The sequence below is a fragment of the Sus scrofa genome, chromosome 1 (assembly GCF_000003025.6).
Source record: "Sus scrofa isolate TJ Tabasco breed Duroc chromosome 1, Sscrofa11.1, whole genome shotgun sequence".
NCBI classification, from domain to species: domain Eukaryota; kingdom Metazoa; phylum Chordata; class Mammalia; order Artiodactyla; family Suidae; genus Sus; species Sus scrofa.
Genome location: NC_010443.5, coordinates 14,903,555 through 15,047,733, shown reverse-complemented (window position 1 = coordinate 15,047,733; position 144,179 = coordinate 14,903,555). Strand labels below are relative to the sequence as shown.

The following is a 144,179-nucleotide window of genomic DNA, read 5'->3' as shown; positions in this document are numbered from 1 at the left end:
ACAGCCTGTGTTAAAGCCCCTCCTGGCCGTGTTGTCATTCATCCAGACTTCTTTGGTCAGCTTGCTCGCCTCCCAGTCCCTTTTTTCCTCTTTTGAGCTCCTTCATCCTCTTTTGTGCTTCTCTTTCTTCCCTCTCTTCCTGTGTGTATTAGTTGATGTATCTGTAGGTCAATGTGTTATTAAGGTCAAGGTCTGTGTCTCTGGGACTTGGATTCAGCTGTCAGCCCTCAGCCTCTAAGACAATTCGAGAGCGAGCTGAAGCTGCACTCAGAGGCTGAGAGACTGCCAGAGAAACAAAGGCTGGCACTGATAGACAATTGAGACAGCTGGAGAACAGAAACACTTTCTGTAGAGCTATTTTCCTGAGGTCAAAAAACCTGGGACGCAGGATAGGGTGAGGAGTGTTCAGGAATAACTATAAACACCAGCCTTGCCCACACATCAAACACGGGTCAGGAAAGTCTGGGCCTGTTGCATTATTTTTCACAAAAGACTCCCTGAGCCTTAGCAGTCTCTTTGCTAACAGATGCTTGTCCTAAATTCTATTCATTCCCTCTTCCTTCATTTGTTTTGTCTTCTACCCGATTGATTACACACTTAATTGCCATCTTCCTTTTTCTTATTGGTTCCCTTGGCATTTTTCTGACTGGTTACTCTTGTCCTCATTACAGATCCTACAAGGTCATTTATTTGATATAATGGAAAGAATGAGACTTGGACTCTGAAGGCTCAGCCACCGGGAGATGCACAACCCTGAAAGCGTCACAAGGGGCCTGTTTCACAATTCCCTCCCCAAGTTATCAGAAAGCTGAGAAACTTTTATGTGTATGCAAAATTGGAGCATAGAACTCAAAAAAAGTAGAGCTATTATTGTTTTATTGTTTTATAAAACTCGTGCATTTCACGTGTCTATGTTTTTGTATTGGGCGCAGTGGGGTTATTTGGCTGTAAATAAGGACCACGAACCCCGAGTCAGTGAAGCCTGTTCTTGGCGTTGTTTTTTTCAAGAGTAAGAATGGGCTGAATGGCATCATTCACTCACTGCATTTCCTCACGACCAATGGCCAGCGTTTGTAAGCATGGAGATTTAGACCATGTGTGTGGCAAAAATCAGGGAAGGTAACTTCCGCTGTCCCCGGGATCCGCGGTCAAACTATCCAGATACTCTAGGGTCTTACCCAGCGTAACACAAACATCATCTGCGGTGTCATTTCCTGATTTGTTTGTTTAGTGCCTCATGCCCAGAGAGTAGGATTTTAGTCTGTGGCAAAGCCGTTACCTAAATTTTTGTTTTATTTATTTACTTTAAACTTTTGTATTTTTTTTTCAGGGCCACACCTATGGCATATAGAAGTTCCCAGGCTAGGGGTCAAATCGGAGCTGGAGCTTCTGGCCCACACCTCAGCCACAGCAACCCAGGATCCAAGATGCATCTAGAATCCACACCGCAGCTTGCAATAACGCTGGATTCTTAACCCACTGAGCAAGGCCAGGGATGGAACTCGCACCCACATGGATCTTTGTCAGGTTCTCAATCCACTGAGCCACAATGGAAACTCCAGTTCCCTGAATTTTTTAAGGATCCTGAGTGATTCTAGTTGCTTAGTCGGCTTTCCCAAATTAGATAACTCGGCCGCCCCTACTCCCAGATGGATTTTTTTTTTTTTGGTCTTTTTTGTCTTTTTGCCTTTCCTAGGGCTGCTCCCGCGGCATATGGAGGTTCCCAGGCTACGGGTCGAATCGGAGCTGTAACCACCGTCCTATGCCAGAGATACAGCAACTTGGGATCCAAGCCTCGTCTGTAACCTACACCACAGCTCATGGCAATGCCGGATCCTTAACCCACTGAGCAAGGGCAGGGATCGAACCCGCAACCTCATGGTTCCTAGTCGGATTCGTTAACCACTGAGCCACGACGGGAACGCCTGGGTTCTCCAATTTGTAAGCCTGGTTATCTTCCAAACCAGAAACCTGAGCTCCATCCGAGACTTTTCTTTCTCCCTCCAGCTTGTATCCAATTAGTCATTCCTGCTCTGTCCATTCTCCCTCCTGGAAATCTCTCTACCTGTGCCCCTTTTCTTCTGGCCTCATGGCCACTGTCTCAGTTTCCTGAAATAGTTCCCCCTCCTCGCTCACGCCCTCTTCCCACCTTGTCTTCTGAGAGCTAAAAAGCCCTTCATTGAAATTTTCTTCTATGAGGGACAGATAAACAGTTCGTTCCATGTGCACACAATGGAACGCTACCCAGCGATAAACAGGAAAAGTACCCATACATACGACAACTTGGAGGAATCTCAAAGGCTTTGGGCTGAGTAAAAGAAGCCAGTCTCAAAAGTTTATATACTGTATGATTCCACCTATATGATTCTCAACAAGACAAAAGTTTGGTGATGGAGAACTGACCAGTAGTTGCCAGTGACAGAGTGTGACGGCAAAAGCATAACAAGAGGGATTTGGGCCATGTGTAATCGGGCCATTCTGTATCTTAACTGTGGTGATGGTTACATGACACCCCACATGGACTGAAATTGACAACACTGTACACCCTACTAAGGTCAGTTTTGGATATGATAATTTTTAAAAATAAATTAAACAATTTTGAAGATCCTCTTGGGTTTCTACATTTATGAGTGGAATATATGCATGAATATTTTTTTTTTTCTTTTTAGGACCAAACCTGTGATATATGGAAGTGCCCAGGCCAGGGATCAAATCGGAGCTGTAGCTGCCGGCCTACACCACAGCCACAGCAGTGTGGGATATACGCCACCTCTGCGACCTACTCTGTGGCTTTCGAAAAGGCTGGATCCTTAACCCACTGAGCAAGGCCAGGATTGAACCTGCAGCCTCATGGTACTAATGGGGTTCTTAACCCACTGAGCCACAATGGGAACTCCAAAAATTCTTATGAATGCAAAAAAAAAAAAAAATGACAAACAGAAACTCTTCAATGACTCCCTTAAGGATATGATAATTTCCTGCATCAGAAAATGCCATGGGCGGGGGGAATGTGCTTGGGTTGTGGGATGGAAATCCTGTGAAAGTGGATTGTTGTGATCATTATACTACTACAGATGTGATAAATTCATTTGAGTAATTTTTAAAAAATACAAAAAAATACATTAAAAAAAAAAACACACACAGAACAAAAGAAAAAAAAAAGAAAATGTCCTGACCCTTATAAGATCTGTCATGATCTGAATGCTGGCCGGCCTCTGGGGCCACCCCTCTACCACCATATGCAGCCCTCACCCCAAGCACCCCCGGAACACAGACCGTGTGCTCCAGTCCTGCCAATCTGCCCTGAGTTCCTAGATGCACCAAGCTCCCTCTCATTCTCTCATCCCATCCCTCTGTGGACGCTTTTCATACTCTGCTCCCCCTCAAGTCCAGGTAGACTGTGGATGACTTAGCCTTCGCCCCATCGCCAGTCCGGATTCAGCTGGGAACCTGCTCAGGTCCCCCTGCCCTGACCCGCCCTCCCAGCCCCTCCTCGGAAACCAAATGGATCTCAGCCCTGTCTCCACCTATTCGCACTGTAATCCTCTGCCCCTACTGCAGCCTCCCCACAGACCCTAAACTCCCAGAGCTCAGAAGCTCTCACTTACCACGTTATTTCATGTTTAACCCAAGGACTGCAAGCAGACTGTTACAGTCTGAGGAATGAATGAATGAATAAATGTTGCTCTAACCTCAGAGATATGACCAAAACACATTACAAAAGAATTAGAAAATGATCTTTTCTTTTGCTTTTTTTTTAGGGCCTTACCCTCTGCATATGGAGGTTCCCAGGTTAGGGGGTCAAATCCAAGCTACAGCTGCCAGACTACACCACAGCCAGCAACTCAGGATCTGAGACTTTTCTGTGACCTACACCACAGCACATGGCAACACCAGACCCCTGACCCATCAAGTGAGGCCAGGGATTGAACCCTCATCTTCATGGATACTAGTCGGATTCATTTCCACTGAGCCACAATGGGAACTCCTCTTTTCTTTTTTGGGTCGCACCAAGGCATGGGAAAGTTCCCGGCCAGGACTGAACCCAGTCCACCGCAGTAACCTATGCCACAGCAGTGACAACGCCAGATCCTTAATCCACTGAGTCATCAGAGAACACACAAAAAAATGAATGTTTTATATTATTCCGTGGGCCAGTCCTTCTGTAGGGGTCCAAATACAATGGCTACCTGTTTGAGATAAATCTAAACAATTAATGGGCAGATTTCCATCTAATTCTGAGTCGATGAAGGGGTCAGAGGTGGGAAGGAGGCACCAAGACTGACTGACCACATGCTATACACTGGACACGGGGCACGAACCCTACCCTGTCCCTAGAGTGGGGACATTCTCACAGTCACTCGGGAAGTGGGTACTAACAGCCCCATTTTATAAATGAGGAAACAGGTCTCTGCCACCTTGCGCAAACTTCCAGAGCCAGTAAGTGCTGGAGCTGATACTGGGACAGTAACAGTAGCTAATGTTTATGTCTTGGGCTTAAAGCCTTGCATCATTTATTTCATGGAATCCTTTTCACAGTCTTGGGTGAACTGGGTTTTATATCCCCACGTCACACATGAGGAGAGAGAGCATGCAGATTTAGACACAAAGCAGCTCCTCCGAGGTCCCACAGCGGCAGAGCTGGGTCTGTCGACATCTGAGGTTGTGTCTGGGACCCAGAGCGACACTTCGTTCTCCCTTCCCAGTGTCTCCCCTCGATGTGCGTACCTGCCAACGCCCCTCCCACGGCGACTCCTCTCTCTGGCCTCCCACTGACCAGGGAGACAGCCCTACCTGACAAGGAGGATCCTGGAAAATGTCACAAAGACGCGTCATCGCTGCTTTAGTAACAACACAACCCAGCACGTGTCACTGAGGAAGAAAGAGTCCCTTCCACAAATGAAACCACCCACAAAGTTGCTGGAGCCAGAGTTCCTTTACCTAAGGGTAAACACTCCTCTTGGTTTCCAGACATTTTTGTGGGGTTTTTTTTGGGTTTTGGTGTGTGTTTGTTTGGTTTTTTTTTCTTATTTTGGCTGCACCAGCAGCATATGCAAGTTCCGAGTCTAGGGATTGAATCCTAACTGCAGCTGTGAACTTTGCCAATACCAGATCCTTAACCCCTTGCACCACAGGGGAAACTCTGGTTTCTTTTCCTTTTTTTTTTTTTTTTTAGACTGGTAACATTTTTTTCTTTATTTTCTAGTGTTATTGTGGTATAGTTGACAAAAAGTGAACTACACAATATGAAATGTGTATTTTTTTTTTTTTTGTCTTTTCTAAGGCCACACCCATGGCACATGGAGGTTCCCAGGCGAGGGGTCGAATCAGAGCTGTGGCCACCGGCCTACACCACAGCCACAGCCACACCAGATCCCAGCCACGTCTGTAACCTACACCACAGCTCAAGGCAACGCCACATCCTTAACCCACTGAGCGAGGCCAGGGATCGAATCTGCAACCTCATGGTTCCTAACTGGATTCGTTAACCACTGAACCACAACGGGAACTCCTGAAATGTGTACATTTTGATGAGCTTTAACATAAGTATGTAGGAGTTCCTGTCGTGGCTCAGCAGTTAACAAATCTGACTAGCATCCATGAGGACGCAGGTTCGATCCCTGGCCTTGCTCAGTGGGTTAAGGATCCAGAGTTGCCATGAGCTGTGGTGTAGGTTACAGATGCAGCTCTGATTCAACCCCTAGCCTGGGAACCTCCAAATGCCATGGGTGCGGCCCTAAAAACCAAAAGCATAAATAACTAAGACGTAGGTATGTGACCGTAGTACTATCACCACAATTAAGAAAACGAAAATATTCTTCACTCGAAGTTCCTCACGCTTCTCCGTGACCCTCCCTCCCTCTCCTCCCTGCCTTCCCATCCCCAAGCAGCCACTATGGATGTTCATATTTCTCCAAAATTTTATATAAATGGAATGACATATTATGTGCTCCCTTTTGGGGGGGGGGTCTATCACTCAGCCTAATTATTTGATTTTAAATTTTTAATGGTTTAAATGCGGTAGAAGTTTATTTCTTATTAATAGAGTGAATAAGAATTCTTAACCCACTGCACCACAGAGGGAACTCTGGTTTCTGAACATTTTGATTTAGAAATTACACTAATTGAAAGAGCACATTTTTGTCACTGAAACCACACAGTGAGGTCTTGTGCATGTGAGTAAAGCTGACTCCCAGTTACGCTGCACATTTGAAAAAACATCAAGCTTTACCCAGTTTGAATTCAAGAGGCTGACAAAACAAAACACAACACAACCTCGCAGCTACCCAGGATAATCGGTGAGAAAAAGAGTTCAGACTTTCTCAGACAAAGACAGCCAGTCTTGAGCTCCATTCACCCTCATCTTGCTTTACCAGCTGCCCTGCGCTTTGCTTACGTGAATTAGCCATATTTTATCCTGTCCAGACTCCTCACTAATCAAGTCTGCAGAGCACAAGGTAAAACTCGAGACATGAAAAGGGAGGAGAACAGCCGTTTATTCCAGGTAGAGGAGTCTTTTAACTCCTCCTACTGCAGATGGGGTTGGGAAACACGGTGACTAAGAATAGCAGCCCAGCGGGGCTTGGCCAGGAGACCCCGCGGGCGTTGGCAGATGAGGTGGCTGCCTTCTGTTTTAAGTTGCTTTCCGGTGGCCGACACTTAACTGTAATTGAGACGGAGTTCAGGTTTATTTTTTGCTCATTCCCTGCATCCTGTCCTTGTTCTCAATGAGCTTTTCCCCTGCCTGGTGCCCACTCCGCCCTCTTTTCCCAGGGAGCCCAGCTTGCCCTACAGTCAGATAACACTCCATCCGGGCATCTGCTGGGCCTCTCTCTGTGTTGTTGGCAAATCAGCTTGCAGGACACAGGGAGTGTTTCTGGAAGATCAGGTGGGGATACCTGGACTGGCAGACTCGGGGGAGGTTCATCATATAAGGCACCTCTTGTTCTCAACGTGCAGCTTTACAGCAAAAAGGCCCTCGGTTTCTTGTTTTGTTTTGTTTTGTCTTTTTAGGGCCGCACCTGCAGCATATAGAGATTAGATTCGATATAGATTAGACCCCAGGCTAGGGGTTTAATCGGAGCTGTAGACACCGGCCTACGCCAGAGCCACAGCAACTTGGGATCTGAGCCGCGTCTGCAACCTACACCACCGCTCACGGCAACGCTGGATCCCCAACCCACTGAGTGAGAACGGGGATCAAACCCTTGTACTCGTGGAGGCTAGTCAGATTTGTTTCCGCTGCGCCATGACGGGAACGCCCCCCAGTTTCTCATCGGAAATCAGCTACCAACACAAGTCCTGCAAGAATATTAGTATAGACCTCAAGATTCTATTCTGGATCTTTCTGTTATTAAATTAACCCCCCAATGTGTTGCTTACTCCAGTTTTATCTAAGCTCCTAAGAAGAGTCTCCTGTTGGAGCATAAGTGAATGGAGACTCTAGAATGAAATTGCTTGTCCAAAACCTACCGAGAGAGATGGCGTGTGCACATTAGCTTCTGTGTGTTGTTCCAGTTTCGTGTGTCCTGGGGGAACAATCCTTGCAGTGTCTGCTATTGTCTTAAGTGTCCTTCCTTCTTTTCTTTCCTTTTGAGGTTACATATGCTCCTCTGAAAGAAATCATTAACAATTTATTCCTGCTTGTAAGATCTTTTCGCCCAGCCCTAGAAGGGCACAGAGCACTCCACACTCCCTCTCCACCCCCAACCTGGGGGGCCGGCCTCACCCCAGGAAAGGGAGTTTTGCAGACCTGGTCACCTGGTCAAACTCAGTTGGCTACTAAAGATTTTCAGATTTGCTCCCAGGACCTGAGGACAGGCTGCTCGGATAAGCTGGGCTCAAGCTGTCCCTGTTTCTCTCTGTTGTGTCTACTTCATCCTTTTCTTCATGCAAAGTGGGTGGTTTCGTGGCTCCTGAAATTCTGGGCGCAGATGCTATCCTCCTCGGCCAGGACTTGGTGTCCCCTGAATCTGGCTGTGTTCGGCAGGAAGAGCCTTTAGGCAGAATAAATGCACCTGCAGAAGTATGAAGGGAGGAAAAACAAGAGCACGTCCCAGGGTTGGTACATTAAGGTTAGAGTTTGGCACGATGGAGTCCAGTGAGAGGGGGAGAAGAGAAGGAAAAAAATCAGGGGAGACCCGGCTTGGAGTTGGCTGGGTGGGAGTCAGGGAAGGGAAGGAAAGGGGGTCCATGGCAGTCCATGGAAGAATTTTGAGGGAGAAAGGACAAGACTTGCTTTGCATCTTAGGAAGATTACTGAAGAAATTCAGCGCCTCCAGGGATTAGAGGTAGCCAAGAACTATAGATCTTGGAGTTCCCCTAGTGGCTTAGTGGTAGTAAGCCCGACGTACAGAGCTTAACTGCTACTAAACTCTTATTTGGCCCCTAGCCTGGGAACTTCCTCATGCCACAGCTGTGGCTCAAAAAACAAACAAACAAACAAAAAAACTATAGCTGTCCTCCCTCAAGCTCAGCTCAGGTTGTACTTGGCAATGAAAGCAGCCTCCCCAGAGTTCTGAAATAGGCACAAGCATTTGAAAGCCAACAGGCAGGAAAATGACACATCTGAGCGCCAATCCTTCACTTTGGGGGTAAAGACACGTCACAGGAAATAGTGGATCCGTGGCACATAGGAGCTGGTTCTGAGGGCAGGATGGGAGCAGGTCTCCCTCACAGAACCCCCGAAATGTGAGTGGAGAGTGTGCATTTCTAGGATTTCTAGACTTACGAAGCCATTTGAAGGTGTGAGCTAAAGAGGGTGGGGCCCGTGTAATTTTTTTTTCTTAATCTTCTTTCTAGGGCCACGCCTGAGCATATGGAAGTTCCTGGGCTAGGGTTGATTCAGAGATGCAACTGCTGGCCTATACCACAGCCACAGCAACACCGGATCCGAGGTGCATCTGCAGCCTACGCAGAAGCTTCGGCAACAGTGGATCCTTAACCCACTGAGCAAGGCCAGGGATCAAACCTTCATCTTCACGTACCCTATGTCAGGTTCTCAACCTGCTGAGCTACAATCTTTGAGGAGCACAGGACCGATCACCCACTGACAAATCAGAAATGACTTGTTTTGTTTTTTTTGCTATTTCTTGGGCCGCTCCCGCGGCATATGGAGGTTCCAGGCTAGGGGTGAATCGGAGCTGTAGCCACTGGCCTACGCCAGAGCCACAGCAACGCGGATCCGAGCCGTGTCTGCAACCTACACCACAGCTCACCGCAATGCCAGATTGGTAACCCACTGAGCAAGGGCAGGGACCGAACCCGAAACCTCATGGTTCCTAGTTGGATTCGTTAACCACTGCGCCACGACAGGAACTCCAGAAATGACTTTTAATATCTCTTATTGAATCAGTAAGTCTTCTAGAGCAGATTGAGATAGTTGAAATAACTTCAGGAGGTGGACTTTTGATTAGGGTCTTTTTTTTTCACTTTTAAAACTAGTAAAATGCACACATACAATTGATATTTTAACCATTTTTAAACCATCTGTAACCATTCAGTGGCAGTAAATACTTCACAGTGTGGAACAATCATCAGCACTATCCATTTTCAGATTTTTTTCATCATCTCAAACCCTGTGCCCCCTAAACAAAACTCCCCATTCTCCCCACCCCTGAGCCAATGATAACCACCATTCTTTCTATTTTTACTTTTTTTTTCTTTTTTCTTTTCTTTTTACAGCCTCACCCATGGTGTATAAAAGTTCCCAAGCTAGGGGTCGAATCAGAGATGCAGCTGCAAGCCTAAGCCACAGCCACAGCCACATGGGATCCAAGACCTATACCCAAGCTTGCGGCAAAGCTGGATCCTTAACCCATGGACAGAGGCCAGGGATCAAACCTGCATCCTCACAGAGACAATGTTAGGTCCTTAACCTGCTGGGCCACAATGGGAACTCCTTTTTTTTCTGCCTTTTTCATTTCTTCCATTCTAATTTTAAACACTAGATAACCATTTCAAGAACATAGATTAAAGTTAACTTGGGGAATTCTCCTGTGGCATAGCAGGTTAAGGATTCGGCATTGTCACTGCAGCTACTCAGGTTGCTGCTGTGGCACAAGTTTGATCCCTGGCCTGGGAACTTCTGCATGCTGTGGGCACAGCCCCCAAAAATAAAAATAAAGTTAACTTACACAAACATACACATGTCCAACTGTGCATGGTTGTGCTGACGATGTTCTGTTAGGACAGGAGAAGAGTATAGAATCGTGAGAGCCTAAATGATGAGGGTCTGCAGCACTGATATGGATGAAGGGAAAGAAGAACCAAAACCTTAAAAATAGAATCACCATCTAATCCAGCAGTCCCCCTCCTGGGCATCTATCCAGAGAAAACCACGGCTTGAAAATACACATGTACACCATGTTCATTGCAGCACTATTTGCAATAGCCAAGACATGGAAACAACCTAAATGTCCATCGATAGAGGAGTGGATCAAGAAGATGTGGTACAGGAGTTCCCATCGTGGCGCAGTGGTTAACGAATCCGACTAGGAACCATGAGGTTCGGGTTCGGTCCCTGCCCTTGCTCAGTGGGTTAACGATCCGGCGTTGCTGTGAGCTGTGGTGTAGGTTGCAGACACGGCTCGGATCCCGCGTTGCTGTGGCTCTGGCGTAGGCCAGTGGCTACAGCTCCGATTCGACCCCTAGCCTGGGAACCTCCATATGCCGCGGGAGTGGCCCAAAAAAATAGCAAAAAGACAAAAAAAAAAAAAAAAAAAGATGTGGTACATATACACCATGGAATATGACTCAGCCATTAAAAGGAATGAAGTAACGGCATTTTTAGCAACGTGGATGGACCTAGAAATTATCATGCTAAGTGAAGTCAGCCATAAATGAGACACCAACATCAATGCTTCCACTGACATGTGGAATCTGAAAAAAGGACACAATGAACTTCTTTGCAGAACAGATGCTGACTCATGGACTTTGAAAAACTTACGGTTTCCAAAGAAGACAGTTTGGGGGTGGGGGGATGCACTGGGGGTGTGGGATGGAAATGCTTTAAAATTGGATTGTGATGGTCATTGTACAACTATAAATGTAATAAAATTCATTGAGTTTTATATATATATATATAATCCCCCCAAAAAAGAACTAAAATCTTCCAGGAGATGGAAGTCAAATTTGGTTACTGGATGAAGGGATGGGGAGATGGTGGAATTTTCCATTTCTTGCCAATTTCTGGCTTGAGGAACTAGCAAGACCTGAAATACAAGAGAAGAGGTAAATTTTTAGGAAAGAGAAGTGAGATTGTTTTGAAGTCCAGACATACGTTGTTTCAAGGCACTTTGCAGAGATTTCGTTTTGTACAAAAGGAAGGTTTGTGGCAACCCTGTGTAGAGCAAGTCTATCAGCACCGTTTTTCCAACAGCATTTGTTTACTCTGTGTCTCTGTTCCATTTGGTAATTCTCACAGTGTTTCAGATTTTTCATTATTATTATATTTGTCACAGTGATCGGTGAACAGTGATCTTAGATGTTATTGTGAAAAGATGATGACTCACCGAAGGCTCAGGTGATGGTTAATATTTGCAGCAATAGATTTTGGGCGGTGATGGCAGGGAGCATGCCCACGACACGCAGAAATTCCCAGATCAGGGATAGAACTTGTGCCACAGCAGTAACCCAAGCCACAGGAGTGACAATGTCAGATCCTTAACCACTAGGCCACCAGCTTCACAATAAGGTATTTTTAATTCAAGCGTGTACATTGCGGTTTTTTTTTTTTTAAACATAATGCTATTGCACACTTAATAGACAGTACAGCATAAACATAAGTTTTATAGGCACTGGGGAGCCAAAGAATTCACATGACTTGCTTTATTGCTGTGATCTGGAACCGACCGCAATATCTGGGAGGTCCGCCTGCAGTTGCTGACCTACGAAGGGCAGCTGGAATATCTGTCCTGGATCACAGCTAGAGCCCGGCTCAGGGACACATTCGGACTGGATGTGGCTACAAAAGCTATGGATGGACACGCCGTTCAGAACAGAGATGGAGCGTGAGATGAAGCGAGAAAAGACCAGCAGAGGGCCTGGGGCGGGCCTGGAGGAGCAGCCACAGAGAAGGACGTTCCACAGCATCTCTGGGGAGACCAGAACGCAGAGTCTGGGAAGAGTTAGCACCGTGGAGCCGCGGAAGAGACTCCCCAAGGGGAGTGGTCCAAGTGTCAAATGGCAGGATGGGGACAACGATCGATCGGGGCTGAGGGCTGGTCTCGGCTGCTGACAACCAGGACACGCAGAGAGCAGCCCACTGCCCTGGTGGGGCCAAGTGCCACATGGCCGAGCGCTGAGGAGTGGGGGAGGGTAAGGTGACGCTCCATGTGCGCTAAGAACTGTGCTTCCAAGAAACTGGATTGTGAAAGAAAGGCAGTCTCGGAGGGCATTGAGCAAAGCTCCGTGGTTGTTTATTTTTAAATCGCAAATCAATTGAAGCATTCGCATAAAAGAAAAAGTCAACAGAGGAAGAGAATGCGGATCTGCCGGGTGGGGGAGGGGCGCTCTCCGTGGAGCGCGTGGAGCGCGTGGAGCGCGTGGAGCGGCGCAAACCCAGGGTTCCAGTGGCGCCTCTGCCATCTCCATCGTCTGGGGCACTGGAAGGAGTTGCCTGAATGGCTAAGGTGGAGAATTCATGGGAGCTTGGTGACAGAGAAGGACGAGAAATGAGATTTTAGGGGGGTGGAAATTAGAAACCCTTGATTCTTTCGCAATATGTTAACAGTCTCCACCTGGAGAAATGCAGCCTGGACACACACATAGGCACACGCCTCGTTTGGTGGATGGGTGACCAGGGCAGACCACAGGCCGCGCACAGAGGGGGCAGGAACAGTGGCCTCCTCCTCACTGTTATCTACCCTGGGGGGAGAAATGATGCAACATGACCCAATGTTTATAAATTAAAATAACAGAGTCACATAAGAGATCTACTGTTTAATTTTGCTAAAAGAATAAAGACATGGGCCACCTATTATCAAAGATCACAGTGCCTAAAAAAAGTCATATCCTAGAATCATTGTCTTGGTTAAATTCAAACTGAATATGATTGAAATTTCACATTTTTTTTTCTTTTTATAACCACATCCTACATATGAAAGTTCCTGGGCCAGGGATCGAACCTGAGCTTCAGCAGTGATCCAAGCTGCTGCAGTGAGACTCTTAACCCACTGCATCACAGCGGAAACTCCAAATCTCACATTTAAAAGCCAGTGATATCTGGAGTTCCCACTGTGGTGCAGGTTGAGGACACTCGGGTCACTGCTGAGGCATCGTTTGATCCCCAGCCTGATGAAGTGGGTTAAGGATCCAGCATATGCCACGGGTGCAGTCAAAAACACACACACAAAAAAAACAAAAAAGCCAGAGATGTTTAAAATCATTCCTTTCAATGGAAAGATGGGACCCTATAAATTTCCACATGGATCTGAGACCTAGTTTAATCATCTTCAAGCCAACCTATTGTGTCCTTTACAAATATTGATTTTAGCTTCTGCATTGATCGTGCTTTGCAGTTCCATCTGTATGGAATAAACCTGGCCTCCTTTGCAAGGTCACCCCTTCCACATGGGCTCTTTATCTTTCCTGGTCCCTGGCACCTGCTGTTCCAGACGCCTCCTGGACCTCCAGGGAACCTCTTCCGGATCCTAAGACGACTCCACTTGAAAATGCAGTAGTTGTTGATTCATTTTGATACATTTAATGCATTTTAAAATTGTTATCATTGCTTTACAGCATTATATCTTCAGATGTACAACATCGTAATTCTGTAATTTTTATAGATTATACTCCATTTAAAGTTATTATAGAATATTGGCTCTGTTCTCTGTGTTGTACGCTATAATTTTGTGGATTATCTATTTTATACATAGTAGTTTGTACCTCTTTTTTTTTTTTTTTTTTTTTTTTTTTTTTTTTTTTTTGCTTTTTAGGGCTGTACCTGCAGCATATGGAAGTTCCCAGCTAAGGGTTGAATCAGAGCTACAGCTGCTGGCCTACACCACAGACAGAGCAATATGGGATCCAAGCCACATTTGCAACCTACACACCACAGTTCACCACCCAGATCCTTAACCCAACTGAGCGAGGCCAGGGATCATTCCCATAACCTCATGGATCCTAGTCGGGCTCGTTAGCTGCTGAGCCATGACGGGAACTCCTAGAGTTTGTACCCCTTAATCCTCTACCCCTGTCTTACCTCTTTGGTATTTAAATGTACACATATTTGCCTCTCCATTATGAGGTCTGATTAGGTTTGCGTTAGTGTCGTCTTATATAAAATTCTGCAGCCTCTCAAACATCCCCTGGGTGTAGGGAAAAGGCCATTATATCTACAGTCCTTTTTTTTTTTTCCTTGTCTTCTTAGAGCCACACATGTGGCATATGGAAGTTTCCAGGCTAGAAGCTACAGCTGCCCACCTATGCCACAGCCACAGTAATGCCAGACCCGGCCGCATCTGCAACCTCCACCACAGCCCACGGCAATGCCAGATCCTTAACCCACTGAGCATAGCCAGGGATCGAACCTACATCCTCATGGATGCTAGTCAGATTTCGTTTCCATGAACCACGACGGGAACTCCATCACAGCCAATCTTGCTTCTGTGGTCCCTGCACAGGTCCGCTCTGAGCCATGTCTTTATTGTAGAATTATTCTGTGGCTCTGCCTGCCATTTCATGAGCTCATTTCCTGGTCATACACCCACCTCTGGGAGCTCGATCTAGGTCTTGTTTAGAACCTAGCTGATGCTGCAGCCTTGCAGAGTATGGCTGTCATCAAACTGTGACAGGAGAAACACCAAGGCCTCAACTCAGGTTGGTCCAGAGACCATGAGGAATATGCATTTGCTAAAAATCATAAGGATCTTCTTTTATAAGCATCTAAACACTCTTGGGCTTGCCAATCCCAATGTGGTTTATTTGTCCTTTAAGCGCCATCATGGCATTTTTTAACCCCTTAAAGCAATAGACATTAATTATTTCACACAGTTTCTGAGGATCAGGAACCTAGAAATGGCTTAGTTGTGTGGTTCTAGCTCAGGGTCGCTGATGAGGTTGCATCTGGGCCGTTGGTCAGGGTTGTCAACTCCAAGCTCACTGAGAGCTAAAGAATCCACTTCCAGCTCCCTCTCTTGGTTGTGTGTAAACACCATCGCTTCTTAGCTGGCTACTGGCACATGGCCTCAGTCCCTCAGGACGTGGGCCTCTCCACTGGGCTGCTCACAAGATGACAGCCTGCTTTCCTCAGACTGAGCATGAGAGGAGAGAGGTGGGTGCCAGTGGGCATCCAGGATGGAAGCTCGGGTCTTCAGTATGCTAATCTCAGAAGTAATGCCATCACTTCGCATGTTCCCCAGACATGCTGTCCAATCTTGATCAAATAGCACATAGCACTTTGCCTTGTCCTGATGCTCCAAGGTGTTTGTTAATAGAAAGAATATGCATAAGAATATTCAAATAAATAGTGTATACATATATTGAAGCCAAATGCTTTTTTTTTTTTTCTTTTTTTTTTTTTTTCCTATCTTTTCCAGGGCCACACCCACGGCATATCAAGTTTCCCAGGTTAGGGGTCAAATCGGAGATGTAGCCGCCGGCCTATGCCAGAGACACAGCAACGCCGGATCCTTAACCCACTGAGCGAGGCCAGGGATCAAACCCGCAACCTCATGGTTCCTAATCAGTTTCACTGAGCCACTACAGGAACTCCCCCCCCCTTTTTTAATAGATGAGTATATTGTTCAAAAAGACTGGAGACCACTGCCTCAGAAAAGAAGAAATCCTGCTTTGGAAATATTTTCCAGGTGTCAGGCATTGTTCTCAGCCCTTTATACATATTCTCACAAATATTCTTCATGACTTTATAAGGCAGGCGTTGTATTATTCTCACTGTGGAGCTGAGCAAACCAAAGCACAGAGAGGTTAAATAGCTTGCCTGAAGTCACACAGTTACCAAGTGGCTGACCATGACTCAAATCCAAGTAAACTCGTTTAAGAACAGCTCCTCCGCTCTTTGCAACCTCCTTTCACAATCCAGTCGACCCTCCACCAACAATTCTCTTACGCCTTCAAGAACGATGCTACCTGGCGAGGAAGCAAGAAGGTAGAGAAGCTGTGGCTCAGCGGGTTAGGCCCGATATAGTCTCCATGAGGATTCGGGTTCCATTCTGGGTCAGTGAGCTAAGGATCTGGCGTTGTCACAAGCTGCTGCATAGCAACGCCTAGTTCACAAACGTCCATGTGCTGCAGGTGCAGCTATAAAAAGAAAAAAAAAGGTATAAAATGGTCTCATCCTTGGAGAGCTGTGTGATGTGTGAAAGAATCTATAGTCAGCCATGAAGGCCAGTTATGAATTTCTGGTCATAAAGCACAAGTCACTTTCTTTGACTTGTTTGAAGAAAACTGATTTTCTTTGCTTTTAGCAAGGTGGCTTCCAGTCTTTTTGATTGTATATGCCATGGATTTTTTTTTTTTTGGGCCCACAGCATGCAGAAGTCCCCAGGCCAGGGATCAAAACCTATGCCTCCAAGGTGACAATGCTGAATCTTAACCCCTCGGCCACCAGGGACCTCCATCCATCATTTTTCTTTTAACTTGAACATTCAGATCCAATATACATATTTATATGTTTATAAATATCATATTGTTATAGCACTAATATGTTAGGTATATCATATCATGTACTCAAATTAGTAATCTAGGTAAGATGAGGTTAAATATATACAAATAAAACCAGTCCTCTGAGATGCATCTTATTGCCACTCAGAATAGTTGCTCATGGAAAATTCCTGGAGAATCTCAGTCTCAGTAATCTTGGCTAGTGGGAAATTATGACCAGCCTAGAGTGCGCCTGGAAGAGAGAATCTGAAATGAACGTGCTTTAATGATCATATCCAAATGATTATTTTCCAAATAAGTACTTCTCATTTTCTTGGTCTTAAGAACAGCTTAAGTCTGTTTAATACCTATTGTTTCCACCAACTCTTCCTCTAGAAAAACAGTCCTCCAAGTAACCAAGCCTGTAATACCATCGATCGCACCTCTTGCTCATGTGCTATTGCTCCATAAACAAAATCCGCACCTACGACTGGTCAACACAGCAGTTTTTGACCCACAGTGGTTGGTGAAATAAATCACGTTTCGAGTTTTCCTATTCACAGTCAAAAAGAAAAAAACAAAAAACAGGAAGAAAACCCAAATGTGACAATTTACAACATGTCAAGCTTATCAAGAGCATAATTTCATTGTCTTTGGACTCTGCCCCAGATTGGCCCTTCCTCCTCGCTGAGTCCCCCACCCCCTCCAAAGAGATCCATAGATCCTAACTGTACTGGCTTCCCCGACTCTAGGGGTTCCGAGTTCTCTCGGCTCAGGCTGCTAGAAGTACCAGGAAGAGCCAGGAAGCCCTGGATGAGTTTCCCCCCTACATCAAACCCTCTCTCATCCCTGGATTCCCAGGCCCGGCAGAGGCCAACAAGAGACGGGGAACTGGGAGAGGTGGGGTCGGGTGGGGCTGATAAGGGACCTCACATCAGAACGGCAGTTTCCACAATGAATTATGAACCAGAACAAAATCAACTCATAAAGGGGCAGTGACAGGACGTAAACTGGAACTCTGCAGTTCTAGAGAAGAAGAACTCCAGCGAGGGCCAAGACCAGACCTTTGATCAGCTCCACACTACCGATTCCCGGCTCCAGCCTGGGTAGGAGGGAAGACTCCCATTTAGTTATCCACTTGGCTTTGAATTTTGGACGCTAATGCATTTAAAAGGACTTGCTTTTGCCACTTGTGCTGAGTAAAATCGGTAACAGAAAGATTATCTAATGAGAAAAGCCAACATTCTTCAACCCAATTGTTCATTGGTTCAGACCAAACCCATATCCCAGATATCGGATATTGAAGAAACCTGGGAGCCAGGGACAAACAGGAAATTGTGCCTGGAGCCGTTTCATTTCAGGAATGGAGAAAGTACAGGGTCTTCCTCCCCAGACTGGCAAAGGAGCTATTTAAACCGTTCAGATCTTTAAAAATCCTCTTACCTCTTCTTTCAGGCACCAAAGTTAGGCATGTCATTATTTTGAAAAGAGGCTAAGATGGGATTTTTCTCTGCCTATCTCCAAAATGTCCAGAAACCCTTTTACTTGAATACAATGAAATGCGGGAAGTAAAAACTCTCCTGTGGACATTTTTGGGGTAAATCTATATCCACCACCAGGGTCTGAGTTTTACTCTGCTGAAAAATCAGCCTCTGCTATTGGGGGCTGCTATGTGCTGACTAAGAGCTTTGCCATCATTGGAACTTTAAAAAAATGTGATTATAAAGGCTTCTTATTTTTTCAATCTTGGGGAATGCTTTGCTGCATTGCTTTGCGTGTTGCAAATGTTTATAGAAAAGCAAATATGTAACATTGTTATTAAATACAGGCAGAAAAAGGATGTGGATTTTTTTTTAAATCCAGAAAATCTAAACCATATAAAATCTAATTTTGTTCAAGTTAAATTTACCCTAGGAAATTAGCATTTAAAAACCCTAAGCACCCTTATTTTTTCTTTATCTGATTTTTTATCTTCCTTTATCTGATACCTGGTATGACACTACTGGATTCCTATAGGTACTTTGCTAACTGAAGCCAGCTAAACGCTGGTGATGAGAGAAGCGGAAAGGGGAAGGATGTTTGCAGAAACTGTTCCTCTGAGCTCACCTCACTGGCTTCCATTTCTTGTTTGATCTAGTTCCTTGAGGTCCTTGACAGGCAGGAGAATTTGGAAATGATATTGGCCAGGATAATTACAGGCGGGTCCATGACTTCATTGGCAGATGAACCTAAGGAGTTAAAAGAATGTATTTACACAGCAGGGCAGAGTCAGGAAATCCATTGTTTCTGTATTTTATCAAGTCTGATTGTTTCAGAGTTAACAAGCTTAGAAGCAAAACAAAATCCCAACCGATTAACACTGTGTTGACATCTAATTTGGCTTCATTTTCTTTTCAAAGATGCTAGAGAGTTGAGGAGACAGTAAATGGAATAAAAACAGGTATCTTGGGGTCTTTATTTTGACCCATCTAAGAATATATATTCTATTGTTCTATTTTTTAAAAAATGAAACCTTTAAAAAAAAAAGTTAATTTAGACACACAGCAGTTGTGAAAAATAATACAGAGAGATCCATTATACCTTTCACCCAGTTGCCCTCATGGTAACATCTTGCAAAACTGTAGTACATATCACTCTGGATACTGACAAAGATACAGTCAAGGTACAGGACATTCCCAACCCACGAGCATTCCTCTTGTTGCCCTTTTATAGCCATACCCACCTTCTCCTCCCCGACCCTTCTCTAACCCTTGGCTACCCCTATCTCTCCTCTATTTCTACAATTTTGTCATTTTAAGACTGTTATATAGGGAGTTCCCGTTGCCACTCAGCACGTTAAAAATCCGACTAGTATTCATGAGGTTGCGGGTTCGATACGGCATTGCCATGAGCTGCGGTGTTGCTATGAGCTTTGGCGTAGGTCACAGATGCAACTCAGATCCAGAGTGGGCTGTGGCTGTGGGTGTAGACCAGCAGCTACTGCTCTGATTCGACCCCCTACTAGCCTGGGAACTTCCATATGCCTTGGGTGTGGCCCTAAAAAGACAAAAGACAAAAAAAACAAAACAACAAAAGAAAAGCCATATAAATGGTGTTGTACAGTAACATAACTTTTGGGATTGGTGGTTTTCTTTCATCATAATGCTCTGGAGATTTGTTCAGGTTGTTGTAGACATGGGGAGTTTGTTTCTTTTTACTGTTGGACAGTAGTTCACGGTATAGACAGACCACAGTTTATTTAACCACTGAATGTGTTAAAAGGACATCTGGGTTGTTTTTCCTTTGGGGCTGTTACGAATAAGGCGACTATAAACACGCACATAGAGGTTTTGGTGTTAACATAAGCCTGTAAAGGCCCAAGGTGCCGTTGTTGGGTTATGTGGTAGTAACTGGTCCCATTTTTTGAGAAGCTGCCAGGGTGTTTTCCAGAGAGGCTGTATCGTTTCACATTCTTACCAGCCATATGTGAGTGTTCCAGCTTTTCTGCATCCTCTCCAGCATTTGGTATTGTCACTATTTTTTACTGTAGTTATCTTAGTGTCCTGATGTCTCATTGTGGGTTGTTTTTTGTTTGTTTGTTTGTTTGTTTGTTTTTTGTCTCATTGTAGCTTTAATCTGCTTTTCCCAAGTTGTCTTTTCAAGTCTCTGGCCCATTTTCTAATTGGATTGTTTGTTTTTTAGTGTTGAGTTTTGAGAATTCTGTATACAAATCTTCCTCAACTTACATTGTGGTTACATTCCTATAAACCTATGGTAAGCTGAAAGTATTGTAAGTCAAAAGTGCATTTACTGTACAGCAGAAATTGGCGATATTATAATCAACTATACTCTAATTTAAAAATTTTTTTTTATTTGCTGCTTTCTAGGGCCACACTCGTGGCAACATATGGAAGTTCCCAGGTCAGGGGTCTAATCAGAGCTACAGTTGCCAGCCTACACCACAGCCACAGCAACATGGGATCCGAGCCGCATCTTCAACCTACACCACAACTCATGGCAACGCCAGATCCTTAACCCACTGAGTGAGACCAGGAATCAAACCCTGAATACTAGTCGAATCCATTTCTCCTGCGCCACAATGGGAACTGCAAAAAAAAACCATTTTTTTTTAAGTGCATTTAATACACTTAAGCGTCAGAACATCGTAGTTTAGCCTGGCCTTATCTTAAAGTACTCAGAACACTCACATTAGCTACAGTTGAACAAAAATCATCTGCTACAAAGCCCATTTTATAATAAAGTGTTGACTCTCTCATGGAATTTACTGAACACTACTGAAAGTAAAAAAACAAAACCTTTGTGTGGGTGCAGAGTGGCTGTGATGATATCAGTTGTTTACCCTCTTGATGGCCTGGCTCACTGGGAGCTGCAGCTTCCAGCCACTGTCCAACATCACAAGAGAGGTGTGTGCTATGTGTTGCTAGCCTGGGACAAATAATCAAAATTCAAAATGCAAAGTACAGTTTCTATTGAATGTGTATCACTTTTGCACCATCACAAAATCCAAAACGGTAAGTCCAACCATCATAAGTCGGTGATCTTCTGTACATTGGGATGCTAGTCCTTTATAGGATAGGTGGTTGGCAAATATTTTCTCCCCACCTGCAGCTTATCTTTCTCTTAACTGGGTTTTATGCAGAGCAAGTTTTTAATTTTTTTTTTTTTTTTTTTTTTTTTGGCTTTTTAGGGCCACACATGAGGCATACAGAGGTTTCCAGGCTAGGGGTGAAATCAGAGCTGTATCCGCAGGCCTACGCCACAGCTACAGCAACATCAGATCAGAGCCGAGTCGACGACCTACCCCACAGCTCATGGCAACGCTGGATCCTTAACCCACTGAGCGAAGCCACTGATCGAACCTGCAACCTCACAGTTACTAGTCGGATTTGCTTCCGCTGAGCCACAACAGGAACTCCCCAAGTTTTTAATTTTGAAGAAGCACAATTATCAGTTTTTCCTCTTATGGATCACACTTTTTGTGTCAAGTTGATAACCCTTTGCCTAGGCCTAGATCCCTAAGATTTTCTCCTATATACTTTTTTTTCTAAAAGCATTATAAAAAAAAAAGCATTACAGTTTTACATTTAAGTCCCTGATCCGTTTTGAGTTAATTTTTTTATAAGGTATGAAATTTAGGTCAAGGTTAGTTTTTTTGCCCATGGAATCCAATTATTCCAGCACCATTTGTTGAAAAGGCTATTTTCCCTCCTTGAATGGCTTTTGCGCCTTTGTAAAAAAATCAGTTGTTCATGTGTGTTTATGTAAATCATTATCAAATTATTTTACATTTATTTTAAAAGTGTTTATCAAGGCAATTTAAAAGAATGCAAAAGAATGTTAGATGAACTTATCTGCTTTTCTTTGATTTATTCCTAGTTAAGATGTTTATCAGTTCACACTCTGATTAGTTCCATGACGGAAGGTATGTGGGTTTTGGCTGACCAAATATTTTTCTACAGTGATTAAATTCTAAACTTAGGAGCTAATATTCAACATTTCATAACCTAATGGTTTTCTGCCTAGGAATATGATAAGTAGTATATAATTGAATATAGGTAATTTTATATTTGTCTGTAACTATATACTGGAATAACTGTCTTCTTTGGCATGGTTTGAAAAAATACAGTCTCAATATAAGATATTCCCAGTGTAAAACAAAATTCATTATGCTACGAAACCCTATGTTGGACTCCTTCCAAGGAGATTGATTTTCTTGGAAGGATTAGATTGAATATATGTAATTATGATGATTCCAGAGCTGAGACGTTCCCCTCCAGTAATATCATTAAAAAACTGTGCTAAAAGGAAATTACTTTTCTCTCATATCCTTGGTTCTTCTAGTTAACTCTTAAGTCCCATCAGGAAGCATCAAGAATGTCTGTTCAGGAGTTCGAGATGTGGCCCAGTGGGTTAAGGGCCCAATGTTGTCTCTGTGAGGATTCAGATTTGATCCCTGGCCTCTCCCAGTGGGTTAAGGATCCAACATTGCCACAAGCTGCATAGGCCGCAGATGCGGCTCGGATCCCTTGTTGCTGTGGCTGTGGTATAGGCCCCAGCGGCAGCTTTGATTCCACCCCTGGCCTGGGAACTTCCATATGTGGCAGGTGAAGCCCTAAAAACAAAAACAAAAAAACACATACACCTGGCTACATGTTAGCATCACCTATGGAACTTTTTACAACCCACGCTGCACCCTGGACCAATTAAATCAGAATCTCTGCGGTTGAGACACAGGGATTAGTATTTGCTAAAACTCCCAGGTTGGAGTCCCTGGTGCCTCAGCAGGTTAAAGATCTGGCAGTTTTTGCTGCTATGGCATGGGTTCAATCCTTGGCTGGGAACTTCTGCATGCTGTAGGCACTGCCAAAACAAACACACAAACAAACAACACGGAAAACCTCCCAGGTTATTTCAGCATGCAGCCAAGTTTGAGAACTGCTGCTCAATAGTTAGACTCTTGCTAATTTCTTTATGAAACTTTCTATTATTGTAAGTTATCACTCAGTACTGTGAATACAGTGTACTGATTGTCATAATATACTACATGAACGTATATCTTTCAGGATTTACTCTTCCTCGAATAGTTTAACAATTTCTAATATTCTTTGTATCCAATGTAGAAAATTTGGGAAAAAATAGGCAAGAAGAATGAAGGGAAAAATCATTTAAAATTCTATCATCTGGAAAGAATTATTGTAATATCTAGTCTTTTATTAGGATATATGCACACATTAACATATGATATATATATATATGTATATATATTCGGTTTTTATCCTTTCAAAGTTGAAATGATATTATAAATATAGTTTTATAAGTTAGATATCTGATAAATAAACACAAAAATTGGTATCAATAGCAGAAAGTGTGAACTCAATGTTGGTTTGCAATTGTCATAATTTTTACAATGTTTCACTCCTTAATCTGGGTCATAGATACAAGCAGGTAAAATATACTCGTCAATGAGTCATTTTTACATTGCTGCCAAACAACGTTTAAGAAATATGACTCTACTTTCCATAATATTTTCCCCCTAAGTTGACAAATTACTACCATCATATGTAGATTTGGAATCATGGCCAAAAATGCATCATTCCCAGCCAAACTAGCAACTATTATATAAAGATAATAAAATTAATTTTTTCTCAATCCTTCAACTAGTCAGATTAGAATTAGGATATGAACCAGAGAAAACACATAAAATGAATACAGTCTTATTAGATACTGAATGGAACTGCTTTTTTCTCTAATTCAGACTCAAATGCCAGTTGAATTTTTATTCTCCAGATATCAACAGGAGGAGATATATATGCATATATCATGAACATATGCCTAAATCTTTGCCTTATAAAGAAAAAAACTGATACATATTCACTATTAAATATTTAAGAAAGTCATAAGAAAAAAATTTTTTAAATAAAAATCACCAGTTACAGGAGTTCCCATTGTGGCTCAGCAGGTTACAAACCCGGCTAGTATCCATGAGGATGTGGGTTCGATCCCTGGCCTCCCTCAGTAGGTTAAGGATCTGGTGTTGCCCAGAGCTGTGGTGTAGGCCAGCAGCTGCAGCTCTGATTTGACCCCTAGTCTGGGAACTTCCATATGCCTCATGTGCAGCCCTAAAAAGCAAAAAAAAAAAAAAAAGAAATCTGTTACTATTGTTAAATGCAACAGCTCACACAATTATAGATGCATCTCCATATAATTACACTTACAGAAGCAAGACAAAGAAAAGTATATGGAAGATGATTCCACTTCTATGGATGTCTATAAAAATGTAGAAAATGCAAATTATTCTATAGTGACAGAAAGCAAATCAGAGGCTGTCTGGAAAGGCAAGGTGGGGACCAAGAGGGGATGAATAGAGGGATTACAAGGACACATGGAGAGATTTGGGGGTAGATAGTTATGCTCACTAACTCTTTTTCAGCTCTGCCTGTGGCATGCAGCAATACCTAGGCAAGGGATTGAAACCACCACAGCAGTGACATGTCAGATTCTTAACCCACTGAGCCACCAGGGAACTCCTGTGCTCATTAACTTGATTACCCTTCAAACTGTGCACTTTCTTTTTTTTTTTTTTTTTTGGTCTTTCTGTCTTTTTTTTTTTTTTAGGGCCGCACCCGCAGCATATGGAGGTTCCCAGGCTAGGGGTGGAATCGGAGCTGTAGCCGCCTGCCTACACCACAGCCACAACAACACAGGATCCAAGCCGTGTCTGTGACCTACACCACAGCTCATGGCAGTGCTGGATCCTTAACCCACTGAGCAAGGCCAGGAATCGAACCTGTGTCCTCATGGATGCTAGTCAGGTTCGCTAACCTCTGAGCCAGGACAGGAACTCCAAAACTGTGTACTTTAAATGAGTGCAGTTCCTTCTATGGCAATTACATTTCCATAAAGATGTCAAAACTTGAAGGGTTGTGGGCAACTTGATGGAATTTGTTCTATAAAGTTTTGCTGAGATACAAGATATTGCCATGGCTTACTGGATATTACTTTCACTAACCCATTGTTTTCACTCCATAATTTCACAGTCTGAAGTAAATCAGTGTTTCAAATTCTCCAACAGAAAGAAAATTCAAATATTTGACTCATAATTTCTTCCATAGAATTCTCAAGAGAATAATAACATTCCAAAACAACATACTCAAATGATTGTTTTACTTTTCAAAGTTTCCATTGATTTGGTAACATAAGAAGATTCAGATTTTTAGATCTATTTTCTGCCCACTACCGTGTCCTCACCGTGCAGAAGTTCCCAGGCCAGGAATTGAACCTGCACTATATCAGTGACACTGCTGAGCCACCAGGGAACTCTCTGGACACTTTTTTTATGTAATTAATTATGCTCCCAGTGAACTTGTAATGAATTAATATGGGAGGAGAGAAGGAAGAAGTGTATCTAGTCTCACTATTGATTTTCTTTCACTCTGATTTATCATAGCTACCCCTCCGATAGATACCACATTTGTAGGTGTGAAGAGAAACCATTAAAAAAAAAAAAAAGCAACCGATAAGAGTTGAGATTAGTTTCCAGGAATATAGAATCTCAGAATATCAACTGAGATTTGGATGAGTGCTTTACAAAGTGGGATATAATAGTCAACCTCTCTTCTATATAATTTCAGTATTTCTTTAGATTAAGCATTGGTCTTTTCATTGGGTTCTCAATCACATGCAAAAAATCAGTGAAGCATTTTTTAATGTCAGAGACAACATATTACAGATCTAAGACATAAAAAATTCACAAGGAGACTGAAGCTAATAGAGGAACTTAAAAATCTCAATAACCTGCAATGTATGTCTCTCTAATGTCTTTTGCTGAGCAAGCAATGTTGACTTATTAAACCAATTTCCAGCTTTGAAAAGTCCCAAGCATTTTGCCTGCCTCTTAACTCAATAAAAGCTTGTTGAATTAATAGGTCAAAAATATTTTTTTAATGTCAGATATTTAGGTGTTCCAGTTGTGGTGCAGTGGGTTAAGAACCCAACTAGTATCCATGAGGATGTAGGTTTGATCCCTGTTTTCGCTCAGTGGGTTAAGGATCAGGCATTGCTGTGAGCTGTGGCACAGGTGGCAGGTGTGGCTTGGATCCCCCATTGCTGTGGTGTGTGTAGGCTGGCAGCCCAGCAGCTCCTTTTCGATGCCTAGACTGGGAACGGCCCTGGAAAAAAAAAAAAGTCAGGTAGTCAGTTCTCTACCGTAGTATGTCGGGTTTTTAACCTGCTCAGCTACAGTGGGAATGCCCAGGAGCCAATTTTGAATCTTGGTAAATGAAAGCGAAACATGAATAACTGGCTTTATGCTTACATTCCCTAAATGTTAGAAGGATAGCATTTGCCTATATACCTGATGTGTGTGTCTATAGGAGGTTGACCTTTGAACTTAACCTGTCTGTTGACCTTTATTTATTTTATTTTATTTTTTGGCTGTGCTCAAGGCATGCAGAAGTTCCCGGGATTGAACTTGCACCACAGCAGTGACAATGCCACATCCCTTAATCCGCTACACTACCAAGGAACTCCCCATATGTTGAAATTTTTCTGTAGTTTCTGTACAAATGTTGGATTAGTTACTCATGAATTGAATAAAATGATTAATTCTAGCTTTCCAGTTAATGATCAGCAAATTCAGGACAGGAGAGTAGGAGCTGGGTTCTTAGATGACTTAGATGTCTTGATATAAGTAGCTGCTTCAGGAAAAAAAGGAGTTGTTTTGGTTTTTTTTTTTACTCATTTAGGGAAAACAACCAGTAAGTGGTAGTTTTAAGGGTGAAGAGTTGCCAGTTCTAAGTGAATTCGTCTGAACGCTTTGTACTGAGAAGAATGGATCTGTGGGGTAGAGTTGTGTTGGCTTTAAGTTCTGTTTTAATCATTGTAGTTATTTTTGTGCTTTCAAGGGGTAGTATTAACATTTGCGAATGCATTTAAAACATGTTTGAGAATGTTTTGATATATGCACAAGTTGGCCTGCTATGACTCTAAATTTTACCGGCAAATCTTGTATGACCCATCGTTCTGGAAAACTAAGCATAAGACATACACGTTCATCCTGCTATATGGGCACCATGTATTTGTTTTTCAGAAATCTCAAGCTGTTTTGACGACAGCACTAACTCTCTCAGGGAAACGACTCTACCACCAACTGTCCCATGGGAGAAGATGTGTTGGGACACCTGCGTCCTGCTGTTTGGAGGAGAAAGGGTTGCTGGTGAGAAATCGGGGTAACTGACAGCTCAGGCTGAGAAGCGGAAAATAGAGAACAGCTGCCTTCCTCTCCATCACTGACACTAACACAAACAATTCTGAAGTTATCTACAAAACTCTAGAAAGGAAAACCTTGGTGACTTGATTTAGAGCCTTGGGTGAGAAATACATAACTCTGTGCTAGGCATGGAATGGGTACTTGGTAAATATGTGCTGGAAGAGGAGTCCCCATTCTGGCTCAGCGGGTTAAGATCTTGTCATGGTACCCATGAGGATGTGAGTTTGATCCCCGGCCTCAATCGGTGGGTTAAGGATCTGGCGTTGCCACGAGCTGTGGCAGAGACAGTGCCAGATCCTTAACCTGCTACACCACAGCAGGAACTCCTATAACCACTTTTCTTTACAAAAAAAACAAAGAGTAAACACATACTACTATATATAAAATAGATAACTAACAAGGACCTGCTACATAGCACTGAGTGACACTCAATATCTTGTAATAACCTATAATGGAAAAGAATCTAAAAAATATATACACATATATACGTGTGTGTATAACTGAATTGCTTTGCTGTGTACCTGAAACTAACACAACATTATAAATCAACTCTACTTGAACAAAAGTTTTTAAAAAGCTGATTCATGAGCTGATGAAAAAATAATGAAGCATCTCCAAAAAAAAAAAAGAGTAACTCCCCACTCTACAAGTGAAATAGAAAGGATTCTTTGGTTAATCTAAAAACCAAGTTAATGCATGTACAAAGGAGTCCATTTTCTTAATAGCTCCTTATCATGGCATCGTTTCAGGCACAGTAAGGAGTCCTAGAATGTGCCCATTTCTTAAAGTAAGATCTTGCAATTAAAAAATAAGAACATGGAGCTGTTGTGGCTCAGTTGTTAACGAATCCAACTAGAACCATGCGGTCGAGGGTTCGATCCCTGGCCTTGCTCAGTGGGTTAAGGATCCAGCGTTGCCATGAACTGTGGTGTAGGTGCAGACACAGCTCAGATCCCACCTTGCTGTGGCTATGGCTCCAATTAGACCCCTGGCCTGGAACCTCCATATGCTGTGGGTACAGCCCTAGAAAAAAGGCAAACAAACAAAAAAAAGAATACGAGCATTTTCACAACCTGAAAAATAAACACAAGGTGTAAGCAGTTGCTACTCTAATCAGACATTCTCACTGTCTTCCTCAGCGTGTGGGTCGTACACCACTGGCTTGAAATCTTTAAACTTGCCGTCTCCTCTGAAAATTCAAAGGCTAGTGAGATGCGAGAAGCTTTAAGAGTTTCCCAAGAACTGAATAAATATGATCTCACAGAATGGGAAATTTTGGTAGTATTTGTACAACTGAATGATACATTTTCATATGTGCTAATGTTAATCCTTTCAAATAGGTTTTTTTTTTTTTTTTTTTCACTTTTTTTTTTTTTTTTTTTCACTTTTTTTCACTATAGGCTGCACCTGTGGCATATGGAAGTTCCCAGGCTACGAGTTGAATTGGAGCTGCAGCTGCCGACCTACACCACAGCCACAGAACTCGGGATCCAAGCCTCATCTGCAACCTACACCACAGCTCATGGCAACACCAGATCCCTGACCCCACTGAGTGAGGCCAGGGATCAAACCCGCATCCTCATGGATACTAGTCTGATTCGTTTCTGCTGCACCATGATGGGAACTCCAAAGGCTAGTGAGATGCACATAGGTTTTAATAGTGTTTTTAGCTCTAAGATCCTAGATGAGGTCCAAATGCCTCTTTTCATTAACATCCTAAGAAGAAGAGAGGAAGCATCCTACAGAAGGGAAGTGAATTGTTGGGCAGTGGTTCATAGGGAGGATTCTGCTCTTCCAGCTACCAGATGTGAAACCTAGATTACCAGACTCAACCCCTCGGAGGCCTACCTTCCCCAACTCCATTGGTAAAATGAGGACAATAAGATAAATCTACATTATTGTGTTGTTTTAAGGATGAAATGTGGCTATCATACACACACAGAGCATTCATGTACCTAGTATAGAGTGAGCACTCAGTGTTTCCTAAATAGTCAACATGGAAGCTGAAATGGCTGAAATGCTTACAAATTCTGAAAACCAACCATTTGGCAAATATACTGCTTCTTAAGGGATAGATGCCAGAGAACGTGGCCTTTATGTACCCCTTTCACATAAAAATAACACATTCCAAAAAAATGTTATGCTGGATAACTAACCTCTGGATCCCAAGGAGCCTTTTTACAACCTGTAATTAATTAGGCACAAAATATCCTAGTGTTGAACCACTGTTGACATCAATTCACAAGATTGTTCTAGATCTGGGTCTGGGATATTTATCTGATGTCTGGGATATTTATCTGATGTCTAGAGGCAATATTGCAAACCATTCTTCAGATTTCATGAGAGCCTAACTATTTGTGAGAACTGGGATAATTTTCCTTTCAGCCCCATCACCTTCTTGCCTATGTCGCAGAGAATCCAGCTAAAATTGTAATTTGGTTCAAATATGTATTGAGAACTTGCTATTTTCATATAGCAGGTATTATATTCAAGCTTAGGAAGGGACAGAAGGCAAACCACTTAGGCCGATGTTATTGAAAGCCTTTATCTATGGAGAAATACTCTCTATGTCATCCTGTTTCTGCGTGGCTCCGGGAAGAAGTGGCCTGGGCCTCCGGCATCAGGCCCTTAAGGACCAGCACTTTTCCAGTAACAGCCTCACTTCCCCAAATTCCCCGGGGAAGGAGGGAGCCGGTGTTGCCGATGGCATCACCTGATAGCGCTTTTCCGGGTGATAGGAGAGCGTGGGGCCGCCTGGCCCACCTCATCCGTGGTCTGACTGCATTAACCTCTCGGTTCCCAGCTCCTGCCACGTGAGGTGCCCTAATATGGTCAGACTCCGGAGGAGCCCAGGAGCGCTTGCCTTTCTCCTGCTACTGGGGAGGAGGCAGGAACAATCGTTTAGAGGCAAACAATGTGAAGGAAAGCAAACGGGGATCCGGGTTGGCTTCTGGGCGAGTTGAAAGTCGGCTGCAGCAGAAGCCCTGTCTGGAGTCATCAATCATTTAATAACCCCCTGGCGAATCCGATCTCCCCGGGGGGTTTTCTGCCCTCCCTTCTTTCTCGCTCTCCCCTCACCTTCGGGGAGGCGGTCCTGGGTGGTCCCCCAGCTCGCATCCCCACTTAGGAACAGGAGGTGCCCTGGGGGTCGGGGTGGGCTGCTCGCCTGGCCCTTGGCTCAAGGCTCTGGCTGCTCCTTGAGTCCTAGCAGCCTGGGGGGAGATGCTGCTGCAAGGCGTGTCTGGGGCTGTGCTCATGTGATGAAGCGAGGGAAAAACAAGGGGGAGGAGGAGGCGGCAAAGAGGTGGCTTTTTTTTTTTTTTTTTTTTTTTTTTCTTTTAAGGAGTTTGCCGCGAGCGCGTCTCCTTCATTCGCAGTCTGGGCGGGTTCGGAGGAGGACGGCGGGAGAGGAAAGCGCTCTCGGGACCTCGCGGGGGCACGGCTTCTGGCTCTTCTCCGCGTCCCTGCGATTTGGGGAAGGCGTAACCGAGCAGCCAGGCGCGGGAGGACCGCAGACCAGCCATGGGCGCCGGCAGCTCCACCGAGCAGCGGAGCCCCGAGCAGCCGGAGGCGGGGAGCGCGACGCCGGCCGAGCCCGAGCCCAGCGGTAGCGGCTCTGCGGCGGAGGCGGCGCCCGGCACCCCGGGGGATCCAGGCATCGCCGCTGCGGACCCCGCCACCAAGGTAGGGCGCGCCGGGCCACCTGCCCCGGGGGAGGCGGGGGCGAGGGGCGTCTCTAGATCTCCGCCTGTGAGAACTTCCTCGCCGATGCAGCCCATCTGCAAACTCGGGAGCAGGAATGCTTCTTTCTAAGCTTTTCAGGGTCTTTAGCGCCGGGGCGGGACCAGAGCAGCGGCGAGCGCGGCGGGGGGCTTGCATCTTTGTCGTGGGTCTTCCTGGGGAGGCGACTGCGCCATCCGCAGTAATAAAATCCCCCCCTACCCGGGGCTAACTGAGCCTTTCTCCACGCTCTTCCGGTGGGAGCGACCCAGCCCTACCCCGGCGAGCTGCGTGCGGGAGCCCGCGGAGAACTGACCTCCCCCCCTGCCGAGCGTCTGGAGCCCCCTGCCCCCGCCCCGTCTCCCGGATGCAGAAAGTCAGCCGTTGGGCCTTGACGGGTGTTGCAGCCCGGCGAACCCGACACCCGTGGGTTCCCCGCTGCGTACGGTCCTTGATACCAGCTCTGTCTGGAGCGACCCGGCTTTGGTACCCAGCCCTCCTGCGGCAGCGGCTCGGGCAGACACCGCCTTTCTGATGCGGAGAAAGCCTGGGGTGTAGCTAGCTCGCGGCCAACGAAAACCTGAGCCGAGCCGACGCTGCGTTTGCAAAAGGAATGACAGGTTTCGCAAACCCGGCAGCGTCCTCCTTTGCGCTCAATTCATTGCCTGTGGACTCAGTTGGATAAACAAATACTGGAGGAGTAGTTAGAAGTTCTCAAAGGATGCGGTCAGAGGCGTAAGCAAGCATTCCCTGTACTCTGGTCTATGGAGGCAGTGCTGAACCTCCTAGGCATTTTGCGTTCTATAGCCGTGAGTCTTCAAGGCTTAAATATTTATCCTTGGCAATGACAGAGGCCAAGATTGTGATTTGTTCAGATCGTTGCATTTTAAATTTTTTTTCCAGTATGTGTGTTCATTAGCAAGACTTCGCCCAACCCATTTTGTGATGTTTTTATAGGAAGATGTAGATAATCATACTTGATACTTAGAAAGGAAAAAAAACCCTAAAAACTCCAGGGTCAAATTTGAGGAGATACAGAGTTTATGAGGACCCTTAGAAGTTATCTCAGGAAAAAGAAAAAAAAAAAAAAAGAATTATGTCAGGAAGACTAGATGTTTACAATGGTGGGGGCAGCCCTGAAATCTAGGTAAATTTTACAGAATTATGACCTCATTGCCTTGACCTTTTAGCTGTCCTGGTCTTAACTAGATTACCTCTAGTTGTTAACATAACTGCTTCTAAAACTCATAGTCACCAGAGCTGTAGATGCTCCCAAGTACTAACTGTGCCTGGAACATGGAGATTTTCTAAGAGTTGCTTAAGGAATGTCCTATCCTTTTTAAGGTCAGAGTTACATTTTAATATTTACTGTACATCACTTTTGATGCCAACTACTGTCAAAATAACTGCATAACTAGCATTTAGAGTCCAGTAATGAAAGTAATTTTAAGGTGTAATTGCTAAAAGCTTGCAATCAGAGAACTTTTTTCCCTTGGCTTTTGCACAGTGTGGCTTTTATCACACTGAGGTTTGGTCCTTATTCCCTTCCCTGAAAACAGCAATGTGTTTGTTATTTAAAATATTCCTTCCATTCTGTTCTCCGTATTTTTCTTCCATAACCTTATCCTGCTCCCTTTTTCCTAGTCACCACCATCTTGAAAACAGCCAAAAGACCTCCTTTTAAAAAATTACTTAAAAAAAATAAAAAATTACTTAAATGACATCCAGAAAATCATTGGACTTTTTGGCATACTGCCCAGTTATCAATTTGGAGACAAATCGATACACTACATGTATCTTGGGAAATGTGTAGTTTTTTCATTTCAACTAGCAAAATTTATGACTCAGGTTTTGAAGACCTAAGTCTTTGCAAAAGGACTCTCTAATTAAGAATGATTCAGCACATGGCTCTAGCCTCTTCTCTTCGCCCTGCTCAGCTCCAACACCTGACCTCTGAGTAATCCCATCTGCCAGCCTACGTTTCCTCAGCACCGTGGACCCTTCTTTCCAGCAGTTTCCACCTTTGTGGGTTTAGTGACTTGATTAATAAGTGTTTTTCTGGCTGTTCTGAATGCTTCACAAGGGCAGGGACCATATCCGGTGTTGCTTATAACAGGTGTCGCCCCATGTGTGGCATATGTGGCTTCATTCAGGATGATGCTGGCTCCCTGTCAAGTTTTCAGTGTCAAGTTGGGGGAATACCTTGGCCCATCTACTTTTCTGTGACCTCATAATCATGATCTGTCCCACTTTGCAGATAGTGACTAAGTCAAAGTCAGTCTGGTTATTCACAGACCAAGTGACTAGTTAGTGGAAAACTATGATTTGGGGACTTTGGCTTCTGTTATCCTAGAATGGCTTGTTACCACTGCAGTTTCAAATTGCCTTTAAGAGTTCCTATTGTGGCTCAGAGGTAGCCCACCGTACTTGTACCCGTAAGGACTCGATTCAATCCCTGGCCTCCCTCAGTGGGTTAAGGATCCGGTGTTGCTGTGAGCTGTGGTGTAGGTCAAAGACACGGCTTGGATCTGGCATTGCTGTGGCTGTGGCACAGGCCGACAGTGGTAGCTCCAATTTAACCCCTAGCCTAGGAACTTCCATATGCTGTGGGTGTGGCCCTAAAACAAAAAAACAAAACAAAACAAAAGACACAAAGCCCCAACAAATTGCCTTTAATCTCAAATAGACAAATATAAATGCAAGTGGCTCAAATGAGACCGCTTCCTACATTGGATTAGTTATGAGTTACATCTCGAGCTTCTTGCATTTTTTTTTTTTTTTTTTTTTTTTTTTTTTGGCTGAGCTCATGCATGCAGAAGTTCTTGGACCAGGGATTGAACCCGTGCCATAGCATTGATCTGAGCTAGAGCAGTGACTGCATCATATCCTTAACTACTAGGCTACCAGGGAACTTCGTCTTGAACTTTCTCAGTTGGGTCTGTGGAATGCTGATCACTCATGAAAGGCTGTTAGCAGATTTTTTTTCCCATCCAAATGATATTTGTATCATGCATGCTGCCTATTTAGCTATACATTTTACTTTTTTTTTTCCTGCTAATTTTAGTTATTAGTTACCAAGGGCTCACACCTCACTAATGGAATTGGAGGTCATAGGGGAGGTAACTTGATGCCTCAAGCGTAACCTTTAGATGCGCTGAGACAGAACTCTGGGTTTATCTGTGATGTATGTGAATGAAAGGGGAGGGAGTCCTGTCTTCCCATCAATCTTTTACAATCTTTGTATGTTCATCATGAGTGGAAATGCCTTGATCATTACTCTCCAGGCTGAATTGTGAGCCTTGGCTATTTTGGCTGTTTTGGGGTGCCAGAAGTTTAGACTCTCTGAACATAGGTGGTAAACAAAGCCTCTTGTTATTCCTCAATCGTCTGTTTTTTAAAAATTTGAAGTCATCTGCTTTAAAAAAAAAAAAAAAACAGTGTTTTCATTTGGGTGACAGGATAGGGTGGGGCAGCCAATGACAAACTTCTGGATCTCTGGCAGATCTTTATTTCTGGGGGGTTTTTGTTTGTTCGTTTTTGACTTTTTGTGTTTTTAGGGCTGCAACCTGGACAAATGGAGGTTCTCAGGCTAAGGGTCCAATCGGGAGCTCTATCTGCCGGCCTACACCACAGCCACAGCAATGCAGGCTCCGAGCCACATGTGCAGCCTACACCACAGTTCACGGCAACACCAGATCCTCAACCCAGCGAACAAGGCCAGGGATGGAACCCCACCTCATGGTTCCTAGTCTGATTCGTTAACCACTGAGCCACGAGGGAACTCTAAATCTTGACTTCTGGAGCCAAGCTCAGGCTAAATCTAGACAATCAAAATCTCTCAGTAAGCTTTGCTGTCTCTTCTGCTCAGTGACCCAGAGCTGGAAAGGAGCCGTCCTCAGTTGCAGCAGTGTGGGGCCCGGCGGGTGGGGAGATGAGACACTTTGCAGTCCTTTAGGCTGTGGTTCCATTTGGTTACAAGAGCTGTGACTCAAATAATTGTGACCCATTGTCCCAATGAGTAGATTTAAGGATGTTCTTGTCTTTTGTGTATTAAAACAGGCAGTTGAGTTCATCAGAGGCATTTCACCATAACTCTCCCAGCCTGAGCTAGTGTTCCTTTCCCACCTGCCCTGTGTTTGCAGAATGGGAGTGGAGAGTGAAATGGCAGTAATGTGTGATCGTGTCACCGCCTTACATTATAAGGTTAGACTTTTAGATGATTTTAAGAGAATGACACATTAACAGAATGTTTCTTATGGGTGCCTACCTGTATTCCCATGGATTTACCTCCAATTACAAAGGTGCTACTCGGAGTTCCCATCGTGGCACAGCAGAAACGACTAGGAACCACGACGTTTCGGGTTTGATCCCTGGCCTCGCTCAGTGGGTTAAGGATCCAGCGTTGCCATGTGCTGTGGTGTAGGTCACAGACACATCTCAGATCCTGAGTTGCTGTCGCTGTGGTGTAGACTGGTGGCTACAGCTCCGAATAGACCCCTAGCCTGGGAACCTCATATGCCACAGGTGCAGCCTTAAAAAAAGACAAAAGACAAAATAAAAATAAAAATAATAAAAAGCAATACAAAGGTGCTACTCTCCGACTAGAGCACAATCCAGAAATTGGAGGGGCGGGCGCGGATGGTCACTGGACTAGTGGTGGGGATTGCAGTGCTTTCCTTTTCATCCATTAGAGCCTTTAGGCTCTTAGATGTGTGAGATCAGTGGAGATTTCCACTGAAATACTTCCCTCAATGAGGAACAGGCCCCAGATGTGCATCCTCTTTGAATCTTCGAGTCAACTAATCTCTGTGCCTTGATAGCTTTAAACTACATTGTAAGGATGATTCTAGTTTGGTATCTTGTAGGATAATTAATAAAGTGGAAATAAAGTGTTTGGCTTTAAAAGGTACCAAGAATGGCGTTCCCATTGTGGCTCAGCGATAACAAACCCGACTAGTATCCATGAGGACACAGGTTCAATCCCCGCCTCGCTCAGTGAGTTAATGATCTGGTGTTGCTGTGAACTGTGGTGTAGGTCACAGATGCAGCTTGGATCCTGCGTTGCTGTGGCTGTGGTGTAGGCCAGTAGCTATAGCTCCATTTCACCCCTAGCCTGGGAACTTCCATATGCTGCAGGTGCAGCCCTAAAAAGATGAGAGAGAGAGAGAGAGAAAGGAAGGAAGGAAGGAAGGAAGGAAGGAAGGACAGACAGACAAAAACAAAGGTACTAAGAAGGAGTTCCTGCAGTGGCGCAGTGGGTTAAGGATCCTGTGCTGCCGCAGCTGTGGCATAGGTTGCAGCTCTGGCTAGGATTTGATCCTAGGCTGGAAAACTTCCATATGTTGCAGGTGCAGCCGGAAAAAAATAAAAGATTCTAAGAAGTTGTTTCTTTTTCTTTACCAATTTTAACACCTGTTCAGTGTTACAAAATACTGATGAAAGGAAAATCCAGCCAGGCGGTGCCAGTCGTGGTGCATTCTTTATGCTGCGGTCATTTGTGAAGTGAGAAATTAGAATTTACAGTCCTTGGCGTTGTGAGAAATATATCAGTACTTTTATCTCATGAAAAAAAATGAAACTAAGTATTCTGAAAGCTAATCCTTCTTTTATAAACTAAAAAAACCCTTATAATTTAGAAGTTTCATTTTGAAATAATGCAATAGAAAAATATGAAAAAAGCTGGGTTTGGAAAGGAGGTGCTCTATAGCTTATAAATATGTAAGCTTCTTTTCAATAAATTCTTTAAAAATCTATAATTATAATAATTTGTCTTGTCTGTTTAGATTTGGGGCCATTTTCCAACAAATTAGCAGCTTACTAGAGAATGTAAGCATGAGGTTATACCTATGATCCTTTGTATCCTTTCATTAATACATCTAATTACAAGGTTAAGATATTAATCTGTAATAATTTATTATACATACTTTTGTATTTATTATCATGAATAATTGAGTTGACTTATTTAAAACTGTTGCCTTGGTCAAAATTACACTGTAAAAAATTGATCATTTCATAAACAATGAGATTCTACTGTATAGCACAAGGAATTATATCCAATCTTTTGGGATAGAATATGCTGGAAGACAATATAAGAAAAAGAATATATAGATGTATGACTGTGTCACTTTGCTGTACAGCAGAAATTGGCATAAAATCGTAAAGCAACTATACTTTTTTTTTTTTTTTTTTGGTCTTTTTTGGGCTGCACCTGAAGCATATGGAGATTCCCAGGCTAGGGGTCTAATCAGAGATATAGCTGCCGGCCTACACCACAGCAAGGCCAGATCCAAGCCTACACCACCGCTCATAGCAACACCGGATCCTTAACCCACTGATCAAGGCCAGGGATCAAACCTGAAACTTCATGATTCCTAATCAGATACATTTCCACTGTGCCACAATGGGAACTCCTCAATGATTCTTTAATTGAAAAAAAAACTCAAAAAAAAAATAAAACAACAACCAAAAAACCTGTTGCCCTGACATCATCATTCTTGAATCATCAAGGCTTTATAAAAAGGTAATCAAAACACTTGCTTACTCCTATTAAAATTTTTATTTAAAGTCATTGCAAAGAGGAGTCGTTTAATATTTTTCTAAAAATGTTAATGGTTGAGGACTGTAATTTGTAGAGCACGGTAGAAAGGAAAAGTCTCCTGTGCTTCCCCACCTGTCAAGTACTCACTGTTGACAGTAGTTTGAAATCTATGTTGGTCTTTTCTTGCATATTCTTTTGAAATTTATATATTCGAATTTGCAAGTATATAAATAAGAACAATAGCCCCATCTTTTCCATTTAACAAGGAAGGTCTTATCACATGTATTCTGCAACTTTTTAGGGTTTGGTTATCTTCCAATATCAGAACATAAAGATTGACCCTCATTCTTATGATGGGCTGCATAAGTCTCTCATTTATGTGTTTGTTCTCATTTATAATGATAGAACAAATCTCTTGTATTTATATTTAAAATTCGCTAGTTTCTTTTTTCCTTTTGGCTGTGCCTATGGTATATGGAAGTTCTTGGGCCAGAGACTGAACCTGAGCCCCAACAGGGACAGCATGGAACCCTTAACCCCTAGGCCACCAGGGAACTCCTAAAATTTCCAAGTCTTCTGTTATATTACATTGACACAGGGAATATCCTAGTTCAGACACCTTTGTATGTGTGCAAATGTATCTCAATAGATTTCTGGAAGTGGAATTGCTGGATCAAAAGGTTTATCTATGAAAAAAGAAAAGATACATGCACCGCAGTGTTAAAAGAGAAAGATGTATATGCATTTAGAATTTTGCTAGTCCTTGAGAAATTGACTTTCCCAAAAAGATCCAACCACTTTGTATCTGTACTGTATAGAGATCAGAACTCACCTTCCAATGCCTTTGCCTCAGTGGATGGCAGGTTTTCTGATATTTGCCAGACTGCACCTCAGTGGGCACCTCAATTCCCTCAATTTCATTTTTAATTATGAAGTTGGGGGCCTGGTCGTGAATATGAGCCTTGTGCTCTTATTCTGAACACCGCTCCATCAGGAACTGGACTGGCTTTCAGAGCATTCAAAGCCACAGTTTTGTTTTTTTACCATTAGTTAATTTTAAAAGACTTGTTTTCCTCTGAAATTAATCAAAACTGGGAAAAAGCAAGTCAGAGTTAAAAGGGGGCTGAGGTACCACTCCTATTTATTCCTTTTCCTTCCCAGAGTAGTAAACTGTCTCTCATTTTATTGGCTTGGATCAGCTTTGCAATGACCTACTTCTTTAGCTATCAATTGGAAACTTTCTCCTCTGGGAACAATCTAAAATCATCTAGTTGCCAGAAATTTCTTCATACTTGTGATCCATGAAATGCTGGAATCGGGGATTGGGGGCAGCAGAAATCCACTTCCCGGGAAAACAGTGGGCCACAGACCCCGCCCTGGGCGCTGTTCTTCTCATAACAAATGACAGTCTGGCCCTGTTAATTGGAATAAATGTGTTTTCCCAGAAAAACGTAGGTGTTCAAAGCGCTGCAAACTACAGGGTCTTTCCCGAACACCGTCAGCCTTAATACAAGTATTCATTCAAGTTCAAAGGCTTTTGTCTTCCCTACAGTTTCTTCTTAATGTTAAACAAACCACCAGACAAAAAAAGGGGGGGTGGAGAACCCCGGTAGTTTCATTCTGTCTAACTTTAACCTGCTTTAGTAAAAATATCAGTTTTATGTTTGTAAATGCCATAAGCCTTCGTAACTAGGAAGGAGCAAGCGCTATAAATCATCAGTGCAGAGGGGTTAAATTGTCTGTGGTTCCAAAACCTGGTTGAGCAATTGAATCACCTGGGAGACCTGGGGAGCTTTTTTTTTTTTTACCTGAAATATAGTTAATTTATGATATTGTGTTAGTTCCAGATGTATAGCACAGTGCTTTAGTTACACATATATATATGTATTCTTTTTCAGATTCTTTTCCCTTACAGGTTATTACAAAAATATTGAGTATCGTTCCCTGTGCTACACAGTAGATCCTAGTTGGTTATCTATTTGATATATAATAGTGTATATGTGTTAATCCCAAACTCCTAATTTGTCCCTACCCCCTCCCCACCCCACCCCCAAATGGGGTTCTTAAAGACACCACCGGGCCTCGTTCTAGATGTATTCAGTTGGAATCCCAGGCCATCCCAGGTTAGCCTTACTGCTCAGCAGGGATTCTGATTGGCCTAGTGTGACCATCACTGCCTGGAGGAGGAAGTGTGGGGTGTAGACTAAGGGAGGACTGGGAGAGGCTGGTCCAAAGTTAAGAGCAGCACAGGAGTTCCCGTGGTGGCACAATACCCTTGAGGACTCAGGTTTGATCCCTGGCCTCGTTCAGTGGGTTCAGGATCCGGTGTTGCCGTGAGCTGTGGTGTAGGTCACAGATGCGGCTCGGATCCTGTGTTGCTGTGGATGTGGTGTAGGCCGGCAGCTGTAGCTCCAGTTGGGCCCCTAGCCTGGGAACTTCCCTATGCTGAGGGCAGCCCTGAAAAAAAAGACAGAGTTAAGGAGTTCCCGTCGTGGCACAGTGGTTAACGAATCCGACTAGGAACCATGAGGTTGAGGGTTCGATCCCTGGCCTTGCTCAGTGGGTTAACGATCCGGCGTTGCCGTGAGCTGTGGTGTAGGTTGCAGACATGGCTCGGATCCCGCGTTGCTGTGGCTCTGGCGTAGGCCAGTGGCCACAGCTCCGATTGGACCCCTAGCCTGGGAACCTCCATATGCCGCAGGAGCGGCCCAAGAAATGGCAAAAAAACAAAAAACAAAAAAAAAGACAGTTAAGAGCATCACAGACTTGATTGAGGCTGGCGCTTGTGTGTGGGGAGGGAGGGTTTCGGGTGATGGCAGGAGAGGTGAGTATTTCCCTTCCACACAAAGAGGAGAAAATAAAGGGAAATATTTCTCCTACATAAGTTCATCCCTTTCTTCTACTCTCTGGAAGCCAAGGATGCTGCCGGTAGAGGCTTTTCTAAATGGAACGTGCTAGTCAGGGTAAATAGGTGTGGAATCAAATGCTCTTATCCTTTCTGAGTCAAGAGCTACTTGTCAGGGTTCTTCACTTTTTGTGACCACCTGATTTGCCTCTTAAACCTCTAACCTCATTTATCATAAAACGTCCCTCCTGTTGGGTAAGTAGACAGTAGCTGATGGCTTCGTTTATGGCATTTGGCTGGTCCAAAATTCTGTGAAGAAATCCTAAAACTCTGGAGTTCTCTGGTGGCCTCGTGGTTCAAGATCTGGGGTTGTCACTTCTGTGGTTTGGGTCACTGCTGTGGTGTGTTCAGTCCCCAGCTTTGGAACTTTTGCCTGCCATGGGCACAGCCGAAAAACAAAACAAATCCAAAAAACCCAACCAAGTTGTTGAAGACCAGAATAGGGTTCTGGCTTTCCCTGCCATTTACTGTTCAGTCTTGATTTCATGAACATTTTTTTTTACTGGCTCCTGGACTCCAGGAACTGGAGGTACCGAGAAGAGGGAAATTCAAGAGACTGGTGCTAAGAACAGTTTCAAGGGCTCCCTGTTCATCTCTTCGGTCCTCTAAAATGGATTGTTTTCTGGGGGTGGGGGGATCTAAATTCATTTGCCATACCAGTTACCTGTTATTCCACTGCCACTGAATAAATAGTCCCTCCTGCTAAAACTCGTTTCCATATGCCTATATATGTTCATTGATTTCTTTTTATTTTTAAGAATTTCCTGCTGTTTGTTTGTACCTGTAGTTAAAAGCATTAAGAGAGGGGCTAAAAATCTAGCAGACCCATGATTCAAAATACTTTTATATTCTACATCTACCCATCTCATGGCTGTGGTTAAGTTTATATACATAAGTATTAAAAAGTGGGCAGCCTGTGTTGTCTTCTGAAGTGAATAGGCTTTCTTGGGGTGTAACAACATTATGTATTAAAAATAGCCAACCAGGGAGTCCCCATTCTCAGTGGTAACAAACCCAGCTAGGATCCGTGAGGACGCGGGTTTGATCCCTGGCCTTGCTCAGTGGGTTAAGGATCCGTTGTTGCCATGAGCTGTGGTGTAGGTCACAGACGCGGCTCGGATCCTTCACTTCTGTGGCTGTGGTGTAGGTCTGCAGCTGTAGCTCCCATTCAACCACTAGCCTGGGAACTTCCATATGCACACTTTTTAGGTGCGGCCCTAAACAGACAAAAAAAGAAGGAAAAAATAAAGAAAATTGAATAAATAAAAGAGCCAATAGGAGGGGTTTCTTGGGGCTACCCTGAGATGCTATCTCCCAGGCTTAAGTGCTAATTTCACCCCAAGATAAAACTGAACTCTCAAAAAAAAAAAAATAGCTAATAAATAGAAAATAAAAATAGCTCAGTATCATCCTTCAGTACCTCATGGTCCATGTGAGCTATAGGGTGCCTCTGGGGGAAGTAGAAACAAAGACTCTAAGTTGATAGACAGCAGAAGAATTGCCATTAGTTGGTAGATGTCCATTCAGCGAATTGTCCAGATAACTGACGTGCAGAGAAAAGAAGATTTTGGCAAGTGTTGGAGGCAGATAAAAGGCCATTAGTCGGGAGGCCGGAAGGTTCGCTGCCTGTGAGGGAGCTGAATGCTTGTAAGAGGAAAATGGAAAGGAGATGATAGCATTGGAGCTGATAACATGAGAGCTTCACAGGCGGCGGAGAGCCAGTGAAGGCTTCTGACAAAGAACAAAGCAAAGAGGCAGACCCTCGCAGAGGACATTTATAAGAACGTGGGGGTGGGAGTGAGACCAGAAGGGGAGATAGTGCCTGGACGTGGTGAGCGGGGCACCCACTGGGATGGGTGCAGGGTGTAGGCTCCGCATGGGCCAGTCAAACACAACTGAGATTTCAGGACTTGGATACGGAGCGCCTCAGTTTCTCCGATAGACAAGGATGTCCCCCTCATCATGTGAGTTGCCCTTGTCTGTTGCTGAGTAACCAACGGTGCCAAACAGTGATCTACACCGAGAGCATCTTAGAATGGGAGACCATCACTTGATAGGAACAGCTTGGCACTTTTTAACATAAAGAAGTTGGCTGCAGACTCTGGGTAGCAGCAGAGGGCATCCGTGAGATCGATAGTGTTTCTCGGAGTTCCCATCATGGCGCAGTGGTTAACGAATTCGACTAGGAATCATGAGGTTGCGTGTTCGGTCCCTGCCCTTGCTCGGTGGGTTAATGATCCGGCGTTGCTGTGAGCTGTGGTGTAGGTTGCAGACGCGGCTCAGATCCTGCGTTGCTGTGGCTCTGGCGTAGGCCAGTGGCTGCAGCTCCGATTCGACCCCTAGCCTGGGAACCTCCATATGCCTCGGGAGCGGCCCAAGAAATAGCAAAAGAAAAAAAAAAAAAAAAGATAGTGTTTCTCTAAATAGTTGTCTGCTACTACTTAGCCCAGACCACCAACACTGGAGGCAGGGCAGGCTCGTGGAGTGGGGGCACAGGGGAAGGTCAGATATCACAAGAGAAGAGATGATGGAACCAAAGGAGCTGATGGTAGCTGCTGGGGAGAAGGCGGAACCATCAGCAACTTCATAGAGAAGACTAAATAAAATAGATGGTGTGGGTTGAACAGCCACTGGGTCACTGCTTCCTCATGCATCAGTGACTTTTTTACCCCAGCTCATCTGGGCCCACCTAAAAATGAAAGCAGCTGATGGTTGACGAGCACTTCTTCCATTTGTAGGCAAAAAATCCAGGTGGCTCGGGGAATGTTTATCTTCACGTTCAAAGAAGACATTTCTTCGTTGCAATTTTTCCTGTCTCCAGCGATGCCCTTTGGTTTGCCATTCAGAAGACAATTTATGGTTTGCTATTTTCCTTCGTGTCAGAGCATATGATTTCTTATTGAATTGAGCCATTGCAGCCTCTGGGTTTTGTCTGCTTCGTGATCAGTTTTCTGCCTTCACTCCTGAGGTTGACTATCCTTATTCAAGACATGCCTCCTCGTGTACTTGATTATTTTCCTTACTCTTTGAAATGCATATTTTTGCGATGCACAAAACAGGATTGTTGATGTATGTTATGAGTCTTAGCTTTGTTTCACATTTTTAGTTCTGGAGAGTTTTTCACTAAAGTAACGAAGTGCTTGTGTAATGCTTCTTAAGAAACTTCTGTTTGAAATTATCCTTCACTTGGGAAGGTATGTAAAACAGTCTTCCTCCACCCCAGTAACACTGAATGCTCTGCAAAGTTCAGCCTTAGATACGGTTGAGTTTACACTGTGGTACCAACAGGGATTGAGATGGGATGGGGATGGGAAAAGGTTTGTGATCTTACAGGAAATTACCAAGAAATAGGCAGTCCCGATGATGGATTTTTCTTAATTATTTCAGAAGTGACACCTTCAACCAATATTTAGACGCGGGTTCCTGACTCCTATAGTGTTAATCTAAATATTTGAATGGAAATTTTTGTTCTTGTTCTACCCTGTTTTATATGAAGTAAGTTACTGAAAAGCAGTGGAAAATATCACCCCTAAAGTTTATGAAATCAGTCCTGATTCTTCAATCCTGACACAAGTTAGTGGTATAAAATTTAAACAAAAACATAGTTGACAGTCATGGGAGCAGAACTCAAATGGATGGGGTTTTCTGTCTCTTTTTTTTTTTTTTTTTTTTTTTTTAAGTAAGACCTTCAGGAGTTTGTTTCCTTTAAATTCAGTTTGATGGCCATGTTAGAGCTGCCTCTTATTTGCAATATAGAAAATTTATTTTGCTTTTATTAAAATGAAGATTGGTTGTTCTTTTGCTAGTAATTGAAGACACGCTAAGGTCTTTGGACGGCTCAGAAGGCTTTGTCCTCAATGGAGAGTCTTTGGGGAGCTGAGTGGACCTACAGCGTTATCTAGACTTGCAGCGGTGACAGAGATTTCAAGTCCCTTCTGGAACAGTGCCCCATAAACAGTCCTCCACGACAGGGAGGAATGCGAAGAATGCTGGAGTATTCAGGGAAGTAGGTCACGGTTTAAAGCATTACAGTTGTCAGAGAAAGTTTCTCAAGCAGTCCCTACCGATCCTTGCTCAGTCCTTACCCGGGGTTTTTTAGTCTTTGTGGCTAAATTAATTGCTTAGTCCAGGAGGGGGGTACTCCTTGCCCTCTTGATATCAAAAATAGTTAGGGGCTATAGATGAGTGACTTGAAAATCACAGATGTGGTAAGTGTTTTTTTCAATTGCACAGTCTTGGAAGAAAAATTGTTTAAAGTGTAAACAGGCAGATGATGTGTACGTGTATTTAGGAAAATCAGAGAATACCTTCTAAGTGAACTGGGGAGCTTTCTTTGCTGCCAGGACGAAGGGCTGCGGGGACCAGCTGAGTCCCCTGTGACTACGTGTGACTCTAGTCTATGGTAGGCATAAGCGTGTGGAAACCATATTTTGTTCTGAATTGTAGCCTGAGTGCTGGACAAAGAGGCACTAACATGATGGGTTCAAATGAGAGAGAGAGTTCACCTCCTGGGGTACCAGGAGAGGTGGGATGGAGGATGTTATGGATGAGTGTGTCACTCAAAATCCCTATGCTGGAGTTCCCATTGTGGCTCAGCGGGTTAACAACCTGCTGTAGTCTTTGTGAGGCTGTGGGTTCGATTCCTGATCTTGCTTAGTGGGTCGAGGGCCTGGCATTGCCACAAGCTGCAGCGTAGGTCATAGATGCAGCTCGGATCTGGTGTTGCTATGGCTGCGGCCTAGGCCTGCAGCTGCAGCTCTGATTGAATCCCTAGTCTGGGAATTTCCATATGTCACAGGGGCAGCTGTGAAAAGGGGAAAAAAATCATGTTGAAACTCTAATCCCCAGTGTGATGGTATCAGGAGATGGAGTCTTTGGGAGGCAGGTAGATCATGAGGGTGGAGCCCTCAAGAAGGAGTTAGTGCCCTTATAAGAGGAGACACCACCAAAAAACCCAAAAAACAAAAAAAGGAGACACCAGAGACCTTGCCTCCTCCCCTCAAGTGATGCCGTCGGTAAAACAGGAGGAGAGCTCTCACCTTCGTCCTGGACTCTCAGCTTCCAGAACCGTGAGAAGTAAATGTTTGCTGTCTTACCTCCCATTTGTCATGGCAGCCTGGACTATGACAGAGGAAGGGGAATTTATGGTGAATTGTTGAAGAATGGAGATGCTGGAGAGTAGGAGGCAAGAAAATAATTAAAGAATTGTTTTAAATAATAAAAATAAAAAATCAGGAGGCAAGAGAGAACCTCCACGTTGGGAGAAATAGTGAAAAATTGTCCAGGATAAAAGTCTTGGAGTTCCCATTGTGGCTCAGCGGAAATGAATCCGACTCGCATCCATGAGGACGTGGGTTCGATCCCTGGCCTCACTCAGTGGGTTAAGGATCCAGCGCTGCCGTGAGCTGTGGTGTAGGTCGTAGATGTGGTTCAGATCCCACATTGTTACAGCTGTGGTGTAGGCCAGCAGATGCAGCTCCAATTCAACCCCCAGCCTGGGAATTTCCATATGCTTCGGGTGTGGCCCTAAAAAGCCCCCCGCAAAAAAAAAAAAAAAAAAAAAAAAAAGGTCTAGGAAAAAGTTGGGTTAAAGATTTTTTTTTTCTTTTCTTTTTTTTTTTTTTTTTTTTGAATTTTTAGGGCTGCACCTGCAGCATATAGAGATTCCTAGGCTAGAGGTAGAATCAGAGCTACAGCTGCCGGCCTATACCACAGCTCACAGCAATGCCAGATCCTTAACCCATTGATCGAGGCCAGGGATCGAACCCTCAACTTAATGGTTCCTAGTTGGATTCGTTAACCACTGCACCATGATGGGAACTCCAAGATTCATTTTTTTAACTGCAGAACTTTGCAGACCCTTTTCTGTGTTATTAGTAATTATGCCTCTCTCACGGGTGCATATAGCATGCAGTTTTACCCAAATGCACCTGGGAAATGCCAGGCTAGTGAGGAGAGCACAATTAGCACAGTGTTTGAGAAGCTGGGAGAAGGATCTTGTGTCCCTGCTGTGGAGAATTTGAGTACCAGTGTGTGACTCCTGCATTTACTATAATTGCCGATGTGAAGCCAAAATTAATTGGGATCTATATTTATATCTGTTAGGAAGGAGGCAGGGACTTAACTTTCTATTTCCAATCTGAGACTGAGAGAATAATTTTGAGATATTAAGGAAATTTGTTCACTTAAGGGGGAATAAGAAGGATAGATTCTCATTTCATTCATGTAAAGATTGATTGCTTTTTTTTTTCCTTGAGTTCCTGTTTGTGGCTTAGTGGTAACGAACCCGGCCAGTATCCATGATGACGTGGGTTTGATCCCTGGCCTTGCTCAGTGGGTTAAAGATCCAGTGTTGCCGTCAGCTGTGGTGTAGGTCGCAGACGTGGCTCACATCTGGCATTGCTGTGGCTGTGGTGTAGACAGGCAGCTGTTGCTCCTATTCGACCCCTAGCCTGGGAACTTCCATACGCCCCAGTTTTGGCCATAAAGAGACCAAAAAAAAGACTGCATTTTTTTATGTCTAATTTTTAGATTAACTATACATAGAGAGTCTTACTCTCTGGATAAAATGGAAAAATATGGAATATATCCCAGCTTTTCTTTTTTTTTCATTAGCCACAACCCTGGCATGCAGAAATTCCGAGGCCAGGGATCAAACGCCCTCCACAGCAGTGACAATGCTGGATCCTTAACCCATTAGACCACCAGGGAACTCCACAGCCCACTTTTAAATGTGTACTATTTGGGAAATGCCTCAAATTATTCTGAGATAAAATTTTTTTTTTTTCTTTTTTATGGCTTCACCCACAGCACATGGAAGTTCCTGGGCCAGGGACTGAATCTAAGCCACAGCTTCGGCCTAAGCCACAGCTGCAGCAATACCAGATCTTTTAACCCACTGCGCCAGCCACCCCGGGATCGAACCCTGGCCTCTGCAGTCACCTGAGATGCTGTAGTCAGATTCTTAACTCACCGCACCACAGTGGAAACTTCATGTTTGTATATCCTTATTAAGTTATGTGTAGAGTTTCTGATGTATTTAGGGGACTTTCAGTGAGAGGAAAAGAAGTAGAAAATTGAGCAACAACAAGGATAATGAAAAATTTTGGACTGAATATACTTTGTATTAATTTCATTGTTCAGATAATCCAGATAACTGCATCAGGTTTAGTTTTTATTTTCAGTGTGCAGTGAGCCAAATAACATCTTTATAGGGCGTTCCCGTCATGGTGCAGCAGTTAACGAATCTGACTAGGAACCATGAGGTTGAGAGTTTGACCCCTGGCCTTGCTCAGTGGGTTAAGAATCGGGCGTTGCCCTGAGCTGTGGTGTAGGTTGCAGACGCGGCTCGGATCCCGAGTTGCTGTGGCTCTGGTGTAGGCCGGTGTCTATAGCTCTGATTCAACCCCTAGCCTGGGAACCTCCATATGCCTTGGAAGCGGCCCTAGAAAAAAAAAACAAACAAAAAAAACCCAACTTTATAAACTCAGTTTCTGTGGCCCTTAATTGCACGTAGAGCTGCACGTCCTAGTACAAGTCACTTTATGTCTTGAAACTTTCCCTGAATCGTATTTTCTGGGGCCAGAGACAATTGGGCTACTGTGAAGTCAAGTGCTGTAAATTACTGTGTTCCTCAACCCCTTTCCAGCGCCTGCAGTAAATACTGGAGGTATTGTAACTGTATGTGAACTCGAACGCAGATCAGGGGAAGGTCAGAACAGCCTTCTTGAATGAAGTTGCAAATTCTTCCTCTGGCAAATAAGAAAGTAAAGGGAAATGTCAACCGTTTGTTGCTTTTTATGGTCATGAAGAAGGAAAAATCCCCAAAGCTTCTGATTCCTTTGCTATGAGCTGACCAGCTGGCTTATTTCGACTTCGGATAAGAAGTTGAGACGCACGCTGATTTATTTTTTCCTTGAGTCTGATCAAAGCAAATAACTGTATCCCAGGATTGTAACTAAGCTAAATTTTTAAGAAAGTTGCTCCTTTGGAAAACTAAGAATCAATGTGGGGCTCTTCTTGTAAGGTTGCTTTAGGCCATGTAAGTGGGAACAGCTCCGTGTAGGCATAGTAATGATTAATGCTGCTTTTGCTTTCCATTTTTTTTTTTTTTTTTTTTTTTTTTTTTTTTTTTTTTGGCCCAACTCAGGCATGTGGAAGTTCCCCGGCCAGGGATCAAACCTGAGCCACAGCTACCACACAGCCAGATCCTTAACCTGCTGTACTGCAAGGGAACTTCCTGATTCCTACTTCTTTTTTTTTTTCTTTTTTTTTTTTTTGGTCTTTTTAGGGCCGCACCCGAGGCATATGGAGGTTCCCAAGTTAGAGGGCCGGCCTACACCACAGCCACAGCAACACCAGATCCTCAACCCACTGAGCGAGGCCAGGGATCAAACCTGCAACCTTATGGTTCCTATTCGGATTCATTTCTGCTATGCCACGACAGGAACTCCTGATACCTACTTCTTAATTAACATGTACTTGGAGTTCCCTTTGTGGCGCAGCGGAAATGGATCTGACTAGGAACCATGAGGTTTCCGGTTTGATCCCTGGCCTCGCCGAGTGGGTCAAGGATCCGGCGTTGCCATGAGCTGTGGTGTAGGTCACAGATGCAGCTCGAATCTGGCGTTGCTGTGACTGTGGCGTAGGCCGGTGGCTACAGCTCCGATTCGACCCCTAGCCTGGAACCTCCATATGCCTAAAAAGACAAGAAAATAAAATAAAAATAAACATATACTAATACTTTTGGTCTTAAAAATTAGCTCATATATATAAGTTGAATATCCCCGTGCATTGACCCTTCAGTGTAACTCTCTGTGCTTATTCACATACAAAGCATGAACTTTCTACAAGTGAAAAAGGAACCTGGCTGAGCCAGTTGTGTGTGCTCTGCCCATGGCTAAGGGCTCCCCACACAGTTATTTTGTGTTTGGGGGTTGATTAAAAGAGTGAAAATCTCTAAGACATAAACTAATGCACAGCCTTAAGGGTCAGGCATATGTGGAAGCAGAAAAAAACATATATATATATGTATACATATATACACACAGTCCCGTCTCTCACTGACTGTCAGCTCACTCACATTTGTTGAGTTTGAGTACCTAGTAGGGACCAAAGAGTTTTTTGGGTACTTGTGCTTGCTTTTTCCTATCTTACCAATTGCTCATAACATCTTTGAGCTAAGAGATATCATCCTCGTTTTATTTTATTTTATTTTACTTTTTTTTTTTTTTGGCCTTGCCCTTGGGATCAAACCCATGCCACAGCAGTGACCCAAGCCACTGCAGTGACAACACCAGATCACAGTGACAACACCTGCTGGACCACAAGAAAACTCCCTGTTTTAAAAAGGTGCCAACAGGAGTTCCCCTCATGGCTCGGTGGTATGCCTGAGGATGTGAGTTTGATCCCTGGCCTTGCTCAGTGGGTTCAGGATCCTGAGTTGCAGTGGCCGTGGTACAGGCCGGCAGCCACAGCTCCAATGGGCTCCTTAGCCTGGGAACTTCCACATGCTGCGGGTACAGTCCTAAAAAGACAAATAAATAAATAGGTGCCAACAAAGCGATCATTTCTGGAGCTTTTGATCGACTGGCTCTTGCGTTCAATACGAGGGCTCTTCCCCCGGGTTGGGCAGCTGCCAGGCTTGGGGCTGATGAGGAAGAGACCACAGCCACATGAAGCGGGCCTTGGCCGTGATGCTGAGAAGACTGTTCATGCAACTCCGACACACTGGACAGCTCCTCAGAGTCCTGGGCGCTCTGCTGCCCCAGGTATTCCAGGATGCGGCCCTGTATCTGCTGTCAAGTAAATAGCAAACGATTCATCTTTGTGCGCTATCGCAGACCCTGGCCCCACTCTTCCCGACCCATCGAGCGGGGAGAGAGCTGACTCCAGGCTGTCAGAGCTCCTTGAGTTTGGAGGCAAATCACGCCTTTTCCCCTTTCCTTTGGGCGCAGCTGAACACCAGTCTCCCCCCTCCCGTTTGCTCTGCCATCCTGACCTCATCATCCATCGACCGTCCCGTGTAGACGCCGTCCCATTTCCTCCCTAAGGGCCATGCCCCGGCTGACTTGCCAGCCCGGATCAAGGCTTCGACCTTCAGGGATACTGTCCTCGCCCGGGGCTTAGACACCCCATTATATCGCCACGTTTCCATCTCTTTTCATATGCATCTGTGTATTGGACACATTTGCTTCCAGAAGAGCATTTTTCTCGGGCCCCTTGGCCTGCCTCCTCAATCCCCTAAGAGCCCTCTCTTCTGATGCCTTCAGCCTCTCATAGAGTGGCTGTCACTGTCTCTCGGCTCTTCCTTTCACCCACATCCAGGCCATCATGAAGCTGGTTCTAGAGCTCCCTTCTCAGATCTTCTTCTCATTCCCTCATCTTTTTTCTTTCTTTCTTTTTTGGCCTCCCTGCAGCATATAGAGTTCCCAGGCCAGGGGATCCGATCCGAGGCACAGTTGCAACCTAAACTGCAGCAGCTGTGGCAACACTGGATCCTTCACTCACTGTGCCTGGCTGGGGATCAAACCTGCATCCCAGCGCTCCCAAGACACTGCTGATCCTGTTGCCTCCACAGCAGGAACTCCTCCTTCCCTACTTTTAAATATCTTATGCAATATCCTGCAGCATGAGCCTTCAAATTAGGCTCCCTGCTTCTAGCCATTTTTCTCTATGTATGGACTGCTTTCTAGATGTAGACAGTTGGATGGTGGAAGTACCCGGGAACCCTGTGCTCCGAGACCCTCTGCTTGCAGGTGCTTGTCTGTCCCTCCAACTTTTCCTCGGGGCCTCCAGGCAACACCTGTGCATGTGTTATCCTTCACTCCTCAAGTTCCATCTCGAAGGTTGTGAGAGAAGATTTTACCAGTGGTTTGTTTCTTTTGCTCTTCTTTGTAGTTTTTCTTCCATTCAGTGAATGTACAATAACGGGAAGCTCTTTTCATTGCCTTTGTTTGATTTTAAATACTTTGCACGTAATGCAGTTACACGGCCTCAGAGAAATGCCTACGTAACTGAAGTCAATTTTCTAACACCGTGGGCATCCTCAGATAAACGCAGACTGTGGCATCTTGATCATATTTGTATAAAAACGTGGTCTGGGCTATAAATCTATTCCATTCTTGAGTTGGTTTTTATTTTGGGAATTCTGTCTGAAGCAGAAAACTGGCCCACTAACTTAAAAATTCAAACATTTGATTTACCGGCATTTTCATTTTTAACAAGCAGGTAATCTGGTATGAATTAAATGAAGCTTAGAAATTGTTTTCCTTCTCCTCTCCCCACCTCCAAAGAAAAGGAACTTCCTAAAGCCTCTGATAACGTCCATCATAAAATAGCTGCAGCAATGCTCTGTCAGGACTCTTTCCCAGGCGGTCATTCTTCCACCCGATGTGCTCAGCCTCTCCTGTAGGTTCCTGTTTTTCTCTTTTAAGCTAAAGGGACACCCCAAACTTCAGGTCTAAGGATTTAACAAGTTTGGGGGGGGGGTTCTTTCCTTATTTTTCAGAGTTTAAGCCCATTTTCTTTGCCCGAATATAAAAAATAGTATATTCATGGAAGTTGTTAGTCTTTAGATCTCTTCTTTACAGGTGAAAAATGTGTTCCTGTGGCTTTTCCCGAATCTTCTTCTCTTAACTTTTCTCTTTGACTCACCTGGTGATTCTCTTGAGAGTCCGGATAACTTAATGGTAGAAGAATTACCACTTACTTCCTGAACTAGGATCTCCACTTCCTGGGCGTCCGCTAACTCATACCTTTTTTAGCTGTATCCATGCAAAGCCCTGGTCCTTGGGGAGTCCATTCAACAAATACCACATTCCTTCTGTTGCTATTTCTTTAGTGATTTTTGCTCCACAAGCTCTTGGGAGATGCCCGGTGCACTGCCTTGGCTTCCTTATCTCGATGTGCTGTCGAATCCTGAAACCATCCATCTCTCTGCTAGGGACTCCTCTAGTTCCTTGTCTCCTGCTCCTTCAAGCTGAGCCCACCCGCCCCAAATGTATACCTTCCCCACTCTCTTCCCGGTTGATATAGAGTCTCCAGGCTGGGGCAGGTGGAGAGGAGACTGTTCCCTTGAGAAGAGCTTGTGGTGTCCAGAAGGATCTGAAAGAAAGAGGAAGGGAACAGAAACATCAGCTTGGAGGATGGCCCACAGTCTCCGTGAGCCAAGATGGGAACTAGAGCAGGGTGCGGTCCCGCCAGGAGGCTTGGATGAACGGCTGATGTGCCTGGAGGACCGCAGACAAAAGCCTATTAGCTGTAAAATATATGTTTGGAGCAATTTACTAGTTTTGCTTGCTAATGTCATAAAAGAACAAGATCTATATTTAATGCAAAATTCTAGACGGTTCCTTTGCCAATAAATTCTCCATCACACAAGTACAAGTTAAAGATAGATTTTTATATAATATAAATATGTATGTAATATTTCTGGTAAAAAAAAAGTAAATTCAGCTTCCAAAATCTCATTTATTTGGATGACACAGACTGCATTTAAATTTGTAGGAAAATAGAATTTGTAGTAAAAGCTTATGTTTCGGGGACAAAGTTAAATTTATACATGTAAGGAAAGCATTCGTTTCTTTCTGCAACAGTTTTATTGATATATAATATATACCTAACATATAGTTCATCCATTTAAGGCATACAGTTCACAAGTTCCCATGTGGCTCTGCAGGCTAAGTATCTGGCATTGTCACTGCAGTGGCTTAGGTCACTGTTGTGGCATAGGTTCCATCGTGGCCCAGAAACTTCTTCATGCCTCAAGTGCAGCCAATTAATCAATCAATAAAGTGTACACTTCAGTGGTTTTCAGTAATCAAACATTCTTTATTGAAAAATGTTGGAGTTCCCAGGTGGCCTAGCGGTTAAGGATCCATCATTATCACACCTGTGGGCTGAGGTTCAATCTCTGGCCTGGGAACTTCTGCATACCATGAATCCTGCCCCAAAGAAAGAAAAGAAAAATGTTATCATTGAACAACTGGAAGCAGGTGATATTTGTTAACAGATCTGGTTTTAGGTTCTTATGGCTGCTTCACACTTTCACACCTATAGAATCCAGTTAGCCCCTTATAAAATTTATTGAAAATCAAAACATAGGGAAGGAACTATTACTATCTGAACTTTAATCACCGTAGCGATTTCATGACCCATTATGTCAGTTAGCTAAGCCAACTTCAATCCAGTAGATCTCAAGTTCATTTCTTCTGCTGTATTTTTTGTTTGTTTGTTTGTTTGTTTGTTTGTTTAGGGCTGCACCCACAGCATATGAAGGTTCCCAGGCTAGGGGTTGAATTGGAGCTATAACTGCTGCCACAGCCACAGCCACAACAGATCCAAGCCACGTCTGCACCCTACACCACAGCTCACGGCAACACCAGATCCTTAACCCACTGAGTAAGGCCACAGATCGAACCTGTGTCCTCATGGATACTAGTCAGATTCATTTCCACTGAGCCACCATGGAACTCCTCTTCTGCTGTATTTTAAATCTAGTAGAAGACATTAGATATAGCAGGTGACAATAAATTTGAATATGTTAACTTTCCTGGAGAAAAGACCACTTAAATTCAGGTTTTCAAAATTTAAGACTAAATAAGAGTGCTTGTTAAAATCTAACAGTATAGGAGTTTCCTAGTGGCCTACATGGTTAAGGATCCTCACTGTCACCACTGTGACTTAGATTCGATCCCTGGCCTGGTAACTTCTGCGTGTTCTGGGCACAGCCAAAATATATATATATAAAAAAAAACCTAGCAGTACCTACATAAGTATATAATAACCATTCTTTCCCCTAATGCATCCATCCCCCATCAGTCTCTGTTATCAGAAGAAACCACAGATGATAGTAAGTATAACAACCTTCCTGGTGTAGAATGGATTACTCCATAGATGTGTTAAAAAAAAAAAAAAGATTATTAGGAGTTGGTTACTAGGAGTCAGCTTGGGTTCGCTTAAGGATGAACCTAGTCACCAACTTTAATTTTCTTTCTTTTCTTCGCTCCTTGGTCTTTGTTGTTTAGGCTCCTGGACTGTAAGATTTGGGGGGTATGGACCTATGGTGTCTGACACAACAGTCATTTAGCAACTCTCCTTAAATGCAGTCTAGCCACTTGCACAGATGAATAAACACACTTGATTGATCATCTGGTAAGAGTGGCTTGCTGTTTTATCAACTTGCATCAGAGTAAAGGTAGGAGTTCCCGTCGTGGCTCAGCAGAAACAAATCTGACTAGCATCCGTGAGGACGCAGGTTTGATCCCTGGCCTCACTCAGTGGGTTAAGGATCAGGCGATGCTGTGAGCTGTGGTGTAGGTCGCAGACACAGCTTAGATCTCATGTTGCTGTGACTGTGGTATAGGCTGGCAGCTACAGCTCAGATTCGACCCCTAGCCTGGGAACCTCCATATGCTCTGGGTGCGGCCCTACCAAAAAAAATAGAAAGGAAGGCAGATGTCTCACACTGACAAAAGATAAAAAAGTTAGGCTAGAAAGCAAATGCTGGATTATGCCTTTTTTCAAACGTAAGTATAGTGACAGCGTTTTGGGATAAAGAAGAGAGCCAGTGTAGCTCAGCGCACTAGAGCTGGCAGACTCAAGGCATGCAGTGTAGACAGAGGAAGGCACTGGATCTATGGAATGACAAGGAGGAGTGAGGAGGTCTTCCAGTAAGATAGAAGAAAAACACCCTGATGAAATGCATCAAGACCCGTGCTTTTGAAAAAAAAAAAAAAATAGGGAGTTTCCTGGTGGTCTAGTGGTTAGGATTTGTTGCTTTTACTGCTTCAGCCTGGATTTAGTCTCTGTCTTGCACTGGGATCCTATGTCAAGCCACTGCATACCATGGACCAAAAACACTGCAACAAATTATAGAGCGATTTGGTAACACATCAAACCACAGAAGTGTTCATACCCTTTGTTCCTGCACACCTAGTTTTGGAACTTCAGCAAATAAATAATATAAGGTGGGAGTTCCCACTGTGGCACAACAGAAACGAATCTGACTAGTATCCATGAGGATGCGGGTTTGATCCCTGGCCTTGCTTAGTGAATCAGGAATCCAGCGTTGTCATGAGCTGTGGTGTAGGTCGCAGATGCAGCTCAGATCCGGCATTGCTGTGGCTGTGGTATAGGCTGGCAGCTATAGCTCTGATTCGACCCCTAGCCTGGGAACCTCCATATGCCGCAAGTGATAAAAATATGTATATATGGAAAGGTAAACGGTGTCTCATAAAATGTGTTTCCAGTGTTTAAGATTTTGAAAGATCAGTTAAGTGAATTCTGCGTGGTACATATACCTGCCCCTTTGTCATTAAAGGACACATGGGGAGAATTTGCAGCAACTTGAGAAAATTGATATGATTTCATAAGGAGGAAAATATGCAGAACTGTAATCCACAACAGCAGTTGTAGAGAAACTGTATGTGGCTAAAAGTTGAAAGGAGCCCATGAAAATGAAGAACTGTTAGGATGACAATGTTTTATATCATTTCTACTTTTAAAAACTTTCTTTAGGGAGTTCTCTTGTAGCTCAGCAGGTTAAGATCCAGCATTGTCACTGCGGTGGCTCTGGTTGCTGCTTGGCACAGGTTCAGTCCCTGCCCCAGGAATTTCTATATGACATGGGTGTGGTCAAAACCCCCCAAAACTTTGATATTTTTCCCTATTAAACTTATTGAGGAACCAGCAGACAGATTGACATGGGGACAGACGAAAGAGGATCTAGTTTGAAAGCAGAAGGGGGAGTTCCCTGGTGGCCTGGCCATTAAGGACTCAGCATGGTCACCGTGGCTCGAGTTACTGCCGTGGCTTAGGTTCAATCCCTGGCCCCGGGACTTGCGCTGCCACCACCAAAAAAAAAGCCAAAGGGATGTAAAGTGCTGGGGATTTAATTGATTTTCAGTTACCATAATATGACATGAGAGCAGATAGCTAATATGGGGCAGTGTCCATTTGCAATATTAGTCTTCAGAGTCACTTTTTTTTCTTTTTTGGCCATGCCCACAGCATATGGAAGTTCCCCAGGCCAGGGATCAAATCCGAGCCACAGCTGCGGCAATGCTGGATCCTTTGCCCCAGCAGGAACTCCTAGAGTCACATGTTAATGCCAGTATTGCTACCCTGAAGCCAGAAATGAGACTTCAGTCCTTAAAAGACTTGTGAACATTTTCAGGTTCTGAGAGACGCTTGTCACAGCAGAACCCACAAAACCCTTATGAACAGAGAGAATGTGGGTTTGGAGTAGGTTATTTTGAAAAGAGTGGTCTTCAGAGCACTGGCCCCGTGTCCCGTGACAAGTTTTGCAAAGTTATAGATTCGTAGAACCAAGGACCTGACTTTGTGTCTATAGCCGTTGTGTACCATGTTCGAGCCCTGTTATCAGGACCTGTTAAATGTCTAGAATGCAGCCATGGGAAGACACCAGCGCTGTTCTCAGGTTGGCAAGCTGAGGTGTCACTTAATTAACGAGGCTTTTTCACAGGCGAAACACCAGGGATAGTGGCAGGAACTTCCCGTGTGAAAGGTTCCAAGGAAAGTATAGGATAGGGTTTCTTTTTAGTGGCAGTCAGAGAGAGTTCAAAGGCAAGATCTCTAGGCTTTTTTTTTTTTTTTTTTTTTTTTTAATGGCTGTTCCTGCAGCATATGGAAGTGCCCAGGCCAGGCCAGAGATTGAACCCGAGCCGCAGCGGTGGCAACACCAGATTCTTTTTTTTCTCTCTCATCTCTATAATAATTTTTATTTTTTCCATTATAGACATGGAGAACTTCTAACCCACTGCTCTGGGCTGGGGAGTGAACTCGCATCAACACAGTGACCTGAGATGCTGCAGCTGGGTTCTTAGCCTGCTGCACCACAGCGGAACTCCTAGGCTATCTTTTTTTTTTTTTTTTTCCCATTGCCAATAGGGAGATGTTCGGTCTCTGGGCACTCCCAATCTTTCTCTTTAGATATCGCAGATGGAGAAGCTAAGCTATCGTTGTTTAGCACTCTCAGCTGCTCTGATTCCTACACCTTCTCATTGGGCATCACCTTTCTGCCTGACAAATGCCAGGACCCCCACTTCATCTTTTTCTTTCCTACTAAGTGAGATTCAAGAACTTTCATATGGGATCAGGCAAGCAGCCATTACTAAAATGGGACAGGAGATCCCGTCGTGGCTCAGTGGAGACGAATCCGACTAGCATCCATGAGGACGCAGTTTCGATCCCTGGCCTTGCTCAGTGGGTTGAGGATCCAGGGTTGCCGTGAGCTGTGGTGGTCACAGATTCGGCTTGGATCTGGCATTGCTGTGGCTCTGGAGTAAGCTGGCAGTTACAGCTCCGATATGACCCCAAGCCTGGGAACCTCCATATGCCGTGGGTGCGGCCTTAAAAAAAAAGAAAAAACAAACAAAAAACAATGGGACATATTCTCAAATATGTGTATATATAACAAAAATAAAACTTTGGCAGCTATACATATTTAATTAAATCATGTATGAATCTGTCCATATTGATCTCTATGCTTATAAGGGAAGGTGTGGTATCTAATCAAATAGCTACATAGAAATTTTCAATTTTGGAACAGACCTGTGTTTACAATTTGCCGAGTGTTTTACCAGTTTTCAAACCCTTGTTTTAATATTACAGAAAGAAAATTAGAATTGGGGGCATATTAAAGATTGGTATAATATGAATTCTGTGTTAAGAATAGTAGAAGGGGAGTTCCCGTCATGGCGCAGTGGAAACGAATCTGACTAGGAACCATGAGGTTGCGGGATCGATCCCTGGCCTCGCTCAGTGGGTCAAGGATCCGGCATTGCCGTGAGCTGTGGTGTAGGTCACAGACGCAGCTCAGATCCGCGTTGCTGTGGCTGTGGCGTAGGCCGGCAGCTACAGCTCCGATTAGACCCCTACCCTGGGAGTCTCCGTATGCCACGGGTGTGGCCCTAAAAAGGACAAAAAACAGAAACAAAAACAAAAAAAGGAATACTAGATGGAAGCTGTCCCCATTAGCAGGTGTGGGAAATAACTTAATGTCTAATGACTATATCTCATGGTCAAGATGAAAGATATTCAATCGCAGGTGAAAAGATTTCTGCAGACCCATGAGTATAAACACTACAAATGGCTTTCAATATTGCTGTCTTTTTAAAAGACAGCTATAGCCTGTCTGTCAGCCCGTTCGAAGATGGATGATAACCCCAAAATATCTGCGTTTTAAGATTTTTAAAAAGTTTTATATCTCCTTCCTAAATTTTTTAAATTTAGTGCAGACTATCTTTCCATAGCACCTTGTCATTCTATTCAATCTTCTCCTCCAAATTTAGTGGAAAGGAGCTTATTTCTATCATACGAACTTGCCAAAACATCTGCGAAGGCTTTCATAATTAAAAGAATGTATTTTATTTCCTTCAGGAATCAGCGCCACTTAAATCTGATTTGTCATGACATTTTACTGTGGCTCAAGAAGCATTGTAGGAGTTCCCATCATGGCGCAGTGGTTAACAAATCTAACTAGGAACCATGAGGTTGCAGGTTCGATCCCTGGCCTTGCTCAGTGGGTTAAGGATCGGCGTTGCCATGAGCTGTGGTGGAGGTCACAGATGCGGCTCAGATCCCGATTTGCTGTGGCTCTGGCTACACTCCAATTCGACCCCTAGCCTGGGAACTTCATATGCCAAGGGGCGGCCCTAGAAAAGGCAAAAAGACAAAAAGACAAAAAAAAAAAAAAAAAAAAAAAGAAGCATTGTAGACCTTGTTTGTGAGTAATAGGAAGTAAACAGCTTTATCTATCGCTGAAAGATGTCCATGGGCAACGTTCCATCTGAGCTAGGATCTAGTTTCAGTTGCTGGAAGCGTATTAATCACTCCAGGGTTTAAAAATAACAGCTTTATTGAGAAAGAATTCACATACCCTATAATTCACCATTTAAGGTGTACAATTCAGTGGGTTTAGTACATTTGCAGCATTTAGTATACTTACCATTACACCAGTCAATCTTCTCACGTTCTGAACCCTGAAAGCAACTCTGTACCCATTAACCGTCATTCCTTATTTCCCCTTCCCGCCAGTCCCTGGTTACTGCTAATTGCCCGCCTTTCAATCTCTGAAGCTTTGCCTATTCTGGACATTTCATAGAAATGGAATCAGATAGTGTTCCATTTTGTGCCTGGTTTTTTTCACTTAGTGTAATGTGTGCAAGATTCATCCATGTGGTAGCATATATCTGTACTTCATTTCTTTTTCTTGCCAGCGATTATTGTGGTGTATGGATATACCAACATTTTATTTCTCCGTGCATCAGTGGGTGGACATTTGGGCTGTTTCCACTTTCGGGCTATGATAGGTAATATTGCTAAGAACATTAGTGTGCAAGTTTTTGGCTAGACATATGTTTTCGTTTCTTTTGGGTATTTACCTGGAAGTAAAGTTGCTTTGTTATATGTTAACTCTATGTATAACCTTTTGAGGAACAAGCAATTTTCCTAAGCAGCTGCACCATTTTACTTTCCCACCAGCATATCAGAGGGTTTCAATTTCTCCACATCCTCCCTAACACTTATTATCGGCAAAAGTTGCAATGCAAGTCATCCTGGTGGGTGTGAAGTGGTATCTCCTGGTGGTTTTGATTTGCATTTCCCTAAGGTCCAGTGGTGTGGATCCTGCTTGTTTTTAGGGAACTAAGTATCTGGTATTGTTATACACCCAAGAAAAGCTAAAAATGAAAGCTGCCTTCTGAAATGAATGTTGTGTACAGCAGCGTAACGGATCCAAGGGAACAGTATGCATCGCGTACCCTTGGCAATTAAAGCACACGCTTTTCTGGCTTCTGAAAAATGGTTCTTAGAGTCCTGACTTAATAGATAAGAGGTGGGGGAGTTGCTGGGATAATGAAATGTTTCCATGGTGAGGAGGTGGTGAGAATTTCTGTTGGTTAAATATGTTTCTCACCAAATACACAGAAGCAGTTTCTTCTGTAAAATTCACCAGTCATCAGCATTTGCCAGATTTGCTTTCCTTCTCTTGTTTGTACCGTGTGTGTGTGTGTGTGTGTGTGTGTGTGTGTGTGTGTTGAAATCTTTTAGACATCAAAATACTTCTCTGCTAAAGACTTTGGCACTGTCTCCTAAGAATAAATTCCTGCATTCTTCTGCTTAACCACAGTATCATTATCATATGAGAAGTTTAACATAAATTTTATGATAACATCTACTATAGGGTTCATATTCAAACTTCTCTTATTGCTTAAATATGTTTTTTACCTACTTTAAACAAATAGGATCCAAGATCTAATCAAAGTTCCCAAATTACACTCAGTTATGTTTCTTTTCATCTCTTAAACTAGAATACTTCTCCTGCCTTCTGATTTTTTGTGGGATTTATTTATTTTTTACTTTTTAAAATATTATAGGAGTATAGTTGGCTTAGAAAGTTGTGTTAGTTTCGGGTGTACAGCAAAGTAAACTCATCATGCATATTCTCATATCCATTCTTTTTCAGATTCTTTTGCCATGTTGATTACAAAGTATTAAATAGCCCACACTGTGTTTTTAATGAATTTTATTACATTTATAGTTGTACAACGATCATCACAACCCAGTTTTATAGCATTTCCATCCCAAACCCCCAGCGCATTCCCCTACCCCCCAATCTGTCTCATTTGGAAACCATAATTTTTCGAAGTCTGTGAGTCAGTATCTGTTCTGCAAAGAAATTCATTGTGTCCTTTTTTAGATTCCACATGTAAGTGGTAGCATATGATTTTGGTGTCTCACTGTCTGACTGACTTCACTTAGCATGATAATTTCTAAGTCCATCCATGTTGCTGCAAATGCCGTGATTTCTTTCCTTTTAATGGCTGAGTAATATTCCATTGTGTATATGTACCACATCTTCTTGATCCACTCCTCTGTCGATGGGCATTTAGGTTGTTTCCATGTCTTGGCTATTGTGTATAGTGCTACAGTGAACATCAGAGTACATGCGTCTTTTCGAGTCATGGTTTTCTCTGGATAGATGCCCAGGAGTGGGATTGCTGGATCAAATGGTAGTTCTATTTTTAGTTTTCTAAGGAATCACCACACTGTTTTCCACAGTGGCTGCACCAATTTACATTTCCACCAATAGTATAATAGGGTTCCTTTTTCTCCACACCCCCTCCAGCATTTATTGTTTGTAGACTTTTTGATGATGGCCATTCTGGCTGGTGTAAGGTAGTATCAAATAGTGGTTTTGATGTGCATTTCTCTAATAATGAGTGATGTGGAACATCTTTTCATATATTTTTTGGCTAACTGTATGTCTTCTTTGGAGAATTGCCTGTGTAGATCTTCTGCCCATTTTTGGATGGGGTTGATTGGTATGGAGCTGCAAGGTGTTTATAAATTTTGGAGATTAATCCCTTGTCAGTTGCTTCATTTGCAAATATTTTCTCGTGCTCGGTGGGTTATCCACACTGTATTATAGACCACACTGTATTAAACTGTAGGTCCTTGTTACCCATCCATTTGGTATACACTAGTGTGTATATGTCAGTCCCAATCCCCTAATTTATCCCTTCCCCACCACCCCATGTTTCCCCTTTGGGGCATTTGTTTTTACAAGAGCCCAGGCTCTTGGATAGTGGATTGGGCAGGTTTGTTTTTCTATGATTAGATTCAGGCTGAACATTCTTAGCAAGAATACTACACCTCGGTGATACTGCATACGTACTGTTACATCATACCAGCCTAAGGCCTGGCTGCCCCATTATAGGTGATGCTGAGTTTGATGATTTGATTAAAGGCTCCCACCAGATCTCTTCATGAGGATGGTATGCTCGTCCCTGTAGGAAAATATGAGCGTTTGATGGTGATTATTCTGTTGCCAAGCAATGTTTTAGCATCCACCGATGAAACGCACCGGAATCACGCAGGGGGATGCAAAGCGGTAACGTTGTCATCCGTTGTTCTTTCTCCATTTCTACATCTGGCGTTTTTCTGCAGAGAAGAGCTTTTCCATTGTACCCTCTTCTTTCCCTTTGTTTTCCCCTTAAAGTTAAAACAAATTTTTCCCCAATCATAACATTATGAGCATATCTCCAATTTTTATTTCAAACTTACCTCAAGGAAAGAGACATCTAATGGGCCAATTCAGACTCTTCTTGGCAGGGACATTTACTAGAACAAGAGAATCGTTAGATACTTATGGTCAGACTGGTTCAAAGAAATGTCATTATTCTTCGTTCCGGAGAATCAGCTGCCTGTGAGCGGTGATGGTGGAGGGGGAGGGCGGCTGGAGGGTAGGGTGGCAGGGAAGCAAGCAGTGAACCAGAATGGTAGACCTTAATTTCATGAAAGTGAATCAGACCTCTTTTGTCAGAAATGGTTTTTTTCCTCTCTGAGTTGTGAATTATCAAACAAAAGAAAAAAAGGTCTGTCCCTGGTCAGGTAAGAGTCTTTATGCATTATAAATATGGAAATTAGAAATTGTAGAAAGATTAAAATGTAGTGGGGACGGGGGGAGTGGAAATTACAAGTTAGCACAACTACAATCTCTTCTGTATAGTCTTAGGGAAAAGGAATATTTGGTGCCATTTTGCAATCATAGTTTCTAACTTCAAAAATAAACACCCTCAAACTCAGGTTCAGAGAAACAGTGGTGTGAAAATGGAAGTAAGAATTCTAAGCCAGTTCTTCCAAACTTTTTTTTTTTTTTTTTGTCTTTTTGCAGGTTCCCAGGAGAGGGGTCTAATCAGAGCTGTAGCTGCCAGCCTATGCCAGAGCCACAGCAATGCGGGATCCGAGCCGAGTCTGATCTACACCACGGCTCATGGCAACGCCGGATCCTTAACCCACTGAGCAAGGGCAGGGATCAAACCCGCAACCTCATGGTTCCTAGATTCGTTAACCACTGCGCCACGACGGGAACTCCTAAACTTGTTTGACCCATCTGTGGTCAAACAGTGATGCTGAAGGAGCACCCTAATCGCCATTTGAGCTCGGCAGCAAGACCCCCTCAAAACCATCGTTGTTCTGGTTCCCTAGCTCCCTGTGCTCGGAGGGCCCTGGAAAGGCCAGGGGTTTGGCATATGTGTGAACTCAGAACTGGATGGTGTCCCTCATGGCAAGTTTGAGGTCGCCTGTGTTATTTGTGCTCGGGATGCTGAACCTTTAGAATAACTTTTGAAGAATGCATGCACACTTTATCAGATTATTTTATACATTTGCATTGATTCAGTCGTTCGAATGTGCAAAACAAGAAATCTCATACTATAACTATCACTTGAAGGAGTAAGATGTTAAAGAAAGATTTTTCCTGCCATCTGTCTCCGAAAGACCACCTGCATTTCATCGCTGGCCTGGAAGTTGTGCATTTGCGTTTTTCACTCCCATGTGGGATTGCCAAAAGGCTGTTTCTATTATTTTTCTCGAATGACTTTATGCAGATTAAACCAATAGAATGCCTCATTGACTTGGAAAACCCTTCTAATCATCTAGACGTCTAGACTGGTTTTAAGTGCTTAGCATTCATCTTTGCAGGGAGACAATAGCTAGTAAAGGATAAAAATTAGATTGAGCATAATTATTAATTGGATGACACCCCTGATCATTTCTCTTGGTCTAACCATTGTTGGTTAACAGATGGATGGAACTGAAATTTTGTGTATAAACGTCATGAGGGTAGTGCTGAGAGAAAGAGCCCCTGAAAACAATGTTCAGTGTAGAACAGTGAATCTATTTTTTTTTCTGTCCTTCCAATGTTCCCTACACACTCTTAAAAATTCCTGCACAAAATTTAAATGTAGCAAAACTACAGCTGTAAAAGTTCATTTTAATAGCTTGGTGTTCTGGTGGTTAGTCCTTGTTGCACAGGCTTTTGCTAGTGGAGCCGGGAAGGGATTGAAAAGGTTGGATTCTTCCTCCACGTGTTTGCTTCATGTTTGAAAGTGATGAAGACATTTTCATAGGTGCCAGTACACCTTGGATTGCATTTTCTGTTTTTGCTCTGGGCTTTCGTGGAACCGAGGAAGGATGGCTAATGAAACCGAATCAGCTTTGTCAGTGTTCTGTCCCACTCGGTTCCCTCCCGGCTCCGAATCTAACAGAGCCTCCTAGTGCGTCATGCAAAGGGAAGCCAGCAGGGCTGGGAGCGGCTCAAGGAGCGTAAGTCCCCCCGGAGATCCAGGATTTGGAGGAATTTGTGTTATTTACTTAACGTTGCTTTTACCTTGTTCCGCTAGGAAGTGGCTGATTGTGTTTGATCACAATCCTATCTTTTTAGGAAAGCTTTCGATAGCACAGGGGTGTCCCTCTTTGTTGCTGTATCTATTTACTAAGAATACAAGGGAATCTGTCCTTTAAGACTGTCCTTTATGGATGGATATAGAAAGATTACCTTTTCCTTGGCTGTTTCGAGGTGGAATTCTTCCTGTGTGCATTTCCATAGGCATGTGCTCCACGTAAGCCAATTGTAAACAAATCTCGCTGCTGGTCATTTAGTGAACAAGAAAGCAAACCTGAAAGCAAATACAGTGACTTAGAACATCTCGATGATCCGGAAGACAATGAATCCACCCTTTCCTAGGGGTAATTTCTTCTGCAGCTGTTTCGAGGTGGGTTCCGCACACTGGGGCTGGAGATTTCTATTGGCGCAGATGGAGACATGGAGTGAAGGTCCAAGCCATTAATAATCGATGCAGCTGCAAGAACCATTTGTCAGTTATAAATGTTACCTAGACCGGAATGCTTTGCTCAGCAACGTGTAGGTTCCTAATTTAAGAGAAAGCCCTGGATTTTCTCTTTGGGGGTGGAAGACTCAGGATCACCACACCCAGACAGATAAAACCATTTTCTGGATCTGCTCCTCTCTAGGAAGAGTTTTTAAAATGCAAAATGGATGGAAAGAGGGCGCATCTCGCTTCTAAGCGTCTGGATGTTGACAACAGGAGAACTTCGTAGAGCTGAACTACTTTGAAAAAATCCTCATTAAATTTCTTTAATTCAAAATTTGATGCTTGATAAAAATAATAGAAGCTCAAGAGGTATTTATTGAATGAGTTTGACTCTTAGGTCTTAAAAATAATCTGTTTCCTTAGTCAAACAAGCAGGCTTAATCAGCAAGTAGACGGTTGCCTCTTATTTAACCATATTCTTTAGTATACTATATTTTAACAGGACTTATAAATCCTTCTTCTTTTTTTAGCTTTTTCCTTCTGTTCTTTTTGAACAGAGATAAAAGGCATTTTAAATGCTAATAAGAATATACATAGGAACAGATTTTAGGAGTAATGTGTGGATTTTGTAAGCATTAATTCTTCAACTGCATGGGTTCGTCTGGCACTGGTGTTTTTCCTCAAATTAAATAAAGCATTAATCACTGGAATATATGAGACAGGTTAAGCCTTTTCTTTTCAGATCCTTGGGGAATAGCTAATAGGGTGTGTGTGTGTGTGTGTTGCTATCAGAGGAGAAACATTTCTCTTTCTATTATGAAAGGCAGGTAGTAGATCGGTCTCATATTTTGTTTAAAATCTGCAATGATGAAAATATATCCCTTTAGATAGTATTTGAAAAGTTCATGAGTTAATTTCATGTTAATTTATTTCTATGTCGACGGTAACCTTTGGGTCTCTGATGCATCAGTGTAGACAGACTCTGGATGAGGAAAATTCCAAGTGCCATTTGTTGTCACAAAGAAGCATCGTCAATCCGTCCAACTCAGGGATGGGGCAGGACCCATTCTTCCAACATGTCTGTGTTGGAGATCACTTCTTCTCTGTAATGATGTTATTAATACTGCAGTTATTAAAGGATAGTGCCTAGCTCATGATTTAGCTTAGGACCATGCCCTTAAAACTCTCTCGCTTCATCATTCTTTAATTTTCTAAAAGCCCTGAAGAATTTTTTTTTTTTTTTTTTTTTGTCTTTTTAGGGCCACACCTGCGGCATATGGAGGTTTCTGACCTAGGGGTTGAATCGGAGCTGCAGCTGCCAGCCTACACCACAGCCACAGAAACACCAGATCAGAGCCAAGTCTGTGGCCTACACCACAGCCCACGGCAACACCAGATCCTTAACTCACTGAGCAAGGCCAGGGATCGGACCCGCATCCTCATGGATCCTAGTCCTGTTCATTTCCACTGACACACGGCAGGAACTTCTAAAAGCCCAGAAGGTATTTTAAACAGACAGTTACGATGAATTTGAAATGGAGAACCTCAAACGGTGAGTGTCTCATAACCTGTACTCTTCAGTGGCCTACATGCCCACACCAGACCTTATTCTAACTCTTAGGATGTTACCTGCTATTGCTCCAGGGTTTTAAAAGATTGTGTTCCCTAGTACTGTCTCTAGTGTTGTCTTTTTTGTTTGTTTGTTTGTTTTAAAGTAGAGGGAGTTCCCGCCATGGCTCAGTGAGTCAAGAATCCAACTAGTATCCAGGAGAATGTGGGTTCGATCCCTGGCTTCGCTCAGTGGGTTAAGGATCCGGCATTACTGTGAGCTGTAGTGTAGGTTGCAGATATAAAGCTCGGATCTGGCGTTGCTGTGGCTGTGTGTAGGCTGGCAGCTGCAGCTCCAGTTCAACCCCTAGCCTGGGAACTCCCATATGCCTCAGGTGTGGCTCTAAAAAGAAAAAAGAAACAAAAAGTAGAGCTAGAGAAGGAGATGGGAACAGGAGCCTGGAAGCTGAGAATTTTTTTAGTGTGGTTTCTATTCCCGAAGAAGTCTATGACCTGGACAAATAGCCTTCTTTGCTGGATGGGTTCTCAGTCATGGAGGGACTATTCTAGACGATCCAGAAGAGGAACGCTTCAAGCTCTGATGTTTCATGATTGTGCTCTATGTCTCTTTCCTCCTTAAAAATATTGCAATGTTGGGAGTTCTCCTTGCAGTGCAGTGGGTTAAGGATCCAGCATTGTCCCTGCCGCAGCCCACGTCACTACTGTGGCGTGGGTTCGATCCCTGGCCCAGGAGCTTCCACATGCCTGGGGCATGACCCCAAAAAACATTATAATTATATAATATAAAATGTGATAATTATATATTATAATATTACAAAATACCCAGAATACTCTTCCCATTTCGGCATAGGAATCTTAAATCTGTATATATTTAATTCAGTGTCTTTAGTCCATGATTTATGATGCCTATCTTAATAGGAATTTTTATTGAGTTGCAGCCAGCTAGAAACACTCTCACTTATAGACTGCCTTGTGTTTCCATGTCATTTTAAAAATACGCTATGGTTCCTGCACACACTGGCAGCTGATTTCCATTCCGCAGGGAGGGCCTTGGGTTCTGGACCCTCCTCCTGTCATTTCCTGAAGGTGAACTTCCAGGTTTCAGGAGGAATAGAAGGGACAGGTGTTTTGGCCTCAAGATGTGGATTTGAATCCCCAGGCTGCCACTCACTCTCAAGATAAATGGCTTAACTTGTGAGCTGTGTCCTCTACAAATTGGCTGGGAAGGGTGTGCTTTCACAAATTACGCTCATTTTGATGCCGCTGGGAATGCATAAGTGCCCAGCTTTTACTGTGACAAACCTGAGTTTACTTCGACAGATGAAGGATGGTATCTTAAGTTTGCTTTGGTTTTTAACCCTTTATTAGAGCAGATGAATGTATTTCCATGTGTTGGTTCACTGATTTGATTTCATGTTATGAGCAGTATTCTTGCCCATTTTATCTATTAGAGTCTTCGTATATGCTTCAAAACTCACTTTATAGTTCCACATCTGTCGCCCTCCTTCAGCTAACAATTTTTTACTTTTTTTTTTTTTTTTCTTCAGTGAATTGAGTTGCTCCAAAGTGTCTTCCCTTAAAAGTTTTCTACACATGGGGATTGGGTTTCCAGGACAAAACCTCAGTCCTAACCTAACTCACTTTTTTTTTTTTTTTTTTTTTTTTTTAAGGCCGTACCCAAGGCATGTGGAGGTTTCCAGGCTAGGGGTCGAATTGGAGCTGCACCTGCTGGCCACAGCCACAGCCACAGCAACACCGGATCTGAGCCGCATCTACGACCTACACCAGAGCTCACAGCAACGCTGGATCTTTAACCCACTGAGTGAGGCCAGGGATCGAACTCACATCCTCATGGATACTAGTAGGATTCGACTCCACTGCGCCACAATGGGAATGGCCTCGCTGTGTTCTAACGGTACTATCGAATTTGAAGTCTTGGGGTTTGTGAGTAAAGCTTTCTCTGTGGGGCAATTCCCGTAGCTCCTTCCTTTTCTCCACACATTTGTTTCTTCTGCAACACTTAGAAAGTGCTTAGTGTATTCCAGGGGTTGTTTCAGGCACTTTACAAATGTTAACTCATGTAATCCTCTCGACAGCCTTTTGAGGTGTAGGTACTGTTAGCCCCAGTTTACAGAGGAGAAAACTGAGGCCTGGGCTGACTGGTAGAGCAGCTTGCCTAAGGCTACATAGTCGTGGAAGTGCAGCCAGGGTGGCATCCTGGAGGACTGGCTCTGAGACTGCGCCCTTCACCCCGGAGAGACTTGCTGGGTTTTCCCCGTAGGCCTTGGCTCCCATGGGCTCACCCCCAGTGTTTGTAGGGCCCAGACCAAGAATACAAAGGAAGACGTGTATACACCATGCCAAAATATTTTACAGAGGTTCCACTGTGCCCCAGCGGGTTAAAGATCGGGCACAGCCACAGCTGTGGTACAGGTTGCACCTGCAGTTTGGATTCGATCCCTGGCCAGGGAACTTCCATATTTCACAAGTGCGGCCAAAAAAAATTTTTTCACACTATTCATCGAGCTAATAATGAAATGCTGTATCCTCTAATCTTGACTGACAAATCTTTACAATGACCTAAAAGGCCAGATCTGAGTTTAGAATCCTCAGACGCGATGGTGCAGGCGGGAGGCTGGCCTCTTTCCACGGCTCCTGACTGAGTGTCAAGCCCGCTGTCCAAGCTCTGTCCCCACCCCCCAACCTCCATCGTAACCAGTGCCCTCTGGCCTCAGGGTTCCCGGGGAGCTCCATGATCTTGGGTCCCAAGGCAGGTGGGATGATAATTCAGATAGGTTTGTCCTCTTGGTTCCTTTGGAGAGAAGGGCCAGGGCAGGGCCTGAATGGGAGTTAAAGTCAGAAGCTCTTTGGCCCAAGCCTAAGGGTGTGTAATTGATTTTTTCCCTTTTGCCTCTTGTCTGTCGACTTGACCCATCCCCTGTCTACCTCCAATTTCTGTTCAAGCTACAGTCACCCTTGAATTCAGTAATTATTTACCTAAAGTGTATTCTGTGTAAGGTGTTGGCTGTGACCCCACCCTCTTGGAATGTAGATTTTTTTATCTTGGTTAGCCCTCTGAAGCTTCCCTCCGCATAGCCTGCATTGTATAAAAATTCAGAAGTGACTGGTGAGGAACGCTGAGAATTTCTTCCTGATTAGCCCAGGACTGAGCTTTTAGGGAAGGAGGCAGTGGGAGAGAATGGAAAAGTCCAGGCTCTTACCGAAGAAGGCTGGGCCTCCTGCAGTAGAGCTAGGAGTTAGGAGCCGCAGGAGCCTCGTGTGGTAGATTGGGTTAGAAAACCAGCCAGGAATTCCCATCGCAGCTCGGTGGTTATTGAATCCGACTAGGAACCATGAGGTTGTGGGTTCGATCCCTGGCCTTGCTCAGTGGGTTAAGGATGCGACGTTGCCGTGAGCTGTGGTGTAGGTTGCAGACACGGCTCAGATCTGGCATTGCTGTGGCTGTGGTGTAGGCCGGAGGCTGTAGCTCCGATTGACCCCCTAGCCTGGGAACCTCCATATGCCACTGGAGCGGCCCTAGAAAAGGCAAAAAGACCAAAAAAAAAAAAAAAAAAAAAAAAAAAGAGTGTGGACTGTGTGCAAGGGGCTGTCTTCATAAGCACTTTGTACACGTGAACTTGTACCTCTTTCTGCCAGTGAGGAAACCGGCACTTAGATTAAGGAACTGTGCACCTAGGGTCTCTTGTCAGGAATAGACCTTCTGACTCAGACAATGTGTGTAAGAGAGATGGGGGCAGAGGGAAAGAGAGAGAGAAAAATTCGGCATAAAGATGGAAAGCCCAGGGTTTGAAGCAATGCACAAGGACGAGTTTTTTCTAAACTCAGGAACTGTCACTGACATAATCCAGCCTCAACTCTGGGAGTCCTTCTTTTTCCATTGTCAGGTCCCGTGTCTTCATGTCCAGAATTTATTTCGGGTTGATCCTTCCTGTCCCCGGGGTCTCCTCCCTGCTTCCAGTTCTGCACTGGATGCAGCAGCAGCCTCCCTGCCTCCATTCTTGGCCTCCTTCCTTTCTTTGTCCGCTGGGCAGGCAGATTGATGGTTTGGGGGATTTTTTCGGTTTGTTCGCCTCTGGTCCACTTACACCCAGTGAAGCATATAGATCTTAAGTGTGTAGCTTGATGGATTCTTACAAAAGGAACACACATGTGTAAAGAGCTCCCACGTCAGTGTGCAGTCCATTCCTGGCGCCCCAGAAACCACCCGGTGGCCCCTTCTAGTGGTTACTTCTTGTCCTGGACAAATTGCAAACCCTCCTCAAATTCACCCCAATGTGGCTGTATTTGGAGAGAGGTAATTAGGTTCAATGAGGTCAAAGAGGAGTTCCTGTCATGGCTCAGGGGTTAACAAACCTGACTAGGATCCAGGAGGATGTGGGTTCGGTCCCTGCCCTTGCTCAGTGGGTTAAGGATCTGGCGTTGCCATGAGCTGTGGTGTAGGTCACAGATGAGGCTCGGATCCCACATCGCTGTTGCTGTGGCACAGGCCAGCAGCTACAGCTCTGATTCAACCCCTAGCCTGGGAACCTCCATATACTGCAGGTCTGGCCCTAAAAAGACAAAAGACAAAAAAAAGAGGTCATAGAGTCAGGCCTGAAAGGCTTTGAGTCCTCAGGAGAAGAGACACCAGGGGGTGTTCTGTCTTCTCCCTCTCCGTTCACTGTGTGAGCACACAGAGAGAAGGTGGCCATTTACAAGCTAAGCAGCAGGTCCTCACCAGAAATCAGGTTGTCTGGGACCTTGATCTTGGACTTGATCTGGGACCTTGATCTTGGACTTGATTCCAGCATCTAGAATCATGAGAAATGCATTTCTGTTGTTTCCCCCACCCAATTGGGGTATTTTGTTACAGCTACTTGCGCAGACGCATACAGAGACTTTGGAGAGAGAACTTAGGTCGGTCACGTGACTGCAGTGCAAGACGTGAGTGTGTGGTGGTCTAAGTTATGAGATGCCGTGACTTTATGTTAAGAATAATTACTGGGAGGAACATAATCTGTTCTTAGGAAGCAACAGAGTGGGGAGTCTGTTGGGTTCCAGTAAGATTCATTCATCCTGAAAACTTACACATTAAAGAAAAATGTTATCCGCTACCTCTCAGAGGAAATAACTAGAGGTGGCCCTAGAGGGTATTTGCTAACCTAATTGGTATAAAAACTTTTCAGACTCAGAACGATTTTCCCGTGGGAGGGATCGGGAGTTTGGGCTTATCAGACACAACTAGAATAGATTTACAAGGAGATCCTGCTGAATAGCATTGAGAACTATGTCTAGATACTCATGTCGCAACAGAAGAAAGGGTGGGGGAAAAAATGTAATTGTAATGTATAATACATGTAAGGATAACCTGACCCCCTTGCTGTACAGTGGGAAAATAAAAAATATATATTTTTTTAAAAAAATCATCTTCTAAAAATAAATAAGTAAAAACGTAAAAAAAAAAAAAAAAGAACGATTTTCCCTATCCCCATATGAATGGATACCAAATAATATTTCTTATCTTGGCAGCGACTCACGTTATTGTTCACCATTGAACTGTTTCTTCCTAGCCAGCAGGGGATCATACCCATCAGGGGAAAACTGCATTTCAGTGTCTGTGTGTGTCTTTTTCAAACTACTGATCATCAGAGAGCTTCCAATCCTCAATAGAGAGTTTATGGAAAAGATAAAAAGAGAATTTTTTTTTTTTAAGAAGAATAATGCAGAATGTTTGGGACAAATGAGTATTAAAACAGCCAAAAATTCTTTTTTTTTTTTTTTAAACAGTAGCTTCTCCAGTCATAATCTACTCTCTTCTGGGGGAAAAAAAATCAGTTTCATGCAAAAAGGGGGGAATAGATTATGTAAAGAAAACAGAAAAGTATTCAAAGGATTACAGTTTATGCTTTAGGTGAGTTGTGGGGGGAAGGGGAGATTGTTTGGAAAGTCTCTTTGATGAAGAAAGCCAAATACATGCAGCCTATTAAGGATCCGGCATTATCGCTGCAGCGGTTCAGGTTGCTGCTGTGGCACGGGTTCAATCCCTGGCCCAGGAACTTCCACATGCCTTGGGTGTGGCCAAAAAAAAAACCTCAAATACATTTTCCAGTTTCTAAGATAATTTTTGTATGCTGTGAATTTAAAGCAAATCATTTCATGCAAGTCAACATTTAGTCCCGAAAGAGCAAAGGCTGTGTGATCATTCACATGTATAATAGATCATGTTTTGCAGGCTGTAATTTACAAACAATGACGGCAATTTTGAGAGAGGGTCACTGATAGGACACTATTTAGACACAGCTCTCCTCCCTGGAGAAGCAAACTTGCTGAAAAATAGCATTAAGTTGAAAGGGTTTTGTTTGTACTTCAAAGGAAGTCAGCAGGGAAGGCTGGCACCTGTCTGCCCAGCTCTGTGTCCTGACATCCAAGTAGTTTCTCCCTTGATGGCTCTCAGGTTTAACATCAGTGGCAGCGTGGGCATGGCCCTTCCCAGAAGCACTCACTGCTTCATGGGGAGCCCCCATCCCTAGTTAGACAGAGTGTTGCTTGCGGTCTAAAAAAATAAAAGCAAAGGAGTTTTCCCTCTCTATTCACTCAGATATGAGTCTTGGGGACTGTTTTACCCGCAGTTTGAGTCTGTGTTTCTGGAACTCATTTACTTTGCTTACAGGTCTTTTGCCAAGGGGTTAAGGAATCAGCCATCTCCATTTAGACGCTCGTTTTTATTTATTGAAGACTTGAGGAAGAAACAAGCCCCTTTCTCCTCTGTCTCAAAGCAGAGTAATTTGCTCCTCTTGACTGAGACTCCTGAATGCCATCTGTAGTTTGCAGATGTGGCTTGGATCCCGAGTTGCTGTGGCTGTGGCTGTGGTCAGCAGCTGCAACTCCGATTCGACTCCTAGCCTGGGAACTTCCAGGTGCGGCCCCAAAAACCAAAAAAAAATATATCCAGTATTATCACTGTTGTGGCGTGTGTTCAGTCACTGGCCTGGAAATCTCTGCATGCTGCAGGCACAGCCATAAATAAGTAAATAAATAAATAAATAAATACGTTGGTAATTATAACAGGATGACAGAATCTCCTGAAATAGTTAATTCATGTTTTTGTTGGGTTTGGGATACACCTGAATTGCCTCTTACTGCTCCCACTTCTGCCTCCTGAATAGGCACAGATTCCTTGAGTGTTTACATGGGGAATGAGGCCACGCTGCTCCACTGTATTACTGATAGAGCCAAAAAAAAAAAAAAAAAAAAAAATTTGGTATTAATGGCATTACTAGATGCTCTCTGTAATAGCTGGCAGCTCTAAAAGCTATTTTGACAGGTATAACCTATGATTTATAAATTAGGTTAATGGATTCCTTTTTAATGGGAAATGCACTTGTATAAGATCACTTATTCAAGTAATAATTTTTGGGGGGGTGAAGGAGAAAAAGATAGCTTTATTGCTTTGCCAGGCAAAGGGGGCCACAGCAGTCAAGTAATAATTAAGTACCTACTGCAAGTGCTTTTCTCTCTAAGGCTTGTGTCTTTCAGGAGGATTTTTTTTTAACCAGACATGGGACATTTTTATTTGTCTTGTCTTTGCGTGCAGATCAAGAGATGCGAGCTGATAGTCTCCATCCTGACTGCTGAGACAGAGGCTTTTCAGGTTCAAGTTCCTCTGCAAAGTCAATGTGATGCTTGGCCAGACTATAAATGCATTTCTAATTAGGGGATGCTCTTTAGAGTATTTGCTTACCTATTAGTGAATATTCTGACCACCTTTTTGTGTCAGAAGCAGAAGTATGAGGGAATAGATTTGATAGCAACAAAACAAAACAAACCAACAGAACTCGAAAAATACCTTGTAGCTGATGTGGCATTTAGAGAGCTATGCCAGCAGAAAGACTCTGTACAGTGCCCACTTCTTTAGAAATACCCTCCTTGGAGTTCCTGTTGTAGTGCAGCAGAAACAAATCCAACTAGTAACCACGAGGTTGCAGGTTCGATCCCTGGCCTCATTCAGTGGGTTAAGGATCCGGTGTTGCCGTGAGCTGTAAGTCACAGATGTGGCTTGGATCCGTGTTGCTGTGGCTATAGTATAGGCCGGCAACTGCAGCTCCAGTTGGACCCCTGGCCTGGGAACCTCCATGTGCCGTGGGTGTGGCCCTAAAAAAAAAAAAAATACCCTTCTTGGAGTTCCCACTGTGGCTCAGCAGGTTAGGAACCAGACTAGTATCCGTGAGGATACAGGTTCCATCCCTTGCCTCACTCAGTGGCTAAGGATCTGGCGTTGCCATAAGCTGTGGATAGATCCCAGATGCAGTTCAGATCCCGAGTTGCAGCGGCTGTGGTTTAAGGCCAACAGCTCTAGCTCTGATTTGACCCCAAGCCTGGAAAATTACATATTCCATGGGTGGGGTCCTAAAATGACAAAAAGGAAAAAAAAAAAAAAAAAAAAAAGGAGAAATACCCTTCTTTTTCCCTGGGGTAGAGTTAGATCCTGATAAGAATGTTGGTGCTATGTGCAGTGTGAATAACATACATTTATTGAGTAATTTTTCAAAACCGAGAAAATAAGAAAGGAAAGCAACCAACCAGAGCTGCCATTCTTCAATCGAGGCATTGTCTCGCAGGATGACTTCATTAATACAGCCCAGGCCAGCCAGGGTTTTCCTGGAGAAAGGATTCACAAGGGCTGTTGAATAGAGATGCTGCCGGACAACGGGCTGGTTTTGTAAGGGGAAGGGGCGGGGCTACCCAGTGGCACCTTCCCTCAAGAGGTTTTAGGGACAAGCTTTAGTGACTCTTAGCTCATTCAGAGTAAAGGTTTGAAGAGACACCATCGTGGGACCTGGTTGTGACTCTTTACTTCTTTGGTAAACGATGACTAGTGTGCCTAGGGTTTTGCATCCGTTTGGGTTTTATTTTGCTTCCTTTGGCTTCATTGTGTGTTCATTTGTCCAGGAGGCTTGGCTTGGGAGGAGGCATCTGAAAAGGATGACTTGGAAACCCACTGTTGAGACTGAAAAGGTGTGTTAACCACCATCCACCTGTTTTAGAACAGTCGCTGTTTCTTTATGGAAAAAAATGACGTCAGTGCCTAGTAGTAACACCTGTGGGACCTAGTATTAAGGCAGTTGTTCTCCACTGAGTTCCCGTGTCTGTTCGGGGCTGACCGAATACCAGGCAGTGCCTGGGAGGCCAGAATGCCGTCTGGGTTGAGCACCTGCAAGAGAGCAGGATGCTGCGCTGAACCGAGCAGCAGGGGGAGATGGAGAAGCAGCACCCCGGCCATCTTCCCGCTTTATTGCATCCCTGCCCCAGCCCTCTCACCTGTCCTCCGCTGTCACATCCGCACTGCTGAGGGCTCAGGACTCCTCACTGTCTTCTCACCCGATGCCCCCTTCCTCTCTTGCCCTCAGCAGGGACTCCCAGCTTTCTCGTTTCTTGTTTTTACCTCCCCCGCCCTTCCCCCGCCAGCAAGGAACTTCCCTTCCCCGTCCTTAGAAGTTGTCCCCCTCTGTGTCCCTTCTGTCACCTCCCCTGCGTGGGTTCTCCTTCTCTCTGCACAGAAATGTCCCTCCCATAAACTTACCTGCAGTCTGACTTATTTTCCTTCTGTATGTGTGTCTGTGTTTTATCTTTTTTTTCAATTAGTTGATTTACAATGTTGTGTTAGTTAAGATGCACAGCCAAGTGGTTCAATTTTTTACATATATGTGTTCTTTTTCTTTACACATATGTATTCTTAACAGACTAATATTTACTAATATATATTCACTTTCATATTTTTCCTTATGGTTTATTATAGGACATGGAATATAATTCCCTGTGTAGGACCTTCTTGTGTATCTTTTTGTGGGGGGGTGGCATGCCCATGGCTTGCAGAAGGTCCCAGGCCAGGGATCAAACCCAAGCCATATCAGTGACAATGCGGGCTTCTCAACCCACTGAGCCACCAGGGGTCTCCGGGCTGTTCCAGTGGTTTGTATCTGCTAATCCTCAACTCCTGATTCACTCCCTCTCCCTCATCTTCCTTTTGAGAGCTGGGTTCCAGTCTCTGCAATTGACCGAATCCAGGGTCCCATTCACCCACCATCAGGTTTCTTTGGTCGATACTGGGCTCCTGAGTCCCCTTCCCAGAGATTCTGGCCTCATTGGGTTGGGGCCACAATGACAGCTCTGCAGAGTGTTGTCCCCTACCATAAAGGAAGAAACAGAGATTCAGAGGATGACAAGCGTGCTCGAAGGGGCATCTCGGCTATTAAGTGGCTGATCCAGGCTTACCTCCCCACTGTCTGCTGGTAACGCCCGCTTTTCACTTAGTGCCCAGCCCTGTGTGGATCCAGAGGAGCTTTGTAGCTTTCCTACCAGCTAAGGAGGGGGCCGGCCATCACCTGCCTTTTATGAAGCTGTGGGCCTTGACAAAGGCCCTGTTTTACTGGGACTGGATTTACCGATAAACACTGGCCGTGCTCTGGCTGCCGCAGGACTCCGGATTCACGTCACTTCTTCTGGAATGCACAGGCCATTGGCCTTCCAGGGAGCACAGGGCTGCACTCACGTCAGAGAAACCCATTTCAGTTTCTCATTTTAATTCTGCTGTTAACCATCCACGGACCCTAAATGGATGCCTCCAAAGTGTATCTGCTTCAAGCCCATTATCAGAGCTACATGTTTTATCACTTTGTTAAATAATCCATGCCAGGGCGAATAGGAAATTTTCTTTAGGTTTTTTGGGGTTTTTTTCCCCCACATAGAAGGGGGCATTTCTGGATGTCCCTTAGGATGGCCCAACAGCTCTGGCTGGCCCCCGTCCTTCCTTCGTTGACAGGTGCCTTTTCTCCTAAAAGTTCCAGGCAGGAGAGGTTTGGGCAGTGGGACCCCCTGCTGAGCAGCCTTCAGAAAGAAGCAGCCAGGAGGCAGGATATTTAATCAATTGAAAAGCAGTTGAGCATCCAGCCTAGGAAGCTATAGATGCTCTTAAGCAAACGTGGCACGGCTCTTTGTGGGTTAGCAACTGGCAGGTTTTCTATCCTGTATCTTAGCTTTTCTAGTGGTTGTGCTCAAACTCTTTGGATTAGAACATTATCGGATAGCAATTGTTGATTCTTGGTTAAATCACACTATCTGCAATGGAGCGTCGCTGCAAATTAAGTTCATTATGTTGAATATAAAATGAGCCGAGTTGCTTGTTCATTTTCCTTTCTTTCTCTTGCTTTTTAGGGCTGCACCCGCAACATATGGATGTTCCCAGGCTAGGGGTCGAATCGGAGTTACAGCTGCTGGCCTGTGCCACAGCCACAGCAATGCCAGATCCGAGCTGCAGGGATTGAATCAAAGCTGCAGCTGAGATCTATACCGAATCTTTCAGCAACACTATATCCTTAACCCACTGAGCAGGGCCAGGGATGGAACCACATCCTCATGGATACTAGTCGGATTCTAAACCTGCTGAGCCACAGTGGAAACTCCTGCTTATTCATTTTCCTTTTCACATCAAATGGATCATAGACTTAGAACTGAAGTAGCAACAGGCTAGTCAATACATTCTCACTAACTGGATTTTTTAATAAATCAGCAATCATAGGAGTTCTTGCTGTAGCACAGTGAATTAAAAATCCAACTGCAGTGGCTCCTCAGGTGGCTGTGGAAGCATAGGCTCCAATCCCAGGCCTGCGCAGTGGGTTAAAGGATCTGGCATTGCTGCAGCTGTAGCGTAGGTCTCAGCTGTGGCTTGGATTCAGTCACTGGCCAGGGAACTTCTATATGCCACTGGTGTAGCCATTAGAAAAAAAAAATAATCAGGAGTTCCCGTCGTGGCTCTGTGGTTAATGAATCCGACTAGGAACCATGAGGTTGTGGGTTCGACCCCTGGCCTTGCTCAGCAGGTTAAGGATCCGGCGTTGCCGTGAGCTCTGGTGTAGGTCGCAGTCACGGCTCGGATCCCGAGTTGCTGTGACTCTGGTGTAGGCCGGTGGCTACAGCTCCGATTAGACCCCTAGCCTGGGAATCTCCATATGCTGTGGGAGCGGCCCTAGAAAAGGAAAAAAGACCAAAAAAAAAAAAAAAAAAAGAAGAAAGAAAAAGAAAAAAATAATCAGCAGTCATTTTAAGCAATGTGGATGCAAACTAGTATATATAGGATGGATAAACAACAAGGTCCTACTGTATAGCACAGGAACTATATTCAGTATCCTATGATAAACCATAATGGAAATGAATATGAAAAAGAATATATATATATGACAACTGAGTCACTTTGGGAGTTCCCGCTGTGGCTCAGCGGAAACAAACCCGACTAGGATCCATGAGGGTGCAGGTTCCATCCCTTGCCTTGCTCAGTGGGTTAAGGATTCCAAGTTACCGAGAACTGTGTGTAGTGCAGGTCACAGACACGGCTCTCAGATCCTGAGTTGCTGTGGCTTTGGCATAGGTCAGTAGCTGCAGCTCGGATCCATCCCTAACCCTAGAACGTGGCATAAGGAAGTTCCCAGGCTAGGGGTCGAATCGGAGCTGCAGCTGCAGGTCTACGCCACAGCCACAGCAACACAAAATCCAAGCCACGTCTTCGACCTACACCACAGCTCACAGCAACACCAGACCCTTAACCCACTGAGTGAGGCCAGGGGTCATAGCTGAATCCTCATGGATACTAGTTAGGCTTGTTATTGCTGAGCCACCATGGGAACTCCTACTAAATTCTTTAAAAAAAAAAAAAAATGTGGTTCCAAGGCAGTACAGCTGTTCAATTTGCATACTGATAATGTCTGTTATTTAACTTTAACCATGGTCTCAATTAGATACCTAATTAATTAGTATGTTGCATGTGTTGGACAAAATTTGTTCTGTTCCCATCTCCCACTACTGCAGACATCAACATGGTGCAGAACCTGAAAAAGGAGATGATACCTTGCTGCCTCGGGCTCCTTAAAACAAACAAGCAAATCAACTTCTCAGAAGACGCCAAGAGCCTCTTATAAGAGACCTTCTGTGTTTTCCTCTTTTCCCATCTCTGTCTTCGGTCCTATAAGCAAGTCACGGTGGGGCTGTACCCCCTGGACCCTTACTCAGTCCCAGATGTGCCTCTTGTTTTGGCTATTGGAGTTTATTATGCAAAGGTTGGGCTCTATTTTTCCCATCCTCATGGTAATCTTTCTGACCCCCGTGTCTCAGGATACATCTTTGATTAGAAGGAGTTGTATGAACATCTAACATTGTTTTGAACCTTAAAAATCTAAACTTTACTTGAGATGATGCTGATTTCCTCCTTTGTCAAAATTTTTTATCTGGGGAACTGTTATGCAGTATTTTGTAACAGCCTATCATGGAAGAGAAAGTTAAAAAAAAAAGGAATTAAAAAAGAATCTATCTCCATGAATGCATGTATAAATGAATCACTTTGCTGTGCGCCTGAAACTACATAGCACTGTAAATCAACTACATACTTTAATAAAAATTTTTAAAATTTGTTTATCCGTCAGGCTCAGAAACTATTTAGCCTTTCCATGGCATGTGGTGGATTTCAAAACATTTTGTATTATCGAATTCCTCAACAAGGACGTGATGTAATTATTTTACGACCAAATGTACATCTCTGAGAGAAGCAGCCACTGAATGAGAGGGTAATTACTGAAATATGACATGGTGTGTAGGGATTAAGTGGGATTAAGTGAAATTGGGACCTTGACTTCTGAATCTACAAGAATGAAACTAGTATGAACTCTAGTGCAGAGGCTCAAAAGGAAGTAGCCATAAGAAGTTTCAGAAATGTTTCAAAACACCAATCTTGCATTTTTAGGCTACTCACTTTTATCATTCTCTTCACAGTAATAATTTGCTTATTTTGCACTGGGGATCTGTGGAGGCCTATCAACTCAACATGGCAGTTGATTTGTCCAGTATGTCTTTGTTTGTTTGTTTGTTTTGGGCCGTGGGGTGCAGCAGCTTGATGTGGGATCTCAGTTCCCAGTCCAGGGATTGAACCTGGGTCCCAGCTGTGAAAGCACAGAGTCCTAACCCCTAGACCACAGGGAACTCCCTGTCCTATACATCTTGTAGGTGCGACAGCTCAGAAGGGAGGAGAGTAACTTATCTTAGACGTTTGTGCTCATGTCATAACACTAGAATCTAAGCTTTCGGCGTCTGTATCCTGAGAAATCTACCTTGACAAGATCCATAGAGCCTCATCCCACTGGGACCCACCGTCAAATAACCAACCAGCAGATGGTAGGTGCTCATTTTTCTGTTAGACAGAGAACTGCAGCCTATCTTGCAGCTCAGGAAAGGGAGTAAGTAAATTGAGGGGGGCTTGTTCCCTGTCCTAACACAGGGGTCTTTTGAATTGTTGGGCTGTTTATGGTTAGTCTTCCCCCTACCCCCACCCGTGGGACACCCCAGCTCAGCCATGGTTCACTCAGGTAGGATGGATTGTATCGTGGGTTCAACATGATATAGTAGGATTGCGTTTTCTTGAGACTTGATCTAGGGTTCACAGGTTTCTGAGGTCATGTTTATCAGGCATCTCTCTCTCCTAAGTATGTTGTGCGAGCGCCAGACCTGCCAAGGTAGGCATTTCACATAAGGAAGTTATGGCGACCCACCTTCAGTTGCTGCCGTTGGTCGGTGGTGCTTTTTCTTCCTTTCATCTCAAGCAGAGATCTTATAAATTCCCTCTGCCTGAAATCAGCGTGGCTGATCTCCCACCTCACCAGATTTAGAGCTCTTTGTTTTCTTTTACATACTTTCCCAGAGAACCCAGGAGTCGTAATACTTGTTGAAACAACTATAACTTTTTAACATAGGGGCATAGTTGACTGAAAGGTTATGTGTTAAAACATACTTCATTTCTCCTGGTGTTTTTCCTTACGGGGGACGTGAATAGATGTGGTTCAAAAAGGGTTCTGTGGGCAGGTCATTTTAGAAAAGGCTAGAGTGGTTTCCTCTCCAGTGGTTTCCGAATGCATATATTAAAGCGTCTCGAAATTCTTTTTCTGTTTGTTTGGTTTTTTTGGTTTGGGGTTTTTCTGCATCTGTGGCATGCAGAAGGTCCCAGGCCCGGGATTGAACCCATGCCACAGCCGTGACTCCAGCCATCGCAGTGACAACACCAGATCCTTAATTCACTGAGCCACCGGGAAACTCCATGAGTCTCTAAATTCTCATTAAATCTGCTTAACTTTGCCCAGATCAGAGTTTCCCAAGCTGATGTGAGCCCAGAACACTTCTGAGAGAAGCCTGGTATGCAGGCATCGATATACCCAGTATACTGATATTCCTGGATACCAGTTTGAAAAATGTTGATCTTTGAGATTTAGAGGCCTCATTTGTAGATGTGATTTTTAATACAGTGAGTTCCTCTGTAGTGACACGTCCCTTGGGATTTAAATAAACAGTATGAGATATATTATTTTCTAAGACATTCAACAATTTGAACATTTGCACATAAACATTCCGTTGACATGACATTTAATTTTGCATCGTAAAAGCAAACTAGATTTTAGTGGATCTCTCCTAGTTTCCATTCTTCCTCGTATTTAGCAGTGAGTCTGTGTTATTCCTCCTAAAACTACCTTAGGTGGTTTTCACAAATTTACTGAAAATCACAAGAAATGGGAAAATTAGTGATTTGTAGACAATGACCAGAGACCATCTCCAAGTGACATTTAAGGACCTTCGTGTGCTGTGCAGATACTCTTCCAGAAACTTTCCATAACTAGGAAGCAATGTAATTTCAAAAACAAAATAAGATTAATCTTTGTATTCTGAACATTCGAATTTTTTTCCACTTGGATTAAATTATATTCACAAACAGCAGCACCACAAAACTGCTCTAAGCCAAAGAGCCATGAACGTGGTTAAATGTGGCTTTTTGGCAAATATTTTCTCCTTCTGGCCCTGGGTTGGGGGATGTTGTCCAGTTGAACAGCACTGTGAACTCGTGGTCGGATTTAAGTAAAGACCTGCAGGATACGGGGCAGGTTGTGTAGGGTCAGACAGCTGGACCACTGTTTTCACCGCGCGGGGCTGGCAGGAAGGAGGCCCTCTTGACTCTGGGTGATGGTGGGGAGATGCCTGCCTTCTTTTCTCGTCCTTTGAATTCACTCACTCGTGTTTAAGATAATGTTACTAGGTAGAAAGAGGATATTTTTGTTTGTTGGTTGGTTTTGCCAAATCTATGAGCTGAAAGAAGTAGCATAAAATTAAAAACAAGCTGAGGTTTATTCAAGGGTCAGAGCTTCAGGGCATCAGTATTGTAAGAGGCGGGGAGGAGGGTCTGACAGGAGGGTCCGTCGTCCCTTTCAGGAGGAAAGTTGGGATCAGAAAGAGTTCGCTGAAGGTCAGTGTATTAGAGACAAGGGCATCTTATTCTTTAGAGGTCACTAGAAGCGCTCCTGACCTGGGTATGTACACTTCTCAATTTCATGTGGTTTGAGAGAGCTTTTGGCACGACATTTTGACAATAGCTCTGAAACCTGATAAGCAGTTCTTATTCTCTCTCTTTGAAAAGCTTTGAAAAATCTCATTTTTCTTTTGTAGGTTGCCTTAAATCTTTTTTTTTTTTTTTTTTTTTTTTTTTTTTGGCTTTTTAGGGCCGCACCTGCAGCATATGGAAGTTCCCAGGTTCGGGGTTGAATCGGAGCTGTAGCCGCTGGCCTACACCACAGCCATAGCAACACCAGATCCGAGCCTACACCACACGTCTACACAGTCACAGCAACACGTCTTTGACCTACACCACAGCTCACGGCAACGCCGGATCCTTAACCCACTGATCGAGGCCAGGGATCGAACCCTAAACCTCATGGTTCCTAGTCGGATTTGTCTCCGCTGTGCCACCATGGGAACTCCTGATATATTGTGATGTTGATAATTTGGTAATAATTGTTATTGCCATATATTTGGCTCTTTTATCCTTAACCCACTGATCGAGGCCAGGGATCGAACCCTAAACCTCATGGTTCCTAGTTGGATTTGTCTCCGCTGTGCCCCCGTGGGAACTCCTGATATATTGTGATGTTAATAATTTGGTAATAATTGTTATTACCATATATTTGGCTCTTTGGGGGTATGTTCTTGTACCTATTTGTAATTATTTTGTGTATGTAACTGTTTACCTTTTAAATTTAATATCACAACACAAAATACATCTCTACACTATTCCATGTAACTTGTTGTGCCATTTTTAATGCCTGTGAGATATGCTGTAACCCCCCTCCAAATTTGGATTGTGTAGAAATTGTTTGATTTTAAGCTATAATTTTTTTTTTAATCTTTTGCTTTCCTTTCCTCTGAGTTTTTTGTTTGTTTTGTTTTTTGCAATGACCTTAAGTGTAGGAATGGGGCCAATTCTATTAAATTACTAAATCAAACAAAAGTCACCCTTTTGAAACCCACCATTCAGTTAGTGTTCTGTAAATGACACCTAAATTAGAGGGAAAACTTTTAGCATGAACATAACCTGGAGTGTTCCCGCTGTAATACAGCAGGTTAATAGGATCCAGCATTGTCTCTGCAGTGGCTTGGATTCGATCCCGGTCTGGGAACTTATGCTGAAATGGGGCCAAAAAAAAAAAAAAAAGCATAAAAAAAATAACCCGGGCTGGTCATACTGTCACGATGGCAACTTAGACTTACGCTGGGTGGGCCATTTTTATGAAATGAGTGTTTCCTAGCTTAGGGACTCTGCTCTGAAGCAACTCAGTCCTGAGGCAGAACATTCTTGAATGTCTGCAGCTCAGACCACCTGGTTTGAGTCCCTGGTTCACCATATCTAGTCTATGTCACTTTGGCTACAGAATTTCTCAGTGGTTCTGATTCCTTGCCTGCAAAGCAGGGTGATGGCAGTAGCTTCCTTAAGGTAGAGGATGAAATTGGCAAATGTATATAAAACCCGTTTGTGAAATGGGTGCATAACACCTCTATTAATGTGTCAAGAGCCCCCGACGGCCTGCTGTAGGGCTGTGGTCTTCTTGGCTCTGTCTTGGTCAATATTTTTGATTGATGGCTTGGCCCAGATCATTAATAATCACATTGAGAGATAACTTGAACAGAGGGTTAAAGCTCCATGAGGGCAGATTGGTCCACTGGTTTATGATCTGAAAAGGTTTAGGAGCCCTGGAAAGCCAGGGTCATAGCATGCAGGTAGCCTGAGAACCAGTGGACTTCAGGGCTGAATGTATTTTCACCTTTGTAATGATAAAGCGGATAGAAAGAAAACCACATCTGTTTCCTTAACTCTTTTCCAAAGGAGAAAACCAAACAACAACAGGAATTTCACAGAGGTAGCCACTGTTAAAGTTTTGATACATATTATTCCAGACTTTAAAAAAAAAATTGCTTATACAAACATTGCAGCCAGTACTCTCCCCCTGCTGCCCTCCCTCCCTGTTAGTGAGTTATTTTTGTTGTATTTTAAACTCATAACGGAATCAAACATTCTTTAGCAACTTGCTTTTTTCCACTTCAGCTGGGGACATCTACCCACATTTCCTACTAGGTTTACCTGTTTCCTTTCAATGCCGTCCGTTATATGGATGTCTTATAATTTAGCTCTTCCTCTCTACTGATGGATAATTAAGGCTTTTCTTACTTTTATATGTTATTGTGTGTTACACACCATTGTACCGACCCCTGCATAAGTGTGTAAAGCCCCATCTATTGGCATGGATTGGTGGAGGCAAGACACTAAAGGTTTATAGCTGTTTGCAAATTGTTCACCAAAGCTATTTACGGCTTTATTCTCTGTTTCTATTTTCTGCTCTTTGACTGTTTGTTTTTTTTTTTTTTTTTTTTTTTTTTTTTTTTTTTTGGCTGCCCAGTGGCATAAGGAGCTCTGGGGCCAGGGATCAGATCCAAGCCATAGTTGCAACCTATGCCACAGCTTCGGCAATGCTGGATCCTTTAGCCCACTGTGCTGAGGATTGAACCTGCGTCCTGGCACTGCAGAGACACCACTGATCCTTTGTGCCACATCGGGAACTCCAGTTTGACATTTTTAAGGGTTTACTTTCCAAAGACTTTCTATTAGAATGAAGGAAAAAAACCCACAGTGAAGAGTTTTCTTTACATGTTTAGTCATGGGATTTAAAATTCTTTCTAAATAGCCCTTTTTTTTTTTTTCCTTTTTCTTTTTGGGACTGCACCTGCAGCCTATGAAAGTTCCCAGGCTAGGGGTCATATCAGAGCTGCAGCTGCCAGCCTGCACCACAGCCACAGCGACTCAGGATCTGAACCATATCTGCCACTTATACCACAGCTCATGGCGACTGCCGGCTCCTTAACCCACTGAGCGAGCCAGGGATCGAACCTGCATCCTCATGGATCCTAGGTGGGTTCTTAACCCGCTGAGTCACAGCAGAAGCTCCTAGATAGCCTTTTTAATTCTCATCACTTATGCATATGTCTTCCTTCTATTGACAGGGTTCTGGTTCCTTCTGGGTTACAGCCATGTAACAGTTCTGCTTCTTGGTTTTGCTGTCATTGTTGGGACCCGTTGCACTGTCCCCACAGGGGACTGCAGGGCTCTGGCCCCTCCCACCTGTGCTGGTCCTCCAGGGAGAACCTGGAGCCGGGAGCATCACTTCTTGGAGGAGAGAGTCAGCAGGTTCACCTCCTCTTGCCCCAACATCCTGACAGTGGTCAAGAGCTCACCTCTTTGGTTCACTGTTGAACATGTCTTTTGAAAGAGCTTGACACTCCTATTGCTGACTGTGCGAAGGGGTTCAAAACAAGTTGTGGGCCGTCCAGCGGAGAAGGAAAGGGAACAGAGACGTCGGGTACTTTTTCTGTCCTGCCTTGGCTACCATTTTGCCATTTTGATATTTTCAGCTGTTGGAGGAATGAGAGGAAAGCTCTGCTGCTGGAAGCATTTGAGATTTTTTTTTTTTTTTTTTTTTTTTTTTAGAGCTTGTTTAGTTGTAATGTGGTAATACTTTACAGGAATAAACTTTGGCTGACCCACTCAAGGGATATAAGCTTGAAAACATTTAGAGTTTTGATTTGCTCAAAAGAGGCGTTTACGGGTTTTGAAGCACAAATCCAGTGGGAAAATAGGTTTTCTGGTGCTAGCTCTGTTTCAGTGCAAAGAGTATGCCTTTGAAGTCTTGTTCTCATCTTGAAAGACAAACTGTTCATAAAAGTAAGAACAAGATGGATGGATAAAGCTGTGTGAGGAAGCTTCGGTGTGAATGCGTTTGGAAACTTAAATCCCATGCGATTCCCACCTCCCCATGCCCCTGAATTAAATGCCCCTCCAGCTCATCTGGCTCCATCACTTCCTATCCCTGGGTCACTAAACTGGGACGGGCTTAACCAAAATCCTTGTCTTGTGTGGGCATTTGAGTGACAGGAAAAAGAAATTCTGAGAATGAGCCAGATGTGTGTTTCGTGGCAAAGAAATGCATCCACCGTGTATGAAACAATCAGGTTATAAAAGCGTGTATTCTCTATCTTTTGTTTTTTTAAAAAAGGAATGCTTGTGTGCATGTAAACACACATGGGAAAGACAGAAAGCACTTAAGTGCTAAGGAACTGTAGGGTAGGTTTCTTGCGACTTGAGGCGACTTTAACCTACTAAGTCAGAGGTACCGGAACTCTTAACAGCAGTAAGAATTATTTAGGTGTGAATGAGAGAAAAGGAAGCCAGAAACACTATATATATATATTTGTCTGGAGAAAAAAGTGATTACCCATCTATAAGAACACATGAGGTTTTGCAAACTGCATCCTCTAAGCCAGACATAGAATGGTGGACCTGTCCGAATGTGGCTGAATGGATCGAGGTCCCACTGTTGTGTGGAATGTTGGTGTGTCATGGGCTCTGAATACTCGAGACATCACCCGTAGGTCAGAGCTTGAACACAAGACCCAAGCTGTGCATAGTTGGCACAGGAGTTCCCTGGTGGCTCAGCAGGTAGAGGACTCAGTATTGTCACTGCTGTGGCTCAGGTTCGATCCTGGCCCGGGAACTTCCACATGCTGTGGGTGTGGCCAAAAAAAAAAAGACTTAGAACTCAATAATGTCACTATCATAAACTGTCACCAAATTAAGTCATAAGTGCCTTTCTGAGGTAAAGATAGTTGCCCTGTGGTCACTGGGAACAGTTAATTCACAATTTATTTATTACATTGGCTATAAAGAGGGCTAGCAGGTGATCTCAAAGACTCATTTTACTTTATATCGTCTGACATACTGTATTATATACCTGTAACATTTCAAAAAAGTAGATGAAAATTTGTGCCCATGTCCTGTTGATCCTTCCATTTAAAAATACTCAGTTTGGCTCCTGGTAAAGATATCTTGGAGCCAAGTTCCCATCGTGGTGCAGCAGAAACGAATCTGACTAGGAACCATGAGGTTGCGTGTTTGATCCCTGGCCTTGCTCAGTAGGTTAAGGATCCGGCCTTGCCATGAGCTGTGGTGTAGGTCGCAGACCCGGCTTCAATCCCACGTTGCTGTGACTATGGTGTAGGTGTAGGCGGCTGTAGCTCTGATGCGACCCTTAGCCTGGGAACCTCCACATGCCACGGGTGTGGCCCTAAAAAGCTAAAAAAAAAAAGAAAAAATCTTGGACTTAGCACAATGAACACAAAGAATTATGAGAAAACTTTCAAGATTGTAGAAACTGTAGAACTCTATCAACTCTACAAAACTCCAGAGGTCCTAACAATGGTACAGTTGACCAGTGGGTTTTGCCTGAAATCGAGGTATTACAACAGTTGCCATCCAATTGGACTCCTAGCCTGGGAACCTCCATATGCCACGGGTGCAGCCCTAGAAAAGACAAAAAAAAAAAAAAAAAAAAGTTGCCACATCATGGTGTCTGTGTCAACATTTTTTAGGTTTAAGATTCATTGGGTTATCAAGTAGCCCACAATAATAGATATTTCCTGCTTCCCCCCACTGGCTCTTCGTTACATTATTAATCAAATCTCAGCCTAACTCATGTCCAAGACTTATACTGCTGACTTCTTTGCTGATGAGAGTTGCAAAGCCTCCCCTTCCCCCCAGCTTTTATCTTTCGGTTGCATTTAAAACTCCCATCTTTCATATTTTGGTAAGAGAAGACTTTAAGTGGGCATGTAATCTGAGCATCTTGTCTAATACACGGACTCAGCGTGGGCATTTTGAAGCCAGCTATCCCATCTGAAGTGTGAGTATTAAATAGTACAGTGATATTATTTCAGGAGGCAGCTCTCAGAGTTGAAGGGCATCTTTGCTGGGAGCAGCAAATAGCCAGGTGAAATCAATTTAAGAACAGTTCGAGGCTTCTGGATTGACTGGCTTGAACGGACCCACTCCCTTCAAGATTCTGATGGAAGCCAGTGGATGGTTTGGCCCGTGTGCTCTGTTGGCCTGTAAACAGCATGGAATGATGCCAAACAGTGTCCAGCTTTGAGATTTCTTTGGATGAAGCAGGTCTGAGTACTGTGAAACACTTTTGAAGGCATTTTGTCATCGTGCGCAGTAACTGGTCCTGCAATGATTGGTCGTGTCATGGAAAACCCCTAGAAGTAGTTGGCAGTAAGTCCTGGCCTTCTCACCCTGGCTCAACTATGGGACCTGTGGCCAGCCAGCCTTACCCTCTGTAATTGCTTTGAGTCTGTGTCCTCATCTGTAAAATGGAAACCATCGTACCTCCCTGAGTTGGTTTTAAGACAAGTCAGAAATATATAGTCTTACGAAGCATTATTGAAATGCTTAGGTTCCTAATGGTTACTGTGCAATTTTTATTTGGCTTAAAATTTTTATTCTATATACTCAAAATTTGAAAAATAAGGGCATGTTGGAGTTCCCACTGTGGCGCAACAGGATCAGTGGTGTGTCCGGAGCACTGTCCAGCCTAGTGGGTTAAGGATCCGGTGTTGCTGTACCTGTGACATAGCTGCAACTGTGGCTCGGATCTGATCCCAGCCTGGGAACTCTAAAGGCCTTGGGATGGCCAAAAAATAAATTGAAATAAATAAAGAAGGCCATGTCTATATGTCTTCTGTTTTTTTGCAACTAATGACATCGATTGCATAGGCTATCCTATGGGAACAATCGCAAACAGCTATTTTAGTCGTATTTTTAGGGAAGATACAGTGACTCATGTTACATATCTCTTCTTTGTTCACTTGGTTCTGAGGACACTAGCCTTCAAACCACAGGGCTCTCTCGCTTTACCTTTTGCTCACCCGCCCCTTGCCTGGGATCTTAGGTCTCAGCTTTTACCTTTACATCCTCGGGGAAGCCCTCCCAACACCCCAGCCTAGGTCATGGTCGTCTGTTTCTTGTCATTTGCTGTTTGCAGCCCTCTTTCACAATAGTTTCCATAGCCTTCAGTTCAGTAACTATTTATTTAAATGTCTACCCTTTTCCCTGAGAAGCACACATCATCCCTTACATATATTCCAGCCAAATATGCGTAACCTGTGTCTAATTACAAGGAAATATTATTTTAAAGTAAAAAATATTGGAGTTCCCTGGTGATTCAGTGGATTAAGGATCCAGTGTCGTCACTGCTGTGGCTCTGGTATGTTGATCCCTGGCCCGGGAACTTCTGCATCCTGCAGGCACAGCCAAAAAATAAGTAAATAAAAAAATAAAGTAAGTAATATTTTTTAGAGGTCTTATCCATAGCCGTTTATAAGCTCAAAGTGTCTGGGGCCACACCTGATCTAGTTATGGTGACATCTCAAATAGGTCTGGATGGTGGGTGTGTATCTCACGCGTATGCGTGGTATTCAGAAGAATGGATGAATGGTGTCTTTTTACCCAGATGCAAAGCCCTATCTGCTTGCTCATGGCTCCTTGTATCTTTTGTAAGATAGCTGGATCTTTCAGATGAAAAAAAAAAAAGACAAAACCGGGAGTTCCCTTCATGGCTCAGCAGACACGAATCCAACTAGTATCCATGAGGACATGGGCTCAACCACTGGCCTTGCTCAGTGGGTCAGCGATCTGCCATTGCTGTGAGCTGTGATGTAGGTGGCCGAGACGGCTCAGATCTGGCGTTGCTGTGGCTGTGGTGCCAGCCGGCAGCTGCAGCTCTGATTCGAACCCTAAGCCTGGGAGCTTCCGTATGCCTTGGATGTGGCCCTAAAAAAAAGACAAACCTTCATTGTCACTGACCCTTTCTCTGTATTTCTCCTTTAAATGATTTATATCCTTGAAGCTGCAGTATTGTTTCTAACTGGGTCGTGAGGATTGAATTAAGTTTCCATGGTTTTGTCCCGTAGCTCCTGCAGAAGAATGGTCAGCTGTCCGTCAACGGCTTAGCTGAGCAAGGAGATCTCGGCCTCCAGGAGGAAGCGCTCAATGGCCAGGATGAGGAAGTCATTGTCACAGATGGTAAGCTGCCCTGCCAGGCTCCTGGCAGAACCGGGGACTGGAGGGTAAAAGTACCTGCATCGAATCCATGCAGAACAGTAAGAACAGGCCTGGGCTGAACATACGTGGATGACGTTGACAGCAAAAGCAATTAGCTGGTTACAAAAAGAAGTATTTATCTGACCTTTTGAGTAGCCCCTTTACTTAGGAAGGTATTTATCCCAATGCTTGGATATAGGAAGGAAGTCATATTTTCTTTTTCCCAGACATCCTTATCTGAAACTACATAATTTTTTTTTTTTTGGTGATTATTGTTGCTTTGTTCCCAATATGTGTCTGGTGGTGAATGTAAATTCTTGTTGCAAATGCTGCAGTCTTGGTTGCTTTAAGAGTCACTGTCTTTTGGAGTTCCCTGGTAGCCTAGTGGTTAAGGACTTGGTATTGTCACTGCTGTGGCGCAGGTTCGATCCCTGGCCCAGGAACTTCTGCGTGTTGCAGGCGTGGCAAAAAAAAAAAAAAAAAGTCATATCTCTCACTCTAGAGTGGCCTGCTGCTCTTGCAGAGATTTTGAAGATTTTCCTGGTAATGTACATTTCAAAGTGCAGACCTCTCTGCCCGAACTATGATGTGCCGTATATTTTACAGCTCCTGAACCCAGAGGTCCTTGAAGAGGGGTTCTTGGAAAGCACATCTGTGACCACACTACCACTGCTTTGATTTCAGCCCGTGGAGGGGGTGGGTACCATGCCTTCGGGTCAGAATCAATCACCTTGGCAAGGAGGTCTCTTGCACAGGCCCCATGGCAGAGAAGACTCTTCCTCTGTTCTTTTTTGCCTCATCGTTCCATTTAATCACACATACAAAACATACAGAAGGATGATTTGGTGTACAGCGAACCGACTCTTACATAAAATGTGATTAAGACAGATGAAGGGAAGAGCCTTGTGAAAGGAGACCGGCCGTTGCCTCGGTTAGATGAGATTCTTCTAACATGTGGAACCTGTTTCTCCTCGTGTTCATTCCCCCCGAGGAGCCGCTTCAAGCAGGGAGCTGCTTTTGAAGTTGGTGGGAATTCTGCTCTTTCTCGAGCGGCAGAGGCACCAGAGAAAGTTAGAAATACATCCAGCCTCACAGAAGGAGGATCCACAGGACCTGGTGCGAGAGTTTCAAATAAGTCCTACAAAAATAATTGGAATGGCCCCAACTCAAATTCTGGAATCCCACGCTCTGTCCTTCCATGGTAACTTTTGAATCAAAGCGAGCCACAGCCATTCGAGAGCCTTCCATGGCCAAGTCATTGTGCCCTGTGCTTCAAGAAAGATGAAAAAAGCTAAGAAATGGTCCACTGGGGAGACAAGCCAGGCCATGGAAGGATACGTAAGACGAAAATAAGGTTACCTAGGGGATTCCATTGTGGCTCAGCTGGTTAAGAACCTGACTAATATCCATGAGGATGAGGGTTCGATCCCTGGCCTCACTCAGCAGGTTGAGGATTCAGTGCTTCTGCGAGCTGTGGCATAGGTCGAAGTCGTGGCTTGGATCTGGCATTGCTGTGGCTTGGATCCGGCGTTGCTGTGGCTGTGGCATAGGCTGGCAGCTGCAGCTCCGTCTGATTCAACCCCTAGCCTGGGAACCTCCGTACGCTGCAGGTGAGGCCCTGAGAAGATAAAAAAAATTTTTGTTTTAAAGAAAGAAAATAAGGTTATCTAATCATGGTGGTTATCTAATGAATTTTGCACGAGATGAGAGCTGCTCAGTGTTCTGGCAGAGTCTGTTTGAGATCAGAGGGTGGAATAAGGTCCAGGGACAGAGGGAAGGTTGGGTTTAGATCTGTTGGGACAAAGGATGTCAGCCAAAGGGAGGAGACTAGTAACACTTGTGGAGCTTTTATTATGGGTCCTGTGCCTTTGGTGTGGTCTGGCTTCTAAGAATAACCCGCTGAGTAGATACTGAGGTTCTGGTGTTGCCGTGAGCTGCAATGTAGGTTGCAGGTGCGGCTCGGAGCCCGTGTTGCTGTGGCTGTGGTGCAGGCTGGCAGTTGCAGCTCTGATTCGACCCCTAGCGTGGGAACTTCCAAAGGCCACGATACAGCCTTAAAAAAAAAAAAAAAAAAAAGTAGGGGGAAGAAAGTATATTTAGGCTGTTTAGGGTCACTGAAGTATGCCGCCAGGGCCTTTTATCTGACCTGCTGTGTGTGTAGTACTGATAAGAGAGGGAGTGGCTTCAGCAGGTGTTCTTAGGTCCATACAATCCCAGGCGGCCTGGAAATCCTGGCCAATCTGTGGCAGGTTTACTGGGCGGGGGTGCTGGCTATCTTCCTTTCATCCAGATGGACTTATTTCACTTTTCAGTCGTGTGTTTAAACACTGATCTTTCTAGAAAGTGATTCTGTCCCCACCCTAGGATTATTCCATTGTCTCCATAGCCAACCGTGGCCTTGGGGGTCTGAGCAAATACCAGATGCCTCTTGCGGGAAGAGTGGTCATTAACATACCTTGTCCTTCAAAAGAGCCTGAAAAGGCCTTGACGCCTAGGAGGGGACCCCAGGGTGGCCCAGGACTGCAGAGACCACCCCCAGTGGCATTTCCTGAGGCTCTGCCTTTGGGTTGAGCTTTTACTGCGTTAGGCAAAACTGTTATACCTTTGGCTTGTTAGCGTCTCTGAGGCTGCATGGTACACGTGTTTTTATTGTTTTTTTCTTTTCCCATTTTGTCTGCTTGGCAGTGCAAGTACAGACAAATTCCTTATGTTATATTATGAAACAGTATTTTTTCATGCTTTCCTTTTGACATCAGCGATAACCTGCGGTCGATTTCATAGTGATTTCCAGCAATCCGTGTTGCACATGGGAGCTTACTGTAATGCCAATGAAGGCATAATTTGCTGTGTAACATTTAATTGAAGGATTTGGGGCACCTTGGTTTCTACTCTTGTCTACTTCAGTCAGAAAGGACTTAGCCATTCCCTGGGAGGGTTGGCCAGCCGTGGAATTTGGTCCTGTGGCAGGTGGATCGATTGATGGGTGAAAACTACTAAGGAGGGGCCTTCCTTCTGGAGGGGTTTTAATTTAAAGTGACTGACAAATCGCAAACATCTAGACAAAGCCAGAATGCAAAATATTTTCCCACCTTGACTTGCGCTGCTCGCTTTCTGAAACCAGAAATACTGGTAATTCGGAACCAATCCTCTTCCTATAAGTGGAAATAAAATCCTGTTTCCTTATAACCTTTCTTTAAATGATAGAAAAAGGGAACTGCTTACTAAATATTCTCTAGTGGAATCAGATATATGCACATGTGTGTGTGTTTGAGGGAGCTTGAAGACGATATAATTTTGGGGACCATTTTTTTAGAGGGTACACAATCACGCATGAAAACAAATATTTAATTTAAAAAAAAGAGTTTGGGACAAATTACTTCAGCTTTCTGAGTTCTTTTTAGGTGATTCATCATTTACCGTAAGTGGTTATATAGAAATACAGCTAGAAAGTTCTATCAAGCCACGCCACACCTAGCATTCTCAGGGGCTCCACAAGTGCCATTAGTTTTGTGGAAAATCTGCATGTGTTGATTCGAATCTTTTCTGCTGGAAAGTTTGGTTTTTTTTTTTTTTTTTTTTTTTTTTTTGTCTTTTAGGGCCACACTGGCGGCATATGGAGGTTTCCAGGCTAGGGGTCGAATCGGAGCTACAGCTGCCAGCCTACACCACAGCATAGCAATTCGGGATCCAAGCCGCATCTCACAGCAACACCAGATCCTTAACCCGAGTGAGGCCAGGGATGGAACCCGTGTCCTCATGGATACTAACTGTGTTCATTAACCACTGAGCCATGACAGGAACTCCTTTGAAAGATGTTTTTTTACTTTTTTTTTTTTTTTTTTTTTTTTTTTTTTGCGATTTCTTGGGCCGCTCCAGCGGCATATGGAGGTTCCCAGGCTAGGGGTCCAGTCAGAGCTGTAGCCACCAGCCTACGCCAGAGCCACAGCAACGCGGGATCCGAGCCGAGTCTGTGATCTACACAACAGCTCACGGCAACGCCGGATCCTTAACCCACTGAGCAAGGCCAGGGATCAAACTCGCAACCTCATGGTTCCTAGATTCGTTAACCACTGCGCCATGACAGGAACTCCCTGAAAGATGTTTTTTTAAAAAGAGACCCTTCCCTACCCAAATTGTCTTTGTTTCTATAGTCTATGGTCTATATGGTTTTCTATGAGTTTCTCTGAGTGCTTGAACAAGAATGACTTTTAAAACATGCCGTCTTAGTCCAGGTCCAACGTAGATTTCCAGCTTTTTTCAAATTAGAACGTTTAGACTTTCAAAAATAATTCAGTCTCAGTATCTGTTGAACAACTTACTTCCTTTCCAGACAGATGGGAAAATTCAGTATTACATGTGTTTCAAAATCAGAAACCTTAAGACCTCTTTATTTTGATAACAAAGTTTGTTGAAGTGCCTCCCAAGCTCAGTGCCACGTTCTAGTAATCAGATGGCCATCTCACTTGGACAGAAAGGGTAACCAAGGAGTTCCTGTCGTGGCTCAGCAGAAACAAATCTGACAAACATCCATGAGGACGTAGGTTCTATCCCTGGCCTCGCTCAGTGGGTTAAGGATCCAGTGTTGCCATGAGCTGTGGTGTAGGTCGCAGATGAGGCTCGGATCCCCGCGTTGCTGTGGCTCTGGCGACGGCCGGCAACTACAGCTCCAATTCAACTCCTAGCCTGGGAACCTGCATATGCTTGGGCACGGCCCTAAAAAGACAAAAAATAAAAAAGTTTTAAAAAGAGCCATCAAGTGACTGTGATCTTAACCCGTTTGAATATATTACAAGGCAGTTCTTTCTTGGTTTTTGTGTTTTTTGTTTGTTCAGTTGGTTGGTTTGGTTTGGAGACTTGTCTTTCTGCAGAAGAGCCACTGCACACGTTGTAAAGCCGGTGGATGTTCTGCTGCCGACATCCTTCCCTGGTCGCATTTGCTTGTGTGAACACACGGTGGAGGTCCTCTCCTTGGTGTCTGAATGTGTGTTGATTATTCGCATGCTGTGCGCGAGGGCATTCGCACCAGCAGCGAAGGAGCTGCGGTTGGCAGCTCTGCCCTTGGCATTGGCCACTCTGGGGCCTCCCACAAGTATCTGCCAGCCAACTGGATGAGCAGGACGGTGAGGAGGCTGCTTAGGAACCTCGGATCCGCACGTGGACCACGGCTGTTGCACCTGCTCCGGGCTTAGGGACAATCCTGGAAAACATCACCTCGCCCCCAAGAAAAATAAACGCCCCCCAATTTTTGTCACTTACAGCCAAAGTCTTTTTGAGAGCGTGTTCCTTACATTCCTCAGGGGTCCCCTTTTCTGCTTCCTGGGAGTTTTCCTCCCCAAATACAGGAACGCAAACAGGCTCCATTGTGCAGTTATCTAGATGCTGAATTTGCGGCACTCTGGAGAATTTCTTTTTTCTGATGGTGCTGCATGTCACTGTCTTTGGCATTATTAAATTTGCTCTTTGAACCTGCTGGCTGCTGGTGTGCCGTGCCTTTGAGTGTGGGAAGGCCAAAGGTCACTGCCAAGGGCTCACCTCCCTCCCTGTGGACCTTGTTACTGTACAGACATCCGCTCTGGATTGCAGGTTGTTCTTTGCTATTTTATCATGTAGTAACTATCCGCAGAGGGAGTACCCTCGGTGTTGCTCTGGGTCTCTGTTAAAAGATGACCTCTCCTTCCCTAAAATACCTGTTTTTCAGTGAGAGGCTGCTTCCCCACCTGGGAAGAAGTGTTTTTATGCGTCTGTCCCTTTTCTATTTCAATTTGTGACATGACTGGTACCTCGTTACCATCCTCCTGAAGACAGGCTGCCCAGGTGCTCCCTCCCTTCCACTTTAATTTGTCTCCACATCAGCTGTCAACATCTGGCGTTCCATAAGCCTGTCTCTTCCCCCCACCTCTGCTAAGATATAAGGACCACGAGGGCAGAGATTTCTTTGGACGAGGGTAGGGGTGAGGTGGTGTCTCTTTGGTTCAGGGTTGAATTCCCTGAGCCTAGAACAGTGCCTGACACATAGCGCATGCTCAAAAAGTATTTGAATACAAGACAATACAGCTTTATGTTAAGGGTTAGCAATAGTATGTTTTTACTCATATGGGAGGGGAAGATCTGTTGGCTTTTCCCTCTGTATCGATTCATGTCCTACACAGTTAAATCCCAGAGCTTTCTAGATGTACCCAAGGTCCCCTTTCCTTGGTCACATCATCACTAACAAAGCTGGGTGGTTTTCGGCACACAGTGCTGGGATGTCAAGGGTGCCCACCGTGGGTTATCCAGGTGTTTTCAGACCCTGACCTGCCTGCAGTGATACGAGGAATGCAGTGATGCTATTAGGTATGAGGGCTCGATAGACAGGCAAAGGGAGGGGGTGTCCCTCCCGACACTTTGGTGTGTTTCAGATACAATATTGTTGCATGACATTCTCTCAGGCGGTTTTGTAATGTTTTGAAAACTCAGGCAGGATGCTTACAAACAAGCCTTGAACTTAGACAAAGGTTCTGCAGTCTGCAGTTTCCGGGAACTGGTTTTAATTCAGCCCTCTGCTCCGCAGCAGTGTTCTTAGCGTGCCTCTCTGAAATTACGTGTGTCATTGACAAATTTCTGGTACCACTACTCCACTGCTTTCATCTCGAAAGAAATACAGATTTATTTTTCAGTAACTAATCAGCCAAGCTGTATAGAGATTTTTTTTTTTCCTCTGAACTATAAGTCCGACAGTGAAATGAACTTTTATTTTCATTCAAATGTGAAAAGTGGGGGAGGGGTGTTGAAGGAAGGAGTTGATCTTTCCTCCCCTTAGTAATCAGTTGATTCCAGGAGATTAAAATATGAGCGAGGCTGCTTTGCTCACGGGTTTTTCTGTGTGACCTTGAATTGAATACATCCCTTTATCTCACTGAGAGCATCAGTTTTCATCTGTAAATGAACATCCTCGTCCATCTGTGAAATTCTAAGACCGAGTGACATCAGTATCACTGCTAATATAGGCATTAAAGAACCAAATGATGGATTAGCTGTTGAAGATGCCCAAGTGACTGTGGGGGGAGGTGTTACTTGGTAATTTCATTATGATTTTTATGAAAGTACTCATACTTTTTCTTTTGAGTTTGTGTTGAAAGCCATATTCTAGATTTGAAGTTTTACTTTAATCAACAAAAAGTTCAAGAGGGGAAAAATTATTCCAGAATGTCTCATATGTAACTATTTAAGTATGAAAGAAAGATAAGGAGCTTCATGAATGTGGCCACAAAGTATGGATTTCTCCCCCTATGTGGGAGAGGAGCCGAATCATAGCATAGCGTTGGTTCTGGCCTAGACTGAATGAGAGATGTTGAGCAATGCCCTGAAGTCTGTCCATTTTGGGCAGACTTGTTTGTTTGGTTTGGTTTTTATGTTTTCTAAATTAAAATATAATTGATTTACAAAAAGATTTACAAATTTACAAAAAAATTTTTTCTTTTCTTTTTTTTTTTTTTAATAGTTGCACTTGTAGCATATGGAAGTTCCCTGACTAGGGGTTGAATTGGAGCTGCAGCTGCCAGCCTATGCCACAGCCACAGCAACACCAGATCTGAGCCACATCTGCAACCTGTGTGTGCCACAGCTTGTGCCAGATCCTTAACCCACTGAGTGAGGCCAGGGATCGAACCCACATTCTCATGGACACTATGTCAGGTTCTTTTGTTTTGTTTTGTTGTCTTTTTGTCTTTTCTAGGGCCACACCCACAGTATATGGAGGCTCCCGGGCTAGGGGTCTAATCAGAGCTGCAGCCACCGGCCTGTGCCATAGCTCACAGCAACGCTGGATCCTTAACCCACTGAGTGAGGCCAGGGATCGAACCTACAACCTCATGGTTCCTAGTCGGATTGTTAACCACTGAACCACAACAGGCACTCCCTATGTCAGGTTCTTAAGCTGCTGAGCCACAACGGGAACTCCTATGGTTTCTAATAGTGACTAAGCCAGAAACAGAAACATTAAATTTAGCCATTTTATTAATTTTATAGAAATCCTTTAGGTGTTTTCTCAAAGACGGATTCACCCTTAAAACAGCTTCAGGGAGTTCCCGTCGTGGCGCAGTGGTTAACGAATCCGACTAGGAACCATGAGGTTGCGGGTTCGGTCCCTGCCCTTGCTCAGTGGGTTAACGATCCGGCGTTGCCGTGAGCTGTGGTGTAGGTTGCAGACGCGGCTCGGATCCTGCGTTGCTGTGCCTCTGGCTACAGCTCCAATTCAACCCCTAGCCTGGGAACCTCCATATGCCGCGGGAGCGGCCCAAGAAATAGCAACAACAACAACAAAAAGACAAAAAAAAAAAAAAACAAAAACAGCTTCAGGATCACCTAATCACACAACCCCCAAGTGGTTTTGGCAACGTCTTGCTCTAGTGCAGAAAGTCTCTATGATATGAAAGGATGCTTTGATAATACCTATTCGTTGGTCTGTATTTGCATATATCTCTGGAAAATAGCTTCTCTGAGCTAAAGTGCCACTGTGTGTTAGCCTATCAGTTGAGTCTTACTCTTGAGCACCACACTTTTAATTTTTACAGACGGTAATTAACATGTCGGGACAATGCAGTATCAAGGAGCCCCCTCTGACCCCCAGCATTAGCAATGCACACATTAGTTATGTTGGTGAAAATAGACTTAGGCTAGATTGAATTAATGGAATGAACTGGTTGCTGTAATGTGTAGACATGGACATGCGGTGTGTACACTGACACCAAGCACGAGGCAGTTATCCCGATGTATTAATTTGCCACGGCTGCCATAATATAGTGTCACAGAATGGGTGGCTTAAATAACAGAAAGCGATTTATGGCTGGGGGGTCCAAGATCAAGTGCCCTCTGGTTTCACTTTTCCGAGGCCTCTCCTCGGCTTGTAATGCCGCCTTCTCACTGGTCCTCACATGGCCTTTCCTTGGTCCTTTGTGTCCCAATCTCCTTTGGTAAGGCACTGGTCAGCGCGGGTTCGGGTCTGCCGTGCCATTGTAACTTAAGCATCTCTTCAAAAACTGTCTCTCCAAAGCAGCTGTGTTCTCCTGTGTGGGGGGTTAGGGCTTTGAGGTATGAATTTGGAGAGGATGCAGTGCAGCCTATAACACCTGCCTTCACGATTGACCAGCTGGAAAGCCACGTTTGAGACCAAGAAGCCTCAGTGGGAAGGAACTTGGAAGTGCCCTATACCAGGCTCCTGTCCCCACGCAGGGGGCTCTTCTGCTTAAACACCAGAAGGTTTGGGAGCTTCTCCGTAAGTTACTCTGCTGGAGTGAACTATGCCTCCTCCAACTGCCCCCTGCTCCTGGTGCTGCCTTCTGGAATGACAGAGCAAATTCACCTCCTTTTTCTACCGCGCAGCCCTCTGAGTATTTGAAAGCATTCATAGTGTCTTTCCTAGAAAACAAACTCACATTCAAAGAAAAATACAAGGGCTGATATATATGTGTTTTGAATATGAATGTGGCTGGATGGAAGCATGCCAAGCATAACTGGGTTTTTATTTTAATATTCTCACTTTTAAAGAATAGTTCATTTCTCAGACTCTTTAAAACACGAGAACAGGAGTTCCCATCCTGGTTCAGTGGAAAGAAATCTGACTGGGAACTAGGAGGTTACGGGTTTGATCCCTGGCCTCGCTCAGTGGGTTAAGGATCCAGCGTTGCTGTGAGCTGCGGTGTGGGTCACAGACGCAGCTCAGATCCCACGTTGCTGTGGCTGTGGCGTAAGCTGGCGGCTACAGCTCCGATTCAACCTCTAGTCTGGGAATCTCCATATGCCTCGGGTGCAGCTCTAAAAAGCAAAAAAAATGCAATAAAATAAAACAACTTGGTTTGCTTGAAACCAAGGATTATGTACTTCACTCAACATGAACATAAGCAGACAGCCTTACATGATAACAGTAGCTACAGATGAGGGTTCGAAGGAGTTCCCGTTGTGGCTCAGCAGGTTAAGAACCCAACACAGTGTCCATGAGGATGCGGGTTCCATCCTTCACCCACTTGCTCAGTGGGTTAAGGAGCCAGTGTTGCCCAAGCAAGCTGCAGCATAGGTCAAAGATGCGGCTTGGACCCCAAGTTGCTGTGGCTGTGGTGTAAGCCAGCAGCTGTAGCTCTAACTCTACAAACTCGTAGCCTGGGAACCTCTATAAGTTGCAGATGCAGCTGTAAAAAGATAAAAAAAAAAAAAGAAAAAGAATACGAGAAATCCCATTTTTCAAGTCACTCAGTTGTAAATAAAGTGGATGTTGAAATCATCGTTGTAAATAAAGTGGAAGTTGTAAAATAATAGTCTCCATCAGAAAGGTCTCTCGGCAGAGCCAGGGTTTGCCCCTCAGCACCCTCTGCAGAGCCCCTGAGGTTCCTCTCAAGCTTCGTGGCCTCACCTTGTAAGCTCGGTGTACAGAAGAGTGATGGTCTCGTGCCTGTCAAACCTTGGCCCTGAACGTTCCCCTGGTTGTGTTAATTTCCGCTCAGTGTTCTAACACACTGGGATTCTCTCAGTGGCATCGTGATAAATGTATTGCCATTCGCGTCTGAAGCTCTTCTGATTCTCCATCCTTTGGAAAGTTCATTGGCTCATGGAGTCCTTTTTGTTCTCAGTCTCCTGAAGATCTTACAATGATGGAGCTTCATGGGGATCCACTTATTCAACCCGCTGCTGGTTTCATGTGACCTTCTTTCAGTCTAGAAACTCATGCCCTTGATTTCTAGGAAATTATTTCTTCCATTCTTCTCTTTTTTCTTTGTTCTCTTTTGGGATTACTATTATGCAGATTTTAGAATTTCCAGAATGGTGCTAATTAAAACGTTTTCCCCTCTTGTTTGTATCTCTTTATTCTTGGAAAACGCCCTCAAGACTAGATTTCATCTTGTTACTTATTTTTAACATAGTAGACCTGAGTTTTTTGTTCTCAATGGTCCTTTTTGAAGTATCCTGGTTTTCTTTGGCTGCATTAGCCTTTATCTCTCTGAGGATTTCCTTCAATGTCTATTTCTTCTGCATAACCTCTCTCTTCCAAATTGCTTTTTTTTGTTTGTTTTGATTTTATTGTCTTTCACAGTAGATTTTTTTCATTGCATATCTGATTTGGGGGATGGTTTGTCGTGTTTAAAAATTAATTGGCGGGAGTTCCCGTCGTGGCACAGTGGTTAACGAATCCGACTAGGAACATGAGGTTGCGAGTCGGTCCTTGTCAGTACCGTGAGCTGCGGTGTAGGTTGCAGACGGCTCGGATCCGCATGCTGGGCTCTGGCGTAGGCGGTGGCTACAGCTCCGATTCGACCCTAGCCTGGAACCTCCATATGCCGCGAGCGCCAAGAAATAGCAAAAAGACAAAAATAAATAAATAAATAAATAAATAAAATAAAATAAAAAATTAATTGGTGACGCACCCTACAAGGGATTAATCTCCAAAGTATACAAACAGCTCATACAGCTCAAAATCAAAAAAACAAACAAAAAACAACCACCCTAGAGTTCCCGTCATGGCTCAGCAGAAACGAATCTGACTAGTATCCATGAGTATGCAGGTTCGATCCTTGGCCTCAATCAGTGGTTCAGGATCCGGTGTTGCTGTGAGCTGTGGTGTAGGTCGCAGACATGGCTTGGATCCCATATTGCTGTGGCTGTGGTATAGGCCAGCAGCTGCAGCTCCAATTAGACCCCTAGCCTGAGAACCTGCAGATGCAGCCCTAAAAAGACAAAAAGACAAAAATAAAATAAAATACATATGGCCAAAAGGATCATGAAAAGCTATTCAACACTGCTGGTTATCAGAGAAATGCAAGTCAAAAATACAATGAGGTTAATCAACTATAGTTGAAAAAATAAAAATAAAAATACAATGAGATATTACCTCATACTGGTCAAAAAGTCAAGAAATAACAAATGCTGGAGAGGGTGTGGAGAATAGGGAACCCCCTCCTACACTGTTGGTGGGAATGTAAATTGGTAGAGCCACTATGGAGAACAGTATGGAGGCTCCTTAAAAACTAAAAATAAGGAGTTCCTGTCGTGGCACAATGGAAACGAATCCTACTAGGAACCACGAGGTTGTGGGTTTGATCCCTGGCCTTGCTCAGGAGGTTAAGGATCCATGGTGTAGGTCACAGATGCAGCTTGGATCCCACGTTGCCATGTCGGTGGTGTAGGCCAGCAGCTGTAGCTCCAATTCGACCCCTAGCCTGGGAACCTCCATGTGCCATGTGTGTGGCCCTAAAAAAGAAATGCCAATAAATAAATAAATAAATAAATAAACTAAAAATAGGAGTTCTCTTGTGGCCTAGTGGTTAAGGATCTGCCATTGTCACAGCTGTGGCTCAAGTCTGTGGCACAGGTTCAGTGCCTGACCCAGGAATTCTGCAATCCATGAGCATGGCCAAAAAAAAAAGTCCAGTGAAAAACAGAGTTATCATATGATCCAGCCATCCCACTCCTGGGCATATATCCAGATAAAAACATTTGAAAAGATATACACACCCCAGTGTTCACTGCAGTACTATTTGCAATAGCTAAGATGTAGAAGCAACCTAAATGTCCATCAGTAGGCAAATGGATTTTTTTTTTTTTTTTTTTTTTGTCTTTTTGCTATTTCTTTGGGCCGCTCCCTCGGCACATGGAGGCTCCCAGGCTAGGGGTCAAATCAGAGCTGTAGCCACTGGCCTACGCCAGAGCCACAGAAACGCAGGATCCAAGCCGCATCTGCAACCTACACCACAGCTCACGGCAACGCCGGATCCTTAACCCACTGAGCAAGGGCAGGGACCGAACCCGCAACCTCATGGTTCCTAGTCGGATTCGTCAACCACTGCATCATGACAGGAACTCCAGTAGGCGAATGGATAAAGAAGATGTGGCGTATTTATACAGTGCAATATTAGCCATAAAAAAGAATGAAATAATGTCATTTGCAGCAACATGGATGGACCTAGAGACTATTATACTAAGTGAAGCCAAACAAAGATAAATATACAACATCACTTATATGTGGAATCTAAAAAACATGATACAAGAGTTCCCTTCGTGTGGCTCAGCATTAGCGAACCCAACTAGGATCCATGAAGATATGGGTTTGAACCCTGGCCTCCCTCAGTGGGTTAAGGATCTAGCGTTGAGCTGTGGTGTAGGTGGCAGATGCGGCTCAGATCCTGCATTGCTGTGGATGTGGTATAGCTGGCAGGTGTAATTCCAATTCCACCCCTAGCCTGGGAACTTCCATGTGCTGCGGAAGCAATAAATACATTAAACAATAAATTAATAAATAAATACAATAAATTAATTAATAAATAAGTACATATATAAAATAATGTTTAAAATGGTGCAAATGAACTTATATACAAAAATAGAAATAGACCCACAGACATAGAGAACAAACTTATGGTTACCAAAGGGGAAGAAGGGTAAATTAGAAGCTTGGGATTAAGAGGTACATGCTACTATTTATAAAACAGATAACCAACAAGGATCTACTATATAGCAAAGGGAACTATCTCTACTCAATAGTTTATACTAACCTATAAGGGGGAAATTCGACATGTGTATGTATAGCAAGCACTTTGCTGTACACCTGAAACTTAACACAACATTGTAAATCAACTATGCTTCACTTCAAAAAAATTGATTGGAAGCTGTGTGTCCTGGGGCCACTGGTGGCCATCCCTGGAGGGTGATCTGGTTGGTCTTGACATCTCTTCTCGCTGGCTGGTCAGATTCCCCCAAGACTTTCTTGCCGAGTGTGTATGCCTGACTGCTGACAGCCTGCACTTAGTGAGGAAGGGCTTCTGGGAGTGCGATGTATTAACTCAGCCTGCTTTTCAGGACACACCCTGTCCCTACACCCCCCCACACACCTTGGAGATTCACTTTAATCCTGTTTAGAATATAAACCTCCTGGGACAGGTGAGTGATGAGTGCCTGGCTGAAGAGTGTGCAACCCAAGAAGTCTTTTTATTCTTTAATAAAAGTGTTTCAATGATGGTAAAATGCTCATAACATTTACCATCTTTTCCATATTTTTTTCTTTTTCTTTTTACGGTCACATCTATGGCATATGGAGGTTCCTGGGCTAGGGGTCAGAGCTGCAGCTGCCGGCCTATGCCACAGCCACAGCAACGCCATATCCGAGCCGCCTCTGTGACCTACGCTGCAGCTTGCGGCAATGCCAGATCCTTAACCCACTGAGCGAGGACAGGGATTGAACCCACGTCCTCACAGAGACAACTTCGGTTTCTTAACTCTCTGAGCCACAACAGGAACTCCATCTTATGGATATTTAAGTGCATAGTTCAGAGGCATATTAAGTATAGTCATTATGCAGCCACCACCCCACAGAACGCTTTCACCTACCAAAACTGAAGCCTGTACCCGTTAAATAACAGTCCCCTTCCCCCTGCCAACAGCCCCTGACAACCACCCTTCTACTTCCTATCTGAATTTTTTTTTTTGTCTTTTTTGTCTTTTTGTTGTTGTTGTTGTTGTTGTTGTTGCTATTTCTTGGGCCACTCCCACGGCATATGGAGGTTCCCAGGCTAGGGGTCCAATCGGAGCTGCAGCCACTGGCCTACGCCAGAGCCACAGCAATGCGGGATCCGAGCCGCGTCTGCAACCTACACCACAGCTCACGACAACGCCGGATCGTTAACCCACTGAGCAAGGACAGGGATCGAACCCGCAACCTCATGGTTCCTAGTCGGATTCGTTAACCACTGCGCCACGACGGGAACTCCAAGATACGCTTTTAACTATCACACTCTGAGTGGGTAGAAAAGTTGTCTTTACAAGTAAATGTTTTTGAGTTATTAAACTGTCTTGGTGTTTTATTTTTTTAATTTTATCTTTTTAGTGTCTATTCTTTATTATAGTTGATTTACAATGTTCTGTCAATTTCTCCTGTACAGCAAAGTGACCCAATTATACATTTATTTTCCTTTTTTTTTCTTGCTGGAATTCCCAGGCTGTGGCCTGCACCACAGCCACAGCAATGCTGGATTCTTAACCCACTGAGCAAGGCCAGGGATCGAACCTGCAACCTCCTGGTTCCTAGTTGGATTCGTTTCTGCTGCACCACAACGGGAACTCCTGTACGCATTTTTTCTTTCACATTATCCTGCATCATGTTCCACTGTAGGTGATTAGATATAGTTCCCTGTGCTATCCAGCTGGATCTCGTTGCTTATCCATTCTAAATGCAATAGTTTGCATCTACTAATCCCAAACTCCCAGGCCGTCCCATTCCCTTCCCTTCCCTCTTGGCATCTACAAGTCTGTTCTCCAAGTCCATGAGTTTGTTTCTTCATTGTAGATAGGTTCGTTTGTGCCATATATTAGATTCCAGATATAAGTGATATCATATGGTATCTGTCTTTCTCTGTCTGACTTCACTTAGTATGAGAGGCTCTAGTTCCATCCATGTTGCTACAACAAGTAAATTTTAATTCACGTGACTTCAGCTTCAATAAATTCTTTTGCAAGTGGAAGTTTTTGTTTTGTGATTATTTTTGAAGCCAGTCTAAATATACTTTTAAATATACTTTTAAGTTAAAAAAAAAAGAAAATCATTTTAAGCACTTTATCTTTGTGTGTGATTACAGTAAAACTTGGTGGGAAAAATAATAGATTTGAACACATTAACTCAGATCAAGAGACATGAAAAATAGAGCCGTACCAATTAAATCTATCAATGGGGCATTATTTCCTTGCCACTTAGCGACCAGCAGGAACCCATGTGTAGTAAAACCAGGTTAGGTTTATTTAGCCTGCAGTGCCAAGGGAGGATTCTGACATGAATGGTTCAGTATCAGGGAGGTGGGAGGGCTTTATTATAGGATCTGGGCTTACACTCTATGATTCTGAGAAAACAAGAGTCATCTCTAGGAGTTCCCGCTATGGCACAACAGGATTGGTGGCATCTCTGGAGATCCTTTGCCCTGCACAGTGGGTTAAGGGTCTGGCGTTGCCACAGCTGTGGTGTAGGTCGCAACTGCAACTTGGGTTCTGATCCCTGGCCCGGGAACTCCAAATGCCACGGGGTGGCCAAAAGGGAGAGAAAAAAAGAGTCATCTCTAGACTGGATGCTGAAGAAGTGAAGGCAATTCTGTGATTGGATTTTTTTTGGTCATTTCTGTCTGGGAGGCAAAGCAATGAAAGCAGTCATTGTCTTTGGGAAAGACGCAGGAATTGTCATGAGAGAACGAGTTAGCAGAAAGGGGGAACATTCAGTGATTTTTGGAGTTTTAGAAGTTGTGCTGTGGCCACATGTGGCTGCCAAGCAGCTGGCATGTGGCGCATCCTATTTGAAATGTGCTCTACATGTCCCGTGGGCACTGAGATTTGAGGTACAAAATAGAATGTAAAATATCACAGTAATTTTTCATATTGAGCACACGTTGATGTAACTATGGATATATATTGGTTTAGATAAAATAGGCGAAAATTAACCGCAACTGTTTCTTTTTATTCTTTCTGATGTGACTACTAGGGAATTTAAAGTCTTGCATGTCTCCAGGGGAAGGCAGCAGGTTTTTATCTCCATGAGGCAGGTGCGTCATGGCATCAGCGTGACGTTGGTGTCATTGCCAAGAGAGATCCCCGAGTGAAAGCAAGGAAGGGGGGTTGTACTCGTTAATAAAAGCATTTTCTGTCTCAAAATAAATAAATAAATAAAGTCTTGCACGTGACCTGCTAAGGGGCTGGCATTACACTGTAGGTGGGCATCTGTGGAATGTCAGCAGGTGTTGGGTGGGTAATCACCAGCGTTTCTTCCCAGACTGCACGTTCAGCGGGCCCCTCCCTCCCGATTCTTTTGGTGACACTAAAAAGCAAATCAAAGATTGGCTCACTCTCTTCGCCAGATTGAGAGGACTGTCCGTTTAATTACTTTTAGTGCAAGATGGTGCTTCTCTTATTAGACTGCATTTCTGAGAAATTGATGATAAAGGGGCATTCTTGCTTTTTCCAGACATATTTTCCAAAGGATTCGTTAAAATGAGGTTTACCTGGGCAGTTCTCTTGTGGTGCAGCAGGTTAAGGATCCAGCATTGTCCCTGGTGTGGCTCGGGCTGCTGCTGTGATGCCGACGTGGCCAAACAAATTAAAAAAGTAAAAAAAGGGGAGTTCCCGTCGTGGCGCAGTGGTTAATGAACCTGACTAGGAACATGAGGTTGCGGGTTCGATCCCTGGCCTTGCTCAGTGGGTTAACGAGCCTGGGAACCTCCATATGCCGTGAGAGCGGCTCAAGAAAATGGCAAAAAGACAAAAAAAAAAAAAAAAAGTAAAAAAAGAGGCTTACTTGTATTTAAAGTAGTATTTCTCAACCTTCTTCTTTTCATTACCACTACTCCCGTCTTTTTTGATATTTTTTTCCCTAACAGTCCTCCCCCAATAGAATTTTAATAGCTGAGATATACTGTATCCCAGATTATGTTATGTCTATAGCTATGTATATATCTGTGCTTCATATATAAAAGAGTAAGATAAACCATGAACCAATTTTCACTTCATTTCACTTTAGTTCATTGGGAATGCATGGTTTAAAGTAAGCCTAATAGCTAACATTTATTATGTGCCTAGCATATATGTGGTAGTGCCAGGGTTAACTTTATTCGAACCTCAGAGTAACATTGGCCTGGGCAGTATATTTGTTCTTACATCAGTTGAAGCTCAGGGATTTAAAAGAATACATTGCCTGTGGCTGTGTTGCTTTCAGAAGAACCAGAGCTAGAAGCTGGATTTTTCAGATTTTGGCATCTTCTGTCTACTCAAGCAAAGAAAGGTGTTTAACTAGAGGATTTGAACTCCAGGTGCTCAGGAAAATATTTGATTCCTGTACAAATACCCAACCAAATTTAATAGTGAAACAACTTTTTTTTAAATTGTCTGATTTTTAAAAGATCACACTTTGGGGAGTTCCTGCTGTGGCACAGTGGGTTAAGAATGCAACTGTAGCCTGGGTTTGAACCCCATCCTGGTACAGTGTGTTAGGATCTGGCATTGCCACAGATGTGGTGTGCATTCCACAGATGTGGTGTAGGTCACAGCTGCAGCTCAGATTCCATCCCTGGCCCCAGGAACTTCCGTAGATGTGGCCTTAAAAAAAAGACACATTGACTTTAGTCTGCTTTCAGCTTGCTAATTTATATACTCTGTGATTAGGAGTTTAAGATAATGATTCAGACTGTCTTGCTTTTTATTTTTTCATTTTTTTTCTTTTTTAGGGCCACACTTGCAGCATATCGAAGTTCCCAGGTTAGGAGTTGAATCGGAGCTACAGCTGCCGGCCCACACCACAGCCACAGCTCACAGCAGTGGCGGATCCTTAACCCCCTGAGCGAGGCCAGGGATCAAACCCGCACAACCTCATGGTTCCTAGTTGGATTCGTTTCTGCTGCGTCACGTTTCCCTCTCTTGCATTTTTTTTTTTTTTTTTTTGTCTTTTTGTCTTTTTTTGTTGTTGTTGTTGTTGTTGTTGTTGCTATTTCTTGGGCCGCTCCCGCGGCATATGGAGGTTCCCAGGCTAGGGGTTGAATCGGAGCTGTAGCCACCGGCCTACGCCAGAGCCACAGCAACGCGGGATCCGAGCCGCGTCTGCAACCTACACCACAGCTCACGGCAACGCCGGATCGTTAACCCACTGAGCAAGGGCAGGGACCGAACCCGCAACCTCATGGTTCCTAGTCGGATTCGTTAACCACTGCGCCACGATGGGAACTCCCTCTCTTGCATTTTTGATGGCAAATCTGAGGTATTGCTTTAAGGCTCAAGGTCCAGCAGTACTGGTCCCCACCCCATACAGCCCAGAGCTGGATGTTGACTGTGTTTGCATTCGAACTGTGAAAGTAACAGAGATTGTAGAAGATTAGTAAAATTTTTACTAATTCCACTACGGCTGATTTTTGTTAGTTTTCTTTCTGGACATTTTTTTTCCCTCAGCTCATCTCTGTGCAGATATATGCAATTCAGGAAGCAAAACTGAGATTAAATTGAATGTATAGTTTATCTTCTGAACAAAGAGGTGTTCACTGCCAGCATTATCCTTGTCGTTAATTGCTCCAAACATATTGTTTTGCCCAATATTCCACGGAAGAGTTAGTAACCTTATACATCCCCAGCAGCTGACATTTTCATGCATACGTCTCTATTTTCATTTGGCATAGCTCATAAAAGTAGAATGGCCAAATCAAAAATATAAAATCATATGGATGCAATAAGGGAAGAAATAATACTTATTCTTTGTCACTTTCATCAGTTGGATTGAGTTCTTAACTATTTAATTTCCCTTTGCCTTTTTTTTGTTGTTGTTGTTAGCTAAATTGTCTTGTTAAGTGACTTTTAAATCCCCCTTAGCTTTTCTATTGTATTACAATAGTCCCTTTGAGGAGTCAGTCTTCAGATTATTTGTCTGGAGGATTTTGACTCAAAATAACCATGTCTACACAAACATGTCCAGTTCAACTGGACCATAAAATTCAATTAGCTGGCATTTGTCCGTGTTCCGTGCAGAGGAGCGGAGACTTGAAGAATATGCCGAGTCCAGGAGAACCTGCCCTAATGTCATTTAATGTATAGATTCATCTTCTTCATGGTTATTAGTTTGCAGCAGCTTCTAACTCAACCCTAGATGATCTCTGACGCATGTTACAGGAGCAACAGTGCATGCATGCTTCCTTGACCTCACCTGCCCTTTCTTGTGCTAGAAGAGACCTCACTGGGCCTGGCTTTATTTTCCTCCAAGTGTAAGGCCAGGGTGAAAAGAGAGTGGGGGGAGGAGGGGCTGGATTGGGTGTGAGTCCAAGTCCCCAGTACCCGATGCTCAGGTTTGGGTTAAATACTCCCTGGAGGAAGTTAAGGAGCCTGGCATCAGTGCTCATCCTGATATACTGGTCCTCATCTTTAGGGCAGCTTTTTGTCCCAGATGGTGAGGCTTCCTCGGCTCTCAGCATGTGTCACTGCTTTGTGACGTGCTTGGTCCTGTTTCTACTCTTTCCATCGTTGCATCCTCTCCGCTTGGGGCTTCCGGTGCACTTTCTCCTTGATTGCCTCTGATCGCTGTCCATTCTCCAAGCCCTTCTTTAGATTCCTCTTCCTCAGGATTCCAGAGCTTTTACTTCACCTGCCTCGTTGCATTTGGATGACCCAGAGCTCCGCGTGGCCTGCAGCAGCTTCCCCTTGTCCTGCTGGGGGGATGAACCTTTGACTCCCTCGCCTTGGTCACAATGGTTTCCATCAGTTTTATTTCTAGAGTAACTGCCTCCTTGTCATTACTGCCCAGTTAGCTTTTCTAAGTCACAGTTCAAATTATGTGCCACCGACTCGGCTCCAAAACCTCCAGTGATTCCCTGCAGCTTCCATAACTCAAACAAAATTCTTTAAAAAAAAAAAGAAAGAACTTTAGGAGTTCCCATCATGGCTCAGTGGTTAGCGAATCTGACTAGGAACCATGAGGTTGCGGGTTCGATCCCTGCCCTTGCTCAGTGGGTTAACGATCTGGCGTTGCTGTGAGCTGTGATATAAGTCGCAGACATGGCTCGGATCCTGCGTTGCTGTGGTTGTGGCGTAGGCCGGCGGCTACAGCTCTGATTCGACCCCTGGCCCGGAAACTCTGTATGTCTCGGGTGCAGCCCTAGGAAAGACAAAAAAACGCTTTAATGAGATATAATTCATGTACCATGTAATGGATCCATTTAAAGCATAACATGGAGCTTAATCTCCAAAATATACAAACAACTCATACAACTCAACAACAGCAAAAAAGAAAAATGGGCAGAAGACCTAAATAAACATTTCTCCAGAGAAGACTACAGACAGCCAACAGGCGCATGATAAGATGCTTAACATCACTGATTATTAGATAAATGCAAATCAAAACTACTATGAGGTACCACCTCACACCAATCAGACTGGCCATCATTAATAAGTCTACGAATAACAAATGCTGGAGAGGGTGTGGAGAAAGGGGAACCCTCCCACACTGTTGGTGAGAATGTAAATTGGTACAATCACTATGGAAAACAGTATGGAGGTTCCTCAGAAAGCTACATATAGAACTACCATATGACCCAGCAATCCCACTTCTGGGCATCTATCCAGACAAAACTATACTTCAAAGAGATACAAGCAGCCCTATGTTCATTGCAGCACTATTCACAATAGCCAAGACATGGAAACAACTTAAATGTCCATCCACAGATGAATGGATTAAGATGCACATATATACAATGGAATACTACTCAGCCGTAAAAAAGAATGAAACAACACCATTTGCAGCAACATGGATGCAACTAGAGATTCTGATACTAAGTGAGGTAAGGTCAGAAAAAGAGACAAATACCATATTATATCACTTCAGTGTGGAATCTAAAATGTGGCACAAATGAACCTGTCTACACAACAGAAACAGACTCACAGCCATAGAGAAGAGACTTGTTGCCAGCAGGGGGAATGGGATGGACTAGGAATTTGGGGTTAGTAGATGCAAACTATTATATTTAGAATGGATAAGCAGGAGTTCCCATTGTGGCTCAGTGGTTAATGAACCCAATTAGCATCCATGAGGACACGGGTTCAATACCTGGCCTTGCTAAATGGGTTAAGGATCCGGCGTTGCCATGAGCTGTGGTGTAGGTCATAGACACGGCTCGGATCCAGCGTGGCTGTGACTGTGGCATAGGCTGGCGGCTACAGCTCCAATTGGACCCCTACCCTGGGAACTTCCATATCCTGCAGGTGCAGTGCCCCCCCCCGACCCGCGCAAAAAAAAAAAAAGACGAAGAATAAAAAAGAATGGATAAACAATGAAGTCCTACTCTACCACACAGGGAACTATATCCAGTCTCTTGGGATAGACCACGATGAAAGATAATATAGGAAAAAGAACGTGTATATATGTATGACTAGGTCATTGTGCTATACAATGGAAATTGGCACACATCGTAAATCAACAATACTTTAATTTTAAAAGTGCACCGTACAGCAGAAATGGACAGAACATTGTAAATCAACTATAATAAAATTTTTTTAAAAGAATAGTAATAAGTGCAAAATAAATCAATAAATAAAGTGTACATGAAGCTCCCCCTGTGGGGCCGTGGGTTCATAGTCTGACGGCAGTGATTCGGTCCCTGCAGAGGTGCAGGTTCTGTCACTGGCCTGGGAACTCCCATATGCTGAAGGTGTGGCCATTGGAAAAAAAAAAAAGGAAGGATGCATGTCAGTGGTCAGTGGTTTTTCGTATGTCCTCGGAAGTGTACGACCATCACCACAGTCAATTTCAGAACATTTTCACTTCCTCGACAAGAACCACTGTACCTGTCGGCCATCTGTCTCTCCAGCTCTGGGGCTGGGTAACTGCTTGTATAGTTTCTGTCTGCCATGTGTCATATCAATGGAATTAAATAATATATCAGTATTTGCTCTTTGGGGACTAGCTTCTTTCGCTTAGCAAGTTTTCATGTTCCTTTGTGTAGATATACCAAATTTCGTTTCTCTATGCATCCGCTGATGGACATTTGGGTGGCTTCTACTTTTTGTCAGCTACCAATGTGCTTGTGCGAGTTTGGGGCTGGACATAAGTTTTCATTCTTCTCGGGTGTATATGTGGGAGTAACACTACTGGGTCCTGCAGGAAATCGGTGTTGAACATTTTGAGGCAGTGCCAGACTGTTTTCCAAAGGGCTACACCTTTTCATTCCCACTATCGATGTATGAGAGTCGATTCTCCTGTTTTTGTTGTCTTGTCTGTCTTTTAGATTTTAGCCATCCTGTGAGTGTGAATTGGTATCTCATTGTGATTTTGCTTTGCATTTTCCCGGTGGCTGATGATACTGAGCATCTTTTTACGTTCTTATTGGCCATTTGCGTTGTCTGCCTTAGAGGAATCAGATCCTTCACTCTTTTTTTGTTTTCTGGGTTTTTTTTGTTTTGCTTGCTGTGCATGCGGAAGTGCCTGGGCCAGGGATCGAACCCATGCCACAGAGGTAACCACGGCATCAGCAGTGAGTGTCAGGCCCTTAATCTGCGGACCCACCAGGGAACTCTTTCACCCATTTTGTTAAACTGGATTGTTACAGTTCTAAGATGTCATTCAAAGCCCTTCATAATGTGGCCTCAGATGTAATATTTCTTGTCTCCTTTCCAGTTTTCACCTCTGCCTCTCCCAGCCTGTTCTCCCCAAGTAGACGCTGAGCCTGTAGCTGTAAAGGACTCACTCACATTCCCTACATGATCCTCATGCCTTTCCCCACGCTGTTCCCTTTGTGGGGCTGCCTTCCTCTGCGCCTCAGCTGGCGCTGTCCCCTCACAGCCCCCAGCCTTTCGGAGGCTCGCTCAGATGTCACCCGAGGGGATGTGTCCACTGCCCAAGACTGGGCTCCCTGGGCACTTAGCATAATTAACGTGGAGCGAGAACTTGGTAAATATTTGTGGAACCATCCATGACGTTTTGGGAAAACGCTTTCCGTCATCCACCTCTTTCTGATATTGGTAAACAGTTTCCCGTCATCTTTGCTCTGGGTGAGATGTCTTCCTCTGAAAATTCAGATTTAACCAAAACAAGCAAAAAGGGAATGAAAGGGCTAACAAAAGAAAGTTGCCTGCTGCCTTGTACACTGACCTCAGGTCTGATCTCGACTCTGGCTTTTATCCTGATTGATGGCTTTTTGTACATCCATGACCCACAGAGGCTTATCTCTGTGTGTCGCAGCCGTGTCACACACCCTGTCCTTGATCCCGCTTAGAGGTGGAGATCAAAGGAGACTGTCTGCTAAGAGAGGCCACGACTTGCCCCATGACCTGTTGCTCTGCCTCGCGGCTGAACCTACCTCTTTAAGGATATCGAATGAGCTGTGTTAGTATCGTCACCAGTGTCGTGAAAAGGAACAAAAAGTTGAAGCGCCAGAACTGAACAGAGATACCTTTTACCTTTTTAAATATTATTTCGAATGAGTCTTGTGATTTCACCTGGTGATGTTTCTTCCCATCCAGCTCAGGTGAATGGCTAATGCCTGTCCTGGTGTTAGAGTTTGGACTTAGAGGAAGGAGAGGAGCTGGTGGTACCACCAAGCAGGGGCAGACTCAGTGGACACCCAGATGCACCCATAAGTTGAATATTTGTATTTTAGAGGTGACATCAGATGATAGCCATCTGCTGTCCCCAACCGCTGGTGCTGAGAAATGATGCAGAGCTGAGACCTTAGACCCCCTTGAGGTATAGCCCAGGCTCCTGGGACAACTCTGGGGAAGGGGGTTGGGCTCCAAATAAAGACACAGTGTCTGGGTTGAGAGACACGCTTGGGAAGCTGAAGACCATTCATTTAATGTGCATCCCAATGGAGTCTTCATAGGTGGCTTTATCTATGATTTGTACAGCTAGGACTCTCTAGTCTGAGGGGGCATGGAAGTGGGGGGCACAGGTGTGTGTGTGTGTGTGTGTGTGTATACATGCCCTCGGCAGAGGAATGCGGATCTGCCCTGACCCCTGAGCTATGTGAATTGCAGTGGGACCATTAGAACCAACATTTCACACACACCAGACTTTCACCGTAATTGAAGCAATTTGTGAACCTAAGTGAAGATGACTCTAGGGCAGATAAAAGGTGAGGACGCTGCTAAGTGGCTCTCTGGGAATCGGCTCCCAGGCATCACGACAAAGCACATCACTCTCTGTTCCCACGTGGACGTGTGACCAGGCTGGGTGCTGGTGGGAAGGTCAGAGGGAAAATCTATGTATGGACAGGCTGAAGCTGATTTTTGTAACAAGATCTAATTGCTGGCAAGATGCCAGTTAACCTTGCTCAGGGTAGGCCGGATAGGGTGCGTTCCGCCCCCTGGTGGTTATATGGAGTAACTACGTGCCATTCTCTCCGCCCCGCCCCGCCCAGGCTGTGCTCAGCGTTTTTTGGAAAATTCTTACCCCCCTCTTCCTTCTTTTTCCTGTGTCCACCCTGGTCCACCCCAAACTCCCCTCCTTCCTCCCTTCTCCCGAGCAATAATGAACAAGATCTTCATGGTCTAAAGAAAAAAGCAATAGTAAAATCTTTCTTTTGTTTACTTATAGGGAGAGCCTGGTTAATGGGGTCAGACAGGCAAGGCATGAAGTGATAAAGGGGAAAAGGATGAAAAAAAAAGAAACAAACGTAGGGGGCCTAAATGGCCTTGGCTAATAGAAAATTGATACGTGAAACTGTGTCAAAATTGTAAGAGCCCCCAATTTAGTACTTACTTATCCTGTGTTTAAGAATTTAGAGCTGCCTGAAAAATTCTGAATTTTGAACTTTGGTTCTGACTGATTTTCATGGTGTGTGGCTTACATATTAGAGAGTCAGTTGTGTCTCTACATTGGAACATGGCATAGTGTGATCTAAAAGTTTAGCTTGGAGCTCCTGCTGTGGCACAACCCGATCGGCTGTTCGATCCCTAGCCCACACAGTGGGTTAAAGGATTCAGTGTTGCTGCAGCTGCAGCACGGGGATCTGATCCCTGGCCCAGGAACTCCATATGCTGCAGGGCGGCCAAAAATAAAGGGGGAAAAAAGTTTAGCTAACATTACACCATTAAAAAAATTTTAAAAAGGACATTATGCTCAAGTATTTGAGTTGTTTAAAAGTTAACTTGGGAGTTCCCTTGTGGCTCTGCGGTTGTCACTGCTGTGGCTTGGGTCAGATCCCTGGCCCAGAAACTTCCACATGCCCAGGTAGGGCCCCCCCCCAAAAAATAGCTGCTGCCTTGATCAAGTGCTGAAGACACAAAGTTCGCCTTGTAACAGCCCTTCTCAAAAAGTTCAGGAAAGTGGACAGCTGAGGCTTGCCAACCCCCAGATCAGTGTAGTTGTGTGTGTGTGTGTGTGTGTGTGTGTGTGTGTGTGTAGCAGATGGTGAAAATACTATAGGTGCTAAAAAGGGAAGAGCATTTTTGCACCTCATCAGCCTTTAAACAAACACGAGGATACAGAACAGTATTTTTTTTTTTTAATGACAGACTTTAATATCTGTGCGGTTTATTTCCTTTAAGTAATAGTAAAAGCTGAGATATAGAAGTAACTCGGTGCCAGGAATGAAGTAACGCTTTAGATAAAATGCTGCTGACTCTGGTCTTATTCATCCCAGCAACTTTTTAAAGACCCTCCCTGGGTCTCGCTGCAGAGCCTTACTGACCAGTAACAGAGACCCGCCACAGGGAGGGCTCCCCTCCTTTAAAACGAAACACATGACGCGCGAGCGCGGTGCCAAGTCCCGGAGCGCGGGAGGGCGGGCCAGCCCCGGCCCCGGCCCCGGCCCCCGGCCCCGGCCCCGGCCCCCGGCCCCCAGCCCGGATGGGTGGGTGGATGGGTGGGTCCTCCTATAATTAGCTGGGGAAAGGCATCCTCCGTCCGCTTCTTGCTGCTGCTGCGAAGGCAACTCTGGTTCTTGCTGATCCTCCTGGGGTGGCTGGGCGGTTCGTTCTTTCGGATCCCGGCGAGACCGCAGCGGGTTAGCAAGACCCCCTTGGGCTTCAGCCAAGCGCCAGAGGGGGCGAGGCCCGGTCGCTCCCGCCTGGGAGGTGCCGGTCCAGGATGCTGGGGATCGTCACCATCACAGGTAAGGCGGGAGCCAGGTCTGTAGTGTTCTCCCTCCACGGCAGGTGGAGTCACCTGCTTTGGGCTGGGAGAGGCTGCGGGGCGGCGGCTGGACATCCGGATGGGGCATCTCTTTCTCCCCCCGGGGCTGCCTTTTGGCTCAGAAGAGCATTCTCTCTTTGGTTTTCTCTTGGCCTGTGCTGGAATCTTCCTGACTTTGCCCAGGGGAGACCTGGAATGCATTTTGTGAAGGGTCGCACCCCTGCCCCGGGCAGAGGAAAGCAGCCGCGCCGGCCCAGGAGACACATGTTAGATTGGACTGAATTTGAAAATAGGTTGTGAAGACCTAAATCGCTTGCTGTGGTGATTAAAAAAAAAAAAAAAAAAAAAAAGAGGTAAATTCTGCTGTTGACCTGCTTCTTAGGAACTTTCAACGAAGGAACACTTGGCGATTTAGGGGACTCAAGTGTTAAGCGGTAGTTTTTATGAAGCCATCGTTACTGTAAAATCAGTAACTAAGGTCAGCAGCGGTCAGGCAGTGAATAGTAAGGTCTTCAGCTTGCTTTCTAGTAATCTGGCTGAGTGTAAGTGATAAGGTTTAATACCTACCTCTAGCTAGTAAGTTACAGATAGCAAACTTGTGGAAAGTTCTCAGCTCCTCCCGCTTGTCATTTGATCTTTTCATGCAATTGTACTGTAGCTGGAAATCTTAGGAACCTGCCTGCTTTCTCCTCCTCTCTGCCTTTTCCCCCCATCAAATTTAAGCTTCATTTGCTAATTTAGATTTTTATTAGACCAACTCTTCTCTAAATATCTGAGATTGCTGTTCTCCAAATAAACACGTGTTTTCTTCAAAGTGCAATATAGAATTTCTTGGACTTAAAATTGTTCTCAATCTAATCGCTTCTGCAAAGCCTCATCCGCCTCTGGAATTTTTAATGAATGTGAAAGTTGAGCAAAACTAAAAATACCTCTCACTTCCTATAGATTAGCTTGTTTACTTTGAGATTGTCTTAAAATTCCTTCCCCAAGTTTCCTGGACTGGCCTTTCTACCTTTTGCCTGAGGTGAAAATTTACACGGAGCCTAGAAACTATGATGAGACTACGCAAAATTTAAAAATTAAAACCCCCAAATTTTTCATTTTTTTTTCAGATCATTCATTTTTCTAGGAGTGAGATAAAGAAGTGCCCAACCCTGACTGAGGCTGCCTGGGGGTGTGGTTTGGGGGTGTTACAGCTGGGGAGTGGGGCCTCTATGACCATGCATGACTTTATTTCTGGGCGCTTTTTGTGTCCAGTGTAATCTTTATTATATCTGCTCTTTGATGAGTTCATCATATGCCATGTTTCTTATGGGAAGGGAGGGTGGTCCTTTTAAGCAGAAATTTAAGAGTTAACAAACGTGGAATACTTGAGGAGGCTTGAAAAAATTGGTTCCTATAATCCTAATGGGCTGATAAAGGAACAGAAACAGTTGGAAGAGCTGTCGGCTGTTTAAGGCAACGTTAAGTAATGAGATCGATTGCTTTCTCAGTTTTATTTTTATTACAATGTTGATATGAAGAATGAAGCAAAATGTGGTACATTTTCCTGGTGAAAAGAAAGTGTGCAGAAAATATTTTTTTTTTAACTTTTTAAAGTATACTGGATGTACAGTGTTGAGTCAACTTCTGCTGTACAGCAGAGTGATCCAGCCATACATCCATAAACCTTCTTTTTCTCATATTATCTTCAGAAATCTTACACTCAGAAACTTAATAGCAAGTAAACATTTCGCAATGGAAGAGGTAAATATGAAAAAGGAGTTTCCACGGTCAATTTTTTTCCCCTCCACAAGTGATTCTGATCAGGAAGATTTATAATCAATAGTCTTTAAAGAGTTGGTCAGAATCTTGAAAAGCAATAAAGGCTTTTAACATTGGCGTTAAAGATTAATTGAGTATCCAAGGTTTCTTGTGCCTCGGGATTGCCTGTTTAAATAATGTAGGAGGGGAGTTCCCTGGTGGCACAGTGGCTAAGGACCTGGTGTCATCCGTGCTGCAGCTTAGGTCACGGCTGTGGCAAGAGTTCGATCCCTGGCCCTGAACCTTCGACAGCATGGCCTAAACAGACAAATGAATAAATAAATAGTAGAGGGGAAAGTTGCTCCTGGCTGCTTTGGCAGGACCGCCTTATGTGAGGAGTGTGTTTCAGTTTCCCAATTCATAGGCAGGGAATGGGATTGACGACATTTTTGTAGACCTCCTCAAGGAAGGATTTTCCTTTCTTAAAGCAGGGGAAAGCTGTCACTTAATAGTGGCCATCACTCTCCCCTCCCCAGAGCCCGTGCAGCCACCACCCCCTGCAACGAATACAGCAGACCTTCCCGTGTGATGGATTCTATTCACATGACATATTGTCGCCTTTCCTGAAGTCTTTCCCTCACGTCCCGTTAGCAGTAACTCCATCTTCCAACTAGAAAGTAAGTCATTGGACGCCGTGATGATGAAAGAGGTGTCCCCTTCCCCACAGTGTGCCAGCACCAACGACACAAAAACCTTTTTGAATTAGGAAAATACCTTCCCTTTTTCCCCCCTAACTCATACGTATTATTAAGACTAAATGCAGAGTAACGTGAGGAATGGGCAACAGTATTCTTTGTCTCCCAAGTACACGGGGACAGAAGAATCCTCCAACATTCACGCAAGTTCTAGATTATTGGCAGCGCACTTACGCATCTCATTGTACAAGATGGAAAAAAATACCCACCCCCAAGGCTGCAGACTGGTTGTCAGGGGACATGTGCGACGTGAAATGGACACCCTCACAGCTCTGGCCCAGGTACTGCCACATGCTGAATGCCCGCTCTGAGTGGTTGGTATCATTATTCTCCACAATCATCCTGCCAAAAGTGATGGTTTAACCTCCTTTTGATCAGGAAAACGCCATTGCTCTCGGTGTTTTCACAACTGCAGGGTGGCTCGTAAAGGACCTCTTTCTCACACGGAAGATGCTGATGTTGGGTCTGTGGGGCCCACGTGTGTGCTAGGATGTTCAGGTCAAGGCCGGGGCCGATGCTGCCCCTCACCTCGGGCTCCTGTACAGGGTTTTGCTTCTCTGGGTTTTAGCCCCAGTTACACATCTCTCTTTGGAGGTGTCCTGGGTGATGAGCCTTGGAACAAGGAGCGTGGGTTGGGTGTGTAGCATATAACGGATGGATTTAGAATGTGGAGAATTCCTGGAAAAATTCCAGGACAGTTCTGCAAATCGTGGGGGAAAGTTAACCAGTTCCAGATGTCACAGCAAGCCGTCCTGATGTGTGTGGGGATTGGAGAGCCCTGGTTATACTACGCTGAAAAAAAATCAGTGTCATAGCTGTTTGCAACATTGTACTGTTTCTCTGGCAGACCCAGCTACGTTTGGATAAAAACATTAACATTTTGTAATCTATCATATTCCTTAAAAGTTTTCTTTTTTCTTTTAAACCTCTAAAGGAAAAGAAAACAAATCATGCTATTATCGTGTAATCTCGAAGTATTTGGAAGAGTGAGAAAAGAAAGCCGATCTTGCAGCTTTTGGACCCACAAGTGGTTGTTGAGTTTTGTGGAGCTTGCGGGCAGGCTGTCTGCATGGGGAGCAGGATCCAGGACAGGACCTTGAACCTTTTGGGATCATGGATCCTTGGAGAGTGGGGAGGTGGGGGACTGTATTTTCACAAGGAAAATGTATATTCGCCCATACACATGACAGATCTCTTATGATTGATATTATAAATTGGGATTAACTGGACATTTATCTGCAGATAACATAGTTTAGTAGATAACTTCTACGTGGAAAAAGCTTTGACAGGTCTCTGCCAAAGTAGGATTTCTATCCATGAAATGTCCAAGTTTTGGTTCTTTTGACATCACGAAAGATATAACTATTCATTTGTTCTCGCATGTATTTGATTTCATTAATATTCTGTAGTGTTTTTTTTTTGTTTGTTTTGTTTTGTTTTAGCCTGGAAAGGGCTTGTTAAGCTGTTTAATATATTCAGCAACTCAGATTATTCCTGTTAAAGATAAAAGTTTTCCTGTAATATCGTAACTGAGGATAGTTTGCTTTTAAAAATGAAATTACAGTGACAGAAAGTATGTACTGCCAGCTGTTGCTTTTCTTCTCTGTTTCACTCTCCATACTTTTTCTTTACGGAGACTTTTCATTTGTCTTAAAAAAAAAAAAAACCATAAAGACCAATAAAATGCTTACTCAGGGCCTTTGCTGTGAGGAGACAACTTCAGAAGCTGCACTGTCACTTCATCCTTTATCCTTCCTGCATCTCTGAAGCTACACGTTCACCCTTAAAGACCTTCCTTCTAGAGCACGTGCAGAAAAATTAAGGGCGTGAAAGCACTTTCCATGTCATCTTTAAATCTTTTTTTTTAATTTTCCAAGTAATGTTTCCAACAGATAGACCCTCTCTCCAAAAGCAAATGATTAGAATATTCTCCCAGAAAGAGGGAAGAGAGGAGTTCCCGACCTGGCTCAGTGGAAACGAATCTGACTAGCATCCACGAAGACGCAGGTTCGATCCCTGGCCTCGCTCAGTGGGTTAAGGATCCAGCATTACCGTGAGCTGTGGTGTAGGTCGAAGATGCGCCTCGGATCTGATGTTGCTGTGGCTCTGGTGTAGGCCAGTGGCTACAGCTTCAATTCAGGCCCTAGCCTGGGAACCTCCATATGCTGAGGGTGCAGCCCTAAAAGGACAAAAAAAGGGGGGGGGGAGAAATATTTGGTTTCTATGCTGAGGTTTATTTTTACTTATTTATTTATGCTTTTTTTTTTTTTTTTTTTTTTTAAGGGCTGTACCCGAGGCATATGGAAGTTCCTAGGGTAGGGGTCCATTCAGAGCTATAGCTGCCAGACTACACCACAGCCACAGCAATGCGGGATCCATCCGCGTCTGCCACCTACACCACAGCTCATGGCAACGCTGGAATCTTAACTCACAGAGGAAGCCCAGGGATGGAACCCGCATCCTCATGGATGATAGATTCGTTTGCGCTGTGCCACAGTGGTAACTCCAATGCTGAAATTTATTTATGAAGCAAGGCTTGCATGATGTTGCTTCCAGTCCTGGTTGTGAGTAGAAAACATGTTGACACAAAGCAAGGACCAGGTAAGACCGGGTTTGGGGAGCTGCTGATGGGTATGAGGACCGTTGTGTTGTAGTCTTTTCTCGCCCTTTGAAGTGTCCGTGGGGTGGGGAGAGGACCAGCGACAAGCAGGACTGCATCAGGATGAACGTATCTGCCGGTCCTGCCTCCTAGAGCCTTTCCCAGCCGACACCGTGACCGACTCCCTTTCCCAGCCTTTTGGCCAACTTTGATGCCTGGTGAGAGTGTGGAGTTTCTAGCTGAACAATTTTCTAGCCTCAGTGACTGTGAGTACCACGCTTGGACTTTACGTATGAGAGATTTGGGGGATGAACAGCAGCCTTCTGCAAAATGGCTGGATAATTCAGAGCCTCGCATGAGTGACCATCATACACTGTGTCAGAAAGGCCCACCCTAAAACCAGTTATTTTGCGGAAGGACTTTCTGGGAAGCAAGAAAGTGTATCTCCCAATCAGTGATGCTTAAATGAGAAAGCTTTTTGACGTGCCTCTTCCCATCGCTTGGGAAGGCATGTGCAAATTCCCGGGCCAGGGATCGAACCCAAGCCATGGCAGTGACAATACCAATTCCTTAATCTGCTGAGCCACTGGGGAACTCCTCCTCTTCCAATCTAATTGGACAAATCGGAGGCAGAAAATAACTCCAGAAGGAACTGATGTGTCAGACTCGAGCAGAGGAGGTTCTGAAGTCATGTAAAAGTGAAAGTCTTAGCGACCGCTGGTAATTGTGGGTTGTGACTGGATTGTGTCCTGCCAAGTCCAAACAGGCAAACACTGGACTGTCTTTCTGGGAAGGCCTCTCCACCATTGTCATCTGCCTCCTGGCACCAGCTGCCATGGTCCCTCTTCTCTGCCACCCCTTGTCTTTTGGCTGTTCTTCTATGCATTTAACAGCCACCTTCTTTGCTCACCAAGCCAAGATCTTTCAACTCCCTCGGAACCTGCATACAGACAGCACACAGAAGCACCTTTGAAAAGCGCTCTGCTAACCGGTAACTGGAACATGCGTGGGAAGGATCCTGGTCTGAGCTGAGAGGTTCTGCCTTCAGCCAGAACCTGGGAAACACGGGGGTGATTTTGCTGTGCTGTGTACAGTTGGGATGGGACAGCAGGGCGGGTGAGAAAGGGAGTCCCATCCAGAAAGAAGGGCTTGACCACATTTGACTTTAGCTTGGTCCAAAATGGGGCAAAAAGATCTAATTTTTATATGGGGCGCAAACAAAAAGAGAACAGATAGGAAGCTATCTCAAAATGCCCATTTTCCTCTTGAACCGTTTATGTTGGGAGTCAGAGAGGTAAAAACAGGTGCCACATGGCATTCGACCTCATGGATTTTGAAAGAGCATCTCAACTTTACATATTAATGGGTTTCTGCAGCATCTTGTGCTCTGGAAGGTCTAGGAAAGTCTGGAGGCTTCCAGTTCTGGAGAGCTGAAGGCTGCTCAATACTGCCCTCTTCTGATCAAAAACTCCTCCCCAGATTTGGACAATGATTTTATACACGTGCATGTGAGCATGAAAAATTGGACCCGGAGTTCTCTAGCAGTTAAGGATCCTGCATTTTCACCTCTGTGGCTTGAGTCAGTGCTGTGGCAAGGCTTTGATTCCTGGCCTGGTAACTTCTTCATACCACAGGCACCACCAAAACAGGGAAAATTTTGGACCAACAATAGTAGTCTAAAAACAAGGTGACAGAAAACTAAATTATGCAGCCACTATGTCATAGTTTTTGTTTTGTTTGTTTTAGGACCACACCAGTGGCACATGGAGGTTCCCAGGCTAGGGTTCAAATCGGAGCTGCAGCCACCAGCCTACACCAAGGCAATGCTGGATCCTTAACCCACTGAGCAAGGCCAGGGATTGAACCTATGTCCTCATGGATACTAGGCAGGTTCGTTTCCTCTGAGCCACGATGGGAACTCCCACTTTCTCATAGTTTTGAATAGCAAATAATTTATCCAGAGGAAAGTACTCACAGGTATTAATAGCGATTATCTCTGGATATTGTCTTTACGGATGTTATTCCCAATTTTACGGTTTTCTTTGTCTTTTTTGGGGGGAGCGGGGCCTCACCCTCTGGCTGTGGAAGTTCCTGGACCAGGGATGGAACCCAAGCCTCAGCAATAACCCCAGCTGCTTCAGTGACAATGCTGGATCCTTCACCCGCTGCACCATAAGAGAACTCCTTCCGCATTTTTTTATCTTCTACGATTCATATAGATTCCTGTTGGAATTGGTAAAAAGCTATTAAAAATAAGTATTTCTGTTCTGAGGGAAACAATGAAGCAGAAAGAAAAGACATTAGGGAGTTCCTGTCGTGGCACAGTGGAAGCAATCCAACCAGGAACCATGAGGTTATAGGTTTGACCCCGGGCTTCACTCGGTGGGTTAAGGATCCAGTGTTGTCTTGACCTGTGGTGTAGGTTGCAGATGCAGCTCGATCTAGCTTTGCTGTGGCTGTGGTGTAGGCCGGCAGCTACAGCTCCGATTCCACCCCTAGCCTGGGAACCTCCATATGCTGCGGGTACAGCCCTACAAAGACAAAAAAAAAACCTTTTTTTTATTGAAGATTAGTTGATGTACAATATCATGTAAATTGCAGGTATACTCAGGTGACCTTTTGAATCATTATCTGTGAGTGGGTGGGTAAGATATGTGTTCTTTCTTTTTTTAAAAAAAGCATGACTGTAACCGTGAAAAAACTACTTTTTACACTTAAGTAGAATTCAGATTGCTCTCCACAGCAGACATGTAGCAATTTTTCTAAGTGCGGGAGTTGACATGTCTACTTTTTCTTGTCATGAGTGGCATTTACAAATTATAAAAGATTATAATGATGTATGGAGAATAAGAATTTTAATGCTTTGAAAGTACGTGGAAGGAATTCCCATTGTGACTCAGGGGGTTAAGAACCCAACTAGTATCCATGAGGATGTGGGTTCAACCCCTGGACTCACTCAGTGGGTTAAGGGTATGGGATTGCCCTGAGCTGTGGTGTAGGTCACAGACTCAGCTCAGATCTGGCGTTACTGTGGCTGTGGGGTAGGCTAGCCCCTGCAGCTCCGATTAGACCCCTAGCCTGGGAACCTCCATATGCCATGGGTGCGGCCCTAAAGAGGAAAAAAAAAAAAAAAGTGCCTGGAGTTTATTTTTCTTTTAAAAAGACTAACTTTGTGTTTACCATTAAAAAATACTTTCTTGGAGCAGTTTTAAGTTCAGAGAAAGAATGAGTGGAAAGTACAGAGAGTTTCTATACACTCCCTACCCCCCCACACGCACAGCCTCTCCCACTGTCCACATTCCACCCCAAGTCGTCCATCTGTTACCATCGATACACCTGCCTTGGCATCATTGCTACCCAAAGTCCATGGTTTCCGTTAGGCTTCACTTGTATTATTGCACATTCTGTGAGTTTGAACAAATGTATAATGATATGTATCTACCATCGGTGTTTCATGCAGAGTAGTTTCCTAAAAAAGAAAATCTGTCCTACAACAAATCCTGTGCCCTGCCTCTTCTTCCCTTCCTCCTCCCCACTTCTGACAACACAGGCTTTTTTTTTTTTTTTTTTTGCTTTTGCTATTCTGGCCGCTCCGCGCATATGGAGTTCCCAGGCTAGGGTCGAATCGGAGCTGTAGCCACCGCCTACGCCAGAGCCACAGCACTCGGATCCGAGCCGCATCTGCAACCTACACCACAGCTCACGCAACGCGGATCGTTAACCACTGAGCAAGGCAGGACCGAACTGCAACCTCATGGTTCTAGTCGGATTGTAACCACTGCACCACGACGGAACTCCTTTTTTTTTTTTTTTTTTTTTTTTTTTTAATGCCACCTGCAGCACATGGAAGTTCCAGCTAGGTCAATCGGAGCTGCACCTGAGACCTATCGGAGCTGCAACTTGCTGGAACAAACCCACATCCTCACAGACACTATGTTGGGTTCTTAACACACAATGGGAACCCCAACACGTCTTTTTTTTTTTTTTTAGGGCTGGACCCACGGCATATGGAAATTCCCAGCCTAGGGGTCAGTCGGAGCTACAGCTGCTGGCCACAGGCACAGCCACAGCAACACAGGATCCAAGTCTTGCCTGAGACCTACACCACAGCTCAGGCCAACGACAGATCCCCAGCCCACTGAGCAAAGCCAGGAATTGAACCCGTATCCTCATGGATACTAGTTGGATTTGTTTCCACTGAGCCACTGATCTTTTTTATTATCCCCACATTTTGCCTTTTCCAGAATACCATACAGTTGGAATCATACAGTATATACTACCTTCTCAGATCGGGTTCTTTCATTCAGTAATATGCATTTGGTGCTGAAGGATATTTTATTGCCTGTATGTACCATAGTCCATGTATCCACTCTCCTAATAAAGAACATCTTGGTTGCTTCCAAGTTTTTGCAGTTAGAACTAAAGCTGCTAGAAATGTCTCTGTGCAGGTTCTGTGTGGACATGTTTTCCACCCATACCCATGTGGGTATGAGTCAATACCAAGGATATTTGAGTCAATACCAAGGAGCATGATTGCTGGATCAAATGGTAAGAGAATATTCAGTTTTGCAAGAAACTGCCCCACTGTAGCTGTATCATTTTGTATTTCCCACATACAACCATTTTTTAATATCGATAGATAGATTGATTTAATGATTGACTGTCTTTTTAGGGCCACACCCACAGCATATGGAAGTTCCCAGACTAGGGGTTGAATCTGAGATGTAGCTGCCACTACCCCATAGCCACAGCAACACAGGATCCGAGCCATGCCTGCGACCTGCACCACCGCTCACAGCAACGCCGGATCCTTAACCCACTGAGCAAGGCCAGGGATCGAACCTGCGCCCATGTAGATGCTATTCGGGTTCATTGCTGCTGAGCCACGAAGGGAACTCCCCCCGTATACAACCATTTTTGAAGTCAGTTTATTCCTCTGTAGACCGTTTGGAGGGACCAGGTGACCTCTGCCTTCCAGGTCTGAGGCTCTATGATTGGAAATGATAGCTTTGTAACGGGGACCTGCAGGAGGTCCCCAGTTCTTGTTCTAACACTCAGGAAATTAAAGCACTTGGAGCTAAACCAGCCCATTCACAGGTGCCTGCTGTGCCCTGGGCCACTATAAGGCAATTCCCCCAATGTGCGGCAGCTCCGGGGGCCTGGGATTGACCTTGGGCCACAGCAGCAATCCGAGTTCCTATCGTTAAGGCCGGATCCTTAACCATTGCCGCACAAGACAACTACCAAGGTGGGTTTTAAATCAACGACTAGATGGAATGTTGTGGGGATAAGAGAGATGCAGTTCAGGAACGCGGTGGCAGTGAGGTTTGGCTGGTTTTTCGGCCTGGAGTGTGCTTCCTTCGCTTGGAAGAGGGACCCCTGGCGGTGATGCTCCTGGCCCCAGAGCTTTTCCTGGCTCGCGGTCCAGGCGGCTGCGCCCTCTGTGACGCGTGCGGCGGCCCCTAGGGGGCGCCCTTGTCAGCAGCGCGGCTAGGGGGGCGGCCGCCAGTCTCCATCCCGCGATGGGGCAGCGGGGAGAGGAAGGCTGGGCCTCCCGGGCCTCTGTCGGGCTGCCCCTGCCAGCCGGCGGCGCGCGCCATGCCCTGGTGGAGTAACCTCTGCTGTGAGTAGCGCGCGCCCCCCAGCGGCCGTTCGCCCCGAGGCCCGGCGGGCGGAACCGCCTGGAGCGCCCCGACGTGTCCTCTAGAGGGGTGTGTGGGTTTCCGTCCTTCCTCCTTGCCCTTGCTTGGATCGGACTCGGGCACAGGAGCACGCTGGCTGCAGAGCCACCCTCTGGTTTGCTGAGGCTCCCCTGGGGCCCGTGCAACATGGGCCCAGACCCTCCGGTCTCGGAGGGATCCTCTGCCCCCGCAAGGCTGCTTGTTGATTCTTGCCAGAAAGGGACCCACCTGGGAAGACGTTGTCTTGAAAGGGGGGTGGGATAGATTGTGTGGGGCGGGGTCACCTGGGAAGGTCTTTGCCCAGGGGGTCGGCGGGAGGCTAGGTTTTAGATGATGTAGGCCTCAGAAAACCACAAGGATTTAGCCAAGGTCAGAAAGTTACTCCCATTGGGGAGCCCGGGGGCAGGCGAGCAAACGGGGTGGGGACGGGGTCGGGTGGGGAGGGGGCGGGAATGCAGAACAGGATGAAGCGGCCCTTGCTACGCGGGCCCCATCACGAAAGCACGTAGCCAGGTGATGGGAAATCTGAGAAGTAGAATCTGGGCTTCCCTGCCTCCTGTTCCCAGCTGAGACGGGAGCCACAAGGTCGCACGTGGTTTGAGGCAAGTTACGTACCTCTAAGCCTAAGTGTGCAAAACTGGCTTATAAGTTAGAATGTCATTTTTAAATGGCCTTGACTGCCAGGCTAGATCGTTTAGAAGACTGTTCTTTAGGTGCTGGAGCCATTAGGGATGTTTGACAAGTAGCTTCCTACGGGGTCAGAGGGGTATTTTAGGAAGCAGGACCTCTCCATAAGGTTCTTAGAGGTCCGGCTGGTGCAGAAGGCAAGTGGAGATCAGGGCGGAGTGGGGTTTGTCCAGCCTTAGACACGAAGCACAGAGGTGCCACCTCGGCCAGCAGAGCCCTGCCCCCTCCGGAAGATTGTTGTGACAGTAGCAGCTCCGAAGGATTACGTAGGTCAGAAAGAGGCCGCAGACCATCTGACCGGTTTGGATTTAAAATGTTCCTGCGATCCTAAATTCTTGGTAATGGGTTCAGCCATAGAGCACTACAAAGCAGTCATCTGAGTATTGCTAAGCTGTAGCAGAACCATCAATGGCTATTTTGTTCTGCCAGTTGGCAGCTGCTCATCTTTGTTTCCTGAGTTTGGCCTGTAAACATTCCAGTCACCCCAGAGTTTTTAAAAAGTGTTTCACATCGAAGCACAGATTTTGGAGCATGGAGAGAAAATAGCGTGTATAACACCTGCTTTCTCCCACTATGTTAGCAAAATGTCTCTGCATTTTCTAGTGGTTTCTAGAGAAGTTAATTTATGGGTATTTTTACCTCGGGCTTGCTGGCAGGAAATTTAATTTATATATGTGTGCATTACTAGTAAAAGTTTAGTAGAATAGAGTTATTATTGGGGCTTGACTTTTTTCTCTAGTGTATTTCCAATGATATCATCTACCATTTTTTAAAAAAAGGTCACATCTATTGCCATGCATTAGAAGTGTTTATGGAAAGTTCTCTCATGAGTATGCCTTTATAACTGGGAAAACTTGTATGAAGTAGTTCGTAGAAATGCACTTTAAGAAGTGTTTAGATTTAACAATATAAGCTAGTTTAAAATAGGAACAAATGGAAACTTGTAGCATTTTCTTCTTATTTCAGGATTAATACATACTTTTAAGATACTTTAAAAAAATAATGGGGAGAAAAAATAAAAAATAATGGGGAGAGAGTGTCCCCAAAAAACTCTAACTGGAATATCAGGGTTGAATATTCTGGACAAATCTAATCACATGTGTTTGGATTTTTCTTTCTCTTGGGATATTTGCCTCTGTTAATGTGGGTCATAACTTTTCCTTTATTGTTTAGAAAGTCTAAAGTTGGTCACAAATGTGTATTTCAAAGTCTTTTTTTTTTTTTTTTTGGAGTTCCCATCGTGGCATGATGGAAACGAATCCGACTAAGAACCATGAGGTTGAGGGTTCGATCCCTGGCCTCGCTCAGCAGATTAAGGAATCCGGCATTGCCGTGAGCTGTGCTGTAGGTCACAGACTTGGCTCAGATGATCTGGTATTGCTGTGGCCGGAAGCTGTAACTCTGATTTGACCCCTAGCCTGGGAACTTCCATATGCCACAGGTGCATTTTTGGTTTTTTTTTTTTTTTTGTTTTTGTTGCTATTTCTTTTTTTTTTTTTTTTTTTTTTTTTCTTCATATGCCACAGGTGCGGCTCTCAAAAACCAAAAAAAAAAAAAAAAAAAAAAAGGAAAAAAAAAGAAATGCCAAGTTATTTTTTTAATCACCTGGGGAGTTTTTCCCCCAAATTAATTTATTTATGAAAAAAAGTTAAGATATGAAAAAGTTGAAAGAATTCCATGGCGAATGTTATATATGTGTATTTATTCAGATTCTATAATTAACATTTTACCATATCGCGTGTCCCTCCAACCACCCATCCATTCATGAGTGCATGCATATTATGTCGTTTTTATGCACTTCAAAGTAAGTTACAGATATCAGTATGTTTCAGCCCTAAATACTTCAGCATGCACATATTAACTAGATTTGTTAAAGTGATTTTTTTTTTTTAATGGAAAAGGGAAAAGTACCCTGTAAGAAGGGAGTACTTCGAAGTAATAGAATTGCTTTTTCTTCAGATCTCCTCTATCTAAAGTGTTCAGGTCAGTTTTATTTTTCTTTCCTTTTCCCTTTTTTTTTTTTTTTTTTTTTTTTTTGGTGGCACCCATGGTACATGGAAGTTTCCAGGCCAGGGATTGAATCTGAGCCGCAGCTGTGACCCAGGTCAAAGCTTTGGCAATACCAGATCCTTAGCCTGCTGCACCACCATGGGAACTCAGTATTTTTATCTTTTTAAAATGCTATTGTAGATGTTGACCTCAGTTAGAAAAAAAGGAGAAGTGGCTGATTGCCAAAACTCTTACAGAGACAGCTATGGCACTGTCACCAGACCAAGGTCCTGCCCGCCACTGCAGCACGTGGGGCCAGAACACCTCCTCCATATCCCTTCCTGCCTCTCTGCAGCAGCGGAGGCCCAGATGATCACAGGTTTTACCTGCGAATATTAAAAAGCTGGTGATGTTAGACTAGAGAAAGCTGGAGAAAAAGGACTTTAGGCTAACTCAGAGCAAGATACAAGGCATGTTCAAACAAGGCTCTGCATGCAGGCTCTGGGCTTCCCTTGGGTCGTACTTTGGACAGTTTTTCAGTGAACTTTCCAGGCTTCAGTTTCAAAATGAAGCCCAGTGTACAATGGAAGTTTGTAGTCACAGGTTTGTAATATTTCACATAAAGAATAAACTTATTTTCAGGTGGAAATAAGGTTATATAAACTGGAGGAACTTACGGATTTGGAGATACATATTGTTTCTGTATTTCCAAGTATTTCTTTTTTTTGTCCTTTTTTTTTTTTTTTTTTAGGGCCACACTCAAGGATATGGAGGTTCCAGGCTAGGGGTTGAATTGGAGCTGTAGCCACCAGCCTACACCACAGCCACAGCCACAGCAACTGGGGATCTGAGCCATGTCTGCGACCTATACCACAGCTTACGGTGACACTGGATCCTTAACCCACTGAGCAAGGCCAGGGATTGAACCTGTGTCTTCATGGATACTGGTCAGATTTGTTTCTGCTGAGCCAAGATGGGAACTCCTCCAACTATTTCTTGCAAATATTTCTTGCTATGTTCTAAGCATTGGTAGGGAAAATGGGGTATAATTATTAAGGTTCATTTTTTGCAATAGGCATTAAGTATATTATTAGAACTTTATTAGGGCCTTTTTGTGTGTCACTTTCAATTGATTTTTTTGTTTATCACAGAAAGCAATACTAATTAGAAAATCAGAAATTCAAATGAGAGAGAGAGGTTTTTAAACCAAAACAAGGTCATGGTGTATTGTTTGGTAATCTGCTTTTCTTCAGCCAAAAATTCTACCCTTTCATTTCATTCCACTTTTTCAGTAAAAATTCATCTCATCTAATCTCAAATCATAAATCATTTCAAGAAGACCCCAAAATGTCATTGCGCTGGTTTGCCCTCATGAATATGCAACCCGGGACCATTCCTGACATCTCTGGTTGTTTTGTTTCTTCAATTTTTTTAATTTAGCATAGAATCTCGCCCTTGAGTAAATCGTATTGACTTGCTTCTTTAACCCCCAACAATTTGAAAAGTTCAAACCTACAGAAAAATATAATGAACAGCTGTATACACTTGACCTAATTCAACATTATTGATATTTTACCACATTCTCTCTCCTCTCCCCTCCACCCCCCATTCTCTCTCCTTAAACTGGAAAGTTACCTGTACACAACCCATTTGTGCTTCTGTTTGATTTTTGTCCTTTGCAGCATTGCTAGATCAGACCAGGCTAGTTATTTTATAGACTGTTCTTCAGTGTGCACTGTTATCTGTTTGCACACAATTCAATTCTGTTAAACATTTTTGTCAAGAGTCCTGTGTAGGTGATTTAGGGAACTTTTCAGTCCCTCACTCAGGAAGCGCGATGACAGCTTTGTCACATTATTGGAGATGTCACTTCTGATCACTTGGTTAAGGTGGTACCTGGCAGGTTTCTCCATTGAGGAGGAAGCTGTTCCTTTTGAAATGAAGTCATCTGCGTACTGATGCTTTAAACCCGTAGGTGTGCTGGCAATCTCATCCCACAGTTTTAGCATCTCTTGATCCTTGACTGAGTTGTTAGAATGACCTTAGTAAATGTGATTTTTGTTAAGTCTATCGATAAACAGCCAGCTAGGCTTTCCCAGACAAGGCAACTGCGTAAGCTATAGCCAGTCAAATAATTTACGTGCTTTGCTTCCAAGTCTTGCCCGTAAAAAACTTCCTCTACCTCCTGTCTTTGTTTGTTTGTTTCCAAATGGCTAGTTCCAAACGCATTCAGTTATGCCCACATTCAAAAGAGTAACCAGGCTGCCCAGGAAACAGTGTGGCATTTATTTTACATAATGAGAAATTATTTTTATTTTTCTAAGCAAGTGACAAAGTCAGGTTCAATTGGCCCTACAGATGAAGTGAACTAAAACACAGCTTTCCCCTCCCCAAATTAACTGCAAGAGAAAACCTGCTTCTATTAGAATTTCATTTAAGTGAATTGTTTGATGAATGATACAAATACATTTAGAGATAATGGGCTTTCAAGGCGGAACAGCTATTTACCTTGGCTTGGGAAGAGCCTGAAAACTGCCTATGAAAGAAAAAACTGTTTTTTCTTACTTGTCCTCAGTAAATAATACATGAATCTTGATGCGGTAGAACCTTCAATTTGAAAGAGAATACCTTTTTTCATAAGGAAATATTCCCTGCTCCTGTTTACTATTTTAGTATCACTTTTTAAAAAATTGAAATATAGGTGATTTAGTGTTGTGTTAGAAGTATCACTCTTGGTTCATAGATTCTATTTTTATTCAATGTATTATAACCCATCTCTGTCGTTGTTCTTTTTTATGCCTCAAAGCTTGGCCAGCAGGAGCCCTTTTAAGCTGGCTCCTGTGTCCTTTTGATATGCACCCCCCCCACCCCACCCCCGCAGCACTGGAGCACCCTCTTTTGTCACAATAAGATGATCTTTGTATTTTCCCTGACCCAGCCCAGAATTTCCCCAGGAAGCACTGGCCCTTGGGACTTGTTGAAGAGACCAGGTAGATATTACATGGAATGCTTTTCTCTTATATTTGTCTAGGTACTGATTTAGCTTCATTTCTCCAACCCTATATTTCCTATAAAGTGGAAGTGATCTCTGAAGCTTGATGGATTCCTTTTTTTTTTTTTTTTTGGTCTTTTCTAGGGCTGCCCCCCCAGCATATGGAGGTTCTCAGGCTAGGGGTCAAATTTGAGCTCTAGCTGCCAGCCTACACCACAGCCACAGCAACGCAGGATCCAAGCCACATCCGAGACCTACACCACAGCTTGAGGCAACACAGGATCCTTAACCCACCGAGCGGGGCCAGGGATGGAATCGGAGTCCTCATGGATACTAGTCGGGTTTGTTACCACTAAGCCACAGTGGGAACTCCTGAATTTTTAAAGGTCATTTGAAAGCTGCCCAATCTATTGAGATTTGCAAAGAGTGGTAAGACCCTTACCTGATTTTGGGATTGTCTGATGTGCAAGAAAGTATTCATTGGCTGTGGTTTTTTAAATATTTAATTCCTTGAATTAATAATCCTTTTCCCCCTTTCTGTCTTCCACCTCTCTCTCTCTGTTAATAGTTGGACAAAGAGAGTCTGAAGATGTGAGTGAAAAAGAGTCAGACAAGGAGATGGCTGCTAGCTCAGCGGTGGTTCAAGACAACGCCAAGGATGGGCAGGAGGAAATGCCTGAGGTGGTCGAGCAGCTCCCAGCATCAGAGAGCAGTTTGGATGAGCTGACACAGGCCGCGGAGCCCCAGGCCAACGACGTGGGCTTTAAGAAGGTGTTTAAGTTTGTCGGCTTCAAATTCACCGTGAAAAAGGATAAGACCGAGAAGTCTGACACGGTGCAGCTCCTCACCGTCAAGAAGGATGAAGGAGAAGGGGCAGGAGAGTCCGACGGCGCTGGGGACCACCCGGAGCCCGGCCAGGAGATGGGGGACGCGACCCCCAAGGAAAGTGAACTGAAACAGTCCACCGAGAAACCCGAAGAGACGCCCAGACGGGAGCAGAGTCGCACGGAGATCTCCCAGTCTGGCCAAGCCGCCGAGGAAGGCAAAGAAGACGGAGAAGAAAAGCAAGAGAAGGAACCCACCAAATCTCCGGACTCTCCCACCAGTCCAGTGGCCAGCGAAACCGCATCGCCCTTCAAAAAATTCTTCACCCAAGGCTGGGCCGGCTGGCGCAAAAAGACCAGTTTCAGGAAGCCGAGGGAGGACGAGCTGGAGGCTTCCGAGAAGAAAAAGGAACAAGAGCCAGAAAAAGCAGACGCAGAAGAAACGGAGACGACCCAAGAGCCCTCCGAGCTGCCACCCCCGGCAGAGGCCACCGAGAGCGCCCCGGAGGCCAGGCTGTCGGCGGAGTATGAGAAAGTGGAGCTGCCCCCGGAAGAGCAAGTCCAGGCACCTCCCGCAGAGAAGCCCGCCCCTTTAGCAACAGAAATATTTGATGACAAAGTAGAGATCGTCGCGGAAGTCCACGTGAGCACGGTAGAGAGGGACGCCGAGGAGCCGAAAGCCGAGGAAGAAGAACCAGGAGAGGCCGCGTCACCTGAAAAACCCACGGACACCAGTGCTGACCTGCCGGAGGCAGACGAGCCCGCGGAGGAGCTGCTGGAGGCGGAGGAAGATGCTGCCGCCGCAGGGGCCCCGGCCGCCGGGGGAAAGCGCCGCCCACACCCCCCGAGGGCGTTGTGACCGAGGCGGAGGTGCTGTCCTCGCAGGAGAGAATTAAGGTGCAAGGAAGCCCTTTAAAAAAACTGTTCACAAGCACTGGCTTAAAAAAGCTTTCTGGAAAGAAACAGAAAGGGAAAAGAGGAGGAGGAGATGACGAGTCCGGGGAGCAGCATCCAGCCTCTGCAGAGTCTCCCGACAGCCCCGACGAAGCGAAGGGTGAGAGCTCGGCCTCGTCCCCGGAAGAACCGGAGGAGATCACGTGTCTGGAGAAAGGCGTAGCCGAGGCCCCCCAGGACGCGGAGACAGAGGAAGGGACCACTTCTGATGGAGAGAAAAAGAGGGAAGGTGTGACCCCCTGGGCATCTTTCAAAAAGATGGTGACGCCCAAGAAACGGGTGAGAAGGCTTTCTGAAAGTGATAAGGAGGACGAATTGGACAAGGTCAAGAGCGCCACCCTGTCTTCCACGGAGAGCGCAGCCTCCGAAATGCAGGAAGAGGCGAAAGGAAACGGAGAGGAGCCGAAACCCGAAGAGCCCAAGCGCAAGGTTGACACCTCCGTGTCCTGGGAAGCTTTAATTTGTGTGGGGTCATCCAAGAAAAGAGCAAGAAAAGCATCCTCTTCCGATGAGGAAGGGGGGCCGAGACCCCCGGAGGTGACAGCCAAAAGCCTGAGGAAGCTGGGAGAGAGAAGGACACGGGCCCAGAGGCGCCCCCTGCTGGTTCCCAAGAGCACGATCAGGCGCCAGGAAGCTCCTCACCCGAGCAGGCGGGCAGCCCCACCGAAGGGGAGGGCGTCTCCACCTGGGAGTCCTTTAAACGATTAGTCACCGCAAGAAAAAAATCGAAGTCAAAAATGGAAGAGAAAGGCGAAGACTCTGTAGCTGGCTCTGGTGTAGAACATTCAGCATCAGATGCTGAGCCGGGAAAAGAAGAGTCTTGGGTTTCAATCAGGAAGTTTATTCCCGGGCGAAGGAAGAAAAGGTCCGACGGGAAACAAGAACAAGCCGCGACCGAGGATACAGGGCCATCGGAGGTCAACGAGGACGATTCTGACGTCCCGGCCGTGGTACCTCTGGCCGAGTACGATGCCGTGGAAAGGGAGAAAACCGAGGCGCAGCAAGCCCAGAAGAGCGAGGAGGGGCCTGAGCAAAAGGTGGCTGTGGATGTGTCAGAGGAGCTCAGTCGGAGCCTGGTTCACACGGTGACCGTGACTGTCGTGGAGGGAACAAGGGCCATGAGCAGCGCAGAGGAAAGGGCGCCTTCTTGGATCTCTGCTTCCGTGACCGAACCTCTTGAACCAGAAGACGACGAAGCCAAACCGTCCACTGGGGAGATGCTTGAAAGTGAAGTCGGCACGGAGGAAACCCCACCCGTCGCCAAAACGCTGCCAGAGAGCAGGGAGGCTGGCGAAGACACAATGGTCAGTGAAGTGGAACCAGCCTCCGAAGCGGTGACAGCTGCAGAAACGTCGGAGGCGCTTCGTGCGGAGGAAGCCACGGAAGCCTCTGGTGCGGAGGAGACCACAGACATGGTCTCCGCTGTTTCCCAGCTGACCGAGTCACCAGACACCACGGAGGAGGCGACCCCGGTTCAGGAGGTAGAGGGCGGCGAGCCCGACGTGGAAGACCAGGAGAGGCGGACCCAAGAGGTGCTGCGGGCGGTTGCAGAAAAAGTGAGAGAAGAATCACAGCTGCCCGACACCAGAGAGCTGGACAGCACCATCCAGACCACCCAGGAAGGACAAGCAAGAATCCTGGAGAAGCTGGAAGAAGCAGAAGAGGAGTCTCACGCACTCGATCTGAAGGAAGTGACGGACAGAGCGTCAGAAGCACTCGTACAAGAAACTAAACCCGAGCCACAAGGGAAGGAGATTGTCCAGGCCACCCCAGAAAGCTCGGAACCAGTTCCTCCAGGCACAGAGAGCGCAGAGTCCCGTGAGCTTACAACCACTTGTCAAGCTGAAACTGCAGCTGGGGTAAAATCAGAGACTGTGCCAGGACAGGCCATGGCTCCTGACTCAGCTGAAACCCTCACAGACAGTGAGACCAATGGAAGCACCCCAGTAGCAGAGTTTGAAGCTCCAACTCTAATCCAGCAGGACAAAATCATGGAAATCCACGAAGATGCTGCGGTTGCATCTGGTCCCACATCCCAGGTCACAGAAGGCGAGGCCGTTCCTGCCCTCAAAGAGATGCCTCCAGCACCTTCCCATTTTCAGTGCCAGGAAGAAAAGGGTGCAGAAGTGGAAGAGATTCTGGAACATACGGAGAAAGAAGTAACCATGGAGTCTGTACCCATCCTTTCAAAGACTGAGGGGGTTCAAGAGGGCAGCCAATGTGCCGATGAGGAGGCCAGAGAAGAACCACTGGTCGAAGGACTTGCCATGTCTGCGGACACGGAAATCACCATCGGTCCAAAAAAGATAACTGAAGTTTCCCTCGAGGATGAAGTTACCCAAAAAGCTGAATTTCAAAGGGATGATACTATGGAACTCCACAGTCCTACCAAGTCTCTTCCAGCCCCAGTGGAGCAAGAGGTGGTAGTTCAAGTGGAAAGGGAGGAAATGGAAGCAGAGCCCACCCAAGTGAAGGAAGAGAAACTTGAGCTCAAACCACCTGTTACCGTAGGTGAAGAGCTCAGTCAGCAGCTGGTTCAGGCAGTTCACGTAACCGACATAGACGGGGAAAAGGAAGTTGTCAGTTTTGAAGAAAGTGCTTTGCTCGTTCACAAGGAAGCCGCATGCACAGAAATTCATGTTCAAAGTGCTGAGGCATCTTTAGCTCTAACAGCAGCAGCAGTGGAGGAGAAGGTCTTAGGAGAAGCCATCAAGATTTTAGAAGCAGCTGAAACGCTGGAATCTGCAGGTGCACATTTCGTACCAGAAGAAAAATCCTCAGAAAAAGAGGAAGATGCTCCTGCTCAGCGGGGTGAAGATGTGGTGCCTACAGGGACTGAGTCTCAGGCAGAATCAGTGCCGGTGATAGCAGCTGTTACTCCTGAAAAAGGCATCAGCGCCGACCTGGAAGGAGATAAAACCACATCACAGAAACGGGAGTCAGATGCAGGCGAAGAGCAGGTTGATCTTTGGGAAGGCAGAGCGAGTGAAACAAGAGAGGAAGATTTAAAGGCTGAAAATGAGATTTTGAAACTTGAGACTGAGAGCTGCAGACTCGTGCAGAACGTAATTCAGACAGTTGTGGACCGGTTGGGAAGCACCGAAGACACGGCCACTGATTTCCAGACCCAGGCTCCACTGACGAAAACTGACAGCCAGGAAGCAGGGCAGAAAATTGAAAAAGAAGAAAGCCAATTTGAAGCCTCCACACCGGATGAAACACAAACAATTGCAGCCAAAGAGGAGTCTGGGCTGAGCACTAGGGAACACATGCATCCAGATATTTCCAAAGATGTGACCGAAGCATCAGAGAAGGTGGTGGCCACTCAGGTAGAAAGTTCCAGCGTAAACGACCAGCAGCTTGAAGAAGTAAATCTCCCATCGGAGGGAAAGAGAGAGACAGAGTCTGTGCCAGAAGATGATGGTGGTGCCCGGCTTGGAGAAAGAACAGAGAAGTTTGAATCCCAAGAAGGTGAAAAAGGTGATGCTACTGATGATCCCAGCAGCCAAACTTCAGCCCTAGAAGATGCTGAGGCCTCGGGAGGCTCAAGCAAAGAGTCCCCAGATACACATGGACCCAGACTGCAAGAGAAGGGAGATGGCCAGGAAGTAGAATTTCAGGAAGAAAAAGTGCAGAGCGAGTCAGAAAAAGAGATCAGAACACAAACACAGGAGGAGACACAGAACAAAGAGAAGGAACCGGCAAAACCTGAACCCACAGAATCCTAAAACATCATGTAAGTAACTTCCTTTTCTTCTAAAGTACCTTTCCCCTCTTTTCTGCCGTCTGATGGCAGATTTGTTCGAGGGAAGCAGGCATTCCACGAATGATGGCTTTATGCAGAACCTTCTGAGGAAATAAAATAACCTTCAGTCAGACTAGGAGATCCAGGTTAATTTCCTTTTTCTCATTGACCTGCTCTTCCGTTGAACCGGAGCTACAGCTGCCAGCCTACACTACAGCCACAGCAATGCCAGATCCAAGCTGTATCCGTGACCTACACCACAGCCCACGGCAATGCTGGATCTTTAACCCAATGATCAAGGCCAGGGATCGAGCCCGAATCCTCTGGATAGTAGTCAGGCTCATTATTGCTGAGCCACAACAGGAACTTCCCACCTGCTCTTCAGTCTTATCATTAAAAGTAATGACTTCATTTTACCCCCAGTGTGACTGCTTTCGAAGAAAATAACGGGGCCCCTGTGTGTCTGCGATCGAGCATGGGGTTTGTGTGTGTTTGGCTCAAAGACATAAGAAATGTGTTTTGCTCACTCAGCACCACACCAGCTAGCTTATTGAATTTTTTTAATAACTAGAAGTCCAAAATAGGTTTGTATGCTACTGCTTGAAATTTAGCTTATAGCTCTATGGGGGAAAAATGGACTTCTTCCAGCAGCAGTAACAAGCTTTAAAAAAAAAAATTCCAGGAGTTCCCCTTGTGGTTCAGCGTTAATGAACCGGACTAGTATCCATGAGGACGTGGGTTTGATCCCTGGCCTCGCTCAATGAGTTAAAGGATCCAGTGTTGCCGTGAGCTGTGGTGTAGGTCGCAGACGTGGCACAGATCTGGCGTTGCTGTGGCTGTGGTGCAGGCCGGCAGCTGTAGCTCCAATTCGACTCCTAGCCTGGGACCTTCCATATGCTGCAGGTGTGGCCCTAAAAAGACAAAAAAGAAAGAAAAAATTCCAGTGCTTGTGATGAGCCTGGCAGTGGGTATGTTTAGGTAGCAAAGCACATTGTACTGTGCACCCCCCTCGCCTCACAGAGTTAAACTGGTTTTAGGGTCTGCACGGGCTGCAGCCCATGTTCACAACTCTCCCGTTGTTGACTAAATGTGGGAAGAGAAGGAGATTTTACTGACTTGGGATTCTGACTTCCTTCCGCAGTTACCCTTGTGTATTCGCAAGACCAGAATGTGAAGACACGTAGAAGAAAACGAACGCTGCTGACGAGACTCAAGACCCATCTTTCAGAACTTGGAGAACCGAAGCCCCTGCCCAGCAACTGCTCTCCTTGCTAAAGGCCCCCCGACAATCCTGAGGCGTCATCGGGAGCGATAGCCAGTTAACATTCCCTCTTTCCAACACCGCCCTCGAGTTTCCCCTCGGTACTTTATAATGTCTCTGATTTAAGGTCCTCAATTAGCCTGGAACTGGAGTTGGCAATACCTAGTTCTGCTTCTCAAACTGGAGTATCCTTCTTTATGTATTTATATGTATGTTTTAAGTAACCCTCCTTGTGTATCTATTGTATATTTTTTTTCTCTTGATGTTTAAGGAAATGGACAGTATAGTGCATTCCTTTTGTATCGCATAGTACACGACGGGGCATGCAGCCACGGTGAAGTTTCAGGAAGCTTTCTGTGTCAGTTACAACCTGTGAACACAGAGCTTCTTAGAAATAACATTCCTGATCAGAAGCTACCCTTCCTATTTTTAAAATTCACGAAGGATTAGGTCCGTGTCTAATATCGCTCTGAAATTGGTCACTTTCCTATTATGGACCGTACGCCATAAAATAAGTGTTTTGGGGTGGGGGGAGTGCATACAGAATGTTCCATTGTTCCTAGGAAATTGTTTTTCTAGCCCCCAGTGGAAGGAAGTTTTTTCAGTAGCAGATTAAATTGAAGTCTTCCTCCTAATTGTTATGGTTGTTTGGACAGATGAGTGTGCTTCATTTTGAGGCAATGTAGTGAAATGTTTTTCATGTTATCAAGAAAAGAATTGACTGTTTTGAGTCTATCTTATATGCTGGACCACATTCACACACAGCATGAAATGAGTCAGGTTCTCTACAAATGGTATTTTGGTGGATGCTGGATTGTGTCTGTGCCATATTTGTGCCCACGCTTTTATGAACAATGTAGCATTATGTTCATTTGGAGAAATTGTGATTTGACAACTGATTTAAATAAAATATTTGCTTCACATAGATTTGCTGGATTTATTAGATAATAGGAAGCCTGGGATTCATGTTTAGTGCTTTCTAAAAGCAGAGAAGCTAGAACTTTCTAATGCAGTCTCTACCTGATGTCACCACTCTACACCGGCTTGAGCTGGCATTCAGGGGACGTCTTAGGCCCAGAGGCATCCTCTGAAATACATACGGGAGGCTTTTCAGATTGAGGGTACTGGTACAATGCTACCATCTGGTGGTGCCTTCCTGAAAAATCACTTTTCTTTGTTCATCTCTGTTAAGGGCAAATGTCTCTAGAAATAAATTTTTAAGAGGCTTAGTAGTAAAAATGCCTTGTCTAACAAGTAATCTTGGAAACATTTTTAAAGGGTCCACATGATTTATGCACATGCAAATGCAAAGGATTTTGAGGATATGCATCATAAAGGATGCTGTCAGACAATTGCCACACAAAGAATAGCCCCCTACCTACAGCAAAGTTCCTTTTTCACCAGTAGAACTGGCCTGGTATATATGCTTCTTAAATTTGGCTAATGCTCACTACTCCAGTTTGAGAACTTAAATTCCAACTGCCAATTCAATTATTTTAAAGCATAACATCTTAGAAAAATTAGAATAATCTTTTAGCAGAAAGACAGTTTGCTGTTAAAACTGGAAAGCAGTTTCTCTTAAACCAACAAATCTGACTACAATAAAAAAAGGGGGTGGTCATATTTCATTGCCATAGCTGCAGCGTAGGTCCTAACTGCAGTTTAGATCTGATTCCTGGCTTGGGGAACTCCATATGCCGCAGGATGGCCAAAAAAGAAAAAAAAAATTGTCTGTATTAACAAGACCCCTCAGGATAACAGCATATGGCCTTATAGTTGAAACACAGATAATATCTTTTTAGGAGTGATTCTCCCATATAATAGTGCTTAACGACTAACCTTTACAATCCCCAAATTTAAAACTACTCTGATCTAAAGATGTTTGTTTCTTTTGCCAACTTGAGACTTTAAAAAACATCCAAGTGCTGGTGTCAGTTTTTCAAGGTCAGCTAAATATTAGAGATGATAGCCATGGTTAAGGACTTCAATATACTTCCAAATATTGACTATGAGGACAAGAAGAACATTGTGCTATTTTGAACAGATGAAAGATTTGTGTGGTTCGAGGTAAACATTTGGGGGCGGTTAAATTCCATCCTACCACGTCATCCTTTTGTATTTGGTCTCTTCTGAACACAGGTGGTCAGGGCATTCTGGCCATCACAGTTGGTTTTGCAGTGGTCATTGCTTCCTGACTGCTCTCTAGATGTGCCCTGGATTTCTTCTGTACCAGCGCTGTGCCTGTGTCTGTTAAGCAACATTGTTTTATTAATGAGAGGAGATGCTGTTAACAGTAGCACGAAGTACAATTCTGTATTATAATTCTGAAGCTGCTGTTAATTTGTAAAGTATATGGTAATCAAATGTACGCTGCAGAAGTGGAGCAAGTGCCTACATTTTGCTATTTTTGGCATTACCTTGGAGCCATGTACAATAGAAGCAATGCAAGACTTGTAAACTCTTTGCCATTCCTTAAGGAATATAAAATGTTTCCCCTCAGGTCCTTTTGCTGATGGACACGTAAGTTGCCGCCTCACTGGGTTACGAGATCCTCTGTTCTGGTATTTTCCTTTGATGTTTGGGACTACAGATAGTCAAGGGCTGGAAATTTTAGTTTTCAGGGAAGGTTCGAGCTTCACAGTTTCGTTTGTTTAAGACAATATTTCATTCCTAGTTCTGTTTGGGGGGGCAAATATTCATTTATCTAAATAAATGTAATCTAATTAAATGCCATGGATTTTTCTTCTGTAATTTCACCTGACTTTGCTTTTTACTGCTGTGATGTTCATCACACATTTATTTTACTTGCACTTTTAACGACTTAACCATCCTTTTCGACCACATCCACAGAGCCTCCTGGGATTTGGAATATTTCTGGGATTGTGTCAGTGCACAAAATTTCTATCACGGATTCCTGTTGTGGCTCAGTGGGGTAAGAACCCAACCTAGTATCCGTGAGGATGCAGGTTTGATCCCTTGCCTCTCTCAGTGGGTTAAGGATCCAGCATTGCTGCAAGCTGTGACTGGATCCCATGTGGCTGTGGCTGTGGCGTAGGCTCAGCTGAAGCTCCTATTCAACCCCTAGCCCAAAAACTTTCATGTGATGCAGGTGCAGCTGTAAAAAGAAAAAAAAAAAATCTCTATCAGTGATTATCAACCTTTTTGGTTTGAGAGCCCCTTTAGTTAGAATATACGAGTTCCTGTTGCAGCTCATCAGGTTACAAACGTGATTAGTATCCATGAAGATGTGGGTTCCTTTCCTGGCCTCACTCAGTGGGTTAA

General features: G+C 44.5%; 1 protein-coding gene across 1 annotated transcript; it reads left to right on the top strand.

Annotated features, from left to right (window-relative positions):
* Window positions 30,718-143,625, top strand: AKAP12 (A-kinase anchoring protein 12). Its single transcript, XM_001927265.7, is given in 6 exon segments — window positions 30,718-31,054; window positions 90,951-91,062; window positions 134,682-135,773; window positions 135,776-136,420; window positions 136,423-139,627; window positions 140,778-143,625. Coding segments are annotated over 5 exon segments (5,208 nt in total). The 5' UTR covers window positions 30,718-30,892; the 3' UTR covers window positions 139,620-139,627; window positions 140,778-143,625.